The sequence below is a fragment of the Macaca nemestrina genome, chromosome 17 (assembly GCF_043159975.1).
Source record: "Macaca nemestrina isolate mMacNem1 chromosome 17, mMacNem.hap1, whole genome shotgun sequence".
Lineage (NCBI taxonomy): Eukaryota > Metazoa > Chordata > Mammalia > Primates > Cercopithecidae > Macaca > Macaca nemestrina.
The window spans coordinates 55267788-55411966 of record NC_092141.1 but is presented as its reverse complement, the minus strand read 5'-3'; the positions used below and the strand labels follow the sequence as shown (position 1 = coordinate 55411966).

General features: G+C 36.7%; 1 protein-coding gene and 1 long non-coding RNA gene across 5 annotated transcripts; one reads left to right on the top strand and one right to left on the bottom strand.

Moving 5' to 3' along the window:
- Positions 1-36816: 36816 nt before the first annotated feature.
- LOC105476754 (uncharacterized) lies at positions 36817-95298 on the bottom strand. Of its 4 annotated transcripts, none has more exons than XR_011615750.1 (8): positions 95150-95298; positions 79702-79759; positions 71735-71824; positions 70827-70943; positions 69396-69485; positions 61053-61181; positions 50424-50497; positions 36817-38380 (listed from the first exon to the last, which is right to left on the bottom strand). It is a non-coding gene; the product is annotated as an uncharacterized lncRNA (long non-coding RNA). The 4 variants fall into 4 exon arrangements; XR_011615749.1 differs by having other exon boundaries at positions 70841-70943; XR_011615752.1 differs by lacking the exon at positions 61053-61181.
- A 54-nt stretch (positions 95299-95352) lies between these two features.
- LOC105476753 (kinesin family member 2B) lies at positions 95353-97637 on the top strand. Its single transcript, XM_011732920.2, has one exon. The coding sequence runs from the start codon at positions 95460-95462 to the stop codon at positions 97470-97472; it is 2013 nt and encodes a 670-aa protein (XP_011731222.2). The 5' UTR covers positions 95353-95459; the 3' UTR covers positions 97473-97637.
- The last annotated feature ends 46542 nt before the right edge of the window (positions 97638-144179 follow it).

Sequence of the window (144179 nt, the reverse complement as noted above, 5' to 3'; positions counted from 1 at the left end):
AAACCGCACAAGATCATACTCATATAATTAAATAATTAAAGAAAGAAAGAAATGGGGCAGGGAGGAGAAAGGACACATCTTCCATAAAGAAGAATTTCAACTAATAAAAGTAGAAAGAATAAGAGAAAAGAAAATCACCATTATAACAACAGTTCTAACTGTTGCAGGCAAAACCCATTGATAAATGCTGAAATTAATGGGTGACTGGTGAAGGAAAATAGGATGGTTACATCGCCTCTAAGCATCTCTTTCTCTCAAGATATTAATTACTATGGGGTTTTTAACATGCTTACAAATTCTTAATATTTCTTCTTTCAGAAGTAACAGAGTAATTATCATTCTCTTCAGTGTGGACTAGATATAATGACTCACTTTTAACACACAGAGCGTGAAAAGATTATAAAAGTAACTCTGCAATGGAAAAAATAGGAAGATACTATTTTACCCTTATCACTAATTATAAAGATTAGTATCACTAGTAATTAGTCACATAGATACCTTGTATCACCTGATAAAATGCAATGAAAAGGTACTTCATCTCTGTGATATTTTCCAGAAATTTTCATAATTTCAGTCTAATCATAATAAAAAATCAGATAAACTGAAATTGAGAGTTATTGTATAATATGCGTGCACAGTACTTTTCTAACATGACACTAAAAATAAAGACAAACTGAAAAACTATTAGGAATTGCAGGAGAAAAGGAGACATTATTACTAAATGTAACATGGTACCCTGAATTGGATGCTGGAACATAAAAACGATATTAGTGGAAGTACTAGTAAAGTCCAAATAAGGTCTGCAGCTTAATGAATAACAACAAACCAATGTTAATTGTTTACTTTTTCTAAAATTATCAAGATTGGGTCCATTGTTAGTATTACAGGACGCTGGGGGAAGGGCATATGGACATTCTCTGCACTATCTTTTCAACTCTACAATAAAATTAAAATTGTATATATAAATATTTTATAAGTAAGAGATAACTTTTGTGGCCATTCACCATGTTGGTTATTTTATTGTTTTCAAGTTCGGTTTAGTGATTAAGAGTAGGGACCCTGGAGTTAGACTAATGAGTTGTGTAACCATGCATACATAACTAATTTGTCTAAAACTCAGAGAATAATGATAGTGACAATAATAATACCGAACTCATACGATTATGGTGAGGAAGCAATGAGACTGTACCTATAAATCAACTAGTACTGTAACTTTTTTTTTTTTTTTTTTTTTTTGAGATGGAGTCTCGCTGTGTCTCCCAGGCTGGAGTGCAGTGGCCGGATCTCAGCTCACTGCAAGCTCTGCCTCCTGGGTTCAGGCCATTCTCCTGCCTCAGCCTCCCGAGTAGCTGGGACTACAGGCGCCCGCCACCTCGCCCGGCTAGTTTTTTGTATTTTTTAGTAGAGACGGGGTTTCACCATGTTAGCCAGGATGGTCTCGATCTCCTGACCTCGTGATCCGCCCGCCTCGGCCTCCCAAAGTGCTGGGATTACAGGAGTGAGCCACCGCGCCCGGCCTACTTTTATAATGTATTTTAAAAATTGTGCCAAGGTTATTTAAAGGAGAGTTTTCTTTCCTTTATTCTTCATTGGCAGATTGTGTTTTCTATGGCTGAGATTATTTTCTGGTTTTATTTGATTATGTATAGGAATATTGCACTTTCTCTTTTATTGCTTTATTATTTTTACTTTCTTTTTTTTTTTTTTTTTTTTGAGACGGAGTCTCGCTCTGTCGCCCAGGCTGGAGAGCAGTGGCCTGATCTCAGCTCACTGCAAGCTCTGCCTCCCGGGTTTACGCCATTCTCCTGCCTTAGCCTCCCGAGTAGCTGGGACCACAGGCGCCCGCCACCTCGCCCGGCTAGTTTTTTGTATTTTTTTAGTGGAGACGGGGTTTCACCGTGTTAGCCAGGATGGTCTTGATCTCCTGAACTCGTGATTCACCCATCTCGGCCTCCCAAAGTGCTGGGATTACAGGCTTGATACTTTTACTTTCTTTTATAAATCTCCAAAGATATTTCTCAATAGCCTCTTTTTTGAACATCATATAATTTACACCAGGAAATGATAAAAAATAAAAGCTCTTTTGTCATCTTTCTAACAGGACTCTCAGAAAAATCACATTTATGAATTTAATTTTAGTTCCCAATGTGTCCATCATTTAATTTTTAATTTAACTTTTTTTTTTTTACTTTTATTTTAGGTTTAGGAGTTCATGTGCAAGTTTTTTATATAGATAAACTGAGCGTTCTAGGAGTTTGGTGTGCAGATTATTTTGTCATACAGGTAATCAGCATAGTACCCAAAGGTGGTGTTTCAGTCCTTACCTTCTTCCCACCCTCCACCCTCGAGTAGGACCTGGCCTCTGTTGCTCCCTTCTTTGTGTCCATATGTACTGTATGTTTGGCTCCCACTTATGAGTGAGAATATGTGATATTTGGTTTTTCTGTGTCTCTATTAGTTTGCTTAGTATAATGGCCTCCACCTCCATCTGTTGCTGCAAAGGACATGATCTCATTCTTTTTTATAGCTGCATAGTATTCCATGGTGCATATGTAACACAATTCCTTTATCCAGTCTACTGTTGATGGCATTTAGGTTTATTCCGTGTCTTTACTATTGTGAAGAGTGCCATGAACATACAAATGCCCATGTCTCTATGGTAGAACAATTAATATTTCTTTAAGTATATACCCAATAATGGAATTGATGGGTTAAATGGCAATTCTGTTTTAAGTTCTTTGCGAAATAACAAAACCACTTTCCAAAATGGCTGAACTAATTTACATTGCCACCAACAGTGTATAACCGTTCTTTTTTTCTCCACAACCTTGCCAGTATTTGTCAGTTTTTGACTTTTAAATAATAGCCATTCTGACTAATGTGAGATGGTATCTGTATTAGTCCATTCTGATACTACTATAAAGAAATACCTGAGACTGGGTAATATATGAAGAAAAGAGGTTTAATTGACTCACCATTCCACAGGCTATATAGGAAGTATGCCTGGGAGGCCTCAGGACATTTAAAATCATGGCAGAAGATGAAGGTGAAGCAAGCACATCTTATCATGGTGGAGCAGGAGAGAGAGAATGAAGGGGTCACACTACACACTCTTAAACAATTGGATCTCATGAGAGCTCACTCACTATCATGAGAACAGCAAGAGGAAATCTGTCGCCCTGATCCAATCACCTCCCACTAGGCCCGACCTCCAACCCTCAGGCTCACAATTCAACATGAGGTTTGAGTGAGGACACAGAGCCAAACCACATCAGTATTTCATTTTGGTTTTGATTTGCATTGCTCTAATGATTAGTGATGTTGAGCATGTTTTCATATGCTTGTCGGCTGCATGTATGTCTTCTTTTGAAAAGTGTCTGTTCAATGTCCTTTGCCCACTTTTTAATGGGGTTGTTTTTTGCTTATACATTTATTTAAATTCTCATGGATTCTGGATATCAGGCTTTTGTCAAATGCCTAATCTACAAATATTTTTTTCCATTCTGTAGACTGTCTACGCTGTTGATAATTTCTTTTGATGTGTAAAAGGTCTTTAATTTAATCAAGTCCCTTTTGTCAATTTTTGCTTTTGTTGCAATTCATTTTGGAATCATCATCATGAAATCTTTGCCAGGTCCTATGTACAGAATGGTGTTTCCTAGGTTATCTTCCAGAGTTTTCATAGTTTTAGGTTTTATATTTGTCTATCATCCTTCATGAATTTTTATATATATATATAGTTTATACATATAAAAACTATATATATTTATATGTAGTTTATACATATAAAAACTATATATATATAGAGAGAGAGAGTTTAAGGAAGGGGTCTAAATTGATTTTTATAGATAGTTTAGGGAAGGGGTTCAATTTCAATCTTCTGAATATGGCTAGCCAGTTATTTTAGCACCATTTATTTAATAGGGAATCCTTTCCCTATTTCTTGCTTTTGTCAGCTTTGTGGAGATCAGATGATTTTAGGAGGTGGCATTACTTCTGGGCTCTCTATTACATGGGTCTATGTGTCTGTTTTTATACCAGTACTATGCTGCTTTTGTTACCATAGCCTTGTAGTATAGTTTAAAGTTTGGTAATGTGATTCCTCCAGCTTTGTTCTTTTTGCTTAGAATTGCCTTGGCTATTAGAGCTCCTTTCTGATTCCACATAAATTTTGAAATATTTTTTTCTAAAAAATATTTATCTATCTGTGAAGAATATCATTGATAATTTTATAGGAATAACATTGAGTCTGTAAATTGCTTTTGGACCGTATTCCCTTTTTAACAATGCTGATTCTTCCTATTCATGAATATGAAATGTTTTTCCCTTTCTTCGTGTCATCTCTGATTTCTTTGAGCAGTGTTTTGTAGTTCTCATTGTAGCAATCTTTCACCTCCTTGGTTAGCTGTTAATAAAGTACCTGGTTAGGTATTTTATTCTTTTTTGTGGCTACTATGAATGGGATTGCATTCTTGCTTTGGCTCTTAGATTGGATGTTGTTGGTGTATAGGAATGCTAGTGATTTTTGTACAATGCTTTTATACCCTGAAACTTTGGGGAAGTTGTTTGTCAGATCAAAGAGCTTTTGCACAAGGCTGACTACAGAATTTTCTAGGTAATAGTTTCATATTGTCTACAAACAGAGATAGTTTGACTTCCTCTCCTCCTATTTGGGTGCCTTTTCTTTCTTTCTTTTGCCTGATTGCTCTGGCTAGGACTTCTAGTATTATGTTGAACAGGAGTGGTGAGAAAGGGTATCCTGTGTTGTGCCAATTGTCAAAGGGAATGCTTCCCGCTTTTGCACATTCAGCATGATACTGGTTGTGGTTTTTTGTTTGTTTGTTTTATAGATGGCTCTTACTATTTTGAAGTATGTTCCTTCAATGCCAATTTTTTTGAGTTTTTTTTTTTATATGAAGGGATGTTGAATTGTATTGAAATCCCTTTCTACCGAAGCTACATTTCTTGACAACATTAGACTGTTTACCCTTGTTCTTTTTGTTGCATAGAACAAATAGGCATCTTATACATTAAGACCCCTATGCTTATAGCATTATAAAATCTTGCAAAAATCAGATATCTAGCACATGGAAATGACAGGATTAGAAGCCAGGCCTGTCTCATTCACAGCCCACACTCTCAATGTAAATACTAAGCTACCTTGCCAATTTAGATTGTTTTGCTGTTGTGTGCTTTCTCACTCTATTTTGACCAGTTCAACTAATCTTAAATTATTGAAGTTCTATTATGTTCAGACAATTTTAGAAATGCTCGTTATTTCACAGCATGAATTTAGTTTGGAATTTCAATTATCTTAAAACAGAATGATTTGCATGTACAATTCCTGATTAAAATGACATGAGATTATCAAATAGAGAAATGAAGAATGTTTACAAGCATTCAAAAAATTGATGGCTACAGTCTCTTTCTTTTCTAATAATCAATATCTCTGAGCTATTGTGAGAAAAAAAATTGGGACTACAGTGTCCCCTACCAAACTGGGAAGGAGCCAAGAGACCAAAGTATGACTTAGAAAAGTCTAACTTGATGAAGAGATGAGTTTATTAGGGCTTACATATACTCTTGGATGACATCAGTACAGCTGTAGAGATCTGTGCCATTTCCTATCTCTAAACTGCTTTTAAGCTAATTTTCTATCTCTGTCTCTGTCTCTTTGCCTACTGTGTTTGAGTGATGAGACTGAGACTCTTTTCCTTGGTAGGTTCTCATATATTTTCTGGAATGTTTAGGTTCTCAGGGAAACCTACCCCTCTGTTGGACACCATGGCCGTGGTTGACTGCCAAACCTTCAGGGTTCAGACAGCAGACATTCACTCTTAAGTAACCTGGTGGGAGGCCCATCATACTACAATCCGTCCTGTTCCCCAGCTCTTATAATTTTTTGCCAATCTTATGTGAGTGTCCCTGAGCAGCATATAAGGGAAAGAACTATATGTGCTTATAATGTATAGCCATGGCTTGTGTGTACAGGCTACACCTATATCCTATATAACAGCATGAAAAGCTGAAACTAACTACCATTATGATGCCTGTTAGCAAAGCAAAACTCCAATGACTAGGTAAGGTGCATAACTAATTTGAGAATGAGTCAAAGAGACCTAATTGGTTATATCATGGATCTGAGTTGACAAATGATTTAAAGCATTTATGACATTATAATTTTCTTTGTCTGGGATACAGGCACAACAGGTAGCACCTATAAGGGCACATGTTGTTTGTTCTCCATTGAGTTGCCTGTCAGGCCTCCAGGTGGAAACAATGCCCAGTGAGCCCAGGTTGTATTTTAGGTGTTGTTTAGCCAGTTATTCCAGCTCTGTAGAGAGAAAGGCAGAATATTCTAAGGCATACCATCATCATTTGATAGAGAAAGGTATTCATATACGCAACAATCAGACTGGTTGTTGACTGCTGCAATATTTGCAGCCCAGTCCAAAAAAAGGTGTTACCAGCTGCCATGGGTACCAAGAACAACAGCCTATGGGTATAAACACAAGTGTTTAGTGAGGACCATCATGGGTATATTTATTTTAACATCATTAGCATTGAATTTGTATCCATTGGCCCTACTGGGGTGGCCACTGTGGGCTTGAGGCCCGGCGTACAGTACTAGCTTCCCTCCACAGAAGTAGGGGTAATAGCTAATTGATAAGTTCTGGGGCTTGTTCATGCTACCTGCATGATGATCTCTCCAGCTGGTGCTGGTACTGCTGCATGTTGATATTGTAAGGCTCTTGGATCTCCATTAAGAAGCCCAACTGGGGCCAGGTGCAGTGGCTCATGCCTGTAATCTCAGCACTTTGGGAGGCCAAGGAAGGTGGATAACCTGAGGTCAGGAGTTCGAGACTAGCCTGGCTAAAATGGTGAAACTTCATCTCTACTAAAAATACAAAAATTAACGAAGCTAATTGTGGTTGGGGGTGCCTGTAATCTCAGCTACTTGAGAGGCTGAGGCAGGAGAATTGCTGGAACCTGGGAGGTGGAGGCTGCAGTTAGCTGAGATCGTGCCATTGAACTCCAGCCTGGCTGACAACAGTGAGATTTCATTTAAAAAAGTAATCATAATAAAATAAAAAAAGCACAACCGAGACCAGCTGCCCTCTGGCAGTCTTCATGGCACCCTCTGGTGCAACTGTACCATGACAGATGGTGGGGCTGTACAGGTACCCTTGTGGTAGCACCTGGAAAGCCTATTGTTGGTCTTTTTAAGTAAAAGCAAACTGGTCCTCTTACACTTTTGCAAAAGGAAAACTGGAAAAGGCATTAGCCAAGTCATTCAGAGTATGGATATTTTCCAAATTAAGGATCACCCGCTCTATATTTTCGGTTAATGATTTCAGAAGTGTCACCAATGTCCCATATCATAACCTTTTTAAAATTTGAAATGACCCAGACACGTACTTAGTACTTAAAACAATTTTAAGATTTTAAACCACACAAAACTTCTACCTACTGGCATTTATCTCATTTATATTTACTCAATTTGTTTATATTTAGAAGTTTACCTAGATTACTCATGAGAACGAAGACAATAGACAAAACTAGTCATCATTTCAAGTTATTTTTCAGTTAATCATTGTCATAACCTGTGAATATCAGGTGTTTATTTAAGAAAGGTCCTTAAACACATAGGTATTTTGGCAGTAACTCAGAAACTTTAGCTAATTTAATTGGACTAAAAATATTGAATTAGTTTTATTTATCAAAAAATCACAAAAACGAAGATTATTCTGGTCTTGGATAATTATATTCATAACCTTTATTTCAAACTCTGACACTTTATAATATTTAGCTGAGGCCAATGTAAAACTCTAATCAGTAAAACCAGAAAAAATTTATGTTGACTATTCTGAAGACATTTTTCTTTTACTAATAATTTTAAAGCCAGATTGTTTATTAAAAATTACTGAATTAACATGTACTTAAAAATTTGGACATAATTTATAGGTACTCATGTACTTATAAGTCATTTGGTAGTATGATAGATACAATATGTAACATAATACACATACAAAACATAAAAATATAATACTTGTGTACAGACAAACAAAGATCCGGTAGCTTTTACCGTGGAACTCTAGACATGAGACACCACCACAAATTCTTTATTTTACAAAGATTTCTGGATCCAGATTATTTCTGACATAATTGAGATCTGAAAATATGGCTAAATTTGTTTGCTCTGATAGGTCATGCTATGAAGTCTGTGGACCAAAATCTTGGATAGAGAAATTTCTATAGAAGCTTGATTATGAAAACCTGTTTTACTCTTTGTTTCCCTCGATTTCAAATGATTTTTAACATGTACATTTCAGTTAGAATTGGCCAAACCGTATAAGAAAAAAGAAATCCCAAAATGGCCTTGAATTAGTGAGTTTTTCTCCACACAAGTAGCTTAATAATAGCATATTCAAAGAAGGCAGGAAATGAAAGAGAGAAATAGAGAACTTTAGAAGCGTCTACTTAACTCTATAGTTGCAGCTTAACCATTTAAGCTCCGAACTTTTCTTGTTGTAATTTGCTCATCAGTTTTAAAATGTACACAAAAATGAGCCATAATACGTAATCAGCTGAGGTCCTAGAAAACCCAGCATGCCTTTGACCTTCTGTTGGAGTTTCAATCCTTTCTCGCATTTCTGCTCTGCTCTTTTTCTCGGTAGCTAGATTTAACTGCAAAAACAGTGTGTTTGCTGTTCTTATCATACTTTGATATATTAGCTATTAAATATTTATAATAGACGCTCAGTCCCCACTGGCATTTTCTGAGCATTCCTGTACTCACATATCAGCTCACAGCAGTTGAGCAGTTGGGTTCAACTGCATTTCACATGCATGTTGCCGACCACCTCAGGATTCCCTCCACACTGACTCATCTGTGGTTCTATTCGTGATGCCAATTGTTACAAGAAAAGCTTAAGACTGTAATGTTCCCCACCAAACCGGGAAGGAGCCAAGAGACCAAAGACTGACTCAGACAAGTTCAGCCTGATGAACAGATGAGTTTATTAGGACTTACATTTGGGCACTCCTGGATGGTCACAGGACAGTTGTAGAGATCCACACTGACTCCCATCTCAAAACTGTTTTTAAGCTAATTTTCTAGATGTTTGCCTGCTGTGTGTTGACTGATGAGGCTGTTTTTTTGGTAGATTCTCATACATTTTCCAGGATGTTTGGGTTCTCAGGCATACCTGCTCCTTGGTTGAACACCATAGCCTTAGCTCACTGCCCAAGCTTCAGAGTTCAAGCAGTGGACATACACCCTTAAGTAACCTAGTGGGTATCTTGCCACAATACATGAGCTTAACTAACATACATACACCCTTAAGTAACCTAGTATCATGCCACAATACATAAGCTTCAGATTTTTCTGTGTTATTGACATGATATTAGAGGAAAAAGAAACTCTTGAATAGACTGGCAATGATAACATTTCTCCAACCCTACAAAAATCCTGCAAAAAGTTAAGTGAGAAAGGTTCAGTTTCACATTCATTCCTAATACAAAGCCTGCTGAGTGAAAATGGTCATGAGAGTCTTGTTCACAGTACAGTCTATGGACAATAGTCAGCCTACCTCCATTAACAAAATATAGGCTACCTTGGCCAGGTATGGTGGCTCATGCCTGTAATCCCAGCACTTTGGGAGGCCGAGGCGGATGGATCACGAGGTCAGGAGATTGAGACCATCCTGGCTAACATGGTGAAACCCCGTCTCTACTAAAAATACAAAAATTAGCCAGGTGTGGTGGCAGTCGCCTATAGTCCCAGCTACTAGGGAGGCTGAGGCAGAAGAATGGAGGGTGAACCTGGGAGGCGGAGCTTGCAGTGAGCCTAGATCGTGCCACTGCACTCCAGCCTGGGCGACAGAGCAAGACTCCGTCTCTTAAAAAAAACAAAAAACAACAACAACAAAAATAAAATATAGACTACCTTGCAGTTTTGCCTATGTGCAGAGGACAGATGATAGCAGCTATTGTACAATTGGAAGAATGTGAGTGAGAAGGGGAAAAATTAATGCATCGACCATATCTTAAGCTCAAACTCGTATGTAAGAAGTCCTCAATATAATGGTGGCCATAATCATGTTTTCAGAAAAAGAAAATGATCGCCAGTGAAAATGATTCTGAGAACATCTACTTATTTTAGAAAATACATATTAAAAAGGGGATATTTATACCTAAATTCAGGTCTTATGCTAAATTTTTTGTGTTTTGAAAAAAATCATTATTGGAAAATACATTCACAGGGTTCAAAATTCAAAAAGTACTAAAGAATTTGCAATGAAAAGCCTTTTTCAGGTAATCTGTGTTAGCATTGACTTGTGTATCTTTTCAGAGACACCTATGTATATTCAAGCACATAAGCACTAACTCCTACTATCCCACACTTTTTCAAGACTGGCATACTTTTAATCTCTTTTTTTGCATTCTGCAGTTATCATGTAAAAATATATGGTGGGGATTGCTCCATATTAGTACATTAAATGTTTGCTCATTTTTATTACAACTTTTAAAAACATTTAAAACATAGCATATAGAGGTAAGACTACTTAACACATAAATTTATAGTTTCAAGAATAACAATAATACAAGCACTCACCACCCAGTTGAGTGAAATAGTAATCCAGGTTACGAAATAGTATAATTCTAGGGATTTAGAACCCCCTGGTGATCCTCTTCAGTAGCATCTGTCTCCATTCCAAACTTCTCAGAGGCATTCACTATCTTGACTATTGTTACCTAATTTTTAAAATAAGTTTGCCACCCACCTCTACATCCTTAAAGAATATATTAAGAGGATGTCACCAAGATGGCAGAATAGGTCACATGCTCATATGCCCTCACAAGAAGAATCTTGCACTCATCCACAGATGAAGTTCTCTCTGAGGGAGCTTGGAGATTCAGGTACGAGGCTGTGAAATCCCAGTGGAGCCCAAAACTTAGGGAGGTCATTTTGAGTGTGCAGACCAGTCCCCAGGTAGCAGACCTGCTGATCTTGCTCCTGAGTTCAAACCCATAAATGGTTTGGCTACAGTCATGTCTGGCTTATAACCTGCAATCAGAACCATCTGCAAAAAGGTCCAGGAAGAATCTTTCACACTAGTGCCTTGGCAGAAAGGCTTGTCTGCCCGCTGACATGAGTCTCAGCAACAGACCTGAAAGTCTGTTAGTAACTCAACCTCTGCTCCCCTCAGCCATGGTCCCAGCTTATTACTGCCCACACAAGAATTCAGAGGAAGACTCACTCATATCTTGTAGCCTGGAAATTATTGACCCATCTGAGACTACAGGATAAGCACAGCAGCCTCTATCTCAAAGCAGATTCTGAGAGACTTCAGTCTCATCTCTGGCCTCTCTCACTGCAGTTAGGAAGCTGTACCACCTATGTGGGGAGCTGCTAGGGATGCACCCCTGCTGGGGACACAGGGGTGTGCTTGCTGGTCCCCATCCCACAGCAGATTCTGAGAGGGCCCAGTCTCAGCTCCAGCCTCTCTCACTACAGTTGGGGAACTGCTCCATCAGTGCAGAAAACTGCTTAGAAGTGCACGCATATAGGCTACTGAGAAGTCTCACCAACTTCTATCCCACTGCATGTTCTGATAAAGTCCAATCTTGGCTACAACCCCTCTGACTTCAGTCAGAGGATTATCTTACCTGTGAAGAGAACTTCCGAGAAAGTTTGTTGTCTTTGCCAACAAGACAGGCTTCCAGGCTCAGGTCCCTAGCCAGCTTTTCCACACAGCCTGAGTATGATCCTTCCTTGGGTCTACCCCAGGTACCTACAGCCCAAGTCATCACACTAACCTTGGAGCCCTCACAAGATTTGAGGTGAACCTGGGTTTAGGTTTTCTTCTAGGGCTGAGAAAGTGGCAACAGTCATGGGATTTGACAATATTCAGCCTCTGAGATTTCTGGACGAGCCCACAGAAGAAAGACAGGCACAAACAAACCAGACTGCACACATTGGAGTAAATTCCTAATTCTTCAATGCACCAACACTAGTATATGGCCACAAGTATTAGGAATAATCAGGAAATTATGACCTCATGAAAGAGACAAGATAAGATGCCAGTGATTGAACCTAAATAGATGGAGATGTGCTATATTCTGGACAAGAAATTTAAAACAATTGCATTAAGGAAGCTGTATTAATTCGTTCTCACACTGCTAATAAACATGGACCCAAGACTGGGTAATTTATAAAGGAAAGAGGTTTAATTGATTCACAGTTCAGTGGGACTGTAGAAGCCTCAGGAAACTTGCAATCATGGTGGAAGGGGAAGCAAACACATCCTTCTTCACATGGTGGCAAGAGAGAGAAGTGCTGAGCAAAGTGGAAAAAGCCCCTTATAAAACCATCAGATCTCATGAGAACTCACTCACTATCATGAGAACAGCATAGGGGTAACTGCCCTCATGATTCAATTACCTCCCACCAGGTCCCTTCCACAACATGTGGGGATTATGGGAACTACAATTCAAGATGAGATTTCGGTGGGGACACAGCCAAACTATATTGTTGTGATGCTGGTCCCTCCCAAATCTCATATTCCCATATTTTAAAACACAATAATGCCTTCCCAACAGTCCCCCAAAGTCTGAACTCATTCCATTATTAACTCACAAGTCCAAGTCCAAAGTGTCACTTGAGACAAGGAAAGTTCCTTCCACCTATGAGCCTGTAAACTCAAAAGCAAGTTAGTTACTTCCTAGATACAATGAGGGTAATGGCATTGGGTAAATACACCCATTCCAAATGGGAGACATTGGCCAAAACAAAGGGCCTACCAGCCACATGCAAGTCCAAAATCCAATTGGCAGCCATTAAACCTGAAAAGTCCAAAATGATCTCCTTTGACTCCATGTCTCACATCCAGGGTATGCTGATGCAAAAGACAGGTTCTCATGGCCTTGTGCAGCTCTGACTATGGATTTGCAAGGTACAGCCACCCTCCCAGCTGCTTTCATGGGCTGGCATTGAGTGTCTGGAGGCTTTTCCAGGTGCACAGTGGAAGTTGTCAGTGGATCTACCATTCTGGGGTCTGGAGGATGGTGGCCCTCTTCACACAGCTCCACTAGGCAGTACTCCAGTGAAGACTCAGTGTGGGGGCTCCCATCCCACATTTTCGTTCCACACTGCCCTAGCAGACATGAAGGCTGCACCCCTGCTGCAAACTTCTGCCTGGGCATCCAGGTATTTCCATACATTCTCTGAAATCTAGGCAGAGGTTTCCAAACCTCAATTCCTGACTTCTCTGCACCCGCAGGCCCAACACCATGTCTAAACTGCCAATGCTTGGGGCTTGCACCCTCTGAAGAAATGGCATGAGCTGTAAGTTGGCTTGATTTAGCCACAGCTAGAGCTGAAGCAGCTGGGATGTAGGGCACGATGTCCCAAGACTGCATAGAGCAGAAGGGCTGTGGGCCCAGACCACAAAGCCATTTTTTTTTCCTCTGAGGTCTCTGGGCCTGTGATGGGAAGGGCTGCCATGAAAGTCTCTGACATACCCTGGAGACATTTTCCCCATTGTCTTGGCAATTAACATTTGTCTCACTAGTTATGTAAATTTCTGCAGCCAGTTTGAACATCTCAGAAAATGGGTTTTTCTTTTTTATTGCATTGACAGGCTGCAAATTTTCCAAATTTTTATGCTCTGCTTCCTCTTGAATGTTTTGTTGCTTAGAAATTTCTTCCTCCAGATACCCTAAATCATCTCTCTCAAGTTCAAAGTTTCAAAGATCTGTAGGGCAGAGGCAAAATGCTGCCAGTCTCTTTGCTGAAGCATAACAAGAGTCACCTTTGCTCCAGTTCCCAAATTCCTCATCTCCATCTGAGACCACCTCAGCTTGGACTTCATTGTTCATATTACTATCAGCATTTTACTGATATTACAATCAGACTTGTCAAAGCAATTTAACAAGTCTCTGGGAAGTTCCAAACTTTCCCACATCTTCCTGTCTTCTGAGCCTTCCAAATCTCTAAGAAGTTCCAAACTTTTCCACATTTTTCTGTCTTCTTCTGAGCCCTCCAAACCATTCCAACCTTTGCCCTTTACCCAGTTCCAAAGTCACTTCCACATTTTCAGGTATTTTTACAGCAGCACCCCAGTCTCTGTGGTACCAGTTTACTATTAGTCCATTCTCATGCTGCTAATAGAGGTGTATCCAGACTGAGTAATTTATAAAGAAAAGAGGTTTAATTGACTCATAGTTTAGCATGGCTAGGGAAGCCACAGGAAACTTACAATCATGGTGGAAGCATAAGCAAACATGTCCTTCATCACATGGCAGCAGGAAGGAGCAATGCCAAGTGAAGAGGGGAAAAGCCCCTTATAAAACCAACAGATCCTGTGAGAACTCACTATCACTAGAACAATATGGGGGTCACTGCCCCCATGATTCAATCACTTCCCACTGTCACCCTCCTATGACACATGAGGATTTGGGGAACTCCAAATCAAGATGAGATTTGGGTGGGGACACAGCCAAACCATATTAGAATCTTAGTGAACTTCAGCAAAACACAGAGAAACAATTCAGAAATTTATAAAATACACAAATTTAAATAATGAAAATAATCAGTCAGATATTGTGGTGCTACAAAACACAATGAATAAAGTGAAAAATGCAGTAGAGAGAATCAACAGCAGAATTAAGCAGAAGACAGAATCAGTGAGCTTGACACTGGGTTATTTGAAAATATATAGTCAGAGGAGTAAAAAGAAATATTAATGAAAAAGAATGAAGAAACATTGTGAGATCTACAGTATAGCATCAAGCAAGCAAATATTCAGGTCACTGGAGTTCAAGAGGGAGTAAAAAAAAGAATAAGGGGTAGATAGATTATTGAAAGAAATAACAACAGAAAACCAATCAAAAATGAAAAAAAAAAAGAGGTAAATATTTAGGCAGAGGAAGGTCAAAGGTCACCAATCAAAATGAGCCAAAATATGATTATCGCAACACATTTTATAATTAAATTCTCAAGTTTCAAAAACAAGGAGAACCCTGAAGGCAACAAGAGAAATTAAATAACATCTAAGGCAGATCAAGTATGCCTGGCATCAGGGTTCTCAGCAGAAACATTGTAGGCAAGGTGAGAGTGAGATGATATATTTAGTGTACCAAAAAAGAAAAAGAAAAAAAAAACCCTGCTAACTAAGAATACTGTACCTAGCAAAGGTATCCTTTAGAAACGAAAAAGAGACAAACTTTCCCAGACAAACAAATGCTGGGGGAATTCATCAACACTAGCCCTGTTATACAAGAAATGCTGAAGGAAATTATTCAAAATCAGAATAAAATGCTAATGTGTAACCAGGAAACACATAAAGTTATAAAACTTATTTATAGAAGTAATAGTAGAGAAAAATTCAGGAACTATAGTACCGTATTCATGGTGTATAAACCACTTATAATTTTACCATAAGGACTGAAAGACAAAATTATTTTAAAAAACAACTACAATAATTTAAGAAATAGTCTATATAAAGAGATGTAAATTATGACATCAAGAATTCAAAATGTGAGGAGAAGATGAAGTTAAGTATACAGGTTTTTGTTTATTTTCTTTGGTAAGTTGTTACCAGGTTAAAATAACTTCTTCAAACTATAAGATGCTATTGTAAGCTTCATGGCAATCACAAAGCAAAAATCTGTAAGAGATACACTAAAAATAAAAATCAAAGAATCAAAACATATTACCAGGGAAAATTACTTAACTATGAGTGAGGACAGTGAGAGAGGAAGAAACCAGGAAAGGATCTACAAAACAACTAGAAAACAAGTGACAAAATAGCAGTAGTAATTTCTTATCTACATATAATTACATTGAATGTAAGTTGATTAAATTCTCCCATTAACAGACATAAATTGGCTGAATGTTGTTCTGTTCCATTTTGTTTTGTTTTAGAAACACAGTACCAAACCATATGCTGCTTAAAAAAGACTCACTTTACCTGTTAGCACACAGATATATGGAAAGTTAAAGGTTGAAAAAAGGCAACTTATGCACATGAAAACCAAAAAGAGCAGGAGTGTCTATACTCATATTAAGTAAAATAGACTTTATGGCATAAACTGTAATAAAAGAAAAAAAGGCCATTATATAATGATAAAGGTGTCAATGTAGCAAGAAGATATAATAAATTTAAATATAAATGGATTCAACATCAGAGCACCTACATATAAAAAGCAAATATTAATAGACAGAATGGGAGAGACAGACTGTGATAGTAGGGAATTTTGACATCCCAATTTCAGCAATAAACAGCTCATACAGAGAGAAAATCAACAAAGAAACATTAAAGTGTACTCTAGACCAAATAGGCCTAACAAACATTTGCAGAACATTCTATCCAACAGCTGAAGAATACACATTCTTCTCAACAACATGTGGAACATTCTCTAGGATAGATCATATGCTAGGTCACAAAATAAATCTTAGCAATTTCTTAAAAATTAAAATCATTTCAAGTATTTTTTATATCCACAATAAAATAAAATTAGAAATCAGTAACAGCAGGAACTTTGTAAACTGTACAAACACATGAAAATTAAACATCATGCTCATGAACAACCAACAGATCAATAAATATATATTTTTTTAATTAAAAATTTTAGACACAATGAAAACGGAAACACAATATATCAAAACCTGTGCAATAGAGCCAAAGCAGTTCTAAGAGGAGAGTTTATAGCAAACTAAATAAAAAAGTAGAAAGATCTTAAACAATAACCTATCACTTACCATTATCACTACTTCCATTCAACACAATTCTGGAACTCCTAGCCAGAGAAATTAGGCAAGAGAAATAAATAAAGGGCATACAAATTGGAAAGGAGGAAGTTAAATTGTCGATAAGGACATGATCTTATATACAGAAGACTCTAAAGAGTCTACAAAAATTATTAAAACTAGTAAACAAATTCAGTAAAGTTGTAGGATATAAAATTAAAATACAAAGATCAGCGGTGCTTCTACACTCTGACAGAAAAATATTTTTTTTAAAGATCAAGAAAACAATGTCATTTATAATAGCTAATGAATGAATGAATGAATGAATAAAATACTTAGGAATACATTTAAGCAAGGAGGTAAAAAATATCTACAATGAAAACTATAAAACATTAATGAAAGAAATTGAAGAGAATACAAGTAAATGAAAGGATATCTCATGTTCATGAAGGAGGAGGATTAAGGTTAAAATGTCCATGCTGCCCAAAGCAGTCAACACAGTCAATGCAATCTCTATCAATAAATGAATGGCATTCTACACAGAAATGGAAGAAACAATCCTAAAATTTGTATAGAACCAGAAAAGACCCTGAATATTCAACACAGTCTGGAGCAAAATGAGCAAAACTGGTGTCATCACATTATCTGACTTCAAAATAGCCTACAAAGTTACAATAACAAAACCATTGTGGCATAGCCATTAAAACAGACACACAGACCAAGTGAACATATCTGAAAACCCAGAAATAGATCCATACATTTATATTACACTAATTTTCAACAAAGGTGCCAAAAACACATGTTAGGAAAAGGGCTGTATCTTCAATGAATTATGCTGAGATAAATGGATGTTCAAGTGCAGAAGAATAAAACTAGACCTCTATCTTCCATCATATGCAAATATCAACTCAAAATAAATTAAAACTCTAAATGTAAGACCTGAAACTACTAGAAGAAAATAGGTAAACACTTCATAACATTTGTCTGAGCAAGGAATTTTTGTATAAGACCTCAAAAGCCCTGGCAACAAAAGCAAACATAGACAAACAGAATTCCACTAAACTAAAAAGCTTTTGTACAGCAAAGGAAACAATTAAGAGAGTGAAGAGATAACCTGCAGAATTGGAGAAAATAATTACAAACTATGTGTCTGACAAGAGGTTAATATCCAATATATATAAGAAACTCAAACAATTCAAAAGCAAACAAGTTGTTCCATTTTATAAATGGGGTAAAGACTTTAGACATTTTTTTAAAAAGATATACAAATGGGCCAACAGTTATATGTTTTTAAATGCTCAAATCACTAATTCTCAGGGAAATGCAAATCAAAACCATAATGAGATATTATCTCACCCTGAAATAAATGGCTGAAAACAACAAATGCTGACCAGAATATGGAGAAAGCAGAACTCACACACTGTTGGTGGGAATACAAATTACTGCAGTCATCATGTACAACAGTATATGGGTTTCTCAAAGAATTAAAAATGAAACTACCATATGATTCACTAATCCCAATATTGGGTACACATTCAACGGAAATCAGTGTGTAAAAGATATATCCATATTCCCATATTTATTGAAGCACTATTCACAATAACCAAGACCTGGAATCAGTGTTCACTGATGGATGAATAGATACAAAAAATGTGGTATCTATGCACAGTGGAAAGCTAGCCATATAAAAGCATGAAATTCTGTTTTTACAACATGGAAGAGGCTAGAGAACATTAGTATAAGTGAAATAAAACAAGTACCAAAGGACAAATACCACACAATATTGCTTGTGGAATTTGAAAAAGTTAATCTAATAAGAATTAAGTGTAAAATAGTATAACTTAGCAAAGTTACAGTTAAATAGGAGAAATAAGTTCTGGTATTCTATTATACAGTACAGTGACTGCAATTAATAATAATGTATTATATATTTCAAAATATCTAGAAAAGAGAATTTCAAATGTTCTCATCACAAATGGCCAGTGTTTGAAGTGATGGATATGCTAATTACCCTGATTTGATCATTACACAATGTATAAATATATCAAAGCATCACACTGTACTATATAAATACATACAAGTATGTGTCTATACCTGATGTAAATGATGAGTTGATGGGTGCTGACGAGTTGATGGGTGCAGCACACCAACATGGCACAAGCGTACATATGTAACAAACCGGCACGTTATGCACATGTACCCTAGAACTTAAAGTATAATAATAATAAAAAATAAATAAATAAAATAAAATAAAATATAAAATTATAAAATTAAAAAAAAATAATAAAATAAAACAAAATAAAAAATGAATAGTATGTTATTAGGTTTGAAACCCTAAGTGGTAGACACAGATTATCTTTGTGAGAAAAGGGCATCTCACAACTTTTTAGATGTGGACTCACAGGAGATTAGAATCTTTTAGGAGATGTCAGTGGCACCATCATGAGAGTCTTGGAAAATACATAACTGACCACAGTCTAAGCATCTAGTGAGGCTGAAGGGTAAAACACGTACCAAGCCATCTAGCAGATACTTGATCAAAGAGAGTGAGACACTCTTATTTTTATATCCTGAGTTTAACACAGCCTATCTTGAGTTTAACACAGCCTATCTTGAGTGTGCGGAAGTACTGAAATAACACATCTGTGGGATGAAATAAGTGACCTAAACTGATTCAGCCTGACTAACGTTGAAAAGGGGATCAGGAACTTCATCCGCACATTATCAATAAGCACAGGTCAATATTAAAGGCACTTAGTGCTACTGGCATTGCGCTTATTGAGGCTTCTGCCATTCTCTGATTTCTAGTTGGAAATTTCATTATTGGGTGCCTGCTATATGGGTTATCCTTTGCCTGTTTGCTGTTCAGCTTCCAAAATTTTATGATTGTTATCTTCTCTCCCACGTTCCTTATTCCTTTGTATTTTATATCTTTATAAAAATGTCTTTATGATAATTCTATTGAGTGTTTGACTGATAGCAAGGTCAAACTGGAACTTTTACTTTATAGGCTTTGCCAAGCAACCTATAAAACTTCTTTAAAGAAAATAGTACTGACATATGTATCAATAAATTTAACTTATATATTGTGTAACATAACATTTTATAAAGTTGGCAAAATACGGCAAGTTAACATTGTAGTCAAATATACCCCAAACCATATTCAAAAGTATTTTATTCTTACCATAACTGTTTTTCTTGTGTTTATTATTTTTAAAATAAATCAAAAGGGTAAATCAAATAAAAATTTTGATATTTATTACAAAAATCAAATTTTGACTACCTACTGAGATAGATGATCAAAATTGAATACCTACATCAGTATCACGGGATTGAGAAAGACTGCTTTGGGGAGATTTTAAGAGACTCATGAGGAGATTTGGTGTAACTCTGACTTCATCAAAGAAACTCAAGGATATTTGCTCCCCTGACTGAATTTTTCCCTTAATTGTAAATTTCTTCTAAAACAAGTAATAGTCTTAAAATGTATCTCCCTAATTGTGAGTATGTAGTAGATAACTCTCAGGGGTATCACCCCAGCTCATGCCTCTCTTCTTCTCCATAAATTTGTTTCTATAACCACAATGTCAAGTATATATGGATGTACTTTCTTGTCACTTCTCTGATCTAAAGGAAATGAGTATTCATCAAAACTATTCTGATTGCAGGAATCTAGGAGCAGAAATCCCCTTCATAGTTCCTGAAATTGTATGCTCTCAGGTCTGAAATTAGGACAAAATAAATGGTCTCACATTTTCTGAATGTCTGGGAGAATTTCTTTGTTCTCACTTGTGCCATTTACCCACCCCTGGTGAGTGATTGTACTACAATATTAGGGGTCTCCCGCCAAGCCCCATGTTTATAGAACATTGAAAATTACAGAATACAGGAAGCACTATAATTGAAAGACTTTCATTATTAGAAATGTAAGTAAATAGTGAAAAACTGTGTTTATGATCAGAAAGCTGAAATAATAATACATTGAAGTCACAGGAAAATAAATTTACAGGATGTGGTGATTGATAGTGTCAAAGAGCATAAAGGAAAATCAATTTGTTTGTTTATTTTCAAATGTGTAGTTTCAGGAGTTTGAAGAGAGCCTGAAATAATTATAGTATGTAAATAACAAACTAGGAGAGAAAGCATTTATAAACCAGAGTCCACAAGTTTACACCTTGCATTTTATACATTTGGCAGTGAAAGAAGGTAGAAAAAGAACTATGACCCATTTGTAAAATACTTCTTGTTTTCAGCGTTGCAAACATTAATACTCTGATGGATTTTTAATGTGTTTTAAAATCAACAGTAACATTATTAAATACATCGTATTTAAGGAAAACTGCATTATAACATCATCCATGTAGAAGGGTTTGGTAAAACGCAGCTCCAATGCTTGCTCACACTTATAAAAGATTACCAAAAGGCTCTCACATATAAAATGATTCCAGAGAGAACTGGATGAATCATTTAATTTGGTTTGTTGAATACCTCCAAGTGGGTTAACTTCTTTCTTACAATTAAGGTTAAGTCAGAGTCAAAATGAGATTTACGATAGATTGCTGTTAGGAATTAACTGTGGCACAGATCAGAATGACCACATTATTATGTGTCCAGTGTCCCAGGCATCTTTGATTGTAAACATCAGAAATGAGCTCTGGCTTATTTGAATAAAAGTTTACTTGTGAGAAGGATAGTGAGGTGATTCACAGAATCAAAGGAAAGCTGAACTAGCTAATGGAAGCCTAAGAACTAGAGAAGCTTTGAGAGACTCAGCAGCAGAAACCCAGGGACAGTCTTTCCAGGGTCTCACTGTATGGTAATCTGCCCCAACAGCCTTACATTCCTCCTTTCCATTTAAGACTTTTAATTCCTGGGAGATAAAATTGAATTGACTAAGTCTGGAACAGGAGTCTCTGTCTATGTCAGGATTAATGCGGCCAGAAGATACAGTAAGAACAATTGAGGGTTTGAAGCCCCTTCTGTCTTTCAGAGTCTTCAGTTTTCTATCCAGCCTGTTAGATAAAACAGACTCTTTCTGTTGGAATCTTGGTACATACAGGACATCTATGTTTGGCCTATGCTGTGGAAGAATAAGAGTTCAAAAAACAGCAAGTGCTCTGCTAATTCCCAGCTTGTAAGATCATCTCCCATAAGCTCTATATCTGTGCCATGTGGCACTGGTGGCATGCCAGTGATCCTCTTGTTTGACAGATTCCTTCCTGTCTCTTATACTCTTCACCTTATCTGTAGGCAAATTGTATCAGCTCTGCCTTTAACATAGATCCAGAATTTGGCCACTTTCCATCATGCTCCCTATTACCACAGACTAGGTGGCTTAGACACAGTAATTTATTTTCTCACAGTTCTGAAGGCTAGAAGTTTGAGGTCAAGGTTTCAGTATAGGATTAGGGCCCAGCCTAATGAACTCATTTATACTTAACTAACTCTTTAAAGACCTTGTTTCCAAATAAAGTGGCACTCTGACATACTGGGTGTTAAGATATCACGTGAATTTATGGAGGGACAAAATTTAGCCTATAACATTCACTTTGCCCAGGCCCACGGGCCTCTGCACAGGTCCCAGAACTTAAACCTGACTGCAGGGTTCCTGCATGAGGGCAAGAACTGGCTGTTTCTATCTGCTTGGACAGTGCTTCCTCCAGATATCTCCGTGGCTCTATCATTAACTTCAGTAAGGCTTTATAAATATACCACGTTCTCAGCATGGATTTGTCTGTCCAACGTGTTTAAAGATGCAACCATTAAGCTCAGCACCTCTGTCACACTCCCTCATTCATTTCCCTGCATAACACATTATTTTGTTTATTGTCTATCTCCCCATTAGAATATAAGCTCGACGAGGAGCTGTTTTAACTGCTGAATCTTAGCAGTCTGTAATAATAGTGTCTAACACACAGCCAGCATTCAGTAAATATTCATTATAATTTAATTCATCAATGTCTGAATTAGTTGGTTTTTGAATACGACCTAGATGTGCAAAAGTCACTCACTTCCAAACTCAATGAAAAATAAGTTATTAATAAAAATTCTGAGTTCCCATAGATATACGATGCCATTAAAAAATTAAAAAATGTTTCATGTAGAAATGTAGGGTATAAAATAGAATGATAAATGGAAACTTCCATTACATTTTATCTTTTCAAACCCAGTTTCTACGGAATGCTATGAAAGCAAGCATGAATTAACTTTATCATTTTCTAAGCTTAAAAAAAAAGGATTTTCTCTCCAAATGGATAAGTACTACTGCTACTACTTAAAAAAAAAAAAGACTTCTTTGCAAACAGCAATCACTGTTGACCAGGCATGAGAGCAGGTGTGGGAATCCTGAATCAAAATTCTGAATCACCTCTCTGCTTAAGCCAGGGAGAAGCCATTGCTGGAAAGACACGGCCCACAGTTCTGCCAATGACAAGTGCAGAGGCAATTCCCTGTTGAGTTTTGCTTCTGCTTTATGCTCCTTGGAAACAGAGTGTGGTTGTTAATACATCAGAAAGACTGGGGACTACAAAGAGGAAGAAGAGCCAGAGCACTACTCAGTAAATCCTTTAAAGTGCCCCCGGGATTGAAGTAAGTGTTTGGAGTGAGTGAGACTGTTTACCAAACAAAGCTTATATTATCACATTTCATATTTTGCCTGGCTCCAGCGATGTGAGCCACATAAAAATGCACTGAACTGTGGCATTCCCCTGCTTCGCTGGCTTTAATTAAACTTGCTTTGTGCTTAGGAAATTAGCAAACTCTTTGCAGTGGAGGAAAGAAAAACATGGGTTATTCACATGGGTAGGCTTTTCCCTTTAACTCACACAGCTCAGAAGTTTTGTCATATTCAGTGACTCTGGTGGTTACAGCACAGTGCCAAAATTCATTAACAGACTCTGCTCACCATTCCTGAGAATGGAATTGCCACCTAACTCTAGTACACATGATTGATAGCATCAGAGAAGAAGGTCACTAGATTCTGGCCCTTATCAGAGATCTGTCACTCTGTGAAATGGCTTCACAGAAATGAACAGAAAATGATGGAGCCCCTTGCTGTGCCAACAGAGGCACTGGCATGGGTATTTCCTGGCCTTTAGCACACAATACTCCACTTCACATGGGAATGGCTGGCTGGTGGTGAAGGGCTAAGCCCATAGCAAACTACCTTTCAGTTGTTACAAAGAAATAACTAAATGACAAATCTTCCCGCAAGAAAAATTAATTCTTTAGTAGCAACAGTGCTCAGTATTTCAGCTGAGAGGTAACAGAAGTCTGGGAGTAAAAAGAAAGCAAAGCTCTTCTTGTGGTAATTGGGGAATAATTTCACTTTGTTTCAGGGGGGAACACAAAGCTGTTAAGAAGTAATTAAGGCAAATAAAATTGATCCTAGAGAAGAAATTTGAAAATTCCATAAGCCTCAAATTTGTTCGAGGTCAAAAATGATATAGTATGGTGGCATATGTCCTTAAAGTCACAGAAACTACAAATTGTCCTTGTGCTGCAGGACAAATTTGCCCATGACCACAGAAGATAGTAGTCCACTTAATGGAATTCCAAAACTTCCAGAAAAAAAAAACCTTCCCTTAATGCTTTCCTTTTCATGTACTGTTTCTTGGATTCCTTGGATACTGTTAATTATACTCTCTCCTCTCTAGTCTCCTCTTCCTGAAATGTTCCAATGCCTTGCTACTTTTTCATGTGCTACTTTTGATAGAAGGTTTCCCAAGCTGGGAAACAATCCCCTTTGTGATAATCGGAGACTTCAAATGAACCTCATTCTATACTCATGTAAAACCACTGTTTTCCATACCTAGAAATGAGTAAAGCAGTTTAGGGTGCATCATAGACCTGATTGATTAATACATCATATTGTTCATCTTGGAGGTTCATGGAGTAGTACCTAGAAGGTACTGGACTAACATTCCAGTTTGAATTAACCTGTATGTCTTGACTTTGTATTAATCTTCCTACTATTTGACATGTTCATTTCCTTATATCTCGATTCCAGTTCCTGAGAAGGTGGTATGTTGTATTCCCAATCTGGGGCACAGATGACATAAAAAATGTCATACTTTACCTCCCCTCAAAGCTCCAGTAAGAGACAGATATTCAACTTTGAGGTGGATGCAAATTGCCTCTCTCCAAGGAAGGGATTTATGGCCTTAGACACACACTTATGAGAAATGAATGCAGGCTGGTATTCATTGTTCAAGAGGCTCTTATCTCAATTGTTGCTATGCCTTAAAGGTGCTTCTCTCTATCCTGCATACCCTCTTTCACCTAAAGAACATATATATCAATTTTAACTCACAACCTAAATATTACTTCCTCAAGATGGCATTTTCTGTCTATTACGTCAAGAATACAATTCCACCCCCATCACCCACTGCTAAATTTGGCTGGCCTTAAGAGAAAAAAATAAAAAATCTCGTATTGTTTCCTTTTATATTACATTGATTTTCCCCCTTTGTAGTCTTCTCTTTTGTAGTTTTTTCCCTCTGTTGTCATTGTGGATTTTCAACACTTAACATGAGCAAAAACCTGCCTGTTTTGTTTACTGGTATACTCCTGCAGCTGCGATGGTGGCTTTTCATGATGAACAAACAATGTTTGCTGCATAAACAAACTAAAAGAGTAGAACAGAACTATCAAAAAAATTAAAACCATCTCTTACAGGGAACACATAGATATTTAAAGCAATATTAACTCTTACCCTAAGACTAGGTTATGATGGAAAGGAAGTACTATCACTAAGCATGGAGGATGAGAACCATGCAGCAAGTGGCTAGAGTTGTACACCCCTAAGACTACTTATTTATCTATTAGCTCTGGTTTTTAGAAAAATGATGTTAACAAATGTGTGTTGAAGTATTGTACATTGTCGTGAATCAGTTGTTATTAGGGTGCCTCTTTACTTTGACTATTGGCTCTTATTTCCCCAAAGTGTTGGGGTCTGAATGATTAGCCTCCAAAGACTAGATAAAGGTATCAAAGAATCATAGAAGTTACAAGAAGACAGGTGGCAAAAGATAAGTGTCCTTCTCTATGATAGTCTGAATTCAATACACGAGAGGTCTCTAATTGAGGGTGGGGAGCTAAATACACCATCACTGAAAATGGTTGAAGTTGGTGGCATGAGAGAAATAGTTTCCAAGAAGTAAAGACATTGAAAGTTTGACCACAAAACCTTGAAAAGATGAAGATAAAAAAAAAGCTTGAATCCAAAGTTAGGTATGTGATAAAGAAGCAGAGAGCAGCAATTCATCAGAAAGGCAGGCAGAACGCAATCAACTTTTAGAGCTTTTCCGTTGTGCTGCAGAAAATGTTTCTGAGGTCCAGGTCACAAGGTGTCATTGTTAAAATGATAGATACCCTGTCCCAGGCTGCATGCGGTTTACCTAGTCGTTATTCCCAATGGCTCAAAACCTGCACTTAACTGCCTGGAGTCGGGACATCTCAATACCAAATATAAGATAAAGAACTAACAAGAATGAGGAACGCCTTCTAATGCTTTTCCTCACATTTCATCAAATTAAACATTCAATTCTCACTGCTGAAACTAACCTAAGCTGGCTTTCAGGTTATGGCCACCACATTTATTTCTGTGTTCCTAAAACTTGATTTGAAATTGTATAGAATAGGGCCAGATCTTATTGGAGACAAGGGTGATATAGAGGCTAACAGTACAAGGTTACTCTAAAACTTTGGACCACAACTTTGTTAAGTATTTGACCTATTTTTGTTCATATATATTTGGTGAACAGACTGAGTTGAGGAATCTCTGCAGACAACCCGAGTCAATCATTTACCAGTCAAGAGTTGGTCAATGGATTTTTCCAAGAATCTTATAGTTCTCCTTAAGATTATTAATATTGGCATTTCCGCACTATGTCAGAAGGAATTATATTCTTCTATTAAGATTATTTATTTTTGGCTTGATGTTCATATATATCAAGGTAATTTAGAATAATTAGTGAAAATACATGTAATTAACTATGGTATAATATGTAAAAGTGAAGAAAAATGGAATGGTAATATTCTTGCTGGAAGAATGGAATATTACCATTTAGTTTCATCCTTTTAAGTTGCCACTCATACTTGTTATACTAGAGCTCCATCTTAAAAAATATCAAAATCAATGTAAGAAAGATGACTCATCAAATGTAGTTTTATTTTTAAAAAAAGAAAGAGAAGAGTGTTGGCTCCCCTGCATTCCCTCTTTTGATTCCAACCCCCAAGCTCAACCCTTAGAGTTCTCACTTGCCTTTAAGAAGCTTCCTGTGTTCATGATTAGTTGACATTGTAGATGTTTTCTTTCATTTTCCTTTCCTATATTTTCCATCAAATCCTGTCTCTCAAGTATGTCCCCTTTCCACTCCTATTATTCACATAAACCCAAGCTCCTAGATACACTCTGCTGTTAATTAATGGTTACATTTCAACCAGGTACCTTTGCGGAACAACTCAGAGGAATAGATAAATCAGTAAATACAAAAAGTAAATTGAAGTTTTATAAAAAGATGGCATATTCATATTGGTATTTTTCCTCAACTGAAATTAACAAATATGATTAAAGTGTAAAAATGGGATTCTGAGCCAAAACAAATAAAAAAAGAAAATGTGTTATCTGTAGAATACCTCTAAGGAGGCAACAAGTTGTAATCATGGAAAAGAGTGAGAGCTCTAGAATTAGATAGACCTGGGTTTGATCCTCACACTACCATTACTGCTGTTACCTTTAGCAAATTAAAAAATTCCCTGAGCCTTAGCACTCTAACTTACAAAATGGGAATAGTAATGACTACCTCCGAAGCTATATGCAAAAACTAAATGAGATTTAATGTGCAATGTGCATTTATTCAGTGTTACATTTTTTCAGCCCTACTAAATAAAGACACAACTTTAGAGTCCCTTCCAAGTCTTACATATAGGAAACACAATCTGATGCACTTAGAAGCAGCTGTTTCTATAGCTCCTGTCCTTCCTTTACCGTTTTATCCCATGGGAAAGGAAGCAGATTAAGAGGAGCCATAAGAACCATCACAGAAAGAACACGGGACCACCCCAGGAGTCAAGTAAGATAATGAAGAAAACACAAGCATTGGCATCACATCTGTTCTCAAGTCCTATTGCAACCATTTGATGGAACCTGACCTTCATTCAATCATTCAATCATTTATCAAATATGTGTTAAGGTATTGCTAGATACTGGACATTTTGGTAGATACCGGAGGAATAGGTGAACCAGACTTTTGCTGTTTTAGGAGGGAGGAAGGTGTAAAGACAACTTTGTAATCTCTATAATGGGTAATGCAGAGTATACCCCAGGGAAAATCAGTGAATTGCATAATATAGTCTTAAGGAAATGAGGGAATAGTGATGTATACGCTGGGCCTGATATATGTGTTGGGGTTATGGGGGGAAAGAAGGATAATTTCTTTCAAAAACATGTACTAACCAACTATGTACATAAATCTGAAAGTACTAAAACACAGAGGTGAAAAATCAAAGAGATTTCTGTCTTCAAGAGACTTAACTTCTGCAAACGTTAGATAAGCAAATAGGTAAGTAAAATAGAGTACATGTCAGTAGTAAGGAGAAAAGAAAGAGAAGTGGAGAGTGCTTAGGGGAGATCTGAACAGTGTGTTCAGTGTAAACCTCACAGAGTTGACATTTATTCAAGAGTGGAAGGATCCCTAAGCCAGGAAAACACAATATGCAAAAACACAAGCCTGAGGCCCCCAGATTTAGGTCTAAATGTAGCAGAGATCAGTGAGAGGGGAAGAGATGGAGAATGATGAGTCTAGAAAGGTAACGTCCTCACCGGAATGTATAAAAGGAATTATATTTTGAAATATCCACTCCAAAATATTGACACCCAGAATCAAATAAATAATAACTGAAAGCACTTTGCAAAGCAACAAGAGTGTTCAAGAGTATTATTATTATTATCATTATTATTATTTGAGATGGAGTCTTGCTGTTGTCACCTAGGCTGGAGTGCAACGGCACGATCTCGGCTCACTGCAACCTTTGCCTCCCAGGTTCAAGCAATTCTTCTGCCTCAGCCTCCCGAGTAGCTGGGATGACAGGCGCCGGCCACCACGCCTGGCTAATTTTTGTATTTTTAGTAGAGACGGGGTTTCGCCATGTTGGCCAGGCTGGTCTCAAACTCCTGACCTAGTGATCCGCCTGCCTCAGCCTCCCAAAGTGCTGGGGTAACAGACTTTAGCCACCCCGCGCCAGGCTGTATTATTATTATTTATAGCATGTATTATTATTAGGGAAAGTTAATCCATTCTCTCCAATCCTCAGTTGTACTCAATTGTACCATGGATAAAATAATAACTCTTTAATGTTCCTTGAGAACAGCATGGGGAAAAAGTGAGGTATTTAAGCATTATAAAATACTCTGAAAATCCATACTGCTTTTCATATGCATGGTATTATTTGTCTTAGGAAAAAATAGATATAGCATAAGTAAATGCTTGTCAGCATACTTTGAAGTCCTTTTAGTGCTTAGAGGGTTCCCAGAGGGGAGAAATATATCAGTTTTCTATTATAATCAAGAAAAGCTCACCTCTTATGGGAATATATATTTAAAAGAAACAAACACAAAAAATCAAGGAAAGAACTTTGTAAGCAGAGGCTCTAAATTCAGCACAGGTTTGCAAATGTCCTGATCCAGCAGAATACTCTGGATATCAAATAGACTCCTAATGTGGAGGATGTAGTTCAAAGTTCCTTTTCAGTATTACACAGGTACCAGACTCACATCAGATTACTGGGAGGAATCTCCAGCAACCTTCATGACTGGCAGCTACCAAGCTATAGACTTTTTCCAGCTTGCTCTCATGGACTTTGCACTGATGTACTAATCCAAAAAACATTCATAACCACATGGTACTGTCTTTGAAATGACCCCAAGGCAGTTCTTCAAATTTGTTAACTCTGCCTTTCATTTGTGTATTTTGTTTACACATGTAGGAAGACTCAATGCCAATATTTAATGTATTGTTTAAATGGCAGACGTATCTAAAAAATATTGTCATTTCTGTGCTTCTGCTTTTCATTTTATTTTGAAACAAACAAACAAACAAACAAAAACAATTGTTTAGTCCAGAAGAGAATAATTCAGAGAAACTGAAGCTTTTGGGGAGATGAGAGAGATTTATTAAGCATTTATCATGTTAGTTCTACAACACTAAAGGTGATCCCAAACTCTCTCAGATGTGTTTTGCTGGAGAAACAAAAATTATACTCTTGTATTTAAAAGTCCTATGAGTGCTCAAAAATAATAATTACTCTTTACTAAGCACTGATTATATACTTAGCACTATCAACAGCCATCATATGTCTGTGTATACATACATATAATCTCATTTACTTTTTACATTAAAACTATGACATAAACATTATTATCCTCATTTTAAAGATGGAGAAATTTAGTAACTTCCAAGGTCACATAGCTAGTTATGTGATAAAGATGATAATTCACCTTAGGTCTGGCCTCACCAAATTTCATACTCTTAACCACCAGACTAAACAGCATTGGTCAAAGAAAATTATAAGTAAATAAGGAATTCTACTGCCAATTAATCTGGTGCTTTACATGAATGTAGAAAGCAAAGCTGTATATCTACAACATCATATGGCTTGCAGGAGAAAATTTTGAGTACAGAGGCTATTTGCGAGGTTTCCTGGAGTTATGACTAGCATAGATAATATTTGTATTTGGTTTAACTGCTACATGTGCTCAAAATAACAGCACCGGCCAGATGCGGTGGCTTACCCCTGTAATCCCAACATTTTGGGAGGCCAAGGTAGGTGGATTGCCTGAGGTCGGGAGTTGGAGACCAGTCTGACCAACATGGAGAAACCCCGTTTCTAGTAAAAATACAAAACTAGCCAGGCATGGTGGTGAACACCTGTAATCCCAGCTACACGGGAGGCTGAGGCAGGAGAATCTCTTGAACCTGGGAGACGGAGGTTGTGGTGAGCCAAAATCGCTCCATTGAACTCCAGCCTGGGCAACAAGAGCAAAACACTCCGTCTCAAAAACAAACAAACAATGACAACAACAACAACAAAACACAAATCCTTCCATACATGTGAACTAAAGGATCTGAAATTCAAACTAATGATTTAGGAGTAATCCAGCTTTGACTTATCCAAGAGATGATCCTTCTCCATTAGCATGAAGGATTCCAAATTCAATTTCTCAGTAAGTGCTTTTAAAGCCAGGTCCAGAAATTTCTCTTTTAAAACTTGCCAAATATTTCAGAAATAATTAAGTCATTAGACTATTTATCAAAATAGAAAATGCGTATTTTCTTATATCCAGCAATTACATTTCTAGAAATTTATTTTCCAAAAATTTCATATATCTACTTATAGATACATAGACAGATGTTCATTAAAGCATTGTTTAAATAGTAAAAGACAAGAAACGAAGTTAAGACCCATCAGTGGAGACTGACTGAAACCATTCTTTATTCAATTAATATTCCTCATGCATTCTATGTGTCAGGGATTGCTTGGTCGATGTGATTTGGATTTACAAATCTCAATGACATGGAAATTTCATAGCACTAAGAGAGAATATTCAAAGGGTTTCATGAACTCTTTAGTTTATCTGAAATGCAGAGAGCAAAAACAGATAACTAATCCAAACTCTAATTTTAGGCTTCTTCCTATAGGTAAGAAGAGTTTTGAATCATTTACTGATGCTGAGCTTGAATCTTGATACTCACTCCTGTCTGACAAATGACAGAATAGTGCCCACTACTTATAACCAAATCAAGTCACCTGAAGGGTTGACCAGAGCTGATCCCAGCATGATGGAGGGAGGGAATACAGGTGGCTGATTGTCCTGACAATGTCTTGAATTTCCCAGGGATTGGAGTAGTTGGCCCCTGTTAACATTCAATCACACCATTGCCTATGCTAAATTCTATTACAGCTTGTGCTTGTTTTATTTTGCATTCAAATGGGGTGAGTTTGTTCCTATTTAGTTAGACATAAATATAAAAAAATAACAAAAAAGCAGAATTCCTAAAAAAAAATAAACAAACCTTTAGGGACTCAAAAATGTGCTTTTATCTTCTTAAGTGAAGTTATGAAGACAACTGGGACGAAAAGGCCCAACAGGCTTCTCTGGCATAACTTACTTTAAAGGAGTGATCATAATCTACCTTCCTGTCATCATTGTCCACAAGAAGTAAAAATAACTATTTGGCTGTTTGGTAATAAAGGAGGGATGGTTCCTCAGGGCTCATTTGGGAATTTTCCTGAAGATGTCACCTCACCGTGTGTGTGTGTGTGTGTGTGTGTGTGTGTGTGTGTGTGTGTTGATGGAAATATTTAGTAGTTACTTTTGAGGAAGGTGCCTAGAGATTTTTAGTTTTGGTTGGGAAGACTCTTTTTTTTTTTTTTAATTAGTGTTTTATATAGAATAATGTCAGATTTAGAGAAAAGTTACAAAAATCATACAGAGTTTCCATACATTCCTCATCCAAGTCCCCCTATTTTTAACATTGTATATCTCTATAGTACACTTGCCACAACTAAGAAGCCAACATTGGTACATTACTCTTAACTGAACTCTAAACTCAGATTTCACTAGGTTTTTTTCACTAATGTCTTTTTACAATGGGACTTCATGAAAATCTTAAAATATTAAAAATCTCATATGTATGTAATTTATAATTTCTTTTCATAATTCAAAATTTGATGCTTATTTATCAGGAACTTACAATATGATTAAGATGCTCTAAGGAATTGAGAGGAGATAATTGCAAAGAAAATGTGTTCCTCTCCTTTAATTTGCTTATAATATGTATATTTTTAATTACAATGAATATTTTACCAAGAATTATCTGTAATCAAATAATAAGGATTGTTAAAAATTATATTATATTGTTAAAAGAGCCATTGATACTTTATATTTTAGGCACTGTGCAAGGCATTTCACATGCTTTACATGCATTATCTCACTTAAGCCTCACAATAACTGAAAACAAACAAGTGGGTATTACACCTACTTATGTATGAAAGCCAGAATAACTGAAGAGACAACTTGTGTAAGGAAAAACAGTATATGACAGAGCTAGAATTTGAAACTCTTTTTTATGACTTCAGAGCATCTGTCTCTTTTCACTATACCATTCAGTTCCTATTAGCAAGTTAAACTTGACCGTTATAAGGTCAAATAAGTTGTCTGAACTCAAGCTAACTGACAGAATAGGGAAATTAAGGTGAGAAGGCAGAGGACGGTAAAATGAAGAAGGAGACTCACCAAAAGTAAAATCATTGCACATTAATTTTGCACATTTTGCATAATCTTTAATAGCTATTTTAAATCACAGTGTGCTCAAGACATTAGGAATATAAAGCACACTCAACTTCAATGTCCCTTAATGTGCTTGTAGCTCATACCTGAAACTGCATTCCACTATGATTTGTTCCCATTTTCATTAAATCTTGGGCTTTTAAAAAATTTTATTTCTTCCTCCTGTAGATTCACCCATAAAATATGTTGAGGAATCATATCTTCTCTTGAGGCCTTTTTGCTAGATACTGTATATTTCAAAGTGATGGCCCAGAGGTGGAATAGAGATTAAGTGGAGGAAGATGCATAAAGAAGGAGGCTGCATCTGTGGTTAAAAGAATAAAGCAGAGAGAGATTCAAAGAGGGAATAGGCTCTTGGCTTAAAGTATCATTCTCTCTTAACATGGGTAAGAGCTGGCACTTTTCATCAGTGCTGTATTTTCATGACGCCATATTTATTCATAGCTCTTAAAGTTTAGAAAATAAGGACTCAACAAGAAATTGTAAAAACTTATTGAAATTAAGACTTCTGTAGAAGTTTAGCTTTTTTTCTGGATAGACTCTACACTCAAGATTAGGTAAGTACTTAGATTAGGTTTATTCAGTATTTCTGAGACTTACAGGATTAAGAGAGAATAAAAACCTTGCATGCAACTGTGCCTTGTTACCAAGGAGGAAAATAGTAATGCATTAAAATCAAACACTAATGATTAAACAGTATTAAATCAGTCTTCTCAGTCGTACTAATGCAGACTATCATTTCTTGAAAAAAAAAGCTACCCAAATAAAGATACAAGATTACTCATGGTGTAAGTGAACACAAAAATAAATACAACTAAGATAAATCAAATTGCTATCTTCATTACATTGTAAGCTCTTTCACAGCAAGGAACGTGCTCTCTTTTTCGTGTATTATCTAGCTTACCTTGAAACCTTTGAACATGTTCTTCATTGGTGAACCCATTATTTGTGTACAATACCTACAACAGGAAATAACTTTCATTAATTTGCATCATGACTTAGAGAAACAATCCAAGAGTTTGAATTAAACCACACTGACTATCAATGGCTCTATGACTTCGGAAAATAATTTATAGTACAGAATTGTTCTGACATATGAGAAAGTAATTTTAAAAGGAAAGGTGTATATATAATATTTTACTATGAATAGTGTAATATATAGTTAAATAACTTAGCAGGCCCCTGATTATTTATATTATTCTTACCCAGTGTATGTTTGACATTACAATGATTGCATAATAGGTTACACCAGAACACAGGATGTGCCATTCATCAAATATTATTCTGGGTCCCCAAACAGATACATGTTTCAATGCAAACACTGTTGGGAGACCTCCTGAAACTATTGCTACAGAATAAAAGATGAAATGCTCTTAATTATTGTAAATACAAAATTGCATGCAGGATTGTGTAAAGACAATGCCAGGTTGGGCTGCCAGAATGAGCCAACAGTGCGTGATGTGCTTCCCCCTGCAGAGAGCCTATAAACGGACATGCAGTCAGGGAGGTTTCACGTCACCAAGATCCCTATCCCAGAAAAGCAGATGATCATAGCTCTGGGAATGGAATGAGACCCTTGTGGAGAGCCTATAAACAGATGCATGAGGGGCACCCATTCATGTGGATAAGATAGAGTTATAAATGCTCTTATCTTGCCACAGCTTTTCTACGTCTCTTTAGGGTTAAGGCATACTCCTTTCTGAGAATTTCTGGTCTAACCAGTTGTCTAGCTTCACGTCCTGTTTCTATTGATTGTTTGCAACCAGCTTTTGCTGCAACTGTTACTGCTGATTAATATCTTGCTAATCATAGGTTATGGATAGACTGTGTTTCTGTTTTAAGGCTCTGTTAGAAATTGCTGATGTACACACTATATTGTAAATTCTTATCTCTCTATACTGTACTTCTGCATACTGATGTTATGTTAAAGAATTACTTCATCCCCATGTGACCATCTCACCTCATAATCAAACGAACCTAAATCCCTCACTAACTCACCCCAACCCTCACTAAACTTAATAATAAATGCCAGTTTATCCAGTGCATTGGCAGCATCGCAGGACCAGAAGGCAGTGACCCCCCTGGACCCAGCTTTCACTATCTTGTGTGTGTCTATTATTTCTCAACCTGCTGATCCACCTGGGACCAAAGAAAGAGCCCTGTTGCATTGCAGGCTGCTGGCCAGGTCCCACAATAAAACATGACATAGAATTTCCTTATTAGCAAGAAGACTAGCTTATATTCAACATATCAGATTTAATTTGATTTTACAATAATGCCGAATTATAACTGGCAGCTCATTTACTTTATTGTGTACAAGTACTCTGTTCCTAGTGTTTGCAGGATGAACCATTGTCTTAGGTGGAATTATCCCAGATACAGACCAGTAGCCAAGGATTTGAGTGCAATTGATTTATAAGGTAAATGTTCCTAGAAGTAACTGGTAAGGGAGAAGAAGAAGCTGGACAGAAAATAGAAATAAACCAAGCAAGGGTGCAATTTCAGAAGTTCCAGCCTCAATCTGATCTCACAGGGAACTATGGAGTGTACATTATTACTCAAAATTTGTGGTCCCAGGAGGCAAGGGAACAGCAGCCAGTCTTTGGCTCTTGGCAGCAGTGCTGGGGTGTGGGTTGGGGAGAGTGACTCAGAGGGAGGCAAGTTGACTCAGCAGAAGCACCCACTGTCTTTCACAGTTTATTGTCTGCCTGCCTGAGTCAAGGATCATCTGATCACAAGTAATAAAGAGTACCTCAAGTTTGTTTAAGCAAAAAGAAATTTATTAAACTAATATCTGACTATGTCATAAAATACTATATAGGAATAATAGCCTGGGACACCAGGGACTGAATGTGGAAACTAGAAAGCCAAAAGGGACCAAAGAAGTCTTTCATTTTCTATCTCTTTCCATACTGTGTGTCTTGCCTCTGTTTCTTTCCAAAGAAACCTTCTCTCTGATGCTCATTTGTATATTATGCCCCCCAGTTCCTGAATTTCTATGAACTTTCAGTTGCAGAGAAAATGTACACTGACTCAGACCTTCTATCTCTTAGTTCTAGATCTTGTAAGAGGGAATCTGATTCAGGTAGCAATCTGTTTCCATGAGATTACTGGGAAGGAGAAAGCCAGCATCATAAAATTTACCTGGAAGAACCCATCCCTGGCAATTCACAAAGAATCAGTGTGGACTCTCAAGGACCCTGAAAGCATCTCTAATATACTACATAAAACCTACTCTTCCAACATGTGGAGGAGTTTGCAGGAGGTGGCAGTTAAATGTTTTGCTTTTAAATGTATAGTCTACTGTTGAATAACATGGGTTTGAATTGCCCAAGTCCACTCATGTATAAATTTTCTTCTGCCAACCCTGACACAGAAAGATGAACCCCCTCTGTTCCTTTTCCTCTTCAGCTTACTCAGTGTGAAGATGACAAGGAGGAAGACTTTTGTGATGATCCACTTGCACTTAATACATAGTAAATATATTAATATTTTCTTTTCCTTATAATATTTTTATTTTTTATTTTTTATTTTTTTTTTACTTTAAGTTCTGAGATACATGTGCTGAAGGTGCAAGTTTTTTACGTAGGTATACATGTGCCATGGTATTTTGCTGCACCTATCAACCTGTCATCTAGTTCTTAAGTTAGGTCTTTGTCCTAATGCTCTCCCTCCCTTTTCCCCCGACCCCCTGAACCCCTGACAGGCCTCAGTGCATGATGTTCCCCTCCCCATGTCCATGTGTTCTCATTGTTCAACTCCCACTTACGGGTGAGAACATGCATTGCTTGGTTTTCTGTTCCTGTGTCAGTTTGCTGAGGATGATGATTTTCATCTTCATCCATGTCCCTGCAAAGAACATGAACTCATTCTTTTCTATGGCTGTGTAGTATTCCATGGTGCATATGTGCCATATTTTCTTTATCCAGCCTATCATTGAAGGACATTTGGGTTGGTTCCAAGTCTTTGCTATTGTAAATAGTGCAGCAGTAAACATACATGTGCATGTGTCTTAATTGCAGAATGATTTATAATCCTTTGGGGATATATCCAGTAATGAGATTGCTGGGTCAAATGGTATTTCTAGTTTTAGATTCTTAGGGATTCACCACACTGTCTTCCACAATGGCTGAACTAATTTACACTCCCACTAACAATATAAAAGCATTCCTATTTTTCCACAGCCTTGCCAGGATCTGTTGTTTTCAAACTTTTTAATAATCACCATTCTAACTGGTGTGAGATGGTATCTCATTGTGGTTTTGATTTGCACTTCTCTAACGACCAGGGATGATGAGCTTTTTTTCATGTTTGTTGGCTGCATAAATGTCTTCTTTTGAGAAGTGTCCGTTCACATCCTTGGTCCACTTTTTGATGGGGTTTTTTTTTCTTGTAAATTTAAGTTCCTTGTAGATTCTGGACATGAGACCTTTGTCAGATGGATAGATTGCAAAAATTTTCTCCCATTCTGTAGGTTGCCTGTTCACTCTAATGATAGTTTCTTTCGCTGAGCAGAAGCTCATTAGTTTAATGAGATCCCATTTGTCAATGTTGGCTTTCATTGCAATTGCTTTTGGTGTTTTAGCTATGAAGTCTTTGCCCATGCCTACATCCTGAATACTATTGGCTAGGTTTTCTTCTAGGGTTTTTATGGTTTTAGATTTTACGTTTATGTATTTAATTCATTTTGAATTAATTTTTGTATAGGATATAAGGAAGGGGTCCAGTTTCCATTTTCTGCATATGGCTAGCCCATTTTCCCAGCACCGTTTATTAAATAGGGAATCATTTCCCCATTGCTTGTTTTTGTCAGGTTTGTCGAAGATCAGATGGTTGTAGATGTGTGGTGTTATTTCTGAGGCCTCTGTTCCATTCCATTGGTCTATATATCTGTTTCAGTACCAGTACCATGCTGTTTTGGTTACTGTAGCCTTATAGTATAGTTTGAAGTCAGGTAGCATGATGCCTCCAGCTTTGCTCTTTTTGCTTAGGATTGTCTTGGCTCTATGCACTCTTTTTTTGGTTCCATATGAAATTTAAAGTAGCTATTTTTAGTTCTGTGAAGAAAGTCAATGGTAGCTTGATGGGGATAGCATTGAATCTGTAAATTGCTTTGGGCAGTATGGCTCTTTTCACGATACTGATTCTTAATATCCATGAGCATGGAATGTTTTTCCATTTGTTTGTGTCCTCTCTCGTTTCCTTGAGCAGTGATTTGTCTCTGCATTGGTCTTACTGAGAGCTGCAGACTGGAGCTGTTCCTTTTCAGCCATCTTGCCAGTTAAAAAAAAAAAAAAAAAAGCTATCATTTTCTGAATAACATTTTCTTTTCTCTAGCTTACATCATTGTAAGAATACAGTATATAATACATATAGCATACAAACTATGTATTAATCAACAGTTTGTGTTATCATTAAGGCTTTTAGTTAACAGTAATCTATTATTAGGTAAGTTCTTGAGGAGTCAAAAGTGCAGGAGGAGTTGGTGTGCCTAACCCCTGAAATGTTCAAGAGTCAACTGTATGTACTATACAGATTTGGTGGGAAACAAAAGCAGAATGTGTGATCTGTTTACTAATATCCTAATTATTCCCTATTACAGATAATGCCACTAAAAACTGGAAATACAGAAATGCATTAAACTAGCATCATTGAGAATTGCCTAAATAGAAAGATGGCCCTAAAATGACTGATTTTCATATGTAGTTATAGCACTGTAAATTGGTACAACCTTTTAGAAAGCAATTTGATTATAAGCATAAGAGCCATAAAAGTGTTCATGTCCATTGACCCTGTAATCTTACTTATAAGAAACTATCACAAAGAGTTCAAAATATGGGGAAAACTTTTATATACTATATGTTTATTATAGAAGTACTTGCAGAGAAAAAACAGAAAATAATCTTAAAATACTTCAAAAAGGGAATAATTAAATAAACCACTGGAATATTCTTCAGTCATTAAAGTTGTGTTCATGGGAAAGATGAAACACCATGGACAAATATTTATGTGCTCTTAAGTGAAGCAGCAGAATGCCACACTGCAAGGAAATTCAGAGAGCAATGAGGATAAAAATGCATTGAGGGTAAAAATTACCCTAAGACACTAATCATGACTGAATTCAAGTGGTAAAATTACATGCTTTTAAAAAATATCCAGAATTGTTTCCAATGCATTTATTTAATAAAATAGCTTACAAAATTGCTAAAATATTACCATCACCTTCTATAGTGGATACAGTTTACATTCTCTAGAGCTGCTTCTTACTTCTCTTCAATGGGCTACAAACTCTCTTGAAACCTACTACTTTTTGAAACGATTTTATAAGTTAAAACTATATCTCTAAGCACTTGAAAACTACCGAGAGGAAAATAGACAAGCCAGCTTAAGTAACTACCGTGAAGAACCTTCAGAAGAGTCTGAAGAAGTGGCTCTATTTAGAAAAAAAAAAAATATATTGGAGGAGGAGGAGACCCGTAAATCCTTAGAAGTCTCTGAAACTGTCAAAAATAAAGCAACAATACGGTAGAAGAAATCTACAGCTTTCAGTATAAATTTTATAAAGTATCCAGTAAGAAACCATCAACCACGTAGATTTCCTTTTCCCAGTGATTATTAGCTTGATTCTCCTGCCTGTTTATAGGAGGCTGGAGTATTACAAAATCACGCAGAAATGAAAGAATTTACATCTCCCATTCTCAGAGTAAGTAAATGGTGGCTTTCCTATTGAAACTGCTTTGAGGACATAATGCTATGCCTATACGGCATGAAAGGAGAATTAATAAGGCCATCATAATGGGTCACAAGATGTAATGCAGTACTTTCCAAATTATATTCTTCAGAAAACAGTCCCCCAAAACGTTCCTTTTCAGAAAATATTTTGGAGGTGAAATGTATTTGTTATATGTTGTATATATGTCCTCTATAACAATCAGTATATTCCTAAAAATATTTCAATGAAGAACAGTATTTCATCAGAATTTCCCAAACTTTGCTCATGAAACCTCACCCTAACACTCCTCAATAGACTAATTATTGGAATCGAGTAAAATAAGTATTCTATAAAATATGGTTTGTTAAATATCTTTGTAATGTTGGCAGATTTCAGAACCTACTAGTCCTAGGATCAAACCCAATTTCTGCCACATGGTAGCTTCAAGAATCTGAGTAAATTAGTTGAACCGTCTTGTTTAACTAAAGATCTTTAAACAGTTTTAGCCCACTGGAAATATAGCCATAAAGATGCAAGAATCCATTAGGAACAGGCATCCCTTATATCTGGTAATTTATGAGATATTTCTCTCACTTACTCCTCTCGAACATACTATTTGTTATCCTAGCTCTTCCTTTTCTGGTCTGTTTTTCCCAGACCCCAGTAGTTTTCTCAGCCTCCCTTACCATCATTCCTGATTTTGATACACATTTCTAGGTCTGCTTAGAGATGACAAAGTCTCAACACAAGGCTGGAGCAGAGCAGCACAGATCGGCCACACACCTGCACCACTGAGCAACTGTGCAGCAGCTAGAACCAGCAAGAGAAGGCTCTTCCTCCGGCAGTGTATGCCGTCTACTGAGAATGGTTGGCATTCTGCTCACTGTAAAGAAAGAATGCTTAAGAGAGCCAGTCCAATACCACAGCTGGTGCTGAAGGGCAAATGTGCAGCTGAAAAGCAATAAATTAACACTGGCCCAGTAGTAGTGTCTAATTACGGTTTTAACTTGCATTTCTCTAATAACTAATAATATTGGACAACTTTTCTGGGGTCGTTTGTATATCTTCATTTAAGTGTCCAAATCTTTTGTTCCCCTCCATTTTTTAATGATTTTTCTTCATATTTTCTAGTAGTTAGGCTTTTTCATATTTTCTTTATATATTCTTTATATATATTATATGTATATTTTATGTATTATTTGTACATTTCTTTATATATTCTTGGTATATTTCTTTGTGTGTATACACATACATATTGCGCATATATATATCTCATACATGTGTGTGTATATATATTGCAATTCTTTCTCCCAGCCTGTGGTTTGCCTTTTAATTATCTTAACTATATCTTTTGAAGACCATTTTAAAAATTTCAATGAGTTTTAATTTTTCCATTTTCTTGTTTATAGTCCATGCTTTTAATGCTCTATTAAAGAACTCTTTACCAAAGTCACTAAGTTTTACTGTCATATTCTAGAAGCTTTTTGGTTTTAATCCTTTCATGTAAATCTATGATCCATTTGAAGTTAATATTTATGTAGGGTGTGAAGTAAAGGGCAAGGTTTATAGTTTGCATAAAAGACAGGAAAAGACAGTTCCCACGATGAAGGTCAAAGCCGGTCCCAGGAAGAGCTGCACAGGAGCTAACCTATCCAGTGTAAGGCAAAGGGTAGAGGACTCCAGGAATGACAGTTCCACTGGAAAATCAGCAGAATTAGTAGAATATCTGATGTATTTGACTATGTGGAAATGAGTGTTACTTTTTTGGTAAAAATTTTGAGAGAAGAATTTTTTCCAAAGGACCTTCTGTGTACTCAGGTTCAATAATTAAACTAATGAAAGGAGGAATCTGCACACTCTAATCCACTTAGTATTTTCATGTGATTTAAATCAGTGATAATACTAGCTATTTCAAATGTAAATTCAAATGTCTTATTAACTATTTTAAAGATACTAACTTCTAGTGTCTTTTATCACGTAGAATCAATCCCTTATGATGTAACCTGTCTGCTTCAAAATTAAGACTTAACAGTTTTACCAGAAGTTGCCAATATACATTTGTAGATAGGGAAAAAATCTGAAAATTATGATAGTGAAGTTTCTTGTTACTAGTATAGTAATCATCAAAAGTTATTTTCTATATTTCTTTGGAAAAAAATCAAACTTCTGCATTTTCACATTAGCAAATTATTTCTGAAACTGTATGATAATGTTGAAATCCATTTATATATTTTTGATTTGAAAATATTGAACTGTTTCAACTTAATAAAAGCAGGAGACCAGTATTTTTGCAATTTTTAAAGCCTCAAATATCTTGCATTTTCTGGGAAACAGGTGAGATTATTAAAACAGTATTTCATTTGTATGTTCAGAATTAATTTGGCTACTCTGTTGCAATCAATAGACATATGTCAAAGTCAGAAAAGCAAGAAAATGGGAAAAATTCTGAAGTTCCACATAGTCAGTCCTCCTGGAGAAATGAAGTGTTATTTAGGACCTAGGCCTCTTCTCAAGTCCTGCCTATCTGGTCGGTTCCTAATAAAAGGCATCCAGGACAGCACAGTGGCTCACACCCATAATCCCAGCAATTTGGGAGTCCCAGGCGTGTGGATCACCTGAGGTCAGGAGTTCGAGACTAACCTGACCAATATGATGAAACCCTGTCTCTACTAAAACTACAAAAGTTAGCCGGCAGTGGTGGCATGTGCCTGTAATCCCAGCTACTCAGGAGGCTGAGACAGGAGGATCGCTTGAATCCAGGAGGCAGAGGTTTCTGTGAGCTGAGATCACACCACTGCACTCCAGGCTGGGCAACAAGAGTGAAACTCTGTCTCAAAAAAAAAAAAAAGAAAAAGAAAAAAGAATAAAAAGGCATCCAGTCCTCCTCACCCTAGAACTCCAACATTAAAATGATTGAGCTATTTTCTACCCTGCTTCTATTTTCCAGCCACGAGTGACTAATTACGTTAGTGTGATTGATAAAGACAGTCTTTATGCAAAAATAGACAGACCTGTGGCACCTGACCAGTTTGTATGCTTTTGGCCAGACACTCCAGGAAAACCATTACAGGCAGCCTTTGAGTCACGCTCTTGGATATGGTTAGCAGTGGTTAAGGTAGGAGGATTACAGGATACTAAGAATGGTGACCTATGGGCAAAAAAGGGAGCAATCAAAATGGCAGATGCTTTCTCATAAACTAAGTTTACGAGAAAGGAACATTTAAGATAGACATTTTGCTCATCTTGCCTAGTATGGAACTTTTATAGCCTTTAAAGGCCAGTTCAAATGCAAACGCTTTCTAGAATTTCTCCTTAGGCCAGGCATAGTGGCTTATGCCTGTAATACCAGCCCTTTGGGGAGTCAAGGCAGGAGAATTCTTTGAGCCCAGGAGTCAGAGACCAGCCTGGCCAACATAGGGAGACCTGCATCTCTACAAAATTTTTCCTTAAATATTAGCTGGATATGATTCCAACTACCTCATGAGGGCTGAGGTGGGAGGATTGCTTGAGCTTGGGAGGTTGAGGCTGTAGGGAGCTATGATGTGGTGCTACTGCAGCCTGGGTGACAGCGGGAGACCCTATCTCAAACACACACGCGCGCGCGCACACACACACACACCCAAAAACAAATTCTTCTTGAACCCTGTCAGAATCAAGAATCAATGAGTTAGTCCTGAGTACATCTACCACATGCTTTTATGCCTCTATCTCCATCTTCAGAATTGTTTATTATTTATACTGTAACTACTTGTAGGTTAAAGTATGACGCTCCAAAGCACTAATCTGTAGAGATCCTGGGAATTTCTCCCAGGTCATCATCAAATTGTCCCAAAGATTTCCTGAATCTCCTTCTACTTGTCTACTTTTCTTTATATCCATTGTGACTATGTTAATCCAAAATGCTATTACATCTTTTTTCTCATGTTTTAATTTAATGCGATATCTCCTAGCCATTCTATTTTTCTCTAGAAGCCATTCTGCTCTCCTTATACTAAAGTACTCATTGTAATAAGCAAATCAAAAATAATGCCACTGCTTTCTTAAAGCTTTTCAGTTACTCAAAGATACATTTATTTACTGTATCTGCTAGGACTGTGTAGAGACAGGTCTTTACTTTTTCCAATATCAGCTCTCACCACAATCTTGCTCATACTTGTCTAGCTACAGAAATTTCTTCTTTTACTAAAAAAATTTGTATTGTGGTAAGAACACTTAGAGATCTAACCTCTTAATAGATTTTAAGGTGTAAAGTACAGTACTGTTGACTATGAGGAAAATGTTGTACAACAGGCCTCTAGAACTTAGAACTTATTCATCTTGTATAACTGAAACTTTACACCTTTTCATTTCCTTTTCATTAGCAACTTTTCATTTCCTCCTTCCCACTGTCCCTAGCAACCAACACTCTAATCTCTGCTTCTATGAGTTCAACTATTTTAGATACCTCATAAGAGTGGAATTATATGTATTTGTCTATATGTGCTTGGCTTATTTCACTTAGCATAATTTCCTCAAAGTTTTTCCAGTTCATCATATATTGCAGGATTTCCTTCTTTTAAAAGGCTGAATAATATTTCACTGTATACATGGTCCAAGTTTGCTTTATGAATAAATTTATGAATTTGTTTATCATTTCTAGAGTGTTCCTTATTACAGAGACCCTCTTCCATTATGCTACCTTTCACTGAGCCCGTGAAAGAATTATATGGGGGATGTGTGAGTGTGTGCGCATGTGTATGTATATGTGTATATGTGTGTGTGTGTGTGTGTATATATGCATATATACATACATATGACCATTGATGGAAAACCATTTTATACACACATACACACACACACACACACACACACACGTTTTTCAAAATATATAAGGACCTTCTACAATTCAGTAGCAAAAAGGCCCTAATATTTCAATTAAAAAATGGCTGAGGACTTGCATAGACATTTCTCCAAATATGACATATAATTGGGAAGCAAATATATGAAAAAATGGTTGACTTCACTATTCATCAGGGAGATGAAAATCAAAACACATTATCACTTTATATTTGTTAGAATAGCTTTGATAAAAAAGATAAGTATAGGTGACAATGTGAAGAAATCATAACTCTTTTACACTGCTGGTAGAAATGCAAAATGATGACTCTGCTATGGAAAACGATATAAAGATTCCTCAAAAAATTAAAAACAAAACTATCATGTAATCCACGATCCCACTTTTGGCCATTTATCCAAAAGAAATGAAATCACATTAACCTTGTTTTCACCACTCATTCTTACCATGGTCCCTCCTGCAACGGGGCCTGTGCACATTATATGTTCCTACTGGTAATGTGATTTTTCTCTCACATTAACAAAGCAAATTCCTCTTATTCTTTTGGTCTCGGCACCATCATTGCTTCTTTTGGAGGCTCTGTGAAATGTAGTGTGCCAAGAGAGGTCTCTGTAACCAGAAACACTCTGGAAATGATAAAGTAATTCATGGATTTATTAGTTAATAAAGCAAACGTGGACTAGCTGTATAACTTCTCAAAGCATCAGCTTCCTCATCTGTAAGACTAGAATAATACCTACTTTATAGGATTGCTTTGAAAGTTAAAAATGATCATTGCCTAGCAGAGTTCTAGCATATGGTATGACTCAATAAATGCAGCACACATTATTTTGTTTAGTGATGGCACTACTCTTGACAACATAATTCAGAACAAAGCTGCTGTTAAAATTGTGTTCTATTGTATTTGTGAGGATAGAACCTACACTAGTCTAACAAGAAACTGCCAAGTAAATTGCTTCATCATGATGAAAGTCAATTTCATTCTTAAATCTAACCACCTTGGAAGGCATCCCAGGGTGGTTAGGACAACTTTATAGTGTTGAGGATCCAGAATGCTTGCTCAGTAATCTTGGGGGTGTTACCCTTGTCTGCACAGTTCAAGACGACCACACCCACAGGGACACCTCCCTCCTAAGGTCATAAATCAAAAAGTTGTACATACTGCTTTCACTAACATTTCTCTGGCCCAAACTTAAACTCAGTCACTTGGTCATGGCTACCAGCAAAGAAGAGTGGGGCACGTTTTCTTTACATGGGCAGCCCTGAGCCAACATAAGAATTCTATTACTATAGGGAAAACCTGGAGAAGAAATATTGAGAAAACAGATAGTAGTTTCCTTCACAGCTTCTGAATTTAAAGCTTTAAGGTAAAATAATGTCCTACCAAAATGTAAAAAAAAAAAATATTAGGGTTGAGTTTAAGAAGCAAGACAGGGGCAAACGAAATGTTATTTTTTTAAGTTAAGTCGTCATATACCAAAATTTTGCCAATATAATGCAAGACAGTAAAAACAGAATCATATAAAGCTTGTGAATGAGGTTTATATGAGGTTCAGGGTGTCCAGTCTTGTTCCCACTGGGGCACATGAGAGAAGTTTAAGCTATATACTATAAGAGCTGAGTCACAGTAGTTGGCATAATAAGAAATATTGAGAAAAATAATGCAAGCAATAGAAATAGAGACTTTTTAGGAGGAAGATTGCAATTTTAAATAGAGTGGTCTTGAAAGATCTCATCGAGAAGAGGACATGTGAGTAAATAGCTAAAGAAAGTTAAGGAGCATGAACTGTGGGTCTAGAAGAGAAGACTATTTCAGGATAGAAATAGCAAGTGCAGATGCCTTGCTCTAGGAGTGTGTCTGACCTTGTTGAGAAACCGCAAGGAGACCTGTGTGACCAGAGAAGTGAGTGAGGAAAGAATGCAACGAGATGACCCCAAATGCCATCAGAGAATAGAAGGATGAGGGGGAGGGGACAGCCAGAGTGTAAATGACCTCCTAGGCCATCCTTAGGACTTTGGCATTTACTCTTTGAGAGATGGGCACCCTTAGAAGCTTTTGAGCAAAAGAGTGACATGAATGAATTTTTATTTTAACAAAGTAATAACACCACTATTAATAGAGCCTCAATTTATTGAGCGTTCTACTCTTGGCACTATAACAAGTGCTTTATGTACATCACCTAACTTGATTCTCACAGCATTGCAACATCTTAATTTTTACCACCATTTTTCCAGATGAAGAAACTGAGTCTTGCAAAGTTGGAATAAATTACTCAGATTAATAAATGACATTCTTAGTATTTTCGATCTTGCGTATATCTGCCTGCAATGTCTTTACCGTTATTTATACTGTTTTATTTCTATCAGTATTGTGATAGCTCACTTGAAAGGTTTATATGTTATTGTCTTACCATAAAATTGTTTCTCATTATATTCTGTTCACTAATATCCTAAATAGATGTGATAAAGATGTATTCTGCTGTGTCATTATGAAGAGTAGTGTTACTTATGATAGCAATTATTACTCATTAGCATTTGATAAAAATGAGCTCTGTGCCACTGCACTCCTAATCTAAACAGAGCATCATAAATAATAAACCCTCACAATTGGAGTAGAGCTTCTGAACTTGTCTCCTTTTTAATCCCAATAATGAGGCATTTAAATTTATAATTAATTTCCACAGTTTTATGAGCTTCTCTCAACTCTCTTCTCTCCGTCCCCTCCAAATCTTCCTTTTTTTTTTTTTGAAGCTTCCCTCCACAGAAGTTGACTTTCCTGATTTTCATCTGTCCCCACTTGTATGGTCCCCACACAAGTCAGGCAGAGCAGTCAGTGTACATGGGAGTGCCAGCCACCAGTGAATATTCAGAATGCTCCTATTCGTTTACCATCACCACCACTCTCCTAGCTGAAGATCCACCGTTAACTTCTGTGGGGCTCAAAACAAGAGTACCAGTGGAGACCCACATACCTTACATCTATTAGATTAGTGCAAAAGTAATTGTGGTTTCAGACCATGAACTAGGCTCAGACACATCTTTATGAATCCAAATAGGAACCATTAAAATCAACACATTTTTGCCAATGAGTAATAAATTTGTGTATTTCTGTAGTGTGAAAATCTGTACTTCAGGATTCAAGGAACTCTTGGAAAGCATTTTCTGCATCCTGATGGTTGTGGAAGTGTTTTCCTTGCAAAGCATTGCCGAGATGCTTGAAGAAGTGGTAGCCGGTTGGTGAGAGGTCAGGTGAATATAACAGATGAGGCAAAACTTCATCGCCCAGTTTATTCAATTTTTGAAATGTTGGTTCTGTGGTGTGCAGTCGGGCGTTGTTGTGGAGAAGAATTGGGCCATTTCTGTTGACCAATGCCGTCTGCAAGCATTGCAGTTTTTGGTGCATCTCGTCGATTTGCTGAGCGTATTTCTCAGATGTAATGGTTTTGCCAGGATTCAGAGAGCTGTAGTGGATGAGAACAGCAGCAGACCACCAAACAGTGACCATGACCTTTTTGGTGCAAGTTTGGCTTTGGGAAGTGTTCTGGAGCTTCTCAACTCAACCACTGAGCTGGTCATTGCTGGTTGTCATAAAAAATCCACTTTTCATTTCACATCACAATCCAATCAAGAAATGGTTCATTGTTGCATAGAATAAGAAAAGACAATACTTCAAAACAGCAATTTTTAAAATTTTTCACTCAGCTCACAAGACACCCATTTATTAAGCTTTTTCACCTTTCCAATTTGCTCCACATGCCAAATGACCATAGAATGCTTGATGTTGAGTTCTTTGGTAACTTCTCATGTCGTTGTAAGAAGCTCAGCTTACATGATTGCTCTCAACTGGTTGTTGTCAAATTCTGATGGTTGGCCACTATGCTGCTCATCTTCAAGGCTCTTGTCTCCTTTACAAAACTTCTTGAACCACCACTGCACTGTACGTTCATTAGCAGTTCCTGGGCCAATGCATTGTTGATGTTGCAAGTTGTCTCTGCTGCTTTACGACCCATTTTGAACTCGAATAAGAAAATTGCAGCTGGGCATGGTGGCTCACGCCTGTAATCCCAGCACTTTGGGATGCCGGGGCGGGTGGATCATGAGGTCAGGAGATCAAGACCATCCTGACCAATGTGGCGAAACCCCATCTCTATTAAAAATACAAAAATTAGTTGGCCATGGTGGCACCTGTAATCCCAGCTATTCGGGAGGCTGAGGCAGGAGAATCGCTTAAACTAGGGAGATGGAGATTGCAGTGAGCCGAGATTGAGCCACTGTACTGCAGCCTAGTGACAGAGCTAGACTCTATCTCAAAAAAAAAAAAAAACAAGAAAGAAAAAAAGAAAATTGCTCGAATTTGCTTTTTGTCCAACATCGTTTCAATAGTCTAAAATAAGCATAAAATAAACAGCAAGTAATGTCATTAGCAAAAAAACACAAGTCAAGAAATGCCCATTAAAATGATAGGCATAGCCACATTTTTTTAAGAATGTATTTCAATATCAAATAGCAAACACCAACAATGCAAAAACTGTGATTACTTTTGCACCAACAAATGTTACAGATCATGCAAACAAATTATTAAGTGAAATATATTAAATATGTCCACCTTAACAATAGTAAGAATTTATCTTCAGTTCTTTAAATCTTTTTTCTGGGCCCATCTTTTGTGTGTGTTTGAGTGATTTTATTTATTTTAATCTTGATCTCAGACTAAACACATTCTCAGTGTTAGATAAGAATTTTTTTAAAAATGTAATTATATTCAAAGCGTACATATTTAATTATATATTTTATTAAAATATGACTTAAGGGGCACAAAAATGCCCTAAAATTGGAATAGTATGGAGAAATGAGGATCCACTATGTTATAGAGATTTTACAAATAAATAAATACATAAATAAATAAGTTAAAATAAATGAAGAAAAACTTAAGGTATTTTCATAATTTTTCATATACACCTTCTAAAATGTATTTTATCTAAATATTCAAATGTATTAAAATTAAAAGACAAAATATAAATTATAACATGAGATACATATTTTATATCTTAATTCTATTATAACACAAACCACCAATAAATACCAGTGTCTTAAATTATGTTAATTAAGCTAAAATTTGTATTTACTTAAAAAAAATAAAAATTTAGTTTTCTAGACTGAACCATTGACAATTGTAGCCCTCAATTTCCATCTAGTTGTGAATATAAATATAGTCAATCCTCATTATTTGAAGATTCCTTGTTTGCAAATTCTACTACTTGCTAAAATCTGTCTGTTGCCCTGAAATCAACACTGCTTTTGCGGTCATTCCCAGACTTGCCTATATACAAAAAAGCGAGCTTCCTAAGGTGCGAGTTTCCAACTGAACTCAAAAAAAGCAAAGCTCTGCCTTCTTGTTAAAGCCCTCGTACGTAAATAAGAATCCTTTTGGAGATCTATGTAGTACCACATTTTTTGCATTTTGTACTTTTAGTTGGTGATTTTTTGCTATTTAAAATGGCCCACCCCCAAATGTAATGTTGAGTGCTCTCTAGAGTGCCCAAACACAAGAAAGCCGACATGGGCCTTCTTAGCTCCTATCAGGAGAAAATACATGTATCAGATTAACTTTGTTCAGGCATGAGTTACAGTGCATTGAGCCATAAGTTGAATGTTAATGAACCGAGAATATACATTAAATAAGGTGTGTTTAAACAAAAGCACATAAAACAAGGCTATATATTGATTAGTTGATGAAAATTCTGTGACCAGAGGCTCTTGAGGACCTTACCTCAGATTTGCCTAGGACCCCTTATTCAGCATTGGCTTGTTCAGTGCTGAAGGCAACTTTATGGAACAGAAATACTGTGGATAACAATAATTAAATAAAATCAGTATCACATGTTACACACTACGTCTATACCTGCCTATATACAAATTTAAAAGTAATTTGAAATATGTAATACTGCAAAATCTGCCTCAGCCACTATGTAAAACTGTTGCTAATACTACATTTAGTTTTATATATTTCTGGAGCCATGCATCAAAGCATGAAAAGAAGTGTAAAACTAGACAGGCAATGTGAGAGGACGAATTTGACAAGTTGCTTGTCTTTTTTCTTACATAAGCATTTCTGCTCAGATCCTTTTCAAACTCAAAAGTGATGCAATCTCTGGTAATAGTAGTGGCCTGGATTAAAAATCTTTACAGTATTCCAAAACAATCACTTTTGGTTTTGATGACACAAGGCAAGGGATAAATACATGTTTTCCTGAGGTCTGGAAATGTATTTATCATAAGAACTAACAGTAACGGGCCGGGCGCGGTGGCTCAAGCCTGTAATCCCAGCACTTTGGGAGGCTGAGACGGGTGGATCACGAGGTCAGGAGATCGAGAGCATCCTGGCTAACACGGTGAAACCCTGTCTCTACTAAAAAAAATACAAAAAACTAGCCGGGCGAGGTGGCGGGCGCCTGTAGTCCCAGCTACTCGGGAGGCTGAGACAGGAGAATGGCCTAAACCCGGGAGGCAGAGCTTGCAGTGAGCTGAGATCCGGCCACTGCACTCCAGCCTGGGCGACAGAGCGAGACTCTGTCTCAAAAAAAAAAAAAAAAAAAAAAAAAAGACAGTAACATTTACAGGTCCCTTTCTGTCAACAGTAGAATCTGCATTTAAGTGATAAAGATGTCCAGATCTTTAATACATTTTTTGGAGACAGGCGGTGGCTTTCTAAACTGTGGGACCTGGCAAAAGAACCCCTCTTGTCCTAAGGGTGAAAATACCCACAGGACTATTCTAACTTCATACACCTGCATACACAACAGGTCACTAAGTGACTTCCAGAATCATAGGCTCTATTAAGTCTCTCTCCCCAATCCTGAGTATCAGGCATGCATTGTGTCTTGCATAAAATGTAAACTCTTTAGCACTTAAGAGACTTAATGGAATAGGTTCCAACCACTTTTTCAATCACACTTTACAAAACTCCCGTAATGTCTATTCTCAATCCTTCATGTATGCCTTGAATTTCCTTATCTTCTTGGTTTGATTTTGCTCTCCAGTTTTGCCAGCCCAAAATCTTTGTCCACTCTTTTTCCCAATGTCCAATCCTATCCCTTCTGAAGGCCCATTGAGAATATTGTTTCAGGACAACTTTTCCATTTTCTGTCAGCTATAAGGATTCATTCTTGCCTCAGAAATCCCGTGCCAATACTTCAACACTTTCCTTATAGCCAGGAACACTGTCTACATAGGTAACTGTGCATTTTTTTTTGCATAATGTAAATTCCTTTAAGACAGTGTTCTGTCTGGTTTATTGCTATAGCCCCATAGCACAGTACTTTTTCAGCTAATGTTTGTTGATAGAAAAAGAAATGACAAAGGTAATGAGAGAATGACTTTCAGTTGTTGTTTAAATGAATAGACTTCTGCCTGGCTCTGACATGATTTTATATTAGAAATATGTCAATGGCAGAGGATTTCCTATTATCAGATCCCACTCAGAGTACTTTGCAGCATCTTGAGCTGGTATGCCCATTCTTGTTCCATCCCATCTTCAACACGTGGGTAAAAAGCCTTACTTCACAACTGTTTTAGAAGGCACTTTGATAGCTATCAGAGGCCAGTAAACATTTCACATGTTAACCAAATATTTTCACTCGGAAAAATCTATCTTAAGGCAATCCAGTATAAACAAAAAGCCTTCTCTAAGGCATAAATATTTAACATTATGTCTAACAGACAGCATGTCTAAAATTAAGGGCAGAATTAGGAAAATTGTAATAATTCTACATGGCAGAAATAAATGCGGATTTACTATGGATGATAGTAAACTGAAAAGCTTATTAAAAGTACAGAAAACTATCTGTGAAATAATGCCAAATGACAAAAAATAAGATATTTATTTTAACAAGTATGATTATGGCAATGTAACCTGCATTGATAAAAGAAAGTGTGAACGGATATATACAGTGGTTTTATTAGCTGAAAGAGGAGGGAATTGTTTTCCTTTCTCATTTTTTGAAATTTGGGAAGCTTTATATAAAATTCAATCAACTTACTGTGACTCAAAACATTTTCTGTGGCTAACAATATGAATGAAGTTCGCACTGAAGAACTGCTCTGCACATTCTTATGAAATAAAAAAAGTAAACCATATTTTGTGCTTATTTTGGATTTATAATGTAACTTATAACAATGGTCATGGGAGGATCTAACAAAAGATTATACAAAATGTGACAATTAGAAATCAAAACCAAAGTAGAAGGATCTTGCTAAAAAGTTAACTCATCAAGATCCTTGAAATAAATTTTATTTTTAATAATCCAACTAGATTTCAAGTCAAACCTGGGGTAGAAAAGGAAACATGCCCAGTTACATAGATTTTCTTACCACTGTTTTACAAAAATTGTGGTAAAGCATACAAAACATGAAATTTACTATTTCTACTGTTTTTAAGTGTACAGTTCAATTGCATTAAATAAATTCACATTGTTTTGCAACCATAATAACCATCATCAACGTTCATATCTACACCTCTTTTATCTTCTTCAACTGAAATCCTGTACCCATTGAACACTAACTCTCCATTCATTTGTATCCCCAGACCCTGGAAGTCACCATTCTACTTTTTGTCTCTATGAATTTGACTCTTCTAGGTACCTAATACAAGTATAATCATACAATATTTTTCTGTTGGTTACTGATTTATTTCACTTGGCAAAAAATCTTCAATATTGAGCCCAGTTGAAGCACATGTAACAATTTCCTGCCTTTTTAAGGCTGAATAATATTCCATTCTATGCACATACCATATTTTATGTATCCATTCATCCATTGATGGACATGGGGAGTGCCCCCACTTTTTGGCTATTGTGAATAATGCTCCATATACATGGGTGTGCAAATATCTGTTTGAGTTCTGCTTTCAGTTATTTTGGGTATGCACTCAGAAGTGGAACTGTATCATATGATAATTTTATCTCTAATTTTTTGATGAAGTGCCATAATGTTTTCCATTCCCACCAACAACACGCAAGCACTGCAGTTTCTTCATATCCACACAAGCACCTGTTATTTTAATTTTTTGATAATAGTAATCCTAATGGTTGTGAAGTCCTATGCCATGTGCTTCAGTTTGGAGTTCCTAATTATTAGTAATGTTAAGCATCTTTTCATGTACTTATTGGACATTTGCATATTTTTTAAAACAAATGTCTATTCAAGTTCTTTGCCGAATATCAATTCCTTATCAGATGTACAATTTGCAAATATTTTCCACAGTTCCATGGGTTAACTTTTCACTCTAGTGGTATTGCCCTTTGATACACAAATGTTTTTAATTTTGAGGAAGTTCAACTTATCTATTTTGTTTTTAGTCAACTGTACATTTGGTATCATATTTTAAAAATTAGTTGCCCAATTCAATGTTATGAAGTTTTCCCTTGTTTTATTCAGTTTAGGTCTTTGATTAATTTTGAGTATTTTTTAAAATAAGGTATAAGGTAAGAGCCGCCACCACCATCTTCTTCCTCCTCTTTTTTCTTCTCTTACTCCTCCCTCACCTTTCTTCTGCCCTTCTCTTTCTCTTCCTTTTTCTTCATGTGTATATGCAGTTGCACCAACAATATGTCTTTGTCCATTCTTCAGTGACTGGTCTTAGCACTGCTGTTAAAAATTATTTAGCCATATACACAAGGGTTTATTTCTGGGTTAATTATTCTGTTCCATTGGTCTTTATGTCTCTTTTTAATGCCAGTAAAACAGTATTTGTATGATCACAGCTTGATAGTAAGCTTTGAAATTAGAATGTGTGAGACCTATATGTTTGTTCTTTTTCAAGACTGTTTTGGCTATTCAGGGTCCTTTGAGATTCCATATGAATTTTAGGATGGATTTTTCATTTCCTGAAAAAAAAGCCATTGGAATTTTGATAAGGATTGCATTGAATCTGTAAATCACCTTGGGTAGTAATGATGTTTTAACAGTATTATGTTTTCCAAACTATGAACATAGGTTATGTTTTCATTTATTTGTGTCTTCTTTCATTTTTTTCAGTAATATCTTACAGTTTTGATGTATAAGGTTTTTGCCTTCTTAGTTAAGTTTATTTCTAAGTATTTTTATACATATTTAAGGTGTACAGCATGATATTTTAATATACATATGCATTGTGAAATGATTACTATGGTCAAGCAAATTAACATATCCATCCCCTCATATTGTTATCTTTCTTTTTCTTTAAGTCGTGTATGTGATAAGAGCTCCTGAAATCTACTCTTGGCAGATGTCCATTACGCAATGCAATAGTATTAACTAGTCATCATGCTGTACATTGGATCTCTAGAGACTTATTCATCATATATCCTACATAACTACAGTTTTGTACCCTTTGACCAGCATCTCCCCATGCCCAGCTCACCCCTGTCTATCTTTTCACTTTCAAACTGTTCGTGTCCTTCAATCTAAAGTAAGTTTCCTGCGGAAAGCATATAGTTGTATTCTTATATTTATTTTTAAAAGTAACTATACCTCTCTAATTTTTAAATAAATGAAAAATAGATCTTTTGGAAATTGGAGTCGACTCACTGTGTAACCACAAGGTATAAAAATAAGACTAGTATAGAAAAGCTAATAACCACTGGCTTGAAATTCTCGCTGCCAGATCAACAGTGTAGGAAGGTTTGAGGGGTACACATCAATCTCAATATTTGAAAAAAAAATTTCTGATGTTCTGTTTTATCCAGCAAAGAGCAGATAGGCATGTGATGTGTTAAAGCAGATGCTGGATACACATGAACACCTATCACACACACAAATTTGGATTGTGTGAAAAATATACTAGAAGAACTCTTAGTTTTCTTATATTTAATTAAAGATGGCAGAATATGGATTGTAGGTAAAGATATAAGGATAAAGCTTAATAATTATATTTAAAAATAAATAAAAATAGTTAAATTCAGCAAAGTTATTTACTAGTAGCCATGAAACAAGAAAAGGAATTCAACCTTATGCCATTAATTTAGGAAAGTGATAACCAAAGAAAGAAACAGGAGATTCTAATCAAGTTTCCCACAGTCCAAATAATAATAATAAAAAACTATGAGAATACAAAGTACTGGCCATCAATTTCAAAGGAATACAAGAAATAGGAAAAACAAATGCCCACCATTTTTCTAGAAACCATTTTGAAGTGATAAGCTATCAGAAGCCCAACTAGTCCTGCCTCCTGAAGTAAAGTAAACCCACAACTGCAGAGTGACAAAGACTGAACTGAGGTATAGAATGTTTCACAAAATATCAGGGTCCACCTCTTGTTCTTTCTTCCCCTTAACAACATGGCCTCCCGTGACACACTGAAGTTACAAGAAAGTGAATAGAGAGTAATACTCAATCTTACAACTGTACATCTGAGGAGAATATAAATTAATCTGAAACAAAGTGGAAAAAATTTCAAAGAGGTTCCACTAACAAAACATCAAAGCAAAGAAATGATCTGAACAAAGTTGATAATATTAAAGAGAAACAGAGTGGCTTCTGCTGCCAGAGTCACAAAATAACCAGAATGTGCCCAGAAAATACAGCTCCTTTATTGTCTGTAACTAAGCTGGTCATTCTTATAACCCCCATGCACTAAGTAGCTTGAGTTGGATTAAGGAAGGTAGTAAGTATCTAATAGAATTTAATGTTTCATCAGATCCAAAACTGTAATAGTCCCTATTGGGTAGTATTCAGTCTTTGAGATATAAATCTCTCCAGTGGCCTCCCCATTCCCATCTTTCGATGAAGAAAGAAGAAGGATGTGGTTTTTTGACTGTATGGCACTGAGAGAGAGTAAGCATACTCATGCCTGATATCCTCTATATTTTCTGGGTTAGGGTCAGTTTCTCTTATCCACCTTGATATTTCTTGCCCTGATGATGCTGGCAGCTTTATGAAGTCTACAGTTGTTGTAACCTACAACTTTATTTTTAGACTGTGTTAAGGCCTACTAGAATTGAATTACTAATTTGGCAGTTATTTTAATGGCTTTACTTGCTAATTCTATTAACTGTGTCATTTCTGGATCTGTTTCCATTGATGGATTTTTCTTTTGTTTATGAATTATATTTTTTTACTTATTTTAATGCTGGTAACTTTTGGTTGAATGCACATATTGTGAATTTTACATTTTGGGTGCTGAGTTTAAAATATATATAGTTATAGCGTATATGTATAAATATATACATATTTGCTTGTGTATATATGTGTGTGTGTGTGCGCGCGCGTGCCGTTTTCCTTTCTGGAAGGCAATTATTTCCAATCTGCTGGATCATTTGGAGGATTGTTTTCAGCTCCGTTAGAGCAGCTCCAGAGCAGTTCTTAGTCCGTGGCTAATTTAACCCTATTACTAAGCAATATCCTTATGAGAACTCTGTCTGACATTCCATATATTAGGATTAGAAGTTCTTTCCACTTTGGATGATGAGAATAGGAAATTTTCCCATCTCTGTGTGAGCTCTGGGACTGTTCCACTCACACGTGTACATTGGTATTCAGACAAAGCCTCAAGGGGAATCCTCCATGGATCTCCAATTCTCTCTCTCTCTCTGTCTCCCCTCTATCTTTCCCTCTGGGCATCGCTAGCACTTTTTATCTGGTTATTTCACCCACAAACTCTGTTTCTTTAGCCTCCTCCAACTCCAAATTTTGTTTTCTTAGTCCAGCAAGGCCACCAAGCTATAAAGTCTTCCCCCTCCCTGTGCTGTGCCCAGAAAACTCCAGGTAGTAGGTTAGGACAATCACAGACCCCACCTTCTTATGTCCTCCCTCTCAGGGACCTATCTCTTAAAATGTCTGTTGTTCTATGTCTGAAGACAATTGTTTCATATATTTGCCTCGTTTTCTAATTGCAGAACAGAAAGAGTAAGTTTATTTCCTTACTCCTTAATAGCTGGAAGAGAAATTTAAGTCTTATTTCTAATTATGGAATAAAACTTGATTTCTTCTAGAAAATATATTTCAGGCATCCATGGGCAGATGAGAAAAGTGCTATCTGATTTTTGGTGGTTCTTTTACCCCAATTTTTATAGATTGTTAGTTGTATAGGGTTTTTGTAGTTTCATATAAATATCAGCCTACTTTGTCTTCCAACAGGGATATCCTTCTGTTCCATTCCCTGCAGTTACAACTTACAAGGGAAATGAAGGACCTCTTTAAGGAGAACTAGAAACCACTGCTCAAGGAAATAAAAGAGGACACAAACAAATGAAAAAAATTTGCATACTTATAGATAGGAAGAATCAATATCTTGAAAATGGCCATACTGCCCAAAGTAATTTATAGATTCAATGCTGTTCCTATCAAGTTACTATTGACTTTCTTTGCAGAACTAGAAAAACTACTTTAAATTTTATATGAAACCAAAAAAGATCCCATATAGCCAAGATAATCCTAAGCAAAAAGAACAAAGCTGGAGGCATCATGCTATCTGACTTCAAAGTATACTACAAGGCTACGGTAACCAAAACAGCCTGGTACTGGTACCAAAACAGAACAGACTGGAGACCTCAGAAATAACAGCACACATCTACCACCATCCGATCTTCAACCCACCTGGCAAAAACAACAAATGGAGAAAGGATTCCCTATTTAATAAATGATGCTAATAAAAACTGGCTAGCCATAAGCAGAAAACAGAAACAGGACCCCTTCGTTACACCTTATACAAACGTTAACTCAAGATGGATTAAAGGTTTAAATGTAAGACCTAAAACCATAAAAAACTCTAGAAGAAAACCTTGGCAATACCATTCAGGACACAGGTATGGGCAAAAACTTCATGACTAAAACACCAAAACCAATTGCAACAAAAGCCAAATTGAGAAATGGGATTTTGTTATACTAAAGAGCTCCTGTACAGCCAAGGAAACTATCATTAGAGTGAACAGGCAACCTACAGAATGGGAGAAAAATTTTACAATCTGCTCATTTAACAGAGGTCTAATATCCAGAATCTACAAGGAACTTAAATAAATTTACAAGAAAAAAACAAAAATCCCTATCAAAAAGTGGGCAAAGGATATGAATAGACACTTCTCAAAAGAAGACATTTATGCAGCCAACAAACATATGAAAAAAAGCTCATCATCGCTGGTCATTAGAGAAATGTAAATCAAAACCACAATGAGATACTATCTCATGCCAGTTAGAATGGCGATTATTAAAAAATCATCAAACAACAGAGGCTGGCAAGGCTGTGGAGAAATAGGAACACTTTACATTGTTCGTGGGAGTGTAAATTAGTTTAATCATTGTGTAACACAGTATGGCAATTCTTTAAGGATGTGGAACCAGAAATACCACTTGACCCAGCAATTCCATTACTGCGTGTATACCCAAAGGATTATAAATCATTTTGCTATAAAGACGCATGCACACATATGTTTATTTCAGCACTATTTATAATAGCAAAGACTTGGAACCAACCCAAATGTCTATTGACGATAGACTGGAATGTGGCACCTATACACTATGGAATATTATTCAGGCATAAAAAAATGAGTTCATGTTTTTGCAGGCATATGGATGATGCTGGAAGCCGTCATCCACAGCAAACTAACACAGGAACAGAAAACCAAACACCACATGTTCTCATTCATAAGTGGGAGTTGAACAATGAGAACACATGGAAACAGGGAGGGGAAGATCACACACAGGGGCCTGTCGGTGAGTAGGAGGCAGGGGAAGGAGAGCATTAGGACAAATACCTAATGCATGATGGATTGATAGGTGCAGCAAACCACTATGGCACATGTATACCTATGTAACAAACCTACACGTTCTGCACATGTATCACAGAACTTAAGTTCTTATTTTACTTAAAGTAAAATAAACAGACATGCTCTTTATTCTGAACACTTTATCTCAGAAGAACTGAACAGATATATATATATAAAATAATATATAGTATTAATCTTATATACTTATATATACTATATAATATCTTATATATTCATTATAATATATACATTCATGTATATAATATGTACATTCATATGTAATATATACATTCATATGTATTATATAATATATAAGATCTTATATATTATCTATTTTATATTATATATATATATATATTTTTTGAGACGGAGTCTTGCTCTGTCGCCAGGTTGGAGTGCAGTGGTGCAATCTCAGCTCACTGCAACCTCCACCTCCCAGGTTTAAGCGATTCCCCTGGCTCAGCCTCCTGAGCAGCTGGGACTACAGGCATGTGCCACCACACCTGGCTAATTTTTTGTGTTTTAGTAGATACAGGGTTTCACCATGTTGGTCAGCATAGTCTCAATTTGCTGACATCGTGATCCACCCACCTTGGCCTCCCAAAGTGCTGGGTTTACAGGCATAAGCCACTGCGCCTGGCCCACAATTGGGAATTAAGTGTCCTGTTGATCACTATTCTACTTATCAGAGGTAAGTTTGAATAAGGATTTCCATACTATAATCAAAAAGGTGCTGATATTAGTGTGTGAATAATCATAACATGCATTCTTAGAGACTGATGATTATTCTGTGTAATTTTTATATTTAATCATTTTATTATTTTGTTGAAGCCTAGCATAGAATATCTACTAACTTCTTTTTTACTTGAATACTAGGAAACTCACCTTTCCCAGATCAGACTGGAAAACAGAGTTCCTTCATAAAAACCTTATTGGCCAAGAGATAAATAGGATTTCTTCACTGAGAAGTAGAAGCAGAACAGGAAAAGGAAAATGAGGAGAAGAAGAAGGTGAAGGAAAGGAAGAGAGGGGAAGGGAGAGGCAGAGGGTTCATTTATTTGTGGACATCTCACATGTATAATGATTTGGTTACAGATTCATTTATTCATCATCTCCCTGGGCTTGGTGCTACAGGAAGAGATTTGATTGAAACTTAGTCCTCACTAGCAGACAGATCCAATCAAACAAGATCAGTGGATTGGTAAAAGTCAACGGGATTAAAGGTGGCCCTAGCAAAAAATGTCACCTGTCTCTAAGAACAACAACAAATTCTTATAAGTGTCTACTCTGAGTCAACCAACTTCTGAGACAACTTGTGTCATTTAACACATTCTACAGTCAAAATAAAAATGTGTCATAAGCTCTAAATACAGCAATGACACCAGTACCAACACAGATGTTTATTTCAGATCTTTTACACTATTTCTCAAACATGTACCTTTTCTTTCAGCAGCCTCAAATATGTTATAATTGGAAGAACAATATTTTGCAATTACTGTTTTGAATTTTTCACCTTGGGACAGTTTTCTGTTGTAGATATGGAACTTGGAAGTTGTAGAAAGATGCCGTCTTAAGAACTTAAGATTGTACTCTGTTATGCAACAGGCAGTTAGCAAACGTAAAGATATGAAAATATAATTTAAAGAGACAAAGAGACTCACAGGTCAGAGACTTTCCAAAAATGGATGATGGATTCTATTTTTTTTTAATTTTCAATCTGAAGAGAAGGCTAACTTGCCTCAAAGGAAGCAACATAGAAATAAATATGCCATTGTCCACCCCAAATCCACCTAGGAGAAGATAAAACTTTAGTTAGCAAATTTTACAATTAAGGTGCTGTAAACTGAATGTCTGTGTCTCCCTCCCAAAATTTATACACTGAAGCCTAATCCCCAATGTGATGGCATTATAGGTGAGGCCTTTGGGAGGTAATTAGGTAATGCGGCTGGAACCCTCTTAAACAGGATTAATGCCCCTATAAAAAGAAGAGAACACAGGGGATCTCTCTCTGCTCATTCCCATGCCAGGATACAATGACAGGAGAGCCATTTATCTACATACTGGGAAGAGTGCTCTCACTAGACACCAGACTACCTGACACTTTGATCTTCGACTGCACAGCACCCAGAACTGTGAGAAATAAATGTTTCTTCTCTAAGCCACCCGGTTTATTGCTATTTGTTGCAGCAGTCAGAAATAACTACGACCTAAAATTCTTTTTAGTGAGATGAGTGTATTAAGCTATTAAACAATCAAATTATCTAATTTTTCTATTCTGTCTTTAAGCAATATTTTGAACATAATTTGGATTTTCACATAGATATGTCTACGATGAGAAAATGTGTCAATCATATGAACTTTTGGACAATTTTTTGTATTATAAATCAATATGTTTTCATTATGTCTCAATACATAAATCCTATGAGCTCAGTTTAATATGAGACTTTGATTGGGAAACAAGTCTACTCTTCATGAGAAGACTAAATTAGGTTTCTGAGCCAAAAACAAACAAACAAACAAACGAATGAACAAACGAAAAACCTGAGAGAGTGACCTGGTAAACTCACCAAGCCCTCTGGGCCATAGCTAAGTAGATGACATATACCACTCAATATGTTTTACAGTTTCCATATTTCTTTAATACTTTCTTAAATTGTAAGGGTAGAATGGGTAAACATGTTATTTTATTCATTCACATTTACAATACCCTATTTTGTCTTGTCTAACACATGGGCAAAATTGAACACAACTCTGCTTGCTAGCTGCATTTCTTAAACGGGATATAGCTAAGTTCAGAGAGATGCCTTCAAAATGTGTCACTTAAATGTTAATAGAATACCTCAACATGGATGAATCTTCAAACATTATACGAAGAGAAAAAAGCCAGAAACAAAAGGCCATATATTTTACAATTTCAATTATATGAAATGTCCAAAATAAGCAAATCCATAAAGAGAGATTAATGTTTGCTAGAGTCTGGGGGAAGGGGGATGAGGGAGTGACAATTAATGGATACATGGATTTTGGGGAGGAGTGATGAGAATGTTCTGGAACTGTATAATCATGATGGTAACACATCTTTATAAGTATACTAAAAACCACTGAATTAGATACATTAAATGGGTTAAGTTTTTGGCATGTGAATTATATCTCAATTTTTAAAAATGCTAATAGGGGCCATATGAGGGTAGTTGGATTTCAAATGATTTTTACTTTTAAAAAACCTTTTAGTATAGATTATTCGTTTATTTTTTAAATGAACATAGTCAGGAATGAACAATAGACAGCTTTCATGGGTATGGGGGATCTAGTGGAAAATCAGCCACTTAGAGATTTTAATATAAATATCTGATATATTTATATTCATGCATATGTAGAAAAGTAAAATTGTAACTATCCATTTAATATCATACATATCATACATACATAGAAAAGTTAAACTTTAAAATTCCATTTTAATTCTCTTCAGCTGGCATTGGTTATTATCAGCAGCATGCCAAGTACAGAGTTGTGTAAATCTTTGGTCTATCACTTTATATGAAATGGAATTATATATGTTGATATAGATATTTACCTGGGATTAGTAAAATTTCAGACTTTATGAAGTTGCCCATTTCTTCAATAAATATTTCTTCAGCTACTATATATGACTTGAGTTACTGTATGACTTGAACTGTGTCAGTTACAAAACCCAGTGTGAGCAAACACTAAGTTCTTCCCCCAAATGCTCCTTAGAACAAGGGTCATAGATGAAAAATTAGACTGGAAAATCCATTAAATGGACCTACCATAGTATTTCACACAACTTTTCATTCTTAATGTAAATGTAAGGAAAATACAATATTTCTTCCGCTTTTCTTCCCAACAGCCCCCAGTTTACACAGATACTAGTAGTAGATGTGGGAAATACACACTTGGGTGGCTATAACCTATTTAAAATGAGAGAAAAATCTTCAGGGATAAGTTAAAATGTTTTATAGTGGTAATTACAGAAACTGCAATACTAGTAATGCTCAGGAGTTAATTAACCACTTTCTGAACTTCACTCAACTTGTGTCACACACTTGGCAGAGGCTATCAAAGTAATCATCTGTATCAATGACTCTTATCTACTTTGAGGTTTACAGAACTTTGAGAATCTCTTTGTTTTCCGTCTTTTCTTTCTAATAAATGCATATAAATATATTTAAACTGAAAACTGCAGAAATATCAAGGTTTTAATAATTCTCTTGGAAACCATCCATAGATTCCTGAAATCTCGCAGATCTTAGGTTACAATTAATTCACTTATATGAAGAATGTCTTATTAATATAGATTAATACACTTTAGTTCGTTCAATTAATTAAATGTTATCCATTATATAATGCTTAGAATTGTCTGGCTTGTAGTAAGCTGTCAATGAGTGTTAGGTCATTTTATTTTTACAGCATATGTTGAGCATCTAATGTATTAGGCACTTTCTTAAATGCTAGATTAAAAATATATGACATTTTCTACGTTTACCACAAGACAGACATATATTTAATACTTTTAATTACCCTATACAGTATATATTTTAGTGCTTACTGCTTTAAGATGAAGAAACTGGCTGTATTGAAATTATCTTGCCCAATGCCAGTAGGGCTTCTCATCAAATCTAGTACTTCACTATGACTACTATGATTTCTCTTCACTACCAATAGAGAAACGGTAGGGCTTGTACTCAAATCTATTGCTTCTGATTCCAGAACCCATCCTCTTATTCCTGTGATATTCCATTGTTAGCAGATTTCACTCAACCTATGAAAAGCTTGTCTGGGATGATTCATTGTGAGTGCTCACCCAGATGAGCATATATCTCTTATAGGAAGAACTTTCAGTTAATATCAACTCAGATCAAAGCTAAACCTAGAGAAAGGCAAACTCCATAGTTGAAGCAAATGTCATAAATTTGCATTGGCAGAGTGCTCAAAGTGCTACCTTTTCAAAAGTCAAAGAGTATATAAATTACCATAAATTTCTTTTGTTGAATGAACTCTCCCCTCACTCACCTCACTAGAAAAGGCTGAATATTTGAATTCCTATAATTTTAATATTAAGAATCCTAGTGCACATTTAAAAGGTTATATAGTTTGTGAAAGGAATGAGACTTTGCACCTTGCTTTTGCCTTATTATGGTGTAGGCCAAAGGTGCTATAGTTTAAAATATTCTTGGTTAAAACTCAGAGTTGGACTTGCACATCTAAATTCTAGAGAGATTATTAAGACTGTTGATTTCCTTAAGAATCAAGACAGGTTTTTAAAACTTGTTAACATGTTTGATTTTAAATACTTCTTGGATGAAAAAGTTCTAGATCTTAAATGTTCAGATCTAGAAAAAAAGAAAGAGATTTGGTTACCTGTGCATATTTGAATTTTTACGAAAACAAAAAGATTCATGGAAATATGGCCTTTAATCAAACTATGTTTCCAATGCAGATGAAACTGAAGTACAAATGCAAAAGTAAGCTGGCTTGTCAATCATAGCTAGTCGAATCACCAGGGATGTGAAAAGTTTGGATTTCTGGATTTTAGAGGGTTAGACAAAGAAGGGAGAGAAACTTGCTGTGTTGAAAAGAATAGTGTTTTTGGAATTTTCAGACTCTTTGTACTTACTGTTAAAATAAACAGCATCAATGGAACTCATTTCTCTGACTCCTTCTTCCTCCTCTTAAATTAAGTTTAGCCTAAAGCTGCATCCTTACATATTTTAAGTTTTACCTAAGGGCTTTTCTGTACATTGTGAACCATAACAAGCAGAGGTATAAACAGACTGTTGCCTACACTTGTGCCAATCACCGAGTTTTGACCAAATAGCCAACTATTCCAACCATGTTCAAATATGGCAAACAATGAGCTGTAACCAATCCAGCAATTTATCTACCTCACTTCTGTTTTCTATACCTCACTTTCCTTTTCCTGTCCATAAATCTTCCACCACGTGGCCGCACTGGAGTCTTTGAGCCTATTTGGGCTCAGCAGGCTACCCTATCAATGTATTGTTCATGGCTCAATTAAACTCCTTTAAATTTAATTCAACTGAAGTTTTTTCTTTTAACACTCCTCAGCAAAACACATTTGTAATGCTCCCTGCTCCACCAGCTAATCCATTCTTATCATCTGGTATTCTACTGGACATTACATTTTTAAACAGTCACTAGGAGAAATATGCTTGCAAATAGCTAGTTGAGGCTGAAAAAATGATCAAAGAAGTTTAAATCTGATGAGACTCCTAGGGAAATACCTATTAGAAGCATGTGCATGGGTTGAGGGAGCTAAGAGAAGTCATAGTAAGAAATACAGTAATGGCCAGGTGCGGGTGGCTCGGGCCTTTAACCCAAGCACTTAGGGAGGCCAAGGCAGGCAGATTACCTGAGGTCAGGAGTTTGAGACCAGCCTGGCCAACATAGTGAAACCCCATCTCTACTAAAAATATAAAAATTAGCCAAGCATTGTGGTGTACACTTGTAATCCCACTACTCCAGAGGCTGAGGCAGGAGAATCACTTGAACCTGGGAGGTGGATGTTGCAGTGAGCCGAGATTCTGCCACTGTACTCCAGCCTGGGTGACAGAATGAGACTGTCTCAAGAAAAAAAGAAGAAACAACAACAACAACAACAAAAAAAAACGAAAAACAGTAAAACCTATGGAGGCCCGTAACTGCAAATAAGCATGCTGAAGGCATATAGCTGGTCAAAAAACAAAAAACAGACAACAGGGAAACTCAGGAACATCTTATTCTGAATTCTATGTTCTTCCCACACTCTTCATAGAACTAACTCTAACAAATTGTTTCTGGGAACCCCTTTATTCCCCCAAGGCTCTGAGTTATTTTAGAAGGAGTGTATTAGATTCACATTTGGCCACTTGGAGCCAGGCATATACATCCATGTTACTTTAATGTTGATGATCTGCAATGTGAAGGCTTGAAGCATGCAAAGAATATTTGGTGTCTCCTCTACAGACAGCCAGTACGATAGCTCCCTAATGATGGCGGTGGGAGTCCATCTGGGGTGGCCCCTGTGAGGACTCCAGCTGCAGTGTGGGAGGTGTGACCAGGACTGTGTGCTCAGTGGTGGCTGGTAACTGGTGATTCCAGTGGGAGCCCCACACCTTACTGAGTTGGCGGGGAGGGAGTCCTTGCCTGCAGGTGCAGATATAGCTGCCCAGCTGCAGCTCCAGACCCAGGCATCCCTGCACTCTTGGGAGCTCAGGAAACCCTCTCCCCCAGCGGGCTCAGAAGTGCCTGCTCCCACTCACAGACCTCTTCCTGCTCCTGGTGTCTATTCCAGTGCAGAGCAAAGTTGTGGCCAAGCCTGAGCGCTGTCACAACCTGGCCGGGTGTACATGTACTTGGGGCAGCACTGATATGCAGCCCCCTGTTTCCTTGGCCCCCTCCAGACTTTGAGCACCGACAAGCGTTGGAGGGAGGCTGAGGTACTGAGGGCAGCTTGTGATGGGCCTGCGGGTTCCCCTCAGCAGGAACAGCCTGCATGCTGTGGATGGCATGTTGATGGTGGTGGGAGGCACATAGACTCTCAGGAGGGAAGGGAAGGGGTAGGTCCCCAGTGAAACCCCACCTTCAAGCCAGGGACAGCTTGAAGCCTGGGGACTGGGCTCCCAGTTCCAGGTGGGGTTCATGACCTGGAATGAGAACTTCACTGATGTCTTTCAGCCAGTCAGATGGTGCTTTATCCAGGTCTGCCTATGTCTGCCTATGGACAAGTCAGCATGCACTTCCTCCATTCTGAGCACGTTAAAAATCCCAGATTCAGCCAGACTCAGACATTCGTCAGGGTGGCCAACCTGCAGAAAGGAGCTACCCCCTTCGGGTCTCCTGAGAGCCATTCTATCACTCAATAAAACTCTCCTCCTTGCTCACCCTCCAGTTGTCCACGTAACTTCATTCTTCCTGGACACGGGACAAGAACTTAGGACTTGACAAATACAGGGCATGAAAGGAACTGTAACACATTCCTAACTGACTCACTAAGCTGCAGGTGGTGACACACTCCTGGACTGGGACTGTGGGAGTGAAGAGTGGCAACCCTTCTGGGACCCAGACCTTAGAATTTCTCTAGCTAGAACTGCTGTAACACTATATTCCTCTACCAGTGCTGGGTGGTTGCCCCACAGGACAGGAAGTAGCAGTGGTACTTCCTGTCCAAGAGGGGTCAAGCCAAGATCCGTGGCCAGAGTGGGACAGTGGGACTGAGACCTGTAACACAAACAGGCTGAAACCCATCCCCCCAAAACTCACTCCCTCACTCATGAAGCTGTGGGCAATAAGAAAGAGAGAAGAGCTGTGGCCTTTCTGGGAGCCCAGACCCCCGGCCTCCCTGAGCCAGGGATGTGACATGTTATATAACACTCTCTTTGGGGCTCTGCGGTTCCTGGCATCTCTGAGTTTTTGGATGCCATCATCTTTTCCTCATCCAGATGCTTGTGCCCACAGCAGAAGCTTCTTGTGGTACATCTGGTCCATTCACAGCCTTGCACAAAGCTGGAGCCTGGAGCTACTTGCCATGCTGCAGCAGAGAGTGTGCCTGGCTGTGCTCAGTGTCCAGACCCCATGCTCGCTTGCTCACACACCCCTTGCTACTCTCCACCTGGCTCATGGCATCCAGGCCAGTAACACGAGCTGAGCACAGCCTGCCAGGCCAAGTCGGTATAACAAGCCCAGCAGGCATGAGCAATACTCAAGCAGAAGGTGCCACTGCCCACAGAGGTTTCCAGCTGGCGAAGCGACACCCTAAGGATCCCATGACACTACCATACAAGTTGCAGGAACATAAGAACACTTTCCTTCTTTCATCTTTATTTGTCCTTAAATCTAGTTCAGTGAAAATGCGCATGGCAAACTGCCTTCCGCCATGAAATCTGCTAAATGAGTACCCTGTTCCCATTAGTTACTGAACACACACACAGACACACACACACACATACTGCACAAAGAGAGAGAGAGACAGAGAGAGATACAGAGTTGTTCTTCTCATCTATCCTAAATTTTACTGACCTCGGGCACCATCCCAGAATATAAAACCTCTAGCTTTCAAACAAAGGGACAATTCAATGACACACAGCTCAGGTAGGTAAGAGATTCTCAGAGGGTAGTGCCGTATTTCAGCCAGCTGATAAACATATGGCAGCACTCTAGGTCTTATCAACCTATTTCTCCTAGAACTGAGTAGTGAGGGGTTGTCAAGGAGCTGCATATTAACAAATTTATCTGCTTTGACTATATCTGATATAGTCAGTGAGGAAATTGCGCTGATTTGGCTGAAGGGTTGTCCAGTAACCTCTGTTTTTTTCTGTGATGAGTATTTTCTACATGGTGAATATTTTCCACAAACTGAATGAGGAAAGTCTACTGTTCAAAACTTTGAGGAAAATGTATTTAACAAATATAAACATGAGGTTGGGAATTAAACAAGACAGTTTTCAAACATAAAATTAGATGACAACTTAAAAATGTGCGAGAGGCCCAGCAGTTATTTAAAAAATATCTTATGATGTATATAAGCAAAAAAAAAGTGTAGACAACTTGCTTGTGCCAACTTTAGAACCCTACTTAGACCTGAAATCTACAATTTAAAAAATGATGGTAACAGATGTCTTTTCATGCATCTATCATTCTTGGAATAGTTAAAGCAACAGGTATATTTAACTCTTCAACTTACAGAAGAGCTGTTATGGGGCATCCAGAAGCTAACCTTGACTTTTTTTTCAGGAATAGGATTAATCTTCCAAATTTTTCTAGAAGACAGAGCTAGAGACAGTAGGCTAATGACTTTCAAGAAAGCAGATTTCAGCTTAATATAAGGTAGAGCTCCCTAACCATGAGCACTCCCCAAAAATGTAGTAGATTTCCAATTCTGAATATGTCTAGCACAGGCTAGAGAAACACTGGGTAGGAGGAATATAGTAAGCTATGTCATTTCTAGCCTTTGGACATAAAATAATGTAGCAGGTACAGTGACTCACTATTTATTGAACTTGGCCTTCAATCCTAAGGAGAGTAAATCCAACTCTTCTTCTTAGGAATGGTCAGATTTTCTGTACTTTCCGATGATCCTGTAGTGGAGAATATGTGAAATCCATTTTCTTTAGCATGTGGTAATGACTATAAGCAAATAAATTTGATATTTATGAGATTCATGTAGATGCCCCAAAGTATTCCACTGGGGAGCTTGAGATTGAATTATTCATCTACTGCAAAGGAATTGCACAATAGCAAAAGTACCAGGCAGCATAATTTCACAACTCCTTTTATGTCTGTCATTAAAGAGATTTTCCAAGTTTAGTTTTCTCCTGTTTAAGGTAGGTGTATTATTTATTCCACTTCCTTAAAACAAAAATTCACAGCCAACATCATCACAAGGCATCGCTGTTCACTTTACTTTAACTATAAATAAACTCTGCTATCTGTAGCTCCTTGACTGCCACCTCTGGAAATGTTGCCACAGCTGGTCCTCACTTTCCCCCTCAGTTTCAGACTCTCTGTGTCTGACTCTTTTGGTGTTTTATTCTCTCGTAAGTTATTTTCACCATATTTTTTAAAATAAAAGTGACACAGAGAAAGGGGAAAGAATGAGGAAGGAGGAAGAGACAGAAAATGACTCAAAGTTACCCTCTGTTTTTAAGAGGGCTCTTTGCATGGATAAACTGAAGTCATAAGTTGTGTGTCCTTGGATGATGCTTTAATTTCATTAGTTTTTTTGAAAACGAAGAGAATCCTGAGTTATTGCTTATGTTTATACAAACAAATCCCATATTTCCCATCTGTCACTAACTGACTGACTTAATTGAATGTGTATCAGTTGGTATTTAAGGGCTGCAGAGCTGTAAGAACTGATATGTCATTTACTGAATCAAGAAATGGGTTATTGAAATTCCTCTATCCCTGTTTTAGGTGCTAGGGATGCAGGAGTGACCAAGATCCCTGTCTTTTCAGGCTTCTTTCTAGTGAGCATGAACACTAAATGTGTTTTTATCCTAAACAAAATCTATGTTGAAATCAGTGAATAAACACATGGTATAAGGAACTGTTTCTGTTAAGTTAAATTATATGTACCCTGTTGTAAGTAAAGGGAAAATACTCAGCTGCCCTACCCGGTGGTTTATACTCATTTCGTCTCATCTTACAGAGATAATGTGTGTTGTGGTTGGGAGAAAAAGTGAACTGGAATAAGTTGAACTTGAGTCTAACTTTTATTTTCAACACGTATTAACTGTTGATCCACCGTGCTCTCTTTTCCTCTTCCTCCTTCTTTCTTTAAGTGGGAACAGGAATAGATACGTCACAGAGTCATGATGACTTAATGACACAAAACATGGAAAACACATAGTAGTAGAGTGCTTTGGACAGAGTAGGTTGTTAAAAAAAATATTGCTTCTCATTTTTCTTCCCCTTACCTTCTTGTTCTTACCTTGCCACCATGAAAGGCGGACATGGACACTCGTTCAGCACTGCAAGTGGGACTATCTGATTAGGCTTCTTTCTTTTTCCTTATCATAAACCCAATGTGAACACTGTGAAGTACACAAGAGACAGGAGAGCACAATACAAAATGATTACCTAATTTTAAGTGATTCTTTCAACAGCTTTCTCCACAGCTCAATTTAAAGTTCGAGGTTTTTTTTTTTTTTTTGGTTGTTTTTTTTCATTTTCGACTCACAAGGACTCTAACCTTGACTAAATGCATATGTCTGCGTACTTATTAGCATCACAGGGATCCTTTAGAAGACCTGGTCCCTAGAGAAGGCAGGGAGGCACCTGTTAGATTGTTACTATTAGGAATGTTTATTTACCAAGAAGTGTGGAAGTTATTGTGTTGCAGAGAGACACCTGCTTCAAGGTCAAGCCTTCTGACTGTGAGCAGCACCAATTCAGTGATTGGTTGATATGGGAGAAAAAGGTCTTGCCCCCTTGAGGGAAATGAAGACAAGTCTGAAGGAACATCATAAGCAGGGGCAGCTGAGGCCATGTTATAATTTTAACTCTTCAACTTACAGAAGAGTTGTTATGTTATGGGGCATCCAGAAGCTAACCTTGACTTTTTTTTTCAGGAATAGGATTAATCTTCCAAATTTTTCTAGAAGACAGAGCTAGAGCCAGTAGACTAATCACTTTCAAGAAAGCAGATTTCAGCTTAATATAAGGTAGAGCTCCCTAACCATGAGCACTCCCCAAAAATGTAGTAGATTTCCAACTCCGAATATGTCTAGCACAGGCTAGAGAAACACTGGGTAGGAGGAATATAGTAAGCTATGTCATTTCTAGCTTTCGGACATAAAATAATGTAGCAGGTACAGTGACTCACTATTTATTGAACTTGGCCTTCAATCCTAAGGAGAGTAAATCCAACTCTTCTTCTTAGGAATGGTCAGATTTTCTGTACTTTCCGATGATCCTGTAGTGGAGAATATGTGAAATCCATTCATCACAGCCCAACTTTTCCTCCACCTTGTGTTGCTTCCTTCCCCTCTCCCACAGGTGTTGCTTGAGGGGACGCATTCCAGTAAGTTCTTACATGCACTAATCAATATCTCAGAGGCAGCTTTCTTGGGAAAGCCAAACTGCCACGAAGAGCCAGGTGTTAACTGTCCCACTCATTGACATCAAGTGTGCTGCTCAGATTCACAGTCTAGTGTCAATTCCATAACTCAAAATCCCATGGCAGTCTATTAATACAATGGACTATTCCACAGCAATAAAAATAAACAAATACTGGCTGCACATAACTGTCGGTATTTATTTTGAGTCGTATGAACCTGTGTTTGAGACGCAGAAGCTAAAACAAAAGAGTATAGTTGTATCATGTCCAGTAAAAAGTATATCTTTGGGAAAACTTCATATTTAAAAAATAGGAAAAATGAATCTGAAGTACCAGAATACAAAATAGTGATTACACTTGAAAGGGGAAGTAAAAATTAGGACGGAGCACGAGGTGGGTGTCCTGGTGCTCATAAAAGTTCTGTTTTTTGATCCGAGTGCTGGCTACTTTATGAATATTCACCCAATGATACACATAATTTGCGTGCACTTTTCTTTAAGTAGATTATATTCCAATAAAATATATTTTTAAAAGAACAAAATAAGTGTACTTGACAATGTAACCATTAGAGAAATAAACTGATTCCAAAATTTAAGGATATACAGGCATTTCGTAGAATATTACTGCTGCTTATCATAAGCCAGGCAAAAGTCACACAAGCAAGAACAGGCAAGCACTCAGTATTAGATGGTTTTGTATGCTGCAGAATCATTTAAATATATGTCCTGCAAAAAAATTTCCTCCTTCTTTATGATGACAAATTATTATGGCCTGGCAGGTGATAACTGCTGAAATATTCAGAAGGCACTTAAGATGGAGAAAAAAATCCCAACAAACGCTATTTGAAATCCATTTAAAGAAAATTTCTCTCTGAAGAGCAGAAAAACAAAGAAGGCAATTGATGGCAATTTATGACATGACAAAATCAATTACAGCCATGTGCCCCATAAAGACATTTCAGTCAACCACAGACTGCATAGACAGTGGTGGTCCCGTAAGATTATAATGGAGCTAAAAAATTCGTATTACATAGTATTTACTATGCTTTACTTCTTATTGTTATTTTAAAATGTACTCTCTCTGTTGCTCTCTCACTCTGTGTGTGTGTATATATAGATATAATGCATATATCTGTCATATATACGTACACACACTCTCTGTGCATATATATAGAATGTGTATATATATATCGTATACATGTGTGTATATATATATACAGTATGTATATACAGACAGTGAGAGAGAGATAAAGTTAGCCATATAACAGCCTCAGGCAGCTTCTTCAAGAGAAGGCATTGTTGTCACAGCAGATGACAGATTCATACCTCTTATTGCCCCTGAAGACCTTCCAGGGGGACAGGACATGGAGATAGATGTTATTGTGATGATCCCGGCCCTGTGCGGGCCTAGGCTAATGTGTGTGTTTGTGTCTTAGTTGTTTTTTGTTTTTTGTTTTTTTTTTTTTTTTACATTTAAATAGAAAAAAAATTAAAATAGAAAAAAAGCCCATAGAATTTAAAAGATACAAAGAAAGAAAATGTTTTTGTACAGCTGTACAATGTGTTTTATGCTAAATGTTATGACAAAAGAAACAAAAACATTTTTAAAGGCTTATGAAGTAAAAAGTTACAGTGTTATCATAAGCTAAGGTTAATTTATCATTGAAGAAAACATCGTTTTTATAAATGTAGTGTAGCCTCAGTGTACTGTGCTTATAAATTCTATAGTAGTGTACAATAATGTTCTAGGCCTTCACATTCACTCACCACTCACTCACTGATTCCCTCAGAGCATCTTCCATTCCTGCCAGCTCCATTCATGGTAAGTGCCTTCTACAGGTGTACCACTTTTTAATCTTTTATACCATACGTTTACTGTCCCTTTTCTATGTTTGGATTTGTTTAGATACACACATACTTACCTTTGCATTCCAATTACCTACAATATTCAGAACAATAACATGTTGTACAGACTCGGAGCCTAGGAGCAATAGCCTGTATCATTTAGTCTAAGTGTGTAATAGGCCGTACTGTCTAGGTTTGTGTAAGTACACTCTGATGTTCACACAACAATGAAATTGCCTAAGGAGGTATTTCTTGTGACGTACGCCTGCCATTAAGTGATGCGTGACTACAGCTTCTTATTGGATTGTTTTGCTTTTAGAGTGAATACATTGAAGAAAACAAACTCACTTAATTTTTATGCCACAAATATATCATGTAGCACTGTGACTCTTCAAGAATGAAAATTGTAACAAAGTTACTTCTTGAATAGGATAAACAACTATAAACTGGCTTAAATGTGATAGTGTGATGTAGTAAGAAATATATATTTGATCTTAGTTGCCAGTTCTCAGGCAGAGCTCCTAAAACCCTTGTAATTTCCTAAGTGATAAAAGTAAAAGGAGCATCTTCTGTTGTTCATAACAAACCCCTTTCAAACACACATGAGTTTATGTGAATGAGATGACTTTTGGAAATCCCTTAAAGATGGGAGCTACTTACCAGGGAAACCAACCATACGGTTAGAGGATTGAAACTTTCAGCCTCACCCTCCAAATTACAGGGAGAGGGGAAAGAGTACTGGAGATTGAGTCACTCTCTAGTGGCCAATAATTTCATCCAGCATACCTAAGTAATAAAGCCTGCAGACAAACCTTAACTCAAAGGATTTGGAGAATGTCCGGGTTGCTGAACATATTAAGGTGCTGGGTGGGTGGCTTGCCCAGAGAGGGTACAGAAGCCCCATGCCCCTTCTCCATACTTTGCCCTGCGGGTCTCTTCCGTCTGGCTGTACTTGAGTTGTATTCTCAATAGTAAACCAGCAAATGGAAGCGAATGCTTCCTTCAGTTTTGTGAACCCCTCTGTGAACCCCATAAAAAAATAAGAAAATCCTATTATTTGTTGCAACATGGATGGGCATTATGTTAAGCAAAATAAGTCAGGCACAGAAAGGTGCTTATATGTTCTCATTCCTGGCTTACATGTTCTCATTCCTATATGGGAGCTAAAAATGTTGATCTCATGGAGGTAGAGAGTCCAATGGTGGTTACCAGAGACTGGGAAGTGGGAAGAATAAAGAAAAATTAATTAGTGGGTACGAAACAGAGTTCAACAGAAGGAATGAGTTATATTATTCAATTGTACAGTAGGGAGACTATAATTAATGATAATGTATGGTATATTTCAAGATATCTAGGAAAGAGAAAAATTGGAATATTCCCTGCACAAAGAATGAATACATATACGATATTTTAGCTTTCCCAATTACCTTGATTTGGTCATTACATATTGGGTATATGTATGAAAATATCACATGTACAACTATTATATATCAATAATAAATAGGTACTCAAGTAGTTTTTATATGGAATAATTTTCCTGCAGAGTTGGAAATGGTTGCTACACACGTTAACCTCTGACTATGCTCTCCTTTATGTCTTCTGACTCATCATCTTTTATGTTTCTCTTCCTTGCTCACCCTGGTCCAGCTTCGAGGGCTTTCTTACATTCCTTTTGATTCCACAAACAAGCGAGCTATGCTTTCACCTTCAGGTCTTTGCATTTGTTATTCTCTCTACTTGGAATTATCTTTCTTAAATTTGCAGGTATTTAATTTCATATTGTCTCTGTCTCAGTAAGGCACACTCTATTTCCCCACCTCCACTCCCCAGCACACGTATACTAGAACTGTTTTCCTTTTTTTTTTTAATATCATGTGTCATACATCACATATTCTAAGTTTTGTATTGTCTGTCTCCTCTGTTATATAACTACAAAGCTCAAGCAAAGAAGAGCTTTAGCAAACTGCTTGCATTGCTGTGTCTCCTAAAATAGTCCCTACTCTATAGTAAGTTCCCAACAGATATTAGTTGATTGAATAATGATGTTTAATAGAAAATAGTCTTAACTAAGCTGAAATAGAAAAAAATATATATTACCTAGAAATTGTAAAGAATCTTATAGGTCAAGTTATAGAATATCAGGTTCTCAACACCAGTGATAAGTGAATCTGCTTCTAGAGAGATGGAACACATGGTTTTTTAGAGTCCCTTATAATCTATGAGATTCTCACAAAGGCACAAGGAACTTCTGTGTATAAATCCCTATTAAGGGCAGCATCCATCATCTCTTCATCAAGACCACAAGCGTCTCCTGGTTCACTAAATCCCTCTGAGGCCAAGCTCAAACTGTCATGTCAGGCCCATCTGCAGAGTAAACCCACGAAACTAGACTATACATGATCAGGGGGTGGGATTGCTGGAAACAGTATGAGGATTGCAACCATCAAGGGCAGCCAGGAAAAAACATACAATGTATTCTCTATTCTCAGATCCACAAACTGGAAGAAGATTTCTATTCTCCTGGTAGATACTCTTCAAAGTTGACCCCAGTGCATCACATTCATGCTTTTATAGATGTTCCAGTCAATACTAAATCTGTACCTAAAATGTAGCTAAAACGTCATTGTGCCAGTTTTGGGTGTAAGTCTTAAAAAGAACTTCAAGCTTCCATTCTGTCCTCTTGGACGCCTTGAGTTTTCATGTTAGAAGTCCAGCTAATCTACTGAAGCAAACATGTAGAGGAAGAGGCCCTGAGACTACATGGAGAGAAAGGGGGAGGAAGACGGTCTAGCCATCCCAGTACCTTATCCTCACTAAGCCCAGTCTTCTGGCTGCTCATCAGTGCACCAGTCATGGGAATGAACCAACTTGGACATTTCAGCCATGTTGAGCCCCCAGATAATTGAAGCTCCTGTCCAAATCGTAGCATCAGGTGTAACATAAGAACTCCTCAGATGAACCCAGTCAATGTATAAAATCATGAAAAGTGACAAGAAAGATTGTGGTTCCAAAACTTTTGGAGTGATTTTTTAATGTACAGATGGAAAATTAAAATTGTTAAAACTACTACTACCTCATACATCCAACTGGGATGAGGAAAGAGAGGTACAGGGCTCTCTTTAAGGGACTTTACAGGCTTGTAATGCTTCTGTCTCCATCTCATTTTCTCATTTTCTCATTTCTCATTTCTCCATCTCATTTTCTAGAAATGAGCTTATAAATGGTAGAGACAGCTGAAGAGAGGGTTGGGATTGCCACCTCAACAGTGATTCCTCTGAAGTCATTTGTCTTTCATTAGGACAAAGATTCTGAATTTTAAACATAAATTCTATTTTTTTTCTAATTATGTGACTGTCACTTTCCCTATAGGGAAGTGCTGGCCTCATATATCAGAGCTCAGGTAAAGATAAAGGGCAATAAATACTTTAAGGTCTGAATATGGCAGGAAAACAACATTGACACTTTATACATCTTCCTATCACCTCTTTAGAGCAGATAAGTGTCAGACCAAATCCTCCTGGCTCAAGAAACTATTTTGACACAGAAAGCTGCCCCCACTTCTTACACCTTGGAGTTGATCCAATATTTGGATCATTATATCAAAGAGCATTTTTAGATTACATTACAAGCACAGACAGCATGTATCCTTAGGGCTTAACATAAAGTATATTTAAAAAAAAACTTTAAAACAAGAATTTGGCTTGATGTTTTAATAAAAGAACTAAAAGATCTCAGGATTAGAAGCTTCACTCAGTAAAATTCCTAAGCCAACATCATTAAAGTTGAGCCCAAGTGAGCAATCAGGGAATCAGAAGTAGATTCTTACTCTTTTCTCAAATTTGCATTTGCTTTTCTTTATTTAATTTCTATTCTGTAGACGCTGAAATAACTCTTTCAGCTGATTTTGTCTTAAAGGAAATAAATGTAACAATCTAATCTGCTCATATTCAAATCCTAATGTGTGCACAAAGCCCTTTATAAAAAGATGTGTTAAATAATTCAATGAGCAGATTATTATTACAGAGAATTAAATAAATGGATGTGGCATATCTCTAATACCCTTGTGTAAAGCCTGTTTTAATTCGATAATCCCAACTGGATGCAACGTACTTAAATGAATACCATTAACTTGTATTTTTTCTATTCTGTTTATAAACATAATAACAGTTGAGAGACATTTATTAAGAAAACATCAACTCTATTTGCACATTCTTAAAGAGAATATTAGAAAAACAAAATTTTAATTTTCATGTGTGTAATCTGTTAATACAATTAGAATGGAATATGATTAGGTACTTTCAGATCTTTCCATGTTAATTAAAAAGCTAATAACTTGAATGGCTATAAATACTGAATTAGTGGGGCTAATGCTCTCGGCAGTTAATCCTTTATTTGCCATTTACTGAAGATCACTTAACTGGGATACCATCTTTATGTCAGGAATCCCCTACCAATAGTTGCAAAGGCCCTTAATCTTAGATGGTAGATCTTTGAGCCATTTTCCAATACACCGCACTCCACTAGGGATTTCCTAACAGTCAGCATTCACTGCCTTTGACTCAGTCTGTCAAGGAATTTTACTGTCAGCAATTTCTCTGCCTCCCTAAACTTAGTAATAATTTCTAGGTCTTAAAGAAAAGAAAAGCAGCTCCACTAGAAAAATAAAACAAAGGTTTCTAGCTCTAATATTTAAGAAACTTAATATTTTTAACAAGAAATAGTAAGAGTAGACAATGTGAGCATCAAAAGATTAATATCAGCAATTGGTGGATATACATAAAACAGTGTTTGACATTTTTATACTAATGAAAATCCATGAGTACATAATAATTTAAACCAAATCACGTCGCTCATCTTTGGAGGATGCTAGAGAAACAGTTCACTATTCTTAAAACTAGCAAATAAAGTGAAATCATATTTTTTAAAAAATTACTCTGACTTTCCTTTATAAACTGTTGATGATAAGAGTCAAACTCTGTAAAATAATTAAAGAGATTTGTCCTGAGTCAATACGAGTGACCATGGCCCATGACACAGCCCTCAGGATGTCCTGAGAACATGTGCCCAAGGTGACCCGGGTGCAGCTTGGCTTTATACATTTTATTAAGACATGAGACTTCAATAAAACACATTTAAGAAATACATTGGTTTGGTCCAGAAAGGCAGGACAACTTGAACTGAGGGTGGGATGGGTCATCTAGCTTATAGGTAGATTTAAAAGTTTTCTAGTTGATGATTGGCTGAGTTTATCTAAAGACCTGGGATTCATAGAAAGGGATGCCTGGGTTAAGATAAAGGGTTATGAATATCCAAGTTCTTATTAGCAGAGGAAGCCTTTAGGTAGTAGGCTTTAGAGCGAATAAGTTGTAAGGTGTTTCTTATCAGACTTAATGTCTGTGTTGATGTTAATGCTGGAGAGGTATAATGAGGCATGTTCTACTCTCACTTCTCATCATGGCCTGGAACAATCTCTTGGGTTAAATTTTAAAACAGCCCTGGCTGAGGAGGAAGTCTATTCAGATGGTTGGGGGACTTCGGAATTTTATTTTTGGTTTACAAAACCATACCCAAGTTTCCTTCTCAGGTACTCTGCTGGGATTAATACATGAGTGAGGAATGACAGACTTAGACTATCACCACATCGCATCCCATAATGAGGTAAAGGATCTATGCAATAATCATCAATGGTTGCCAAAACCATTAAGTTAAAAGAGGACAGAGCAATCTGATAACACCCCAATTCATTGATCAATATTAATATTTCTATCACTAAGCTTTTACTGCAATGATGTTGGTCAAAAAGTAATTTCAAAATTCAATAGCATGTAAACACACACATTTATTTCTTGATTATGAAAAAATTGGATCTGTGGGTCAACTGATGCTAACCTTGGCTTGATTCCAAACTGTGGTTTGTTTTCAGGTTGACTTCTTCTGTCTTCACAATCTGCAACCCAAGATAAAAGAAGCAGTTACTATTTGAAACACATGATTCTCATGGCAGAGGGCAAGAATTCTAGAAGCTAAGCCAGACAATGCAAACGCATTTGTAGTCTTGGCACAGTCTTGGCACAGATCTATTTCATATACATTCCCATTCTATAAGCCACAGCAAGCCAAATTGCTAAGTTCCATACCCCTGTAGTTGGGAGGTAGACTTCTCTCGTGAAGTCTGGGGAAAGGGAAGCATTCAATGGAGAAAGAGATTCTGTGTTAAACAATAATATGATCTACAACATCATGTAAAAAAGAGACACACCAGTCATGATATACCCATGATGTGATCAAGTAAGAAGTGTGCAAGCCAACCTATGAAGTATTCTAAACTTTTTTTTAAATCAAACTATCAATTTATAGAAAACAAAAGAAGTAGAGGAAGACGTCAAGAAACATTACAAGGAAGCAATTGGCAACATCTAGAATGTGAATAGTACCACAGAGCAATAAATCATTTTCTTCTACAAATTGTAAAAAAAAAAAAAAAATACGAATTAAAAAAAAATGATGAAGGGATAACATACAGATTGAAAGATATTTACAGAAATCTCAGAGAAGTGTACTGTGTAGGCCTTGAGTGGATCACAAATTGAACAAATCAAATGGAAAACGACGTTTTACAAACTATCAGGGAAACTTGAACAATAATTGCCTTTCTGATAATGTTAGGAAGTACTAATTGCTAGGTTAATAGTATTATGGTGATGGTTGCCAAATACAATGACTATCTTATATAAATATACTGAAATATTTAAGAATGAAAAGAGATGTGCTTCAAAATATTCTGAAGGTAGGAGTAGGGAGGAGTATAGATGAAATAAGTTTCGTGAGTGATGAGCACTTAGTAAATCATCCTATTCTCTCTACTTTGGAGAATTTTTACATTAAAAAAAGAAATCCAGAAAGAGAGAGAGAAAATTTCTTTTCACCAAACAGAAGTAAAATGGATAAGAAGGGGATGTTTCTAAGATCATGTTTTATTGTACTTAAATTCTTTGCTTGAATCTCCCTACTTCTGCCCTGTACAAAGATCAAACATTTTTCAGCTCAATGGGATAACAACGCAGTGCCAAAAACGAATGTCTTTAAGTGTGCATTTCAAAGACAAAAAAATTGTAAATTATAAAGTTTTTTTCCCTAAGAAATAAACAAGAGATTCTCAGAACCTCTTCCCTTCTGAAAAAAAGCAAGAAAATACCTCAAAACCAGATATATTTAGACACTTCTAATGAATGCTTCCTGAGAATAAAACCAGTCTATGTAAGCAAGATTATTTATTTAGCTGGGTGAAATTTTTTTTTGGTAAAGGAAATTTATTTTAATCCATTGAGAACTAGAAATTATTTTGTTTCATATACAAAAGGAAACAGAGCCACTAATCAATTATATTCACCTTTTTGTAAGTGAATGAGAATGTGCTTATTCTATTAGAAAAACACCAATTTTATTTGAGATTGTGATCAAATGGCAACATATTTTAGAAGCCACAGAGAAAATGAAATTTCAAGAGAACTATCATTTTAAGAGAAAACAACTTGTGAATAGGGAGCTCATATTATCTTTCCCAGAAGAAAATGGGCAATAGTTACTCCTGTGTGGCATTTCAACTCATAGTGATTTACCTGAAGGAAATTGTTAATTCTTCCTGGCGTTTTAGAATAATAACATGATGATGAGACACCTAAAAACACTCAGAGGAAACATTGGCTGCAAGTGCCTGCCCAAATTGTTTAATGTTTGTCAAACTTGAATTGCATTTGAAGGGTGCATCACTAGTAATGGATTTCCAGTTCTATTTCCACATGGGCAAGGCTTTGTAGCCATGACACCATTACAAGCTGTAGTTTATTACCTTGCATTATGTATGAGATGATTTTTGTGAGCAGGTACACAAACACAAAGGGGAAAATACAAGAAAGCAATTTCTTTTATTGCCCAATACATAGTGGTTAGGAATAATCTGGAAATTTTTCAAATAGCTCATTTTGGGAAATTCTTAGATCTGCTCAGGACGGACTGTTTTCTGCAGTGTTATTAAATAATTTGAGTGTAGATAAGAATGACATTAATTCCTAAGGGAGTTATCTCTCATTACATAATAGAGGCAAAATGTCACAAAAGGGATGCTAGATATGGAAACAAAAGATCTTTGAGCAATGTTGCTACCAAGATTAACTGCGTGTAACCTTGGTCATATAATTTAATTTCTCTATGACTCGTTTTCCTCTTCTCAGAACCAAAAAGAATACAACCTGCCTCACACAATTATATTGAAGATTACATATGCCTAGCTCTATGAGTACTAAAAAGCAAATACTCAAAGTTTTTGATTAATTCAAATTATTAAATAAGAGCTAATACATGTAAATGGGTTTTGTAAATTAATCTATACAAATATAACACAAAAGCATGACAGAATCATTTTGTTTGTTTTATAAAATATGTTTTCAGATGTCTTTTAGTGTTTTACCAGAGACTGTTACTTGCTTTTTTTTCTTATTAGTGAAAAGACCAAGTGTCAAAAGTGAAACCATTCTGTCTTTAAACCTTGCTATAGAATCAACCAGTTCATGAAATCTTATTAAATAGGGTCTTGAACTTCTGTTGTTAAGAAACAAAGAACTATTATCAGTGATACTATGGAATGGCTTCAAGATAATGGTGTGTTTTGACATAAAAAATATGGTAGATAAATTGCAAAATGTGAAGGGAAATTCTTATGTATAAAATCCAGCCACCACAAAGTGAGCAACTAGTCTCTTACACAAAATACCAGAGACTGTGCATGGCTTTTTCTGCACAGCATTGATTGTAGCCACATAATCTGTAATTTATGCACAAACGAGTGTAAGCAGAGGCAATGTGTATGTTCTTTGTGATATTGGCACACGGTTGCCACTTTCAATCCAAAACACTCTCAAATCTGGCCAATTTTTCTCCACATTTTGGAAGAATCATTTTCTTTTGGCCAGAGATTTCACTGTAAGAATTTTCAAGCCTAGAGCCAAGGTTTTGTTTACAAATTCGGAAGGGAGAAAGATCAAAATCCAGGCAAAAATAGAGGAGTTCCTGCAACCTTGGTTCCTCATGGAGTCACGCTTCAAACTTCAGAATGAGAGCTGGCTGCACTCTGTGAGCAGGTTAATTTTCTTTCAGGTAAGTGAAACAGTTCCCCACTTAGAGAACACACTTCTAGTACCAAAGCATGAGTTCTTCAGCAGCGTTTTGCTCAGAGACTTTAGCAAATTAGTAGTAAAAACACATTAGCTACAAGGAAGGAAAGGCTAAAACCCAAAAGCATCCATTCAGGGTACATGAAATGGATAGGGCAAAGCATGTTGCCACATCAAATACCATGTGAGGACTACGTAACATAAAGTGAAACAGCACAAATCTAGATACAGATCATCTTTCATTTCTGTAGATTAAAAATGCCAGTTGTGAGGCCAGGCATGGTGGCTCACGCCTGTAACCCTAACATTTTGGGAGGCCGAGGCGGGCGGATCACGAGGTCAGGAGATGGAGACCTTCCTGGTTAACACGGTGGTGAAACCCCGTCTGTACTAAAAATACAAAAAATTAGCCGGGCGCGGTGGCGGGCGCCTGTAGTCCCAGCTACTCGGGAAGCTGAGGCAGGAGAATGGCGTGAACTCGGGAGGCGGAGCTTGCAGTGAGTTGAGATCCGGCCACTGCACTCCAGCCTGGGCAACAGAGCCAGACTCCGTTTCAAAGAAAAAAAATCCCAGTTGCTGACCGTTTTGAACAGTTATGAGGTCCCAGCAAAATATCATTCTGCTGTAATCTTTTTATCTTCTCAGGGTTTACTATGTTCTATTTTCTTCTATTTCTTTTCATACCAGAAGCTTCTTTCATAACAACATTTAGGCTACAAACTGGAAACAGTATGGTGTAGTAAAAAAACACATGGGTTTTAAATTTTACGCAAGCTCAAATCCCAGCCATATTTTTGCTCAAAAAAAGATTGTAAGCTTAAATTGCAACAGTGAAGAATTATTGTCTCTGAGCCTCAAATTTCTTTAAATATTTGAAAATTAAATGAAGATATTCATGTCTAAAAGGGTTTTTAAATTGTTTTAAGACTGAAATAGGTATATTATGAATTAAATAGATATATTATGTGTATACATATGTATGTGTACTATATATGTGTATTTGGTATATATGAAATTCTTTATAAAATACATGTTTATAGGCCAGGTATGGTGGCTCATGCCTGTAATCCCAACACTTTGGGAGGTCGAGGTGGTCAAGAGTTTAAGACCACCCTGGCCAACACGGCGAAACCTCGTCTCTACTAAAAATACAAAATTAGCTGAGCGTGGTACCATGCGCCTATAATCCCAGCTACTCAGGAGGCTGAGGCTGGGGAATCACTTGAACCTGGGAGGCAGAGATGGCAGAGAACTGAGATCGCATCACTGCACTCCAGCCTGGGCAATAGAGTGAAACTCCATCTAAAAAAAAAAAAAAAAAAAAAAATATATATATATATATATATATATATATATATATGTAATATATGTATGTTTATATAGACAAATGTTTAAGGTGTATGTGTATATATGTACATATGTATATACATACACATTTCTCTGTATGTGTGTATATGTATTTTTGTATATATTTATATATATATGGCAAAAACTGCAATTACTTTTGCACCAACCTAATAGATCTCTCTCTGTCTCTCTCTCTCTTTCTCTCTCTGTCTCTCTGTCTCTCTCTCTCTCTCACTTACTCTGCCTCTCTCCATGGTTCTTGTTCTTTTCACCTTTCCAAAGCTACTATAATGTAAATCCTGGCCCAGTTTCACCACTCAACATTTTACCAAATACAGATGTAAATTGAAATGGTCATCATTCTCCCAGTCTAAGAAAAGTTCTTGTCATAGGAATCTTTCAAACTAATCACTAAAGTAACAGATCTGGTCATTGTCCTTTATATGTACACCTATTTCCCATGCAGATACCTAGTTTTAATTTTATATCTACATGAATTTTAATATATTTTTTATAAACACTTTTTCCGTGAAAAGTGCATGCAACATGCAAAATTATCACATTAACGGTATGTCTAGTGTGGTGCCTGGCATATAATAAGTGCTCAATGGCTGTTAAATGCATGATAGCTCTTCAGCTCCATTGGCGGGGCAGGTTCTCAAAAACCATCTGTTTTCAGTTAAATCCCAAAAGTCTGATTGGCTACTCGTCTGAAGAATATTCAAAAATCAGATAAAGCAAAGAAAATTTGTAATCATTCAGTCCTCTAAATTCTAAAATTTTGTGATTCTATTACGAGAAATATCAATAATTATGTGTCCTTCAGAACATACAAACCTACATGAACATAAATACATACGTACATACATAGTTGGGTGTAACATCATCATTCACTGTCCTCACCACAATGCTACCATCCACATTTACATACAAAAAAATAAAATAAAACATCTGAGAATAAGAGAGTAACTTTCCTAAGGCTCATATTTGGGAACTACAATCCTTGTAGTTTTCAAAATTGTATTCTGTGATTTGCTGGAAAAAAATCCTAAACTTACTCTGTATATCTGTGCCCTTATCTCAATTCAAATAACCTTCAGACAGGCCAACCCATAAAGGTTTTCTCTAAGTTCCAGCTTTCTCATTAATAAGATCTGATGAATAATATCTACCCTGTTTAACTTCAATCGATTACTAGAAGATCCAAAATTATGTGGTATATGTAAGTACTTTGTCAACAACAGAGATATAGTTGCACAGGTACAGAACTTTTACAGTGTTATCAGCTCACAGATTGAAATCAATACTAATTTCTGTAATCTCCATTAATAAGATATGTGCATAATTAAGCATTAGTAGCAACAATGTTAGATTCAGGTTTTCTCTGAGTAATATTTAAAAATTTTTCTTACATATAAAATTAATAAAGATTGATTATACCCCATTAAATTATCAAATAGATAATATAGTACTTTCAGTTTTTGGTAAGTGATTATAATGAATAATTGCTATTGTCTTGATAAAATCTATCCATTTAATTAAGGAAATTGGTAATTATAACTCAGGGTAATGCCTGATAAAAGTGAGAATGTTTTCTCTCATCTTACTTGGGATACTTTTCTTTTATAAAATATTATGTCCAATGGCTGATGAAATAGGAAGCAAGGCCCAGATCAAAGGTCCCAATTAAAATATAGATATATTCTAGGACAACTTCCTGCCATTCAATATAATTTTTCACCTTCTAATATTCTCTTTCTCAGAAGATAAATTTTCAATGAAATGAAAATTAGAATTTCCTGGAAATATTTAATAAGTAATTCATTATGATTCTCCAATCGTTTTGACCATTCGTCGTGCTAAGGAAAATAAAAGAAAACTACAAAATTAAATTGATTGTATACAGCCACATACACCCATACTCAATCACATCTGGATAAAAATTCAATTTTGGATACAAAAGTTTTTATTCAGATTAGAGAAATAAATACTTTATAAAGAAGTCCATCACTCTTACACTGGAGAAATAAAAATGGAAAAAGAAACCAAAATCCAGAATGAGAACCAAATTCTTTATTTCTTTGTAGAAGGGCTTTATCTCATCACACCATAAATTCATCCTCCACATATCTTTTAAACTTGTGAGTGCATATGCTTATACTAGGAAACTGTTAAGCCCATACATTTTCTCAAATGATCTTTTCTCATCATTTTCCTCCCATAGTTCTCAAATAATTTTATTATTTACCAGGTAAATGAAAATGGATTTTCTTTTTCTTTTTTTCTTTTTTGTTTTTTCTTTTTTTCTCTTTTTTGAGACGGAGTTTCTCTCTTGTTGCTGAGGCTAGAGTGCAGTGGCATGATCTCGGCTCACTGCAACTTTCGCCTCCCAGGTTCACGCGATTCTCCTGCCTCAGCCTCCTGAGTAGCTGGGATTACAGGTGCCCACCAACACATCTGGCTAATTTTTATCTTTATTTATTTATTTATTTATTTGTTTGTTTGTTTGTTTGTTTATAGTAGACGAGGGGTTTCTCCATGTTGGTCAGCCTGGTCTCGAACTCCTGACCTCAGGTGATCCGCCTGCCTCGGCCTCCCAAAGTGCTGGGATCACAGGCATGAGCCACTGGGCTCAGATGAAAATGCATTTTCAAGCATCTTTTTCAAAGTCGAAATAATCATATTACCTTTGAAATGGTACTTAACGGTTTGCAAAGTAGACTTATCCTTATTTAAAAGCCAGAGAAAAAATGGAAGATTTTGTCTCTTTTTTTTGTTTGTTTTTGCAGATGAGAAAATGGAATTTCAGAAAACAAATGATGCCGTTTCTTCAAGGTAAAATAAGAATCAATGTCTGAGCTGACAAACCTAGGCGTCCTTACTCTGGGTCTGGTGCTCTTTATATTAAAGGTGTGTGGCGTGGTGGTCCTCTTCTCTCCTTGCAGAGACAGTCTAATCAAAGAAACAGATTAAAAATTCAAAAAGGCCAGGCGCAGTGGCTCATGCCTGTAATTCCAGAACTTTGGGAGACTGAGGTGGGTGGATCACGAGGTCAGGAGTTTAAGACCAACCTGACCAATATGGTGAAACCCCGTCTCTACTAAAAATACAAAAATTAACTGGGCATGGTGGTGCGGGCCTGTAATCCCAGTTACTCTGGAGGCTGAGGCAGGAGAATTGCTTGAACCCAGGAGGTGGAGGTTGCAGTGAGCTGAGATCCTGCCACTGCACTCCAGCCTGGGCAACAGAGTGAGACTCTGTACCCCACCATCCCTCCAAAAAAAAGCAAATAAATGTAGTAATTATAAAGTACGAAAATAATAAGCAACAGGTACTACATGCTTACTGTGTGTAACACACTGTTCTAAGCATTTTCCATCAATTTTGTACACATTTCTTATAGCATTCTTATGAGGTGGATATAATTGGTGGCTTTTATATATTTAAAAAGAAAACCATGAAGCTCAGAGAGATCGAATAACTTATTCAAGGACACAGAACTAGGAAACAGTGGGATCAAGATTCAAACCCAAGAAGTGACAAAAGCACACAGCTATTAAGTGGAAGACCAGAATGATAAGGAGTCAGTCCCCTCAAAAAAACAGGGTATGTGAAATCCTTGGGTCAGGAAATAGCTGGGTGCATCAAAGAACTGAGAGACGAATGGTGTGACTGAAGTATATTTTTTAAAAACGGAGAAGAGTGATACTAAATAATAGGGAAGACTGGCAACGGGTGAATTATGCAGGATCTTGGATGCCATGAAGATAAGTTGAGTGTTTAAGCAGTGAAAGGAGAAGCCATTGGAGATTTTTTAAAGTACATTTAAAAACTAATTTGAATTGCATTTTTAGTTCAATCAGACTGAAAAATCCATGTTTGTTGAGGTTTGACAACCATCTTTTTATATATTTATTTATCAATTCAATTGTTTACTTAACAAGCAATTGCTAAATGCTGATTTTAATATACACCTTTACCCAGAGTTTGCTATTTCAGCAATATCATGTATTCACCGAACCAAATATTTATTCACTAACAGTAAATGGTTATAGCTGGGGTTTTTTCAATAATTCCTGAATCCTAGCAGCTTGTACAACACTGGTATGTGTAGTTGAAATAAAAATAGTCAACTTGTTATTTCCATTAAATCAACTAATGGATTTTCTTTTTACCAGGATCGACTGATTATTTTGATATCATGTCCTATTTTTTAGAACTTTAGTCTTCTTGCTTTCTGCTTCCAGGTAAGAATTTAAAAGTTATTGCAAAATTGTAAATATATGTTTCTCGAGACAGGCAGAGATCAGGCTCTGACAATGATAAATAGCGCTTATAACATTACCTACAGAGATCACACTGAGACATATTATAAAGTTAAGGGTTTTCATTCTTGGTATAAGTTTCATCTTCTACACTTAGCAAACAGGCAAGACCAGCCAAAAAGATGGGCACTCTGAAATATCATATTTGAGGCTATCCAATATTTGGTATAGCAAACATTTATTAAATATCTCCTATGTGCAACACGATATTCTGAAGCACCATAGGAAATATAAATGGTACGCTCTCATGCTTGCACGTCTTTAATGACATGAGGTCTTGATTTTATGCAATTTTACTCTATGTTGTTAGACAATAATACCAAATGTTATATTTTGTAGCAAATCTTCTGCAGAATCTTAAAAGTAGCTTTCCCAGTAAAACTGCATTGTGTCTCATTTGTGAAATCAGGAGTATCTTTAAACATTCAGCATATGAAAATAAAAGAAATTTCAAAGGCCACAGGTGTATCAAAGTATCATCTTTTTATTCACAGAAACACAGGATCATAAAATCTCTGAGTAGAAAGAGACCTAGAGGGCATCCAGCCCAATGCTTTCAGGCTTCATAGTAACATAAGAATAACCTTGGGTGCAATTTTAGCAAAATGGATGCCCAGGTTCTGGCCCCTGGAGATTAATTCAGTAGGTCTGAGTGGAGCCAGGCAATCTGTACTTTGTAAAAGCTTCCCAGGTGATTTTGACATGTAGCCTGGTTTGAGAATACAAATCTAGCCCAACTCCTGGGTCTGTTATGGAAATGTGTACTTCACTACCTTTCCCAACAAGCAGTCATTTAGTCTTTGTTTTAAATACATGGGATAGAACCCTGACTTTCCAAAACTGTTGTAGTTATTAGAATGATACCTATATATCTGTATCTATCTGTATGTATGTGCATGTGTGTGTATAAGTGTGTGTGACTATATGCGTGTGTATCTATATCTATCTATATCTATATCTGTTAATACCTGTTTCCAAAAATGACGCTGTAGGCTCCATGAATGTAGAGCTTAGGGCTGTTTTCTGTACTACTATATAATCTACCAATTAGCATAGATCTTTGTATTTAGGAGATAGTTAAGGTTCACTGAATGCACACTAGAATGAAGTTCTTATTAGTTTGATCTGAAGTCAGAAACATCCATTTATTATTAATCTAGTTTTTATAATTTTAAGAAACTTAATGTCTGCATGACAGATAGAGGAAATACAACCATGAATAAGTTATCTTCTTTCCTTCTCTCAAAGCTTTTTTTATTTTTTAACCTGGAGAGAAAGATGTAGATTCTTTACACCCACACTCGTTAAGTGCAATGTCAAAAATAAGTATGGAATAAATGTGGGAGTTGAGATAAAGGAAACTAACTAATACGTGATTGAGGTAAAGGAAAGGGAGCTATGAACATCCGTGAATACTTTCTAAGAAAAATGATGATGAGTTGAGTCTTGAGGGCCTAGTGCTTGAATTTTTGGATGTCAACACACCTTATATCAAATACAACAAATTATATTCTTCTTCTATAAGGTAGCCATTTAAGTGTATATAGAAAGCTCTCTCTCTCAAACTCTCTAGGACAAATATCCAAATTCCTCCAACCATTTCTCAAATGCAAGTATTGCATACCATGTTTCATATTTATTCCAATGTCAAATTATATTAAATATTCTGAATTGTATCATCCAAAGAACAGTCTTTGAAGATGAGAAATATAGCACATCTTCCAATTTAAAGAACTATAGCTTTAGTGTGAATTACAAACAAACAACACTAGTTTGAACACTGAACTCCTAGCTTTAGTGTGAATTACAAGCAAACAACACTAACATAAAATGGAAGTAAAACCCAGCCTCTCCACTCAGCCTGCTAAATAGAGTTGAAAGCTAAAAGATGGCCAACACAAATGGATTGAAAGTGAGAGAGGGACAATTTTTATCTTTGTTATCTCGGGTAATTTTATAGATGAATATCCACAATCAAAAATATATAGAAATCACATAGATATCTCCAGGTAGGCAGCCCCATTTAATAAACAGGGGAAGGGTGGCTCCAAGTTAATACTGTTGTCATAGAAACAATTTTTGCCTTTTAAAACAATGTGAGGGTTGGAGAAGTATGGACTTATCTGGACAGGTTAAGTGTAGCACATTGGGAAAATGTAGAAATGTCAGGAGACATAGATACTAGCTGTAATGGTAAAATACTATTCTCATTCTAAAAGTTAATTCATCTTTTTTTTAAAAAAAAAAAGGCATAAACTTAGTAAGATACCTCTCTTCTCTTTAAAAAATAACTTTATAAATGAAAATGATGCATTTCATTTCTTCAAAGAGATTTGGGAAAATCTATTGAACTCTTCTGAATAACTAAATAAACCTCAGGTTGTATCCCTACACTGGAAAAGTACAGCCCCCCCAGGGTGATCAAACAAGTCCAACAGCTGCTAGATATCTGTTAAAACAGTGTTAGAAAGGCACGTATTTGATGCATTTCTCCTGGGAGATTTGTATCTAAAATGAGACTAGAAATCACATTCTCTCATATAAATCAACTTTGACAAGCCCCAAACTGGGAATATATCTGTAATTAATCAATGAAAATTACAAAGCTCATTTCCTGCACTTACTTCCATGCACCCTACCCACTCTTGTGGGGCTACACCTGATACTTGCTAGGCTTTTGATAAAAGGAGATTTACAATCAAGAGAATCTATCACTCAACGGTTTGTCAAGGCATGAGCTTTTTTAGTAGGTTCCCAGAAAAAAATGTGTAAATGGTAAGTTCCTTGAAGGATTTCTTTGGCATAATAGCACAAAGTAAGCATGTACTGCTCGGTTATATTCAGTTAAAAATACAGTGGTGACTTTGGTCTGTAATCTGGAGAAACTGCTCATCTACCAAAAGCTATTCAGGTAATGGCCATGGATGATATCTTGTATCTACGGCCTTCACGTTTTGACAAATGCCGTATTTATCTCATTACTCAAGATTCACAGTATTTTTTTGGTTTTAACATGGACTCGTCTATCAGAATAAATTCCATTAAATGAGATAGTTAGGCAGATGGTTTCTGAATTATGAATTTTATATAAGCAGATATAAAAAGAGATTGCTCCAAAGAAGTTCCAGACTATCGACATTGTAAAAGCGCCCAATCAGCTCTCTATAAACAGATTACTGTTATGTTCACCAATGAGTTTTTTGGTTTTTTTTTTTTTTTTTTTTTTGAGACAGAGTCTCGCTCTGTTGCCTAGGCTGGAGTACAGTGGCATGATCTCGGCTCACTGCAAGCTCTGCCTCTCAGGTTCATGCCATTCCCCTGCCTCAGCCTCCTGAGTAGCTGGGACTACAGAGGCCCGCCACCACGCCTGACTAATTTTTTTGTATTGTTAATAGAGACAGGGTTTCACTATGTTAGCCAGGATGGTCTCGTGATCCGCCCGCCTTGGCCTCCCAAAGTGCTGGGATTACAGGCATGAGCCACCGCGCCCGGCCGAGAATTTCTTTTTAATTTACTCCTAAAAATTAGGCTTTTGGGTTCCCTTGACCAGCCAAATTCGACTGGTAATAAATACCATTTCTTCAGAGGGGGTGTCTTCATCTAATGCTATTTTGCCTGGCTATTATCAAGAAGGTCAGAGAAACCAGTCCAGGGTAGTGATGTTTGAGGTAGGTATTGAAGAGCTCAGGAAAACCATGAAGACAAGGAAGGATTATTGTCAGAGGGCTGTACTAGTAATTCTCAAAATGTTGTCCCTGCACCCAGCAGCACCAGTATTACCTGGGAACTTGTTAAACATGCAAATTTTCAGCCCTACTGCAGACCTACTGAATCAACAACTCCGGCACAGGGCCTAGTAACTGATGTTTTAACAGGTCCTGCAGTTGATTTTCACATATCTTAATATTGAGAGCCACTGGACTAGAAATTTGAAAGAAAATGGTGTGTTTGAAGGGCTGCAATTTCTTCCACATGGCTCAGTTTTAGATTAAATATGGATAATGGGGAAGTTTGAGGACGACAAAGCAGGCAAGATGATGATGTGCCTTGTGTCTTTATATGGAATTTACACCATATCATTAGGGTGATGAGGAGCTCCTAAAATGCTTATAAGCAGTGAATTAATAAGGAAGAACCTATTAAAATAACTCTAGGAACAGTGTGAGAAACAGACCCAGTCCCTGACTGGATGAGGTTGCAAAAAAAGAAAGAAGGAAAAAAGACAACAACAAGCTCATCATTGGTTGGGAGATTAAATGATATCATGGTTATGGAAGACTTCTAGAGACTGGGAAAGCACTATCTAAGTTAGGATGAGCTGAAAGAAGGAAGAAGACAAAGATCTGTGTCAAGATTTTAAAGATAAGTAAATGTTGAAGTTACTAAAAGCAATTAAAAATGACAAAGAGCTGCCATTTTCAGTAAGAAAACAACGGAATCAGTTTTGGATTTGTTAACTTTTAGTTCCTGCGGGTGACTACAAGTTTAGGACTCATAATTCTGGTTATCAACAATCTATCCAGCCAGTTTTATATAAAATTAAACTGTAGGAACAAATGCAATATACTAGGGAAACTATATAAAAAAGAAAAGAACTGAAAAAAAGTCCTGAAGTTGCCATGAAAAGCTTTATAAATATACTGGAGAGAAAGAGGGAATGAAAGTAAACTTTACTCTCTGATTTTGGCACTACTATCATGGATCTGCTCATCCATTGTCTGTCTAAAACATTACTATCTAAGGTGAAAACACTACGGCTAGCCTGGAGGCTCTAGAGTTTTCATAATTTTGAGAGACACCCAGCTTTTTCAAAGGTAACGGTTTAAAAAAACAAAACAAAACAAAACAAAACAAACTGCTAGGTGGTTCAGTGGCTCAAGCCTATAATCCTAGCACTTTGGGAGGCTGAGAAGGGAGAATCCCTTGAGGTCAGGAGTTTGAGACCAGCGTCTGTGCAACACAGCAAGACCTCATCCCTAGCAAAAGAAAAACAAAAATAAAGAAAGAAAAAAAAAGACAGAAACAAAGAAAGAAAATAGCAAAGCATCCTGGCGCATGCCTGTAATTCCAGCTACTCAGGAGGCTGAGATGGTAGGATGGCTTTAACCTCAGAGTTTCAGGCTGTAGTGAGCTATGATCAGACCACTGTACTCTGACCTGAATGACAGAGTGCTAATGACAAATATAGGGTATTAAGAATATTTACATAATGGCCTTGAAACTAAGAAACAACAACTGATTTAAAGCACAACTTTAAATATTGATAATTTGGGGAAATAAAACATAATATTTTTTAGAAGACAACTGCCTAAAGCCCTTTCTCCTCTCCCTCCACCTGCAATACAACCTCCTCTTGAAATGAGCACTGCTTACTTACCTAATTTATCCAGTATCCTCCTTCCATCTTCTTTTCAAAATCTCAGCTTTACTAAACTGACTGAACAGAAAAGTTAGTTTATAATAGAATGTATTTCTATAGTGGCCCTTATTCCTAGGGAAGGTTGCAACTTGCTACTTCATGTTACTTTGGAGCTGTAAGTACAATTATGATGAAATTCAACAGTCTAAAAGAAAATATGCACGGGGATTGGTAGGGAGCTGAACATAAGGTGTCACCCTTACTCTCAGCTTGGCCTGTCTAAAAGTCAATGCCATTTATTTTATAAGCAAATTCTTATACAGGAAAATATTACAATCTTGGCAAAATACATTTTTGCATCCGATGATCTTAGCTGCCTTCCAGCCCTGCTTAACAACTTCTAAAGGACACACACGTATTGCAGGGTGGGGAGGTGGGTATAGGATTAATTATCTCTTTCCACACAATGTCTCTACTTTCTGTCCAAATTATGGATAATGAGGCCAGAAGTGTAATTACTAAAGGAGTTTGGAAAGGTAATTACTGAACTAATCTCAAAAATGGTGGTGACCGCAGCACAACAAAACTCACTTTATAGCTGTCAGAGCCACTTGGAATGTGATAAACCTGCTGTGTTTGCAAACCCAGGTGCTGTACGAAAGGAAGTTTCATATTAGCAAATTACCACAACTACCTGCTACATTCGACTCATTTTGATTTTGTAATGAGAAAGCTGATTAAACTGTAATAACTTTAAGTTGTGACTCTTAAACAAGTTACACGTTTAAGAGTGTAACTCTTCGATCATGTGCATGATCTCGTAGTTGAGGTTTCTCGGGTATGTTTTTTAAAGAGGTGAAAAAACAAAGATGGCAGGTTTGAGGACCCTTTCTGGGATCCTGTTGAATATCGAAGGCTGAGATTTGCAAATAACTTCTACCTTCATCGGTTTCCACTGATCACTGGAGAGTTAAAGTTTAAGGGAATTTCATAGCAATTCTCAAATTAAAGCACTGAGCTTTGGGACTGCCAGCCAAGGCCTCCTGGGAGAATGGATACTTCCAAAGCTCAGGTAAAGGTACATGGGATATATAAATTAAATTTCAACTCCATGCTTCCCATTGCTTCTCTGTTACCTGTTCCTTCTTGCTGTGATCCAGAGACCACGCCACATCCTCCTCCAACCCCTTCACCCTCACTGGCAGAGAACAATCTCTCCATCCCTTTTTGCTCCCGTACCGTTCACTCCTAAGCCCTAGGTTCTGCCGCCTCTTCTCATCCTTTTGTGACGTAGTGGCCCCAGGCCGGGCCCCGGCGCACTAGGCTCACAAAGGCAGGCACAGACTGCGACCCTGCTCAGTGTTCCGGGCGCTTCAGGCTGGCTTGGGTCCTGCTGCTCCAACCCCAAGGGCCCTGGAGTGCGCCCTGATACCTCCATCACTCACCATGGCCAGTCAGTTCTGCCTCCCTGTATCCCCACGCCTCTCGCCCCTGAAACCCTTGAAGCCACATTTCGGAGACATCCAAGTGGGCATCTACGTGGCGATCCAGCGCAGCGACAAGCGGATGCACCTCGCTGTGGTCACAGAGATCAACAGAGAAAATTCTTGGGTCACGGTAGAGTGGGTGGAGAAAGCAGTCAAAAAAGGCAAGAAGATTGACCTGGAGACCATACTCCTGCTGAATCCATCTCTGGACTCTGCTGAAGACCCCGTGCCCGTACCCCCTTTGGCTCCCGCGCCCTCTTCGGCCATCGGGGACCAGAGTACCGCCACGAAACGGGTTGTGATGATCCCGCAGAAAAACAAAACAGCCTCAGGGGACAGCCTGGACGTGAGGGTCCCCAGCAAACCTTGTCTGATGAAGCAGAAAAAGTCTCCCTGCCTCCAGGAAATCGAGAAAGTGCAGAAGCAGCGGGAAAAGCGCAGGCGGCTGCAGCAGGAGATCCGAGCTAGACGCGCCCTCGATGTCAACACCACAAACCCCAACTACGAGATCGTGCACATGATCGAAGAGTATCGCAGGCACCTGGACAGCAGCAAGATCTCAGTCCTGGAGCCCCCGCAAGAACATCGCATCTGCGTCTGCGTGAGGAAGCGGCCTCTCAACCAGCGAGAGACCACCTTGAAGGACCTGGATATCATCACCGTCCCCTCGGACAATGTGGTTATGGTGCATGAGTCCAAGCAAAAGGTGGACCTCACTCGCTACCTGGAGAACCAGACCTTCTGTTTCGACCATGCCTTCGACGACAAAGCCTCCAACGAGTTGGTGTACCAGTTCACCGCCCAGCCACTGGTGGAGTCCATCTTCCGCAAGGGCATGTCCACCTGCTTTGCCTACGGGCAGACGGGCAGTGGGAAGACGTACACTATGGGTGGAGACTTTGCAGGAAGGGCCCAAGATCGTTCTAAGGGCATTTATGCTCTGGTGGCACAGGACGTCTTTCTCCTGCTCAGAAACTCCATATATGAGAAGCTGGACCTCAAAGTCTATGGGACATTTTTTGAGATTTATGGGGGCAAGGTGTATGATTTGTTGAACTGGAAGAAGAAACTGCAAGTCCTTGAGGATGGCAATCAGCAAATCCAAGTGGTCGGGCTGCAGGAGCAAGAGGTGTGTTGTGTGGAGGAAGTGCTGAACCTGGTGGAAATAGGGAATAGCTGTCGGACTTCCAGGCAAACATCTGTCAACGCTCACTCATCCAGGAGCCACGCAGTTTTCCAGATCATCCTGAAGTCGGGAGGGAAACTGCATGGCAAGTTTTCCCTGGTTGATTTAGCTGGGAATGAAAGGGGAGCTGATACGACCAAGGCCAGCCGGAAACGGCAGCTGGAAGGGGCAGAGATTAACAAGAGTCTCCTAGCCCTCAAAGAATGTATTCTGGCTTTGGGTCAGAACAAGCCTCATACCCCATTCAGAGCCAGCAAACTCACACAGGTGCTCCGGGACTCCTTTATAGGCCAGAACTCCTCCACTTGCATGATTGCTACTATCTCTCCAGGGATGACCTCTTGTGAAAACACCCTCAACACTTTAAGATATGCAAACAGAGTAAAAGAATTAAATGCAGATGGAAGGCCCTACCATCGTGGCCTCTATCCAAATGGACATGAGGCATCAAGGATGTTGAAAAGTCACATCGGAAATTCAGAAATGTCCCTTCAGAGGGATGAATTTATTAAAATACCTTGTGTACAGAGTGAGGAGCAGCAGAAAGAGATTGAAGATGTTGAAAGATCTACTCTTTTAGGGAAGGATACCACAACTTCAAGGAAGGGATCTAGCCAATGGTTGGAGAACATCCAGGAGAGAACTGGAGGAGTAAACCATGATGTTGATTTTTGTATTGCCCAGTCTTTGTCCATTTTGGAGCAGAAAATCGGTGTTCTGACCGAGATCCAAAAGAAACTGAAATTATTACGAGCTGACCTCCACGTGAAGAGCAAGGTAGAGTGAAGCCAATGGTGAGAGATCAAGTCCGAAATGCTGCATTGCTGCAGTTTCCACCACTCTTATACAGGAAAACCGTCCAAATTATCTAAATATAAAGATCCTCTTGAAAAAGCTTAAAACATCTTAAAATATGCTGATGTGAAACATGCTCTTTCTTCTGCCTCTGTATTTCTGTAGTTTGTTTTCATCCTGCTGAACAGTAGTTTTCAACAGGGAATGATTCCTCCCCACCCCCCACCAGAACATTTGGCAATATCTGGAAACATGTTTGATTGTCACAACTGGGGGTGATGAGGATACTCGCATACAGTGGGTTGAGGACCAGAAATGCTAAACATTCTTAAATGTTAAACATTCTAAAATATACAGCAGCAGTCCCCAACCTTTTTGATACCACTGACCGGTTTTGTGGAAGAGAGTTTTTCCACGGGTGGGGTTGGGGATGAAACCGTTCCACTTCAGATCATCAGGCATTAGTCTCCTAAGGAGCGTGCAACAACCTAGATCCCTCGCATGCACAGTTCAAAATAGGATTCGTGCTCCTTAAGAATCTAATGTTCCCGCTGATCTGACAGGAGGCAGAGTTCAGGTGGTAATGCCCGCTCACTGCCAGCTTACCTTCTATTATGTAGTCTGGTTCCCAAAAGACCACAGGCCTACCGGTCTGCAGCCCAGGGATTGAGGACCCTGAAGTGTACAGGACAGCTGCTCACAGCAGGTAACTATCCTGTTGCAAACATCAATGCTATCGAGGTAGAGAAACCCTGCTGTAGGAGAAACCGGCTGTGATGAAAGCAGATACACTAAATTTCCAGCTGGGAAAGCAAAACACTGTAAGTTAAAGGAAATACATTGAAAGACACCAAGGGTATACAATGGAGTAAATCTAAGGATACTGCTCATGAATCTTTCTCTTGCATTGCTGTTTAGATTCAAATGGTTTTTAAGATCTAATCATACTGGGAGGCTGGATTTTCCTTGAAACCGTGTATGAGAGCCTAGAATTGAGAGGGCCTTTTTAAAAGAAATATTTGAGTTGAAATGGCAAAGTACTATACTCCCTAGGAGTGATTAAAATGCATGTGTGTAGGGATGTGTGTGTGTGTGTGTGTGTGTGTGTGTGCATGTTTTGCATAAGTAGGGCTTTATTGACTACGGTGTCTTAAATTTTTTTTTTCCTCACATACTCTTTACCACATATTGTATTTATATGCTTCACGTAAAAAGCATTCCTGTATCAAATTGGAGCAGGATATAAGTCAGCAAAACAGTAGAAAAACTTCCACCTACAAATGGAACACATCCCATAAATACCTCAAAAGTAGCGTCAGAAACATTGACACCTTAGACTGATCAGATATTTGAAACATTTTCCTGATTCGAGGATCACAAAGTCCATTCTCGCTTTTTTAAAAAAAGCTAATCTGATATGTAAATACAAATATAACAAATAATACATGCAGCAAACTAATTAATTAGCAAACATTATATAAAATACTGTAACAAAAAAGAAGGATCTTTTGGTTTCACATCTTATCAGTTCCAAATGCTTATTAAAAAGAACTAAATGGAAATGATTTGCAAAAAAAAAAAAAAAGTGCATGGCAGACTGAGGAAATTTAGACAATACATAGTCTCCCAATTTTGCTACTCTTATTATTTTCATAAGTTTGCCTAAAAGTTACAAAGTCCTCATTAACATTAGGATAACTGGCACATTACTATAGAGTAGAAAAATAATGTCCTAGCAAAAACTATCAGTGTGAAACAATAAGGATGACCGTGAACATCTGGTCTTTTGTAATTAATATTTGTGGTCTTTAAAACACAAACACACACACACACACACACACACTTACTAGTGCTTTGATTGGATTGCATTGAATCAACACATTAACTTGATAAAGATTAGTATCGTTACAATTTTGAGTCTTCAATCCATGAATACTCATCTTAGAAGTTTATTTAGTTCTTCATTAATTTCTCTCATTAATCTTTTGTAATTGTCCATGTTGAGGTGTCACATTCCTTTCATTAAAACCATGATTAGATAGTCAATTAGATAATCAATGTTTTTAAGGCTCATCTGAATTTTATCACATTTAAATGTAATCTTCAAAATATTCCTAATGTATACGGGAAAAGTTGGTGTTTGTGTTTGGACTTCTACATTTAATGATAAATTCACTTACTAATTCTAATAGAATTTAAAATATATTATGTTGGATGTGTTTAGGTACATAATTACGGTATTTGTTAATGATAAAAATGTTGTTTCTCCCCTTCCAATTTTTATTCCTTTTATTCAAAAGTATATACTTTTATTATCTTATTCCCATAAGGCCTTGTATGTAATGTTGAATAGAAAAAGTCATAACAGGAATTACCTTGTTCTCTATCTCACAAGAAAATATTTTGACAGTTTAGCAATCAGTATAGTTTAGTGGTTCGACTTTTGTACATAGACCAATCTTACCAGATTCAGAATTTCTTTATCTATATGTAGTTATTGTTAATGAGTGCTAAATTTTATCCTCTCTTTTCTTCATCTATTTAGATGACCATATGATATTTTCCTTTAGTCTCTAAGTGTAAAGAATTGCAATAACTTTTCAAATGTTAGATTAATCTTGCTTTTTGAAACAAATTCAACTTATACTTTTTTATACATCGTTGAATTAGAAATAATAATTAGGTTAGGATTTTTGTGTCTATATTCATGGGAGATACTATGCTATAATTTTCTTTTCTTTTGATATCTTTCTCAGGGATTGGAATTAGATTTGTTAATTCTATAAAACAAAATGAGAAGCCTATTCTCGTTTTTATTTTCTGAAATCATTGGGATTTTTTTTTTTTTTTTTTTTTTTTTGAGGTGGAGTCTAGCTCTCTCACCAAGGCTGGAGTGCAGTGGCAACACCTCAGCTCACTGCAACCACCACCTCCTGGATTCAAGTGATTCTCCTGTCTCAGCCTCCAGAGTAGCTGGGATTACAGGTGCCTGCCACCACGTCAGGCTAATTTTTGTATTTTTAGTAGAGACAGGATTTCGCCATGTTGGCCAGGCTGGTCTCAAACTCCTGACCTCTGGTGATCCACCCACTTCAAACTCCCAAAGTGCTGGGATTACAGGTGGGAGTCACCGCACCAGGCTGGATATGATTTCTATTAAAATTTTGTTAAATACTTCAAAGCTATCTGGCTCTGGAGTTATCTTTATGACAAAATTTTCTAGATTATTTTAATGGAAATAATATTATTCAAGTTTAGACTTAATATTTTTCTCATACCAGTTTTAATAAATTTTATTAATTTATTCTCATAAAACTATACTATAGTCATTATCTATCATGCCCATATTATTGATTTCTTTTTGATCCTGATACTGGTAAATTATGTCTTCTCTTTTTTATTGTTAATCAGACTTGTTATATGTTTATGAATTATATTAGTTTTTTCAAGGAAACTACTCTTAGCTATTTTCTTGATTGTGTCTGTTTTTATTTTATTAATTCAGTTTTCCTTCTTTCTGTTTAATTTCCACTTTTTTCATTTTATTAATTTCTATGCTTACATAATAAATTTGTCATCCTTTTATGATTATTCTTTTAACTACTGCTTTTAGTTAATATACATTATATTTTTATTATTCAAAAAATTGAATACTCAAATATTCAAAGTATTCATTTTCTAATTTTCACTTAACAATAAGGTATTAAAAGCATTGTTATATGCCTATTTTTAAATTTGTTTAATCGCGTTGTTCAAATATTTTATAAAACTTATTTACTTTATCCTTTACCATGATATTAAATTCTTAAACTTTAATTGTAGGCTTAATTACTTTTCCTTTTAATTCTGACAGTTTTCAGTTTATATCTTTTGAGGTTATGTTCTAGTTGCATATAAATTTGGGGTTTTATATATGCCTGTTGAGTTCAGTTTTAACATACTAAATGTTTCTCTTTGTTTTTCATAATTTTTCTTGAATTAAATTATGCATTTCCTAATATTCATATAGAGAATATTTTGCTTTATTTCAGTTTGTATTTCTATGGTATATATTGTGCTGCCCTTTTATTTTGAAACTTTCTGTTCTTTACAGCTAAGATTAATTCTTTATAAAAATATATAATTGGTTTTAAATAGTTTTTTAATCCCATATTATAATTTTTGTCTTTTAATGAAAACATTTATGTCCTTTAGATTTAACGTAGCTACTGATATATTTAGGTTCATGTCTGAGAGAATTTCTTGTAAATTGAAAATCATATCATGCATTCTTATTATTACATTATATTCCTTCATCAAAAGTGAAACTACCTTAAATATTTTAGTTCATTGTTTCCCAGATTTTATGCTTTTTATCTTTTAATTATATATATATATATATATTTTAAGGCTATATATATATGCTTTTAATACATCATTATTAATATTTAAATAGTGAATACACATTTAAATAACTCGTTTATTTTTCTAATATTCTTAATTCTGTATGCTTTATATTTAATTATTTATATCTAATACTTTATACTTAATTCTTTACTATTTCCATTTAGGATCATTTTTCTTCTTACATGACTCATATATGTGTATGTAAGAGTAAGCCTGTTAGTGAAAATTCTATTAATTTAAATAATCTTCATTTTACCTTCTCTTTTGAAGTATATATTTGCTGCTTATAGAATTCTTGGTCACCTATTCTTTCATTTATGTATTTATTTATTTATTTGCCCTTCAAAGAAGTCATTATTTTGTTTTATTATTTTGCCATTTCTATTAAAAATTAACTGTCATTTTCAGGAACTTTTAAGATTTTTTTTCTCCTGATTTCAAATCAGGATTGCTTTTTCTATAATGCAACAAGGGTGTTTTTCTTATTTATTCTTGTGTTTTATAAAATTTTTAAATCTATCACTGATATCCTTCATCGGTTTTGATAAAGTATTGGAGTCTCACTCTGTCACCTAGGCTGGAGTGCAGTGGCGTGAACCCGGCTCACTGCAACCTCCACCTCCCAGGTTCAAGCAATTCTTCTGTCTCAGACTCCTGAGTAGCTGGGACTATAGGCGCCTGCCACCATGTCTGGCTCATTTTTGTATTTTTAGTACAGACGGGGTTTCACCATGTTGGCCAGGCTGGTCTGAAACTCCTGACCTGAGGTGATCCACCCGTCTCAGCCTCCCAAAGTGCTGGGATTACAGGCATGAGCCTCTAGCCCCACCAAAGTATCAACTTTCAACAGTTCAAATATTATTTTTAGATCTTTCTATGTCTTCCCTTCTTGGAAATTACAAATACTTAAGTATTCTACATGTTTCATAGTATTTTATCTAGTTTGCATTAATTTATCTCTTAATGCTTCAGTTTGGATACTATCTAATTGCCTATCTTCCATTTCACTAATCCTCTTTGTCAAATCTATTAAACTCATGCATTAAATTTTTAATTTCAACTTTTATTCTTAATTCTAGGATTTTCACTTGACTCTTAAAGGAGATCTCTGTTTGTCCTGTTGATTTAAGTTGTTCAGTACTTTGCGTTCATATGCCTAGCATGTTTTGATTAAATGCTGAACAATATGTATGATATAACGTGAAGGCTCTATATGATGTTACATTTTTCCAAAGAGGATTTATTTTTCTTTCTGAAGACAAATAGAGTAAAGGCATATCACCTTGATCCCTTGTTCTGGTTTACTCTTAATTTTTGGGCTTAGCATGTCTGGCTTATTAACTAAAAGTTTCTACTTTCATGGACTCTTGCTTTTCTAAATCTATAAGCTTGATAAATTATCCGCTGACTTTTAATCTGTTTCCAACTGCTTTATGATTTTTTTCATGTTTGAACCTTGTTCTATGCATGCACAGTCTTAGAGTTAGCAATACATTAAGGAGAAATTGCATGTAGATTGTTTATGTCAATTCTCTGTCATCCCTTTTTTTTTTTTTTTTTTTTTTTTTTTTTTTTTTTTTTTTTTTTTTTTTGCAAAACCAGTCTTGCTGGCTCTGGTAGTCCTGAACTTTAATGTTAGGGTTTTGTGAAACTGTTTCCCTGTGAGACTGCAACAGTATTTACTTGGCTACTGCTTTCTTTTTGGGCTTACTGTTCAGTCTCAAGAATCAGCAAATGCTCCAAGAGGGAAAGGTAGCAGTGAATATAAATCTCAATGTGGTTTCCTTTTGCCTGTGATTTCTTAAAAAATTGTTATTGAGATGTAATTTACATAATATAGTTATATGTATTTTTCTAAGGATTTTTACGTTCAAATCTGTAGAATACAACTTAAAACTTCTACTTCAGTAAAAAATTGCTTGCTATTTCTGTTTGCTTCCGTTGCATTAAAATTTTTTCTTAATTAGTGCGCATTCATATTTCCATTGACATTAGTATTTTTTCCTGAGAATATGTATGGTACTTGAAATAATGTAAAACTACAGCATACAATTTTATATTGAATATTATAAAATAAAATATTATGTATATGAAAAAAACTCAGAAAATAAATTAATTGGAGTCCACTATAAGAGAATTGTTGACAACTTGCCCAGATGCCCTGAAGTTAAAAAAAAAGATTGTAAGCAAATTAACGCTTTAACAAGATGGTAGAAAAAAAGTCAGAACTGCTAAATTAAGAAAAATAAATACTTTCAGTACTTTGAAAACATCCATTTACACACAAAAACTTGACATGCTAATTATAAGCTATGCTTATCTATTAATTGAAGTAGATTTTTTCCTATCCTATAGTGGACAAACTTATTTTGAATGACTGCATAAACTTGCACTTAATAAAACTACTTTTAAAATACCAAACTTAAGGTTTTATAATTGCAAGTTTTTCTTCCCATAATTAATCTGTGATCATAAGTTTTTGTACTATTAATATTATTCTACTACTTTTTATTTGGTAAAATTATTTTCATAATCTATATGACAAAACTGTATCAGAGCCCTAGATAAATATTTATGTGCTTCTTAGGTGAACGTATAAATTATTTTTTGCTTGCAATTTGATTACAGCTTTAAAATATTCTTGTAGAAGGAATACAGTTTCTATCATGTGTTGCTTAAGAAAACAAATGTCAAATAACCTGTTATTCAAAGTATAGATATTATCTTCAAAGCAAACCTGTCATTTATAAACTGTTTAATTCTTTTTATTCTCCAAAAGAGCAACTCCAGATAGCAAACCTTAATACATCATTTTTCTGAATTTGGTTTTTTTCCTAGTTAAGGCATTTTCTTTCTAATGTAACATAAATGTAATGTCTGAATTTTTTTTAAAAAGGCTTAAAGAAGATATTGGCCAAACAAGATATTAAGGGCTTAAACAAGCTATTGATCCAAATTACTAATTGAAGATAAAAACAGAACAGAGAGAGGTTGCCTCTGCACTTCTAAAAACCATCCGTGTTTGAGGTAATTCTAAACATGAATGAAGCTGTCTATTGGTCATAGCTAGAATACAAGGGCTTGAATGGTAACAGTAAGAAGGTACACAGTAATCTGGAGCAGGAAAAAATGGAAATAATTATCAAAGCAACAATTACAAATAGAAGTAATTAAAGGTTATGGCATGGTGCCAGTTAACCAATATACCATGCTCACACTCATGTCTGTCTTGAAGTTATGAGTATAGAAAGGGATGAATAAATTAGGCCATGGTGGAGAATCTAAATAGTTTTTACATTGTCTGGACACGAGTCCAAATGTTGAGATTAAAATCAAACAACCCAAGTGAGCCAAAACACCTGCCTTAGAGTTAAATATTTTGGGTTGGACTTAAGGCTTTGTCACCTAGTAGCTATGTGAATTCAGACAAGCTTTTGACCCTCTGTATTATTTATTATTTTTTCATATCTGTTAAAAAACAGTCTAAAATTATCCACTATGCCAATCTCACAGAGTCATTTTGGAGGATCAACTTAAGTTTCAATAAAATAAGATTTTACTAATCATCTTCTATGTCTTCTTCTTACTTGTTACCTTACTGTGTTCCTTACTACTCTTACCATTCAAGCCCTTGTATTCTAGCTATGACCAGCAGACAGCTTCATTCATGTTCAGAATCAACCCAAACACAGACGGGTTTTAGGAGTGCAGAGGCACCCTCTCTCTGTCCTGTTTTTATCTTCAATTAGTAATTTGGATCAATATCTTGTTTATATCTTATTTGGCTAGTATCTTATATGAATTTCACCTATGAGAAAAAGTATAGCTGTCTTTGTGTTTCAAATCGGTTTTTACATTGATACATCATTCTGCCCAACGACAGAAAGTACAATTTTCACATGACCAGTTGACACATGTGAATGACTAGTCCTCAGGATTTGCTTGCATTGGTAAACAGCTGATTTTAACAAGTGGTTATAGCTCTCTTTTTTTTTTTTTTTTTTTTTCCTTTTTTTAACCTTTATATTATATTCAGGGGCACACGTGCAGGTTTGTTACCTAGGTAAGCTTCTGGGGGGATTTGTTGTACAGATTATTTCATCACCCAGATCTTAAGCCTAGTACCCATTAGCTGTTTTTCCTGATCCTCTCCCTCCTCCCACCCTCCACCCTCCAATAAGCCCCAGTGTGCGCTGTTCCCTCTATGTGTCCATGTATTCTCAGCATTTATCTCCCACTTTCAAGTGAGAACATGCAGTATTTGGTTTTCCTTTTCTACATTAATTCTCTAAGGATGCCTCCGGATGCATCCATGTCCCTGCAAAGGACATGATCATGTTCTTTTAATGGCTGCATAGTATTCCATGGTGTATATGAATCACATTTATTTTACTGAGTCTATTATTTATGAGCATTTAGGTTGATTCCACGTCTTTAATATTGTGAATAGTGTTGCAATGAACATACATATTCATGTGTCTTTATAACAGAATGATTTATATCCCTTTGGATATATACCCAGTAATGAGATTGCATAGTCAAATAGTATCTCCATCTTTAGGACTTTGAGGAATTGCTACATTGTCTTCCACAATGGTTGAACTAATTTACACTCCCACAAACAGTGTATAAGCATCACCTTTTCTCTGTAACCTCCCCAGGCTCTGTTATTTTTGAGTTTTTAGTAATAGCTTTTCTGACTCGTGTGAACTGTTATCTCTAATGCATTTCTCTAATGATCTGTGAAGTGGAGCTTCTTTTTTCATATGATTGTTGGCTGCATGCATATCTTCTTTTGAAAGGTGTCTATTCATGTCCTTTGCCTACTTTTTAACAGAATTAATTTTTTTAAAATAAATTTGTTTAAGTTCCTTATAGATTCTAGATATTAGAACTTCATTAGATGCATAGTTGGCACAAATTTTCTCCCATTCTGTAGGTTGTCTGTTTACTCTTTTGATAGTTTCTTTTGCTGTTCAGAAACTCGTTAGTTTAATTATATTCCAAATGTCAGTTTTTGCTTTTGTTGTGATTAATTTTGGAGCCTTCATCAGGAAATCTTTTCCCCTGCTTATGTCCTGAGTAGTATTGCCTAGGTTTTCTTCCAGGATTTTTATACTTTGAGTTTTACATTTAAGTCTGTAATCCTTCTTGAGTTAATTTTTAATTTTTGTATGTGGTATAAGGTGTTTTTTTGTTTGTTTTGTTTTGTTTTGTTTTGTTTTTTGAGATGGAGTTTCACTGTTGTTGCCCAGGCTGGAGTGCAGTGGCGCTATCTTGGCTCACCACAACCTCTGTTTCCTAAATTCAAACAATTCTCCTGCCTCAGACTCCCAAGTAGCTGGGATTACAGGCATGTGCCACCATGCCTGGCTAATTTTTTGTATTTTTCGTAGAGATGGGGTTTCTCCATCTTGGTCAGGCTGGTCTCGAACCCCCAACCATAGGTGATCCTCCTGCCTCGGCCTCCCAAAGGGCTGAGATTACAGGCATGAGCCACCATGCCCAGCTGGGTAAGTTAATTTTTGAATGTGTATTTGTATGTGGTATAAGGTTGAAACTGAAAGGGTACAGTTTCTATCTTCTGTATATGGCTAGTCAGTTATCATAGAACCATTTATTGAATAGGAAATTCTTTCCCTGTTGCTTGTTTTTGTCAGGTTTGTCAAAGATCTGATAGTTGTAGGTGCGTAGTCTTATTTCTGGGTTCTCTATTCGTTTCCATTGGTCTATATGTCTATCTTTGTACCAGTACCATGCTGTTTTGGTTACTGTGGCTTAGTAGCATAGATTGAAGTCGGGTAACATGACACTTCTAGTTTTGTTCTTTTTGCTTAGGATTGTGTTGGCTATTTGGGCTCTTCTTTGGTACCAAATGAATTTTAAAATCATTTTTTTTTCCTAATTCTGTGAAGAATGCCATTGGTAGTTTAATAGAAACAGTGTTGAATTTAGAAATTGCTTTGGGCAATATGGTCATTTTAACAATATCGATTCTTCCTATCCAGGAGCAGGAGATGTTTTTCCATTTGTTTGTGTCATCTCTGATGTCTTAAGCAGTGCTTTGTGCTTTTCTTTTTAGAAATCTTTCACCTCACTGGTTAATTGTATTCCCAGGTATTTTATTCTTTTTGTGGCAATTGTGAATGGGAGTACATTTCTGATTTGACTCTGGGCTTGACTGTTGTTGGTGTATAGGAATGTTAGTGATTTTTGTGCATTGATTTTGTATCCTGAGACTTTGCTGAAGTTGTTTATCAACTTAAGAACTGTTTGGGCTGAGACTATGGGTTTATCTAGGTATAGGGTCATGTCTGCAAACAGATATAGTTTGATTTCCTCTCTTCCTATTTGGATGTCCTTTTTTTCTTTCTCTTACCTAAGTGGCCTGGCCAGGACATCCAATAGTATGTTGAATAGGAGTGGTGAGAGAGGGCATCCTTATAATAAGGGGTCATATCTCTACACTGGCACCTACCTGTATTCAGCTTTTCAGTTTGACCCCCAACAAGAAACTCCACCATCACTAGCTAATGCTATTCCTTTAACCTAGCCACAGGGTTTCTTTAGGTATTTTGGCATCTGCTGTCACGTCTGTGTTTCACTCAGCTCTATAGAAAAACATTTAACTCTCTCCTGCCACCTACCAGAGATATTCCCTGAGGCTCTGTATCTTTGGCTTTAGCCATTGCTTGACTACATGCAACTCTCTCAACACCCGTGAAGAACCTGCCAGAATGTAGGAACACAACGAGGAATGTGAGCATGGGTTAGCTCACTCTTTCAGGACTTAAACTAATGTAGGGTTTTACCACAACCCTGTAAGATATGGCCCAGAGAAAAAAAAAGAACACAAGACAACAGTTGTCCCTCTATGATCCTTCTCTTGTTCTCTTCCATTCTATAACCATTGGGATCTCATCTGAGTAGGAAAGCAAGAAAAATTTGTTTATGGGATAAACTTTATGACCTGTGTCTTGTAAGATTATACTTCAGAAAAACAAAAGTTCACCCTCTTGCACTTCTAAAAGCCTTTTCTCTCAAGATCATAATCTCTATTTTCAGTACCAAAAGTCTATTTTAACACTAAAAAATAAAATATTGACCCCTTTGTTTTCCCCTGATTTTTTTTCCCTGAAAGACACAATCCCATATTTTCCTAGCTGTTGGGTAAGGGCTGAAAATACAATAAATTGTGTTTGAAGTGTGAGGGTAGCACTGACAAAGGTATAGACACATCAGTCAATAATTCAACATATTCCTATGCATGACCTTTCCCCCATTAGAAATAAAAGACTGAGAAAAGAGGCCCTGCTATTCTTTTGACATCTGTGTTCTCAGCATCTAGAATAGCACCTGGAAAATGAATATTTGTTGAATGAAGACTTGTACATAAAATGGCTCAAATCCTCATCAACACAATCACCCACAGAAGTATTGAAAGAGAAAAGGACTAGAGGCAGAAACCTGAGAAAAACAAATAATTTAAGGTGCAAGATAGTGGACAAATTGTGAGTGAAGGAGGATAAGAAGGAGAGGTCAGCGAATTAGAAGAAAAACTAGGGGAAAAAAAGAAAAGTGGTACAGAAAGCAAAGAAGGAGAGAATTCAAAGGGCAGAGAGAGTAAACTATGTTAAGAAGAAAATAAAAATCAGTGATCTAGTAGAATAAAGGCTTAAGAGCAGGTCAATGGTTTTGACGATGTATAGGCCATTAATAAACTTTGAGAGATCAGCTTGAATGAAATTGTTGGTTCAGAAGTCCAATTGCAAAGGACTGAAGAGTCAGAAAGCAGCTAGGATAATGAATGTGAAAGTGCTTCCTAAATCCTAAACCACTTTAAAAATGTAATTAGAATATACAGTTTGTTAGATTTAGGTCCTGGTTGTTGCTCATTCACCAAACTTTCTGAATTCATCTGTTTTTCTTGGCATCAAGCACAGGCAGCTAGGATTTTAGCTGAGTATGTCACAATCAATGAAACAGATGTTAACATTTCCTTAACATTTTTCTTCTTCCTTGACCTAACCTTTCTTCATAGCATGCCCAGGTTTAAATTAATGCACTGTCTTTAAACAATCTTCAAATGTACCCCATTTCTCTAGGTCATTTCAATAGGTCATCTTCCTATTGCTAACACCTTCACAACTTGCCTTCAGCTTCTTAAAAAAAATCTGATTTGTTTAGGTAAAATTGATAAAACTTTGAATGTGTCCTTGACCTCAGCCACGAGATCTGGAACACAATCTATCACTTAACCATGCCTCAGAACTGGCCCCAATTGCATTATTTTGAATACTTCTTCTTTCTTGGCTTCTCTATCCCTGATTTCCATTTTTATGGATTTCCTGTCTATCAAGTGAACTACTAGACATTGCACAAACTTAAAGATATAATTAATTATACTCTGAAAGTTTTCCTGACTCGGGCATATATTTCTCAAATAACCTCATTCTAACTTTCCTTTTAATGACACCTAATTCTGAGAACATTAATAGAAAGGCATAAAATCAGAAATTTTAGATTGGTTATATTTAAAATAATTCAGAAAGTAATGGTTTGAGTATATTAATTTGTTTCATAGAGAAAACACTAGCAGATATTAATATTTAAAGGTTCCTGCCACTATTCTAGATTTTTCTACCAGAACCTTATAACTTATCTTTTCAGCACCAGAACTGTTTATGAAGAAGAATAATCAAATGAAATAATTTCATAGTTATTTTTATTGGCAAAAGAGTGACATCTATTGTTCAGTGTTATATAAAATGGAATTTAAAAATCAAAAACAATGCCTTATTTTTAATGTGATTAACTCCAGAATAATAACTTCTTAAATTTATTGTTTCAAAGAGATTAATGGGTGATATTCAGTAATTCATTTTTATTATGAAATCAAATTTAGGTGATTATTTAAGATCATGAACATGTAATTATGATTCAAAGGCTCAGGATCTGTCTAGGTACTAAAAGTAGAGAGGAAGAAATAAGACAATAAAAATATAGAATAAAATTCTTAAAGGTGACTACTTTTATATATATATATATATATTCTTCTTGCTATAAATCAGTCAAATATGTTTACTGAAATCTGTGAATTTGCAAATTGAATTCTGAATTCAAGGCAAGTTTCTGTTCTTATCTTAATTCTGTTGTTAACTACGTCTATGAAGTTAAACAAGTTGCTTTCATCTTGGCTACAGTTTATTATCTACAAAAATATGAGTATGAGACTTGAACTGAAGGTAGTCAACTTCCTGCTAGCATTTATTTTTCCATAAGATGCTATTCAGAATCACTACATTAAGCAAACATTTTTAAAGTTTGACCATACTGAGTGTCCATAATGATATGGAAGAATTGAAATTCTCAAACACTGATGTTAGGAGTATAAATAAATACAGTCCCTTTCAAAAGCAATTTGAAAATACCCTGTAAATTTTAAGGTGGACTTATCCCATCATCCTGCTTTTCCATTTGTGTAAGCACTTTATAGGGAATTCCCACACATATACACAAGGAAGTATTTTCAAGAACTACATCATTGCAACATTGAAAAATTAACAATAGAGTGTTACAGGAGAATTGATAAAATCTTGCATCTGTACCCACTGATATATTTTATAATATAAACATAAAATGATTGAATTACAGTAGCATCTATCAACATGGGTAAACCTCAGTCAAACAATATGAGTAAAAGAGGCACGTTTCAGATTATGCAGCAAATGATCTTTTATATAAGAAACCAAAATGTTTCTATTCATTGACTATAGGCACACCATAGATAGAAAAGTATAAAATATTCATGAGAATAATAAAGAACAAATTCATGACAATGGTCACCTATGGAAATGCAGGGAAGTTAATGTGACCAGAATGGATACATTGGGACTTGAACTGCATCTGAAATGTTTTCCTTATTGAACAAAAAGAGAGAAAGTCATGTGAAGCAAAATAAGGCAAATTGAGGAGCGGTTTTCATTGAGTTATGGGCAGATTGATTCTTATTAGAAGATTATACTTTTCTGCAGGTTTAAAATATTCATAATTTTGGTAAAAACAATATTAACATTCTAATTCTAAATCTCACAGAAAACTGAGTACCTAATCTTTTTTGTATGTTTTTGGGCATTTTTATGAGATTAGAATTTAATGACAAGTGTATGATAAGACTTGAAACATAGCTTTTCTCTCTCCAGTCCTCATATTTGTTAAAACAAAAAAAAGCACAGCAAGAATAATTTTTCACATAGGCTTTTAAATTGGCTTTGATGGAACTCTGTTCCACAAGGAATATCGGATTAGACTTTCTAAAGCTGAGCCCAGCCATGGGTTCATACCCTCAGATTACTATTAGTTGAGTAAATTCCTCCCTTCTTGAGGTCCCAAGACAGCTTGAGGTTCCTGGGCATATTAGAAAGTGACATTCCTTACTTACCACAGGTTAGGAACCCTATACAGGGACAGTGTAGACAAGGTATGAAGCCAGTTTTCCCACGTGGCTTTTATTGGCTCTGCAAGTCAAGCTTGATTCCTTAAAGGCAAGCACACCCTTCCAGTCAAAGTCTTAGTAAAACAACCAGTTTCTCCAATTGTGTCCTGTTACAAAAGAAAATGGATTCTTATTGCACCTATCCTACTAATCATATTGCCATAAGTTAAGAATACTCACAAATAGTTTCCAAATTCTACTGAAACCACGCGAGAGAAACAAATATGCCCCAAATTTTGTTCACAGGAGTATACCTTACTCAATTGTTAAAAGCTGCAGGCCAGGCGTGGTGGCTCACACCTGTAATCCCAGAACTTTGGGAGGTGGATGCAGGTGGATCACAAGGTCAGGAGTTTGAGAGCAGCCCGGCCAACATGGTGAAAACCCGTTTCTACTAAAAATACAAAAATTAGCTGGGTGCGGTCGTGGGTGCCTGTGATCCCAGCTACTTGGGAGGCTGAGGCAGGAAAATTGCTTGAACCCAAGAGGCAGAGGTTACAGTGAGCCAAGATTGCGCCACTGCACTCCAGCCTGGATGACAGAGCAAGACTTCGTCTCATTAAAAAAAAAAAAAAAAAAAACTACAGATAGCTCAAAAGAAAAGTTTTCTTGACTCTGAAAAACAAAACAAGCACTAGCCATGTTTTAAGCAAAAAGTTAAAAAAGATGACTTCCGTTGTTAGTTCAGTCCATTCAGTTAACTCTTGTTCTGCTTGATATTCATGAACGTTTCAGCTCTTAGTGAGTCTGAATGTTTTTCTTTTATTCTAATGTCACAATCTCCAAAGATATCAGAAACCTGCATTTGAGAGCACCTGTGAAAGTCCTGTATAAACCATCTTTTGAAAAGGATCAAAGCAAGACAACAATTGTCTGTGAATGACAAAATGTCCAGGGTAGTTACAGTCAAAAACAGAATTGACAAAGAAATGTGGTTATTTCTGTGGATTACAATAACTTAATGTAATAACCTCATTATGATGGATAACATATACTGAGACATTAGAATTTTAGAAATCTCATGTAATTTTGGAACACATATTAATATTATTCACTAAAATATAACCCAAAGAAGATTTAACCTTATTTTTATTTTGGCAATCTTGTGTAATGAAACATGTCAAATAATTCTATTTACCTCTCCTTTGGATGCTCTAGGGGCCCTCTGTAGCATCCAAAAGTTAGAGATCCGGAAAGACAATTTTGAAGCTGAAATTTGATTTTGGAAAGCCTATCAAATATGTTAAAGGTTTAAAACCGTTGATACTGTGAAATAGAATTCCAGGTTACCATAATTCATCTATTTGGTCAAAAGAAGACTCAAAACATTTTTTACAAAGGGGAAAAAGATTTTACTCATTAAGAGGGAAGACAAAGCTTTCCAAACAATCTGTCTCTTGTCTTTCCCTTCCTTTTTTGATAGTTTATTCTCAAGACAGAAAAGAATCCTTCATTATCCTTTAATGTTACGTGAAAATCTTGTTTGAGAGAAAAGAAAGCCAAATTCCACCCTTGCATTTGTCTACTATTAATATCAACATCAATTTTTTAAATGAACTTTGTAAAAAAATTTATTTTAAATTTTTAACAATTTTAAATATAATAAACTATAATATAATAATTTATTATATTGTATTATATTATTATTATATTATAATTCTATACAATCTTAGCTAGTTTGACAATGAGGTGAGATTCTTATAAACCTTTTATAACCCCTTACCAATTTCTGTTAAAGAGCAGATAAGTGCCTTAATAAAATCTTGTTGTGCTTTTATTTCAATGCTTAATTTATGGAAAAAAATATATACTTTTGAATTTAGTCAATATGTTCACACAGAGAATTTCTTTTACAAGGTTAATTTTTACAAACTCTCCACAACTTGTTTAAACCTTTAGCTTTATCTTATCTAATTTAAGACAATCATTTAACCCTCTCAACTAGGCAAAAATTTACATTCCCATGCCTTCTTATAATCGTACCTTCTTATAATCTTTTACTAAAGACACATTTTATTTTCCTTACAAATCTTGCACGTAAATCTTTTTTCTGTAGTCTTAATTACGTGTTATAATGGTAACTCTTAGCAATTTTTAATTTTGGTGTAAAACCCAGTTATTTTAATTATGTACTAAGCACAGATAAGGTCTTTTTCCAGCATATTTAGGGGTATGGTTAATTCCATATGTCCACAGACCTTACCAAACTGTAAAGCAGACAAGTTAAACAATTTTCAAAAGCCAAAGAAGCAGTTTATGACCTTAAAGCATGTATCAAAACTAGTATCTGACCTGTATAATTTAGGCCCCATATTTACATTTTGAATATATTTGTATTTTACCAATAATCATTAAAACAATATTAAAGTTATATAAACTAAAAGGTATCAGAGCTTTTATTTTTCCTTTAAAAATATTTGATCTAAGCTCTTATTTTTTAAGCCAACTCATTAGAGCTCTTTTAATAGAAACACCACACACATAACACATAGATACATACAGACAGATAGTAGAAGATCCACTAGTTGTACAAATATTCATTTGCCAGTCTCCTAATTGGATTATTCATCTCAGGCTGGAGCCCTTCCAGAAACAAGTCTAGGAAAGCATATGATTTAACAGAGCCTTAGTTTTTGAGAGGGATCCATCCGCTTTTAATTCGTGGAGTTTCATGAGGAAAACAGACTTTTATCCCAAAACGGGGTCTGTCACACCTTGTCTGTTTTTCCCAAACAGTACCAGGCTATTAGAAGTTATCTTAGGGCCTCTCATGTGTGCATTAAGAGTGGCAAGACAAAATGGAGACAAATAGTTTAGCCAACTGAGAAAACAAAACAAAACAAAACCATTTTTCCAGCAAAACGAGATCCAAGAAGAGAAAAAACAAAACAAAAAGCCATAAAGGCCTTTTAAATATACCCGTAGCTTGGATAACCACTTTTAATTAAGCTGCATGTTAACCATAGACCTATTTACAAAAATTCTTTTAAATCCCTTATTGCTCTACTTTAGCCCCACCAAGCAACCAATATTTCTGGCTTTTAACTTTACCTCACAGGTGAAACCAATAGGCCTCGATTAAGGTTATGACTTAACCATGAGTGTACAAGGTACTTTCAAAGAAGTGGTAAAGCAGTTTTTACAAAACACCCCCAATATTGTATATAAAGAAGAGACAGGTGCCACAAAAAAAGAAGGAAAATGCCTTAGAAAAGACAGGATTGGAACAAAGCCTATATTCTCATCCCCAAGGGCAAAGGTGGTAGGTGAGAGCCTCCTCTGCAGCCATGTCACTTGTTCTTAACTGGCTAACAGAGAATCGGTGCTCCATCTGTTTTCAGAAAATGTCTGAGGACCAGAAGGCGCAGAAATGAAAGTGAAAGTGGGTTTGGGTCCACATTTATTACAAGCCCCCAGAAAATGACGCAGGATTTTACTTGGTCTTTTTGCCAGCTGGGTACCTCTGGCTGGCAAGGCTCCTGGGTCTCACTCAGACATGCTACCTGCTGCAGGAGGTGCCCCACCCACTTGGCCCACCCAGGCTGAGTCTGGCTTGCACACAGGTTCAGCCCGCAGCTGTGCTGGATGTGCCTTAGCTCACCTGTGCTACAGTTTCTACACACATCCAGTGGTTCCTGAGCTCTGGTCTGGCCTCTGAGAAGAATAAGGATACTCCGACAATTGAAGAGTGAGGAGGGCAGAGAATGATTTTATTGAGCAACAGAACAGCTCTCAACAGAGAGAGAAACTAGGAGTGGTTCCCCATCCCTGTAGTTATGTGGTTTCTTTCTCAGTGTGGCTGAGTCTGGGGCTTTTATCCCTAATTTAGTCTTCATCTAAAGAGAGCCAGAATAGATCATTCAGGCGATTTGGGGGGAAGGACATTTAATTTTATAAGAAAACATGTTTATTAGTATGATTTTTTAACTGAAATGATTAAACGGCCAATTCAATGAAAGCGATGGTACTTGTGATCATGTGTGACTACAACATTAATATTAAGCTCAGTTACCATCGACCAGCAACAAAAGAAATAAGAACCATATATAATGGCCCTTTAAAGAAATCACAATGTGACATTATAAGCATTTTCTAGTATACGATATGGTAGATAATGGTTCTACTAGAAAACCAAATCCCTAATGTGACGTCAAAGAGCTTCTGCACAGTGGTTGAATCTAGATTGCAAGATGCTCTGTTCCCCAGAAGCTCTAGGGCCTGCTAATGGAGAAGAAAAAATTGGTTGCTGCCAATTATTACCTAGAGTCTTGGGCCCTGAAAGCAGTATTTCCCTCTACTATAAATTGTTATACTTTTAAAAATGTTTCTAAAATTACAAAAATTATCAAACTGGTAGTATTTGGGGGAGGGGGGAATCAGCCCTTAAAAATGTAATGCTTAAAAAATGTAATTTTGGACAATAACAATAAAACAAGTTTTTGTTTAGCTTCATGGCTCCTTAAAGCTCTCTCGTTTAAATTAAAATATATGCAACCCATGCATTCATTTGACTAACAAATATATTTGAACTTCTATTGTATGACACCACTCAGCGGAGTATTCATTGGCTCTTCATAGCCTTCATAACATATCATAGATGTCTTTGAAGTTTATTTATGTGGGGAGAGTGGGAGATGTCAAGGGAAGACATGGAACCTAGGATACATTCCAATGGGATGGGCAAGAGGCAAAGACACAGCCCCAGAGTTTACTCCTAGTCTAACTTTCCTCCTCATTATATGCCTCTTCAATACCACTTTCCTCTCACCCACCCTTTACTCAAGTAGAAAGGCCAAGGCTTGCTTTCTACTCAAATGCTTATAGGAATGCAGATGCCAAGGCTACAATTTCCTGGTCTGGGATAATATGAAAGAAACATCTAAAAATCTTGTAACATGTCTGCTGAGGTAGAAAGTTATGAAAACACCCGTGAAACAGAAGAGAGAGAAACTCAAAGGTCAAGTCCCCATGGATATGTTCACTCGAGGTCAGAAGTTATGGAGCACAAGTTTATGAGGAGTACAGAGTATATATAGTTTCTGGCCTCTTATTCAGCTGTCTCCAAATATCATCTTGTGTCCTATTTTCAAAATTTGCCATTCACTTTTGCTTATATAAAGTTTAATTATATTAATACAAATATGTAATATATAATCGTTCTATTGCTGATACAACTAATTGCAACAATCTTAGTGGCTTTAAAAAAAAAAAAACCCAATTTTATTGTTCAGCAGTTCTGTAGGTCAGAAGTCCACTCTCGCTGGGATAAAATCAAAGTGTTGGCAGGCAGGGCTGTGTTTCTTTTCGAAACCTCTAATGAAGAATCAGTCCCACTGTCTTTTTCAGCTTCTGGGGGTCATCTGCATTCCTTGGCTCATGGCCGCCTTCCTCTTTCTTCAAAGCCAGCAAGTTTGCATTTCTCTGACCTTTGCTCTATCATCTGTCTCTTGCTCGTTGACTATGACAGGGAAATGTTATCTGCTTTGAAGGATTTCTGTGATGACCTTAGACTCACCCAGATAATCTCAAAATAAACTTTCCATTCCAGGGTCCTTAACCTCAATCATACCTGCAAAGTCCCTTTTACCATGTGAAGTAGCATATCCACAAGTTTGAAGGATCAGTTTGTAGACATCGTTGGAAGTTACTATTCTAATATACATACATATCAGAATAATTATATATGTATATTTGCATATATCTCTATCATGGATTTATATGCACTAATATTATATACACTTATTTGTATGTACTCATATATGTGTGTATATAACATGAATATATACATTTATATATGTGTGTGTGTGCGTATATATGAGATGAATTTGAAATGGTAAGGACATCAACACAGAATGAGGACAAGGACTCAGTGCTAACCCTTCTGTGACTGGCCCTTTCTATACGTAATCTTTTTGAATTTTCAAAACAATCCAGCAAGTTAGATGAAATTATCCAAAGTCAGCAGATAAAGAAACGCGTTTGCAGAGAAGTCTAGTAATTTACCGTAAGTCACATAGTTTTCATGTGTCTCTCTCAAAATTCAAACACAACGTATCTTCTACTACCAAGGCCAATTTAAAATGAAGAAGTATGATTTAGAGGGAGCCATATTACCAACATGTAAAATTTTAAAACAATAATTTTTAGATCAAATACTTTACTTAAAAGTCTGACTATTAAGACAAACCTGGCATATTTGTGACTGCTTCTAGAAACCTCTTCTCAGTAAAAGGCACCATGGTATGGTATTGGACAATCAGGAATCTCATTGTCCTTTTGATGCCCCCTCCCCTTTTCCCTCACTACAATTTAAAGTCAAAACATCACCATGTTCTTCTTTCCCTTCCTTTTATCTATCTCTTAATCTCATCTATTAGCATTGCCACTCCTCTAGTGTACAGGAGATCATTTGGTGGTTGACTTTAAAAGCCTTCTAACTTCTAACTGGTTCTCTGCCTCCTGTCTTGTTCACCTCACTCCTACTATCCATTCTCCATTATTACAGAGTGAGCACTTTAAAATTACATATTAACCTGAAGCTCTCTGACTTAAAGGCTTTGAAATCCTCTCCATTTCCCCCATTGCTCTTAAGACAAGAACAAACTTATTTTACAAGAACTGCCTAGTTGGCTTCTGCTTTCTGCATCAATGTATCTCCCATAACCATCCCATACCTGCTTTCCTCCTTCACACAATTTTATCTTCTATTTAGTTTCTTTCCATTCCTAACACACACACACACACACACACACACACACACACACACACACACAGAGGAACCCCTCTTATCTGGTCTTTTTCATAATCTGTCCCTCTGGAAAATTCTCATCTAAATTGTTCATTTGGGCCAGATGCAGTGGCTCATGCCTACTCAACTTAATCCCAACACTTTGGGAGGCCGAGATGGGCAGATCACCTGAGGTCAGGAGTTCAAGACCAGCCTGGCCAACATGGTGAAACCCCGGCTCTACTAAAAATACAAAAATTAGTCGGCATGGTGGCAGTGACCTGTAATCCCAGCTATTCGGGAGGCTGAGGGAGGAGAAACGCTTGAACCTCACTCCAAGCAGGGAGACAAGAGCAAAACTCTGTCTCAAAAAAAAAAAAAAAAAAAAATTCATTTGGATGAGTTTTGCATATCCTCTGAAAAGCCTTCCCCGAATTTCCAAGTCTGAATTAGTTACTCTCATATATATCCTCACAGCATCATGTATATCAAAACATTTATTACCCTAAAATTTCCTCATCTGTTTATAGGTTGTATCTCACCCCACAATTAGACCCTACTTTAGAGGACAGGAGTCATGTTCTTAAATATTTGCATTTTTAAAAATTACATCTTTACCTTTTTCCGAGACCATAATTACTTACATATGCATCTTAGAATAATTTCTACATGTAGTCTCCACTTTAAAGCTAGTAAAATACTAATATAATTTATAAATTTCCATAGCTAAGACAAATAATATGAAAAAACAGAAGTTATTAATTTTTGGTATAGTTTATTGTAATTTATGAAAATTTTAGATTAAAAGTCTAAATCTAGTTTCTGCCATAAATTTTCATCTTTTGATATCTGGGTTGTCCATGAAGTCAAATAATGACTCCAAAATCATTTCATACATTATACTTCCCATAAATAATTGTGAAAATATTATTGTTTCCTCCAAAAAAATGAATAATTAGAAGTAGTGTTGATGTGTATGCACACAAAAACTTGGAACTAAAATCTGGAACTAAAATCATTAAAAATAGGAATTTTGGTCTAATTCAATCACTTTATGGAGGTAAATCAAAAAGATGTTAAGCTTAGCCACCCTTTTTTAATTCTGTTCTATGTGGTATGTAAGAGAAGGGAAGCTGATAGAACCAATGTGTTTTATGCCGAAATTATGTTTCTAAAACAAGTAACTACTTTAAGGGATTTAAAAAAATAATTTTGTGTCAAAACAATTGGTTTTTCAACTGACTGCGTTATATTTTGTTTTTGAGTCATTAAGACCATAATAACAATCAAATGAACAAAACAGCTGCCAATGTTAGTTTCAGGCTTAATGTGTCTCTTTTTAGCCTATTTAAATTCACCACACCTATTGAACTGAAAGTTTGGTTCTCAGATTTTGCCAATGAAAGTAGATTCTAACATTAAGGATAGTTAACCATTGTAATGAAACTCAGTGATTGCCATGGGGAAATAGCAAGGTTACCATAAGAAGACAAAACTACGTATGTAGAATACATGACCAAAATTAGGGAATGCATTCTTTTGGCAGACCTGGTGCACTTACTGTTAGCTGCTAAAACCTCCACTTCAGATGCACTTTTGTTATACTTTTGTGTATATGATTACGGCAGCCAACATTGAATGAAAAAATATAGGAGAAAAACATGGTAATGTAGGGAAATACGGATACAAGATTTTTGCAACTTGGAAATAATCTTGTAAACAAGCGGAGAGCCTGTTTTACTCAAAGAAAATCTAAGTGTTAAGTTGAAGAGAACCATAGTAAACAGAAAAGAATAATGCAATGTCATTTCTCATCCTTGTTGTAGAGTCAACATAGAGTTCTATATAGAACTGGTTATAGAGGGATGTTGCTGTAATCAAAACACAGCTTCCTGACTTCTAATGAGTTCTTGACTTTCTCATTATGTAAAAGATACAGAGAGATTGTTATCATGATATTTTCTATGAAATTAATTCTTTCACTAGCTTTTTGGCATGGGAAAAGATTGTGATACTGCCTTGAAAATTTTACAAGATTTTTAAAGAAAGCATTTTATAATAATGTCTTATAATTTCATTTTCATACATTACAGTTCATCTAACAGTAATGAGGGTTGGTCAGTCAGTGGTTTAGTTAGGGTTCTCCAGAATTAGATCCTGAGAAGAGAACCTGGGGTGCACATCAGGAAAAAAGAGAAAGCCAAGCAACAGTACAATATCAGAAAAAAAAAAAAAAAAAAAAGATAGAGGGTAACTTTAATCTCATCTGCAAAGAAATTTTAGAGTATAAGTTATGTTTCAGAATTCTGCTGACCTGAGATAAAGGATCGGAGATTTCAAATTTTTACTGCCTTCAGACACTGGCTAAGGGCTTCAAGAGGAATGTAATATTTCAGGGAACTCTGTCTCTTCCCATTTGCAGGCAAAATAGGTTTCATAGCCCAAGGACAGTCCTTTACTAGCTGTTGGAAGGAAAAGCACATAGAAACTGGGAAAGTTTGGAAGGGATTCATAAAAACAGCAGGAAAAAAAAGTGACCCAAAGGCACATGAGCAGAACACACTCATGGTACACAACAGTCAGGTTTTACTATCTCATTTTCAAAGACAAGAAAACTGAAGTTAAGCAAGGAAATGTGATTTATGTACAGTCACACACAGGTAAAGGTGCAAAATTGACATTCCAAATGACCTTAGTTACAGATCCTGTGTTGTTCTTGCTGTTGTTTCTGCATTACATCATACTATGTGATAATGTTATTTATTTTCATAATTAGCATATAACCTTAGAATAAAATATGGCCTGGTATTTTGTAGCACTCTACACATTTTTGATTACTTTGAATATTTTGTTTCTTTTCATGTAGGTAGTTTTATAACCAATTAAGCCAGAGGTTTCAAATATAGGGCTCTGGCAGATAATGTAAACCAATTAATCAGGCCAACTGCGAGAGAAAATAAAGAAAGGTGAACCCCCTGGAGAGCTGCTGCCTGTCTAAAGGAGGCAGCCATCTCTCAGTCCCAGATTATTGTTACGGCGAGACAATGAAGATCTGGTGTGGTCAGACCATCTGTTTTCTGATTTTCCCAAGATCAGCAAGAAATCAGAATGTTTCGTATATAGTCCCCTTATCTTTAAACACTGGCAACTGACCCATTGTTTTAACTGGAAGTCAATTTTGTACAAGTCACACACGCACATGTTTTCCCTCTCTGTCTTTCTTTCTCTCTCTCTGTTTCTCAGGAAACATTTCTATTGTGGGTGAGCTACTAGTTTGTTCTTCAGGTATACACTAGCGTAGTTGGTGCAGTTGAACTTTAGATGTGCCTCCTCTGACATTATTTAAATTAAAACAATTTTAAAACCATGATGCTGGTCAAAAAACACATAGTGAACAGGGTTTATCTTGTGGCCCCTGAACTAAGTTAATGCTTCCCTGCACTATAGATTTTATTCAATTCAATCACAATTGATAGTTTATTTTCAAAGCAAATGAGGCATTTTGTGTATGTGTGTGTGTGTGCGTGCGTGTGTGTGCGTGTGTGTGTGTGTGTGTGGTTTTGACTCTTAGACTGAACTACAAATGAAAGCAAAGGGAGAATTCAAAATTCTTTAACATTGCTGTAAATTCTGTCAAAGTGAATCTTCTGTGTCTATAGCAGTGAATTAGAATGTCATGATATCCAATGTCCTCTTTAGTAAAATTTTATATAGCACCACCATTGTAATCGTGGAATGAAATTTGTAAAATACTATTGCATATCGACACACACTAATTCTAAGAAAATCAATATTAAGCCCAAACCATAACATTAAGAAGAAAGAACAGAAAACTAATTTATAACTGAATAACATGCATATCTCTGTCTAAAGACTTGGACATGACTATACTAGAATATTTAAGCAGTCATACTCTTGCCCCTATAAAATGACTACCTGTATATGTCAGCTGCAAATGAAGAACAGTCAGGATTGTGGCATGGGTGATCTAAATTTAAAAATATATTGTTCTCAGTAAAATATTTTCCAAATTGAAAAGTAATTTTTGATGTAAACTTCAAAAAATAAAATAAAGCACACTATTCCTTTCATTTACACAAATGTCAGGTGTCCAGGAAATGCAACATACATAATAAATGGACACAAATTTCTGGGTTTGTGTGTAAAATGAGTTAGGTTCTGGGCTCAAATACTTATTGAAAGCTTTTAATCTACACGAAGGACCACTGGGAAATTTGGAAGTCATGTTGAGCAGCGGTCTCCAACCTTTTTTGGCACAAGGGAGAGGTTTTGTGGAAGACAATTTTGCCATGACAGGGGCGGGGAGGGAGAAGATTGTTTAAGTGCATTACATATATCATCAGATTAATCATAAGAAGCATACAACCTAAATCCCTCTCGTGCACAATTCACAATAGGATTCACACTCCTATGAGAATCTGATGCTGCCTCTCATTTGACAGGAGGTGGAGCTCTGGTGTAGAGCCTGAGAAAAATTATTTACCATGCTATCTCTTGCTTTGAAGGGGTTCTAGCATCCCTCATCCCTACCTACCTATGAAATGCTGGAGCATCCCAATTATTGTGATAACCCAGAGAGTTTCACTAAGGGGCAGTACTTTCCTATTGAGAACCAGTGTTCTAATGTCATCTTGAAGACAGAAGCCAAACAAGTAAAATAACACAGTTGAAGAAAATAGATTTCAAATCTTTCAAATGACAACTAACATGGTACCTGGGAGAAAGTATGGTTTGGAAATCAAGATCAGCTGGCACTGGCTTTTCTCCTGCTGGAGCCAAGGAGGCCAGACAGCTTGGTCCCAAGACTTGTCCCCACAGCCCAACACACCACCTGTGGTAGTCTGTGGCCAGAGTCCCTCTTCAGGTCTAACCCTAGCCCATCTTTCCTCAGTGGGTGGGACTTCCCTTCAGCAACTCCAGTAACTCCAGCCAGAGGGTCTGGGACAGAATTTGGCTCTCCCTAGGCTGAGCCCCTAGCAGGAGGGGTGGCCTCAGTCTCTGCGGACTAGCAGACTTAGTATCTCCTTATGGTAGTTCTGAGGAACTGGGCAGCCCAAACAAGTGGGTTTCCCCCCAGCAAACCATACCCTCTCCACCAAGAGACAAAGTGTCTCATTAAACAGGCCCTGTTTGCTGTGCCACCCAACTGGGTGAGATCCTCCAACAGGGGTTGTCAGACACCCTATACAGGAGCAATCTTACTGGCATTAGGTTAGTGCCCCTCAAGGTTGGAAGTCCCAGTAAAAGGAGGAGGCACCCATTTGGGCTGTCTCCAGCCTCCTTGAGTGACATCTCGAGGCATGGGAGCAAATCAGATGAATAGGACCTGTAATGAACCCCCAGCAAACTGCAGCAGCCCTACAGAAGAGGGACCTGATTATTGAAAGAAAAACAAGCAGAAAGTGACAAGAACAGCATCATCATCATCATCATTATCATCATCAACAAAAACAACAAAAAGTCCCCCACAAAAATCCCATCCAAGGGACAGCAGCCTCAAAGATCAAAACTGACAAACTCACAAAGATGAGAAAGAATTAACAACAACAACAAAAATGCTGAAAACCCAAAAGGCCAGAGTGCCTCTTCTCCTCCAAATGATTGCAACATCTTTCCATCAGGGGCACAAAACTGGACAAAGGATCAGATGGACAAATTGACAGAAGTAGGCTTCAGAAGATGGCTAATAAAAATCTAAAATAAGCTAAAGGAGCATGTTCTAACCCAATGCAAGGAAGCTAAGAACTTTGATAAAAGGTTAGAGGAATTGCTAACTAGAATAACCAATTTAGAGAGGAACATAAATGACCTGTTGGAGCTGAAAAACACAGCATGAGAACTTCATGAAGCATACACAAGTATCAGCAGCCAAATCGACTAAGCAGAAGAAAGGATATCAAAGCTTGAAGACCACCTTACTGAAATAAGACATGCAGACAAGAATAGAGAAAAAGGAAGGAAAAGGAATGAACAAAGCCTCCAAGAAATATGGTACTTCACAAAAAGAACAAAACTATGGTCAATTGGAGTAACAGAAGGAGAAGGGGAGAATAGAAACAAGCTGGAAAACACACTTCAGGATATTATCCATGAGAACTTCCCCAACCTAGAAGACAGGCAAATATACATATTCAGGAAATACAGAGAACATCATTAATATATTCCATGAGAAGATCAACCCCAAGACATGATCATCAGATTCCCCAAAGTCAAAATGAAGGAAAAACTGTTAAGGGCAGCTGGAGAGAAAGACCAGGTTACTTAAAAAGGGAAGTCCATCAGACTAACAACAGACCTCTCAGCAGAAACTCTACAAGCCAGAAGAGATTGGGAGCCAATACTCAACATTCCTAAAGAAAAGAATTTTCAACCCAGAATTTCATATCCAGTCAAACTAAGCTTCATAAGCAAAGGATAAATAAAATCCTTTACAAACAAGCAAATGCTGAAGGACTTTCGTATCACCAGGCTTGCCCTGCAAGAGCTCCTGAAAGAAGCACTAAATATAGAAAGGAAAAACCAGTACCATCCACTGCAGAAACACACCAAAATATAAATACCAATGACACTATGAAGAAACTGCGTCAACTAGTGTGCAAAATAACCAAATAGCATCATGATGGTAGGATCAAATTCACACATACCAATACTAACCGTTAATGTAAATGGGCCAAATGCCCCAATTAAGAGACAGAGACTGGCAAATCGGATAATCAAGACCCAACAGTTTTCTGTATTCAGGAGACCCATCTTATGTGCAGACACACACAGGCTCAAAATAAAGGGATGGAGGAAAATTTATCAACCAAATGGAAGGAAAAAAAAAAAAAAAAAAAGCAGGGATTGTAATCTTAGTCTCTGACAAAAGAGGCTTTAAACCAACAAAGGTTAAAAAAGATAAAGGCATTACATAATGGTAAAGGGAACAATTCACAAGAAGAACTAACTGTTCTGAATACATATGCACCCAATACAGGAGTGCTGAGACAAGCTCGGTCAGGGAGACCCTAACCCAGTGGCACTAGAGGAATTAAAGACACACACACGGAAATACAGAGGTGTGAAGTGGGAAGTCAGGGGTCTCACAGCCTTCAGAACTAAGAGCCTCAAACAGAGATTTACCCACATATTTATTAACAGCAAGCCAGTCATTAGCATTCTTTCTATAGATATTAAATTAACTAAAAGTATCCCTTATGGGAAACCAAGGGATGGACCAAATGAAAGGAATAGGTTGGGCTAGTTAACTGCAGCAGGAGCATGTCCTTAAGGCACAGATTGCTCATGCTATTGTTTGTGGCTTAAGAATGCCTTAAAGCGGTTTTTGGCCCTGGGCGGGCCAGGTTTTCCTTGCCCTAATTCCAGTAAACCCGAAACCTTCCAGCATGGACGTTATGGCCATCATGAACATATCACAGTGCTGCAGAGATTTTGTTTATGGCCAACTTTGGGGCCAGTTTATGGCCAGATTTTGGGGGGCTTGTTCCCAACACAGGAGCACCCACACTCATAAAACAAGTTCTTAGAGACCTACACAGAGACTTAGACTACCACACAATAGTATTGGGAGACTTGAACACCCCACTGTCAGTATTAGACATATCAACAAGACAGAAAATTAATAAGGATATTCAAGACTTGAACTCAGCTCTGGATCAAGTGAACCTAGTAGATGTCTACAGAACTCTCTACCCCAAATCAACATAATATACACTCTTCTCAGTGCCACATGGCACTTATTCCAAAATCGACCACATAATAGGAAGTACAACACTTCTCAGCAAATGCAAAACAAAACAAAACCAAAGAATGAAATCATAACAGTCTCTCAGACCACAGTGTAATCAAATTAGAAGTCAGGATTAAGAAATTCACTCAAAGCCATATGATTTCATGGAAATCAAACAACCTGCTCCCAAATGACTCCTGGGTAAATGAAGAAACTAAGGCAGAAATCAAGAAGTTCTTTGAAACCAATGAGAACAAAGAGACAATGTATCAGAATGTCTGGGACAGAGCTAAAGCAATATTAAGAGAGAAATTTATAGTAATAAATGGCCACATCAGAAAGCTAGAAAGATCTCAAATCAACACCTTAATATCACAATTCAATGAGCTAGAGAGGCAAGAACAAACTAATCCAACAGCTAGTAGAAGACAAGAAATAACTAAGATCAGAGAAGAATTGAATGAGATAGAGACATGAAAAACCCTCCCCCCAAAAAACATCAATGAATCCAGGAGCTGTTTTTTGAAAAAAAAAAAATAATAAAATTGGTAGACCACTAGGTAGACTAATAAAGAAGAAGATAGAGAAGAATCAAATAGACACAATAAAAAATGATAAAGCGGATATCACCACTGACCCACAGAAATACAAAATACCATCAGATAATATTATAAACACCTCTATGAAAATAAATTAGAAAATCTAGAAGAAATGGATACATTCCTGGACACATACACCCTACCAAAACTAAATCAGGAAGAAGTCGAATCCCCAAATAGACTGATAACAAGTTCTGAAATTGAGGCAGTAATTAATAGCCTACTAACCAAAAACTGCCCAAACCAGACAGATTCACAGCTGAATTCTACCAGAAGTACAAAGAGGAGCTGGTACCATTTTACTATTCCAAACAAATGAAAAGGAGGGACTCCTCTCTAACTTATTTTATGAGGCCAGCATTATCCTCATACCAAAACTGGGAAGAGACAAAATGAAAACAAACAAAAAACGTCAGACGAATATCCCTGATGAACATCAATGAACAAATCCTCAATAAAATACTGGTAAACCGGATCCAGCAGCACATCAAAAAGCGTATCCACCACAATCAAGTCAGCTTCATCCCTGGGATGCAAGGGCGTGTTCAACATATGCAAATCAATAAACGTAATCCATCACATAAACAGATCCAAAGACAAAAACCACATCACTATCTCAATAGAGGAAGAAAACGCCTTTGATAAAATTCAGCATCCCTTCATTTAAAAACTCTCAATAAACTAGGTATTGATGGAACATATCTCAAAATAATAAGAGCTGTTTATGACAAACCCACAGCCAATAACATATTCAATGGGCAAAAGTTGGAAGTCTTCTCTTTGAAAACCATTACAAGACAAGGATGCCCTCTCTCACCACTCCTATTGAACATAGTATTGGACGTTCTGGCCAGGGCAATCAGGCAAGAGAAACAAATAAAGCATATTCAAATAGGAAGAGAGGAAGTGAAATTGTCTCTGTTTGCAGACAACATGACTTTATATTTAGAAAACCCCATCATCTCAGCCCAAAAACTTCTTTAACTGATAAGCAACATCAGCAGAGTCTCAGGATACGAAATCAATGTGCAAAAATTACAGGCATTCCTTTACACCAACAACAGGTGAGGAGAGAGTCAAATCATGAATGAATTCCCATTCACGATTGCTACAAAGATAATATAATACCTAGGAATACAGCTAACAAAGGATGTGAGGAACCTCTTCAAAAAGAACTACAAACCACTGCTCAAGGAAATAAGAGAGGACACCAACAAATGGGAAAAAGTTCCATCCTTATAGCTAGGAAGAATCAACATTGTGAAAACGGCGAAACTGCCCAAAGTAATTGATAGACTCAATGCTATTCCCATCAAACTACCATTGACATTCTTCACAGAATTAGAAAAAACTATTTTAATTTTTTTGTGGAATCAAAGACCCCGTATAGCAAAGAAAATCTTAAGCAAAAAGAACAAAGCTGGAGGCATCATGCTGCCTGACTTCAAACTATACTACAAGGCTACAGTAACCAAAATAACATGGTACTGGTACAAAAAAGACATATAGACCAATGGAGCACAAGAGAGACCTCAGAAATAACATCACACATCTACAGCCATCGGATCTTCAACAAGGCTGACAAAAACAAGCAATGGGAAAAGGATCTTCTATTCAGTAAATGGTGCTGGGAAAATTGGCTAACCATATGGAGAAAATTGAAACTGGACAGCTTCCTTACACCTTATACAAAAATTCACTCAAGATGGATTAAAGACTTAAATGTAAATCCAAAACCATAAAAAATCCTAGAAGAAAACCTAGGCAATAGTATTCAGGATATAGGCATGGGCAAAGACTTCATGAAAAAAAAAATATCAAAAACAATTGCAACAAAAGCCAAAATTGGCAAATGGGATCTAATCAAACTAAAGAGCTTCTGTACAGCAAAAGAAACTGTCAGAGTAAATGGGAAACTTAGAGAATGGGAGAAAATTTTTGCAATCTACCCATCTGACAAAGGTCTAACATCCAGAATTTACAAGGAACTTAAACATATTTACAAGAGAAAAACAAACAACCCCATTAAAAAGTGGGCAAAGGATATAAACGACACTTTTCAAAAGAAGACATTTACAGAGTCAACAAACATAGAAAAAACACTCAACATTGATCATCTCATGCCAGTCAGAATGGTGATTATTAAAAAGTCAGGAAACACTAGATGTTGGCAAGGCTGTGGAGAAATAGGAAATCTTTTACACTGTTGGTGGGAATGTAAATTAGTTCAACCATTGTCAAAGACAATATGGTGATTCCTCATAGAGCCAGAAATACCATTTGACCCAGCAATCCCATTACTGGGTGTTGTGGGAAGTTAGGGACCCCAAACAGACAGATCAGCTGGAGCCAAGGTGGAAGAACATAAATTGTGAATATTTCATGGACATTTATCAGTTCCCCAAATTAATACTTTTATAATTTCTTATGACTGTCTTTACTGCAATCTCGGAACATAAATTGTGAAGATTTCATGGACAATTATCATTTCCCCAGTCAATACTCTTATAATTTCTTATGCCTGTCTTTAATCTCTTAATCCTATTATCTTCATAAACTGAGAATGTACATCATCTCAGGACCACTATTGTACAAATGGATTGTAAAATATATGTGTTTGAACAATATGAAATTAGTGCATCCTGAAAAAGAATAGAATAACAGCGATCTTCAGGGAAAAAGGGAAGATAATCATAAGGTCTGACTGCCTGCGGGGTCAGGCAGAATAGAGCCATATTTTTCTTCTTGCAGAGAGCCTACAGACAGATGTGTGAGTAGGAGAAGTATCGCTGAATTCTCTTCCCAGCAAGGAGTAACCCTGGGGAAGGAATGCATTCCTGGGGGTAGGTCTACAGATGGCCCCTCTGGGAGTGTCTGTCTTATGAGGTTGAGATAAGGACTGAAATACACCCTGGTCTCCTGCAGTACCCTCAGGCTTACGAGGATTGGGAAATTCCAGCCTGGTAAATTCTAGTCAGACCAGTTGTCTGCTCTTGAACCCTGTTTCCTGTTAAGATGTTTATCAAGCCAATGCATGCACAGTGGGACATAGACTCTCATCAGTAATTCTAATTTTGCCTTGCCTTGTGATCTTTATTGCCCTTTGAAGCATGTGAACCTTGTGACCTACTCCCTGTTTGTACACCCCCTCCCTTTTTAAAATCCCTAATAAAAACTTGCTGGTTTTGTGGCTCGGGGTCGCCATGATAGTCTTGCTAATATGTGATGACACCCCCGGAAGCCCAACTGTAAAATTTCTCTCTTTTTACTCTTTCTCTTTATTTCTCAGACTGCCCGGCACTTAGGGAAAATATAAAAAATCTACATAGAAATATTGGGGGCTGGTTCCCCAACAACCGGGTATATACCCAAAGGAATATAAATTATTCTCCTATAAAGACACATGCACACGTGTGTTTATTGCAGCACTATATACAATAGCAAAGACATGGAATCAACCCAAATGCCCATCAATGATAGACTGGATAAAGAAAATGTGGTACACGTATACCATGGAATACCATGAAAAGAAATGAGATCATGTCCTTTGCAGGAACATGGATGAAGCCAGAAGCTGTCATTTTCAGCAAGCTAATACAAGAACAGAAAACCAAACACTGCATGTTCTCACTAATAAATGAGAGTTGAACATTGAGAACAGATAGACACAGAGAAGGGAACAATACAAAACATGGCTTGTTGTGGACTGTGGGATGAGGGGAGGGAACTTAGAGGACAGGTCAACAGGTGCAGCAAACCATCATGGCAAATGTATAACAATGTGACAAACATGCACGTTTTGTGCATGCATCCCATATTCTTTTAGAAGAAATAATAATTTAAAAAAATACAGGCAGAGAAGAAAAAATTAAAATGAATTTTAAAAGTTTATGGGATTTATGAGACAGGATGTAAAGAGCAAATGTTACAATTATCAAATGTTTTATAAATAAAAGACTAAATGATAGCTCTTAACCTGTGTATAAAAAAAGAAAAGAAAGAAAAGAAAAGAAAAAGAAAGATCAGCCAAGGCTGACCAGCCCCAAGCAAAGGGCAAAATAATAATTTGTTATCCATAAAGTGCTCTGTCAATCACCTTAGGCTGACAAGGTGGCAAACTAAAACAATCTTTATGACAGTGGCAATCATACATGTTGGTCATAATAAAAGGTCAAGATGAATTAAGTCAATGTCTTTCTCCTCTTCAAGCATTTTCATTTATAGCTCCAGCATGTGCCATTTTCTTTAATCTCAAGACTGCCAAATATACTCTTCAGCTGAGGCTGTGATAATTTAATGGTAGAGGTGGATTTTGGAGAAAATAATCTTTGATTTTAAGGTTTTCGAAGAGATTAGTTGGTGATAATGAAACAGTCAATTTCATGTGAGCACACGACTAGAAATCAAATAAATCTCCGATTTTTAAAACAATTTTCAGATCACAGTCTCTCAAGCATTATATTTTAAGGTAAAAATTAAAATAAATATCTATTCTAAGTCATTTTTTATCAAATGATTTTAAGCAATCTTTCTAAAATATGACATCATAATAGAATATGACAAATTTGCAGAAGACTCAGGTTTTAAAATCTTAATAGAATTATTTCAATCACAAGTGATATAAGTACAAAAAACATGAAAAAATGAAAAAAACGAACTTCTTAATTCTTACTAACTGCCATTTAAGAAAACACAGATATATTCTCAAATCATATTGTTAGGAAAAACAAACATTGTTGAACCAAACAAAATCACAAAAATATAGTAATAGCCAAGGAAGAAAAAAGTAATCTAATTGTTGGACTAATCAAATACAATAGCCAGAAAACATGAAAGACATGAATTTGATTAATTTTGTAACCATTTAAAATGATGCTGGAATCTTCAGGTTATGAATTTACAGAGGAAATAGAGTGAGTAAAGAGTTTGATGTCAGAGCATAAATTTTAGTACATGTGCAAACATATTAGTTTTCCATATATATATCAAGTATTCCTCAGATTTAGCAGACAAAAAATAAATATATTTTACAAGATGGTTGGCTAATGGTTCTTAGAAATCAAATGAGAAACTGAAAGGTTAGGATTTTAATGCTTACTCAACTCCTAAACACATGCAGCCTTGAGAAAGTCATTTAATAATTCTAGCTACCAAAATGGAGTTAATTATTTTTAATGATCTTTACTAATAATATGTAACTTTTTTACTAAAAACTAACAAGCGAACCCAACTATAACTCTATTTCTTCAATGCACCAAAAAGTAGTAGTATTATTCAGAAGGATTTTCTTGAGTAAGATTTACATAAAATGTTAAGGAACTAACTTCTAAATCTATAAAATTCTTATTTCTTTCCTAGCAACCTTTTACCTAATATAGAGAATATAGGTTGAGATTCCTTTTGATAATTGTAGACTTTTACTAAACTCATGTAATGTGACAAGTAGTCTGCTCACTACTGGGGAAACATACTCAAGTCCTTGAAAGAGCTTTCAAGTTATAAGGTAAATGCTATATAGATTTTACAAGCTTCAAATTTTACAAAGATAAGAGTATAACTTAAATATCAGAAGTATACTTAGACAGGTAGAAGAGAACACTTCTGACTACAGGGATTATAGATGGATTTCTTAAAGACCTAGGCCTTGAAGAATAGACAGTATTTCACTGGACAGAGGGATATCGGCAGAGGTAGCGGAATACAGGGAGGTTGTTACAAGACACAAGATACCTCTGGCAGAGGTAATAGCTTTAGATAAGGTAACATTTGGCATCAATAGCAAGAATTAACATATTTACTCAAAGATAGAGTATGTAGAATGATATAATATGAGATAAGATTTAAAAAGTGAAATGTGATGAAATCACTCAGTGGCAATAGGAATCTCTGAATATATGAAAGCATGCGAGTGATATGAAGAGAGTTTTGCATTTTAAACATGACTCTAAAAAGTTGAATGGGATTGTTAAGGTACCATGTCATTGTACTGAGGAAGAAGATAAGCATTTCAGTAATACAGTAAAAAAATACAAAAGATCTATTGACATGTGCCTTTTATAATCCATTTATGGAGGACAACATCAGCAAAATATGAAAGAACACAAAGACATGATTTGAATTTCAAACACTGACAGTGAACTTTAAAGTTTACAAATCCAAAAAGCTGGATGACCTCCTCAACATACAAAACAGGAAAACACCTCCCATTAGGCTGTCTTTTTCCAAAATCTCTAGAAATCATCTTGGCCTCCTTCAGCATTGGAAAGCTTCCATCCATGTGCTTCATGCAGAAGATGTATGATTTTTCATTTGTTTATCCAATTTTCCATGAGCTTAATCTGAATAGCTATCTAATTTATTCTCTGAGGATAGAGTAAAACAGCTTGTCTCTTTTCAGAAAATATGTGGACTGAATTATTTATTTCTAACTTCTTAAGAAGCTTATAAAATGCAGGATGAAAGGTCAGGATTAATTAAGGAAAATGGTGCGAATTTCAGCAGAAGAAATGTATGTTAATTGGCAGAAATCTGGTATAGCTATTACCTTATTGATATTCAGCAAAACTTGACTGGACAGAAAAGAAGAGCATTATTTTTAACTAATTGTGTGTTGTGATAATGTCGATTTTAGTTCTGTGGTTCATACACTTTTTAGAAGAATATTTTTCCTCCAGAGTGGCTCTCACTGACAGCGGTGTTTCCCTTCATTATCAGAGGCAATGGAAAGCCACTGAAAACACTAGCAGAACCATTAAGGCAGATGGCCTGGGCTGTAAAGAGAAAAGCAGGATTCAGGAAGTTGTAGTCATACCACATAACTCCCCATGTTCTCTAAATAATGCAACTTTAATGGTAATACCTTTTACGCTAATGAGAATTCAGCGTGGCTTCCCATCCATTTAGAAGTAAGCATCTGTGCTGACTGCTGTTCATTGGGTTAAGCAAGTGGTCAAGACTGAGTATGGATCTGAGAATCATCAAACACGAGCTCTGCTTCTTGATGAGAGTCTTTACTTTCTCTTCTCTATGTGCACTTGTCCAGAGGGCATTCAGACTTGAATGTATTACATTGCTTCCTCAAACAACATATCTCAAATCAACCTCATAATCTTCCCTGCAAAGATGAATTTTCTTTCTAGTTTCCCAACCATTCGTCTTATTTTAACAAACTATTTTGCCAGGTATTGTCCCAGAGTTGGAGGAATAAAGAAAAATATGCAAGTGAACTGTCCTCAGGGAGATGACTATCAAATACAGGGAGATAAACATGTAGATGAATGCAATTCAATACAGTTTAACATGTTATATGATATGGTTTCGCTGTGTCCCCACCCAAATCTCATCTTGCACTGTAACTCCCTTAATTCCCACATGTTGTGGGAGGGACCCCGTGGGAGATAATTGAATCATGGGGGGCAGTTTTCCCCGTACTGTTCTCCTGATAGTGAATAAGTCTCAGGAGAGCTGATGTTTTTGTAAGGGGAAACCCTTTTTGCTTAGCTCTCATTCTCTCTTGCCTGCTGCTATTTAAGATGCACGTTTCACCTTCCACCATGATTGTGAGGTCTCCCTAGCCACGTAGAACTGTGAGTCCATTAAACCTCTTTTTCTTTACAAATTACTCAGTCTTGGATATGTCTTTATCAGTAGTGTGAAAATGAATTAATACATTATATGATATGATAGAAATGTCTAAGAAGGGTTTAACTCTTCCAGTCCTTCAGCCTCTGTATCCAGTCTGTCACTTAATTTTGGTAATTCTTCCTTTAAGTGTCAGTTTTCTTTTACTAAAACAAATATAAGCTCTGTGAAAGCAGGAAGGGTTCTTGAACACAATAGGCATTCTAAGTACTTATTGAATAAACTTATTGATGCCAAAATAGTGGTTAGAACACTATAGGTTCCAAGTAAATATTTGTTAAATGAATAAAAATGCACTCCTTCAATCAGAAATAAGAAGTAAGTTATCATTACCTATTGCTTAAATTATTGAAGAAACTGGGATCCTTAATCCCAGCTTTTCCCTTTGCCCATACCCAACAAGAAAATCACTAAGTGCATTGCCCCTAAGCAACTAGCATCTAATACAAGTATTGTCAAACTTTTTATGTAAAGACCCACATGGTAATTTCAAAATAGTGACCCACATAATCTCTTTTGCTACCAGTCAATTCGGTCTTATAATGTGAAAGTAGCTATAGCCAATATGTAAACAAATGAGTGAGCTAGATGTGTTCAAATAAAACTATTTACAAAATCAGACAGTGGGTCTGATTGGGCTGTAGTTTGCTGACCCCTGGTTTAAAAGCTATTCTGAGGTTCACAAGCCATTTCCATAAACTTTATTTTATTAGATGTGTATGGCAATGTTATAATGGTTTTGTCTACTTGTTCAACAATCAGTAATTGATCTTATATGTATAAAGGAATTGAGTTACATACTAGGAATAGGAAAGGAATAAGGCAAAATTCCTGTCCTAGTAGAATTCATAATTGAACATAAAGAGACAAACCTTTAAACAGGTAATTACTACACAGTGAGGTAAATACTATATTAAGAGTACATATAGAGTAACCATCACCTAAATAATGTACATTGTACCCATTAAGTAATTTCTCATCTGTTACTCCCTGCCCCACTCTCTCACTTTTTCAAGTCTCCAGGGTCTATTATTCCACACTCTGTGTCCATGTGTGCACATTATTTATCTCCCACTTAAAAGTGAGAACATAGTATTTGATTTTCTGTTTCTAAGTTGTTTCACTTAAGATAGTGGTCTCCAGTTCCACTCACGTTTCTACAAAAGACATGATTTTATTCTTTTTTGTGGCTGAATAGTATTCTAATAGTATTCAACTGTGCATATATACATATATATATATAAAATGCATATATCTATCTACATAGCTATATATTAATAGATATAGAATATATATAGATAGATAGATACACAATGAAATACTAGTCAGCCACAAAATGTGGCAATAGATAAATAAAATCTATAGATATATAGACACAGATACATGGATATTTGTATAACACGTTTTCTTTATCCAAACATCCATTGATGGACACTTAGATTGATTCCATATCTTTGCCATTGTGACTAGTGCTGTTAGAAACATATGATTGCAGGTATCTTTTCCTTTGGCTAGATACCCAATAGTGGAATTGCTGGATGGAATGATAGTTCTATTTTTATTTGTTTGAGAAATCTCCATACTGTTTTTCATAGAGACTGTATGAATTTGCCTTCCCACTAATGGTGTCTAAGTGTTCTCTTTTCTCCATATCATCATTCACATCTGTTATTTTTTGACTTTTTACTAATAGCCATTCTGGCTGGTGTAAGATGATCTCTCATTGTGGTTTTCATTTGCCTTTATCTGATGATCAGTGATGTTCAGAATGTTTTTGTATGCTTGTTGGCCATTTGTATGTCTTCTTTTGAAAAAAAAGTATGTTCATGTCCTCCACCAACTTTTTAATGGAATTATTTGTTTCTTTTTGTTGAGTTGTTTATTTGTAGATTTTGGATAGCAGTCCCTTGTTGAATGGGTAGTTTAAAAATACTTTCTCCCAGCCAGGCACAGTAGGTCATGCGTGGAATCCAAGCACTCTGGGAGGCCAAGGCGGGCTGAGGACAGGAGTTCCAGACCAGCCTGACCAACATGGTGAAACCCTGTCTCTACTAAAAATATAAAACTTAGCCAGGTGTGGTGGTGGGTGCTTGTAATCCCAGCTACTCTGGAGGCTGAGGCAGGAGTCTCAGAAAAAAAAAAGAAGAAGAAGAAGAAGAAGGAGAGGAAGAGAACACCTTAGAGTGTTCTAAACAGAATATACCGTGGAAAATGTAAGATATATCAGATAGGACAATTTTACCAGGATTAGACTGTTGTTTATGAGTGGGTTAGAATGGGGGAGTTGATTTGTGTTGAGTGGTGATGATTTTGAATATCAATGATTAGTTCATTGAATGTGATACAATGAGAAAATGGCAGCCATTAAAATTTTTGTTTTATATAAAAAGATATATTTTATAAATAACTATCTGAGCCAGTATATGAGACTGATAGAAAGATAAAGAAAATGGGAGTAGCTGCTCAATACTAAGGCGTGGAGTTGTCCAGGCCTGAATTTCTACAGTTGGGCAGTGGATGTGAGAACATAAAAGAAGGAATAGGTTGTTAGCTTGTGAGAATGCATGCAGCTAGCTAGTCCTGAAGTTGCTAGTAACCACCAGCCACATCTGATCCTCAGATTGCTTTTGATGGACTGACAAACTGTCTTAAGCAACGATTTTTTAAAAAATCACTGCCAACAATAAATGTTGAGATAATTTGCATTTTAATGAATCAAATTTTGACTTGAAGGGAAAGATTGGAGCCCTTGGTCCTGTATGGAAACGACTAGCAGTAGTTGAATGCAAGTTTTCACTTTAGAGGATAAAACATTAGGTCTGAGTGTTTCTCCACCATCGATGCACATCAGAAACTTCTGGGGATAGTTTAAAGTATGAATCCTCACATCAAGTCCCCAAGCAATTAAATCAAGATCTCTAAGGACAAAACCCAGGTGTGTAAGGCTGTTTGAGTCACTATAAAAAAATATCTGAGGCTGGGTACTTTATAAAGTAAAGAGTTCTTATTGGCTCATGATCATTCAGGCTGTGCAAGAATTGTGATGCCAGCATCTGCTTCTGGTGAGGGCTTCAGGAAGCTTATGATAGCGGGTAGAAGGTCAAAAGGGAGCAGGCACATCACATGGCAAGAATGGGAGCAAGAGAGAAGGTGGGGAGGTGCCATGATCTTTTACACAAGCAGAACTCGCATGAACTCAGAGTAAGAACCCACTCATTATTATAGCTAAGCCATTCATGAGGGACCTGCCCCAGTGACCCAAACACCTCCCACTAGGCCTCATCTTCAACACTGGGGATTATATTTAAACATGAGATTTGGAGGAAACAAACAGCCAAGCCATGTTATTCCACCCCCTGGATCCAAAACTCGTGTCCTTCTCACATTGCCAAAGCACAATCCTCCAAAGTCTTAACTGGTTCTAGCATTAGATCAAAAGTACCAAGTACAAAACCCAAAGTCTCCTCTGAGACTCAAGTCAAATTCTTTCCATGTATTAGCCTGTAAAATCAAAAATAAGTTATTTACTTCTAAGCTACAATGATGATACAAGCATTGGGTAGACATTCCCATTCCAAAAGGGAGAAATCAGCCAAAAGAAAGGGTCTACAGGTGCCATGCAAGTCCAAAACCCAGTAGGACACATATCAAACCTTAAAGTTCCAAAATACCCTGGAATCCACAGCCCATATCCACGGCACACTGGAGCAAGAAGTGGGCTCCTACAGCCTTGGGCAGCTCTGCCTCTATGGTTTTGCAATGTGCAACCCATGTAGTGGCTCTCACAGATTGGAGTTGAGTTCCTGTGGCTTTTCCAGCCTCAGGAATCAAGCTGCTGGTGACTCTACCATTCTGAGGTCTGGAGGGTAATGGCTCCCTTCCCATAACTTCACTAAGAACTGTCCTGGTGAGAACTCTGTGTGGGTTAAAACTCCACATTTCCCCTCGGCATTGCCCTAGTAGAGTATCTCTGTAGGGGCTCTGCCCCTGCAGCAGACTTCTGCCTGGACACCAGGCTTTTCCATACATCCTCTGAAATCTAGGTGAAAGCTTTGAAAGCTTCCAAGTCTCCTTCATTCTTGCATTCTGCACATCTTCAGGCTTAACACCATACGAAAGTCAACAAGGCTTATGGCTTGTGCTCTCCAGAGGTTTGGCCTGAGCTGCACCCTGAGCTCTTTGAGTGGAGGTTGAAGCTGGAATAACCAGGATGTGGGGAGCAGTATCTTGAGGATGAGCAGGACCAACATGAGATTTGAAGGGGGCAAACATCCAAACGGAATCATCAAGCATTCATAATTTTAAAGGTTCTGACAACTTCCTCTTCTAGGAAGATGGAGTAGACATGCTTTTGTTCGATTCCATCTGCTATGTACAACCAAACTCCTAGATTAATATGTAAAACAAAACATAGGAAGATTCTAAAAGGTGGAGAGAAGGAGGCAGCGTGGCTAGGGACTTTGGGACCCAAGAAAAAACACAATGATGAGTTCCGTGGATGTTTATGTTGCTTCACATTATCCCAGATTTAGGGCTGAGAAAGGTGGCAACCTGGAAACACTCTATTAAAATTCTTCTATCTTGAGCCTAAGGGCCAGGAAAAGGGTAACCCACCAAGATAGTAAACCTTTAGACAGAACTCTACTCTGTCAACATGATCTGGTGTAGGTGTGGCACCACTTTCACCCATATTAGCAAAAGCCAAGTGGAAACCTATACCTCCACCTTTGTGAAACTATAATGAGACGTCCCAGCACCACCACTCGGGTGGTGTCAGAGAAAGTCAAGCAAAGGACTAAAACAGTTGTACTATGAGGTGGTAACATGTCTGCACCTACTCACATAGTATCAATGGAGAAGCTATGTGAGGGCCTGTACTCCTACCTAGCAGTAACAAGATACCCTCATCTTCTCCAATAGGGTGATGTCAAAGTAGACGTAGTGGAGGTGCAGGACTTTCACCACGTTCAAGTGGTTATAAGGACATGCCATTCCCATTGTTTACAGACATCGCAAGCAGACTTGGATCTTTCATCTCTGCCTAGCGGTAATGAGAAGCTTGTATAAATGGATGGTGAGTGGTGAACCTGAACTTCTACCTCCACCTTCCAGTCACAAGGTGGTATTTCACAGTTTCCCTTCCTGGGTAGTATCACGAAGAGTCAGCTAAAATAGAAGTTATAAATAAGATGTAGACGGCCGGGCGCGGTGGCTCAAGCCTGTAATCCCAGCACTTTGGGAGGCCGAGGCGGGCGGATCACAAGGTCAGGAGATCGAGACCACAGTGAAACCCCGTCTCTACTAAAAATACAAAAAATTAGCCGGGCGCGGTGGCGGGCGCCTGTAGTCCCAGCTACTCAGGAGGCTGAGGCAGGAGAATGGCGTGAACCCAGGAGGCGGAGCTTGCAGTGAGCCGAGATCGCGCCACTGCACTCCAACCTGGGCAACAGCGTGAGACTCCATCTCAAAAAAAAAAAAAAAATAAATAAATAAATAAATAAATAAATAAGATGTAGACTTTCCTAACATCATATAAAAATATAAAGATTTCAACAAAGAATTATTTATATCAAAAATACAGAAAATCCCATTTCATTTTATTTTGTAATATTAGTAATTTGTGTCTTTTTCTCCCTGTGAGAGGTTTGCTAATGTATTTTCTTTTTTTAAAAAATCAAATTTTTGTATTGATTTTATGAATTAGGTTCTGTCAATTTATTTAATATATTCACTTGTCTTTAATATATTCTTTCTTCTTTTTGCCTTGCATTTATTTTTCTCTTCTTTTTCTAGGTTCTCGAGGCAGGAGCTTAGATTATTTATTAGAGACTCTTCCTCTTTTCTAATATATACATTAATTGCTATATATTTCCCTCTCAGTACCCCTTAGCCATGTCCAACAAATTCTTTATTTTTGCTCTTCTTTGAAACTTCCTCCCTGACCCCTGGATTACTTAGAAGTGTGTTGTTTAATTTCCACATGTTTTGATATCTTTCTATCTTTCTGTTATTGATTTCTAGTTTGATTCCATTGTGACCAGAGAACACAGTCTGCATGATTTCAAATTTTTAAATGCATTAAAGCTTGTTTTATATCCCAGGGTATGTTCTATCTTGGTACATTTTCTTAGGATACCAGAAAATAATGTATATTCTGCTGTTGTGGGTGCAACTATGTTATTTGGTACATTCAAATTTAGGATTTCTATTTCATATAATGATAAATGGGTCAATCCACTTAGAAGAAATAGAAATCCTAAATTTAAATGTACCAAATAACGTAGTTGCAAATGTATGAAGCAAAACTGATAGAACTGAAAGAAGAACTAAAAAATCCAAAATTATACTTGGAGACTTCAACATCTCTCTCTTAACAGATGACAGAACAGGAACAAAAATCAGCAAGAACGTGGAACTCAATAACATCATAACCAACAGGATCTAATACATGTTTTTAGGACACCCACCCACAAGAGGCTCTCATTCTGTGACCCAGGTTGGAGTGCCGTGGTGCTATGATAGCTCTGTAGCCTTGAACTCCTGGGCTGGAGTGATCCTTTCACCTCAGCCTCCTGATACTGCCTGGGACTACAGGCTAGTATCACCACACTGGGCTAATTTTTTTTCTTCTTTTTTTGTAGAGACAAGGTCCTGGCTTACTAGTTGGCAACAGGGAGAAGCATGCAAGAACAGGGTTTGAAATGACATCAGAACCAAAGTATAGCTTGCTTATGCAATAGCAAAGCGAGGGGAACTAACAAGGTACTAAGCACCTACAAAATACCAGTCACTTGATAATTTTATTACACTTAATTTTCAAAAATTTCTCTATAATAAATATTCTCATTCTTATTTTATAGGTGAAGAATCTGAGAACGAGAGATGTTTTCCCAGTGATAGAGTGGGATAGAATGATAGGTGATAGAGGCTGAATTTGAATTTAGATCTTGCTGACTCCCAAGTATACATTGTGGATGCTACACTTGGATTCAGGAGCAAGGTATATGCTTCCTGCCATGGAATGACTTCTGAATGTGCTTTATCCCATAGGTATGGCGGGATGCCCCCATCAGCTAGCAGTCTGAAAGAATGACACTAGTGCTAAAAACATAACTGAGACTATATTGAGTTGGAGAAAAAGTAACTGCTGTCTTTGCCATTAAAAGTAATGGCAAAACCTTCAATTACTTTTGCACCAATCTAACAGGTCAGCACATTGGGAGAGTTTGATATATTTTTATGAAAAGTTTTAGTAAGCTTTGTGATGTCTTTATTGAAGACATATGTACCACTGTAGTACAAAAAAAGGACAAAGTGATTGATTTATTCTCTGTTTTCTATGTACCTTTTTTTCAGCAAATGGTGCTGAGAAAATTGGATTGAGATTTGCAGAAGAATGAAACTAGACCCCCTAACTCTCACCATATGCAAAAGTTAACTCAAGATAAATGAAAGACTTAAATATAAGATGTGAAACCATAAAAACACTAGAAGAAAACCTTGGGAAAACTCTTCTGGACATTGGCCCAGGCAATGAATTGGTGTCTAAGAGCTCAAAAGCACAAGGAACAAAAACAAAAGAAGGCAAATGAGATTTTAACAAAGAAGTTTCTGCAGAGCCAAAGAAATAGTCAACAGAATGAATGTACAACCTGCAGAATGGCAGAAAGATTCCCACCCCTAGAGGGAGTCTTGCTCTATTGCCCAAGCTGGAGTGCAGTGGTGCCATCTTGGCTCACTGCAACCTCTGCCTCCTGGGTTAAAGCAAGCAATTCTCTTGCCTCACCCTCCCGAGTAGCTGGGACTACAGTCGCGTGTCACCACGCTCAGCTAATTTTTGTATTTTTAGTAGAGATGGGGTTTCACCATATTGGCCAGGATGGTCTAGATCTCCTGACCTCGTGATCCATCCACCTCAGCCTCCCAAAGTGCTGGGATTACAAGTGTGAGCCACCATGCCTGGCCATGTTCTCTTTTTTATCTTATCTTTTCAGTCATTCTACTTGAAAGCATAGACTAAATAACACCTTCTTATGGATGACTTCCTTGATGTCCCCAAAAAGAAGTGACATATTCTCCTGCCCTGGAACATAAAATATATTTTATAAAAATTACTTAATGGTAGTTCTTTTTGCTTTTCATTATGCCTTGCATCTCTTGAAAGCACAGATTATGCTAGCAAAGCCAGAGAAATTTTAAACTCCTAGCAGACATATTTCATAGTAACACAAAAATACACACATTTATATACAACGAGTATGTCCCTTAAGAGATTGCTGAGTTTTAGACTTAATCTTCAACTTATGTACCTGCACATATACAAACAAAAGTGTGTATGTGAGTATAAATATATATAATTATGTATGTTTATATATATTTTACCTACACACACACATATTCCATCCTGAGTGGAAAATCAAATCCATTTGACAAATGCAAATAATGTCTTCTTATTTAACTAATTTTTCAAGGTGTATCTTACTTTCTAAAGCCACATTATTTTGAACGAAAAGCTGTTTTTCTTCTTGAAGAGACAGATTTATAAGTTTATATTCTAGAAAATTTTTCTCTATTTGATTTATCTAGATGCAAACTAGTTTGCTCTGGGGTTTCAGAACGTCAAAAATTTTATTTTCCTTTTGGGCTAAAAGTTCATGGGGATGATAAGCATTCTATCTCTCTTATTGATTTTATGATAAGCAGTCCAATTTACTATACTTTCTCCAAATGGTAATGCTATCCCTTTAGGCATGGTGCCTTCTAATTGTTGAGAATACTGACCTTATTCAACAGATTTTGGAGGACCATAAGAGGTTGTGAAACCATTTCATTATGAAAAATAGCTAAAATAACTTACCTACTTAGGTTGAAGAATAGAAAACAAAACAAATGCATTTATTCTGAATAAAATAATGGAGAATAAAGTAATAAAATCTGCATACCGTAGACTGGCCGAGTTCCACAGCCCAGTAGCTTAATGTTCTAAAGACATACAACTTTATTGCACTATTGTTAAATCACTGGCTTTTAGAAATCACAAGCTAAATTAAACATAGTAACATTTTTAAATTGTTCACAATGAATTTCTCTTAAAAATAAA

Excerpts from the sequence above, each read along its gene's own strand:
- LOC105476753 (XM_011732920.2), top strand. The coding sequence starts at position 95,460 with ATGGCCAGTCAGTTCTGCCTCCCTGTATCCCCACGCCTCTCGCCCCTG.